This window comes from Arachis ipaensis, chromosome B8 (assembly GCF_059453495.1).
Source record: "Arachis ipaensis isolate K30076 ecotype BB chromosome B8, ASM5945349v1, whole genome shotgun sequence".
Taxonomy (NCBI): domain Eukaryota; kingdom Viridiplantae; phylum Streptophyta; class Magnoliopsida; order Fabales; family Fabaceae; genus Arachis; species Arachis ipaensis.
The window spans coordinates 52,404,841-52,549,019 of record NC_142443.1 but is presented as its reverse complement, the minus strand read 5'-3'; the positions used below and the strand labels follow the sequence as shown (position 1 = coordinate 52,549,019).

General features: G+C 37.9%; 1 protein-coding gene, 2 non-coding genes and 1 pseudogene across 4 annotated transcripts; 1 reads left to right on the top strand and 3 right to left on the bottom strand.

Moving 5' to 3' along the window:
• Window positions 1-39,997: 39,997 nt before the first annotated feature.
• On the bottom strand, window positions 39,998-129,653 carry LOC148548091 (uncharacterized; annotated as a pseudogene).
• Window positions 76,934-77,041, bottom strand: LOC148548093 (small nucleolar RNA R71). Its single transcript, XR_015897420.1, has one exon. It is a non-coding gene; the product is annotated as a small nucleolar RNA R71 (small nucleolar RNA).
• LOC148548092 (small nucleolar RNA R71) lies at window positions 103,069-103,172 on the top strand. Its single transcript, XR_015898240.1, has one exon. It is a non-coding gene; the product is annotated as a small nucleolar RNA R71 (small nucleolar RNA).
• Window positions 129,654-134,858: 5,205 nt separating the features above from the next.
• LOC107611922 (la-related protein 1A) lies at window positions 134,859-136,380 on the bottom strand. Of its 2 annotated transcripts, none has more exons than XR_015896824.1 (6): window positions 136,350-136,380; window positions 136,199-136,234; window positions 135,937-136,077; window positions 135,770-135,833; window positions 135,083-135,160; window positions 134,859-134,925 (listed from the first exon to the last, which is right to left on the bottom strand). XR_015896824.1 is itself a non-coding variant. In XM_088497471.1 (6 exons), exons 1-5 carry the CDS (start codon window positions 136,355-136,357, stop codon window positions 135,134-135,136), a joined length of 276 nt encoding a protein of 91 aa, XP_088353597.1. In that variant the 5' UTR covers window positions 136,358-136,380; the 3' UTR covers window positions 134,860-134,925; window positions 135,100-135,133. The 2 variants fall into 2 exon arrangements, 1 of the variants encoding a protein (XP_088353597.1); XM_088497471.1 differs by having other exon boundaries at window positions 134,860-134,925; window positions 135,100-135,160.
• Between the last annotated feature and the right edge of the window lie 7,799 nt (window positions 136,381-144,179).

Sequence of the window (144,179 nt, the reverse complement as noted above, 5' to 3'; positions counted from 1 at the left end):
TTTAGCAATAGCAAGCCTTTTCCATCATCCACTCAGCAACAGACAGAGAATTTTGAGCAGAATCCATCTAGCTTAGCAAAAATAATCTTTGATCTATCTAAGGCCACTCTAAGTTTCATGAATGAAACAAGGTCCTCCATTAGAAATTTGGAGGCACAAGCGGGCCAGCTGAGAAAAAGAGTCACTGAAACTCCTCCTAGTACTCTCCCAAGCAATACAGAAGAGAATCCAAAAAGAGAGTGCAAGGCCATAACCTTACTTGGTGTGGCCGAACCCAGAGAGGAGGAGAAGGACGTGAATCCTAGTGAGAAAGACCTCCTGGGACGTTCACTGACCAATAAGGAGTTTCCCTTTGAGGAACCAAAGGAATCTAGGCTCATCTAGAGACCATAGAGATTCCATTGAACATCCTTTTACCATTCATGAGCTCTTATGACTATTCTTCCTCTGAAGAGGATGAAGACATCATTGAAGAGCAGGTTGCTAAATATCTAGGAGCCTTCATGAAGTTGAATGCCAGTTTATTTGGTAATAATACTTAGGAGGATGAACCCCCCTTGTTCACCAATGAACTCAGTGCATTGATAAGGCAAACATTGCCTCAGAAGAAACCGGATCCCGAAAAGTTCTTCATACCTTGTACCATAGGCACCATGACCTTTGAGAAGGCTCTGTGTGACCTTGGGTTAGGGATAAACCTTATGCCACTCTCTGTAATAGAGAAACTGGGAATCTATGAGGTATAAGCTGCAAGAATCTCACTAGAGATGGCAGACAAATCAATGAAACAGGCTTATAGATTAGTAGAAGACTTGTTAGTAAAGGTTGAAGGCCTTTACATCCCTACTGATTTCATAATCCTAGACACTGGGAAGGATAAGGATGAATCCATCATCCTTGGAAGACCCTTCCTAGCCACAGCAAAAGCTGTAATTGATGTAGACAGAGGAGAGTTGGTCCTTCAACTGAATGAGGACTACCTTGTATTTAAAACTCAAGGATCTCCTTCTGTAACCATGGAGAGGAAGCATGAAAAGCTTCTCTCACTGCAGAGTCAACCAAAGCCCCCACAGTCAAACACTAAGTTTGGTGTTGGGAGGCCACAACCAAACTCTAAGTTTGGTGTTGAACCCCCACATTCAAACTCTAAGTTTGGTGTTGGGAGGTCCCAATAATGCTCTGAACATCTGTGAGGCTATATGAGAGCTCACTGTCAAGCTATTGACTTTAAAGAAGTGCTTGTTGGGAGGCAACCCAATGTTATTTAATTATATCTATTTATTTTCCATTGCTATTCTATATTTTCCTTAGGTTGATGATCATGTGAAGTCACAAAAACAACTGAAAAATCAAAAACATAATGAAAAACAGCATTAAAAATAGCTCACCCTGGAGGAAGAGCTTACTGGCGTTTAAACACCAGTAAGAAGCATCAAACTGGCGTTTAACGCCAGAAAGAAGCATCAAGCTGGCGTTAAATGCCAGAAACAAGCACCAGACTGGCGTTTAACGCCAGAACAAAGCATGGAATTGGCGTTAAACGCCAGAAACAAGTAGCAAGCTGGCGTTTAATGCCAGACATGCATTCTAAGGGCGTTTTGCACGCCTAATTGGAGCAGGGATACTAAGTCCTTGACCCCACAGGATCTATGGACCCCACAGGATCCCCACCTACCCCACTTCTTCTTCTCTCCTCTTCACACCTTTTCATAACTCTCTTCCCCAAATACCCTTCACCAATCACCTCCATACCTCTTCCCCAAATACCCTTAACCACTCACATCCATCCACTCTTCCCCATAAACCCTACCTACCTCCAAAATTCAAATTCTTTTCCCTCCCAAACGTAGCCCTAATGGCCGAAACCTACCCTCCCCCCACCCCTATATAAACCCCTCAACACTACTCCATTTTCACACATTACAACCACCACTCCTCCCCCTTGGCCGAATATACCTTCTCCCTTCATCTCCTCTATTTTCTTCTTCTTCTACTACTTCCTTTCTTCTTTTTCTCGGGGACAAGCAAACCTTTTAAGTTTGGTGTAGTAAAAGCATTGCTTTTTGTTTTTCCATAACCATTAATGGCACCTAAGGCCAGAGAAACCTCAAGAAAGAGGAAAGGGAAGGCAATTGCTTCCACCTCTGAGTCATGGAAGATGGAGAGATTCATCTCAAGGTCCATCAAGACCACTTCTATGAAATTGTGGCAAAAAAAAAGGTGATCCCTGAGGTCCCTTTTAAAAGTTCTCTCTAATCCTATTCAACAAGTCGGGATCTTAATGGTTCAAGATTTCTATGCAAACGCATGGATCACTAGGAACCATGATCAAAGTGTGAACCCAAACCCAAAGAACTGGCTTACCATGGTTCGGGGGAAATACTTAGATTTCAGTCCGGAAAATGTAAGGTTGGCGTTCAACTTGCCAATGATGCAAGAAAATGCATGCCCCTACACTAGAAGGGTCAACTTTGATCAAAGGTTGGACCAAGTCCTCATGGACATATGTGTGGAAGGAGCTCAATGGAAAGTTGACTCAAGAGGCAAGCCGGTTCAATTGAGAAGACCAGACCTTAAGCCTGTAGCTAGAGGATCGTCGGAGTTCATCCAACGCTCAATTATTCCTACTAGCAACCGGTCTGAAGTTACTGTAGACCGGGCCATCATGATCCATAGTATCATGATTGGGGAGGAAGTGGAAGTTCATGAGATTATACCTCAAGAACTCTACAAGGTGGCTGACAAGTCCTCCACTTTGGCAAGGTTAGCCTTTCCTCACCTCATTTGCCACCTCTGCAATTCGGCTAGAATTAACATAGAGGGAGACATCCTTATTGAAGAGGACAAGTCCATCACTAAGAAACGGATGGAGCAAACAAGAGATCATGGACTTCAACAAGAGCATGAGGAAATTCCTCACCATGAAATCCCTGAGATGCCTTAAGGGATGCACTTCCCTCCATAAAACTATTGGGAGCAAATCAACACCTCCCTAGGAGAATTAAGTTCCAACATGGGACAACTAAGAATGGAACACCAAGAGCACTCCATCATTCTCCATGAGATTAGAGAAGATCAAAGAGCTATGAGGGAGGAGCAACAAAGACAAGGAAGAGACATAGAGGAGCTCAAGAGCACCATTGGTTCTTCAAGAAGAGGAAGACGCCACCCTCACTAAGGTGGACCCGTTCCTTAATCTCTTTGTCTATTTATTTTTCTCTGTTTTTCGTATACTATGCTTTATGTTTATGCTTGTGTCTTATTACATGATCATTAGTATTTAAGTGTATATGTCTTAAAGCTATGAATGTCCTATGAATCTATCACCTTTCTTAAATGAAAAATGCTTTAATTACAAAAGAACAAGAAGTACATGAATTTCGAATTCATCCTTGAAATTAGTTTAATTATTTTGATGTGGTGGCAATACTTTTTGTTTTCTGAATGAATGCTTGAACAATGCATATGACTTTTGATATTGTTGTTTATGAATGTTAAATATGTTGGCTCTTGAAAGAATGATGAAAAGAAGAAATGTTATTGATAATCTGAAAAATCATAAAATTGATTCTTGAAGCAAGAAAAAGCAATGAATACAAATGCTTGCGAAAAAAAAAAAGAAAAATGGCGAAAAAAAAGAGAAAGAAAAAGAAAAAGCAAGCAGAAAAAGCCAAAAGCTCTTTAAACCAAAAGGCAAGAGCAAAAAGCCAATAACCCTTAAAACCAAAAGGCAAGGGTAAAAAGGATCCAAGGCTTTGAGCATTAATGGATAGGAGGGCCTAAAGGAATAAAATCCTGGCCTAAGCGGCTAAACCAAGCTGTCCCTAACCATGTGCTTGTGGCGTGAAGGTGTCAAGTGAAAACTTGAGACTGAGCGGTTAAAGTCGAGGTTCAAAGCAAAAAGAAGAGTGTGCTTAAGAACCCTGGACACCTCTAATTGGGGACTCTAGCAAAGCTGAGTCACAATCTAAAAAGGTTCACCCAATTATGTGTCTGTGGCATTTATGTATCCGGTGGTAATACTGGAAAACAAAGTGCTTAGGGCCATGGCCAAGACTCATAAAGTAGCTGTGTTCAAGAATCAACACACTGAACTAGGAAAATAAATAACACTATCTGAATTTTGACTTCCCATAGATGCCAATCATTCTAAACTTCAAAGGATAAAGTGAGATACCAAAACTGTTCAGAGGCAAAAAGCTACTAGTCCCGCTCATCAGATTGGAACTAAGTTTCATTGATATTTGGAATTTATAGTATATTCTCTTCTTTTTATCCTATTTGATTTTCAGTTGCTTGGGAACAAGCAATAATTTAAGTTTGGTGTTGTGATGAGCGGATAATTTATACGCTTTTTGGCATTGTTTTTAGATAGTTTTTAGTATGATTTAGTTAGTTTTTAGTATATTTTTATTAGTTTTTAAATAAAAATCACATTTCTGGACTTTACTATGTGTTTGTGTGTTTTTCTGTGATTTCAGGTAATTTCTTGCAGATGCTGTTGGATTCTGACCTCCCTGCACTCAAAGTGGATTTTCTGGAGCTACAGAAGTCCCAATGGCGCGCTCTGAATTGCGTTGAAACGTAGACATCCAGGGCTTTCCAGCAATATATAATAGTTCATACTTTGCCCAAGTTTAGATGATGCAAACTGGCGTTCAACGCCAGTTCTCTGCCCTATTCTGGAGTTAAACGCCAGAAACAGGTTGCAAATCAGAGTTAAACGCCAGAAACAGGCTACAACTTGGCGTTTAACTCCAAAAGAGTCTCTCCACATGAAAGCTCAATGCTCAGGCCAAGCACACACCAAGTTGGCCCGGAAGTGGATTTCTGGCACACATGAAAAAATTTTTAAGAAAACAAAAACACAAAGGACACCGAACATAAAAATTTTTATAATTTGAGCACCGATAATTCGAAAAAAATGAAAGAAAATTAAAATCGTGGAATTGACACCAAACTTAGAATATGAAACTAAACTCAAACAGAAAAACTCAATTATTAGTTTATAAAAATTTTTTGAAAAATTTAAAAAGAGAAAATAAGGATTTAAAAAAAATTTTCAACCAAAAACAATAATAGAAGACGCAAATTTAGTGACTCTAAACTAAAAAGATAAATTTTTCCTAATCTAAGTAATAAAATAAACCATTAGTTGCCCCAACTCGAACAATCCCCGGCAACGGCGCCAAAAACTTGGTGCACGAATTGTAAATCACACTTTTCACAACTCGTACCACTAACCAGCAAGTGCATTGGGTCGTCCAAGTAATACCTTACGTGAGTAAGGGTCGATCCCATGGAGATTGTCGGCTTGAAGCAAGCTATGGTTATTTTGTAATTCTTAGTCAAGAAATTGATAATAAAAATGGTTGGGTTTATGAAAAGTAATTAACATAAAATAAATAATACTTGTTATGCAGTAATGGAGAACAGATTGAGGTTTTGGAGATACTCTGTCTTCTGAATCTCTGCTTTCCTACTGTCTTCTTCTTCACGCACGCAGGTCTCCTTCCATGGCAAGCTTATGTTGGTGGATCACCGTTGTCAATGGCTACCATCCATCCTCTCAGTGAAAATGGTCCAAATGCGCTGTCACCGCACGGCTAATTATCTGTCGGTTCTCACTCATGTTGGAATAGAATCCATTGATTCTTTTGCGTCTGTCACTACGCCCAACACTCGCGAGTTTGAAGCTCATCACAGTCATCCCTTCCCAGATCCTACCTGGAATACCATAGACAAGGGTTAGACTTTTCAGATCTCAGGAATGGCCGCCAATAATTCTAGCCTATACCACGAAGACTCTGATTATGAACCAGGAGGCTAAGAGATACACACTCAAGCTAGTGCAGATAAAACGGAGGTGGTTGTCAAGCACGCGTTCATAGGTGAGAATGATGATGAGTGTCACGGATCATCACATTCATCAGGGTGAAGTGCGAGTGAATATCTTAGAATAGAAACAGGCGTGATTGAATGGAAAAACAGTAGTAATTGCATTAATTCATCGAAACACAGCAGAGCTCCTCACCCCCAATCATGGGTTTTAGAGACTCATGCCATCAGAAATACAATGTGAAGTGTAAAAATGTCATGAGGTACATAGTAAGTCTCTAAAAGTTGTTTTTATACTAAACTAGTAGCTAGGGTTACAGAAAATAAGTAACTAAGTGCAGATAGTGCAGAAATCCACTTCCGGGACCCACTTGGTGTGTGCTTGGGCTGAGCATTGAGCTTACACGTGTAGAGGCTTCTCTTAGAGTTAACGCCAGGTTGCAGCCTGTTTGTGGCGTTTAACTCTGTCTTGTAACCTGTTTATGGCGTTTAACTTCAAAATAGGGCAGGAAGTTGGCGTTTGAACGCCAGTTTGCGTCGTCAAAACTCAGGCAAAGTATGGACTATTATATATTGCTGGAAAGCCCTAGATGTCTACTTTCCAAAGAAATTGAGAGCGCGCCAATTGGATTTTGGTAGCTCCAGAAAATCCATTTCGAGTGCAGGGAGGTCAAAATCCAACAGCATCTGCTGTCCTCTTTCTGTCTCTGAATCAGATTTTTGCTCAAGTCCCTTAATTTCAGCCAGAAAATACCTGAAATCACAGAAAAATACACAAACTCATAGTAAAGTCCAGAAATGTGAATTTTGCATAAAAACTAATAAAAACATAGTAAAAACTAACTAAATCATATTAAAAACTACCTAAAAACAATGCCAAAAAGCGTATAAATTATCCGCTCATCAGTACTATAATATTATTATTTTATTATTATGTTTACAATTTTACTTATAATATGTTCAATTTATTATACATTTTTTTATTATTCATGTATTATTATTATTTAATAAATATTTTATGTTCAAAATGAGATTTATTTATTTATTTTAACTAATCTATAATTTTATTTATCTTGTTATGTTATTGTTAGTTTTTTAAGATATTGTTGAAATTTGTTATATCATTATTGGTTATTTAAAATTTGATGTTAATATTTTTTATGTATATTTAGTTTTTTTAGTTTACAAAACCGCAAATCCAATCCAATCCAATCCGAATCGCATCGCAAGTAAAATTAGTATTCAAATCGAATAAATCTTTTATTCAAAATCGATTCAAACTATACCGTGAACACCTCTACTAATACCAATTGTCTTCGTAGTCTTATCAAGAATATATAAATATACTAAGATGAAAATATGTCTAAACTCTTCCGTTCACTCTCTAGACGTCTCCCCATTAGGGGATCTTCACCGTCTTCTTCTTTACCCCATTCTTCTTCCAATCCTCTTACTGAAAAAGTAACTTGGCCTGAGGAACTTTCTCTCAAACACAATATCTTTGAAGAAGAAGTGTGCTTCGAAGATATCAATCAAGCCATAGACAATTAGAAAATACCCAAGATGAGTTATATGTCCCTGATGACAACAAAAGAAAATCATATTACATTATCAAAACCAGACCACCCTAAATCATTTCCAATCTTACAAAGGCATGGTTACGTGAAATGTTGGTCTCAATTTGATTCATCAATGGCCTATCCAGAACAGGTCAGAGAATGGTTCAAAACCAATCCCAATAGTCAGAAGATCTCAGATCTAGAAACGGCTTCGTTTCTCAATCAAAAAGCTCAAATCCAGGCAGCCCTCGCAACCTCACAATCGAAAGAGTCAATCAAAGGAAAGCTTCAACAAATCCTTTGCTTACTTCAAGAAGATAAAGAGTCCTCATCTAAAGAAGAATGGGATGAACAAGATCAAGATAGACAAATTGAAGAAGATTGTTTCGAAGTTTGCCTAGGTGATGATTAAAACCCAAAAAATGTAATTACCAAGACAATATAGGGAACTGTTTGAAACCAGTACTGTAGCTATAGTTCAGGTCACACTTACTTACACTGTAGAAACAGCAGAATCTTCAATTATAAAAGGTGGCCTCGCTCTCATTGTAAGGCACCCTTCAGTTTACACAATCATAGAGAGAGGTTAGAGAGAGAAGCTTTGAGTGTTCTCTTGTAAGCTCTTCAGCTCCTTCTTTTCTCTTCTTCTTTTCAATCAGTTTTCTAATAAATATTTACCCAGTTCCTCATCTTTGTGTTTTTCATATTTAACTTTCTGCTTCTGCATATGTGTGCAGACTACCGCCACATCTAACTTCATACTAACTTGCATATGCGTGGGATTACCGCCGGATCTAACTTCATATTTACTTCCTTGTTCTTGCATCCAGATGGCTTGATGTGGATTAATTTATACCCTTTTTGGCATTGTTTTTACATAGTTTTTAGTATAATTTAGTTACTTTTTATTATATTTTTATTATTTTTTATTAAAAAATCACATTTCTGGACTTTACTATGAGTTTTTATATTTTTCTGTAATTTCAGGTATTTTTTGGCTGAAATTGAGGGACCTGAGCAAAAATCTGATTCAGAGGCTGAAAAAGGACTGTAGATGCTGTTGGATTCTGACCCTCCTGCACTCAAAGTAGATTTTCTGGAGCTACAAAAACTCAATTGGCGCGCTCTTAATTGCGTTGGAAAGTAGACATCTTGGGCTTTCCAGAAATATATAATAGTCCATACTTTGCACGAGATTTGATGGCACAAACTGGCGTTGAAATCCAGCCAAAAACTTTCTGACGTAAAACGCCAGAGCTGGCATAATTCTTGGCATTAAACGCCCATTTTGTCACCCAGGGTGGCGTTTAACTCCAACTTGAGGCATACGCACGTGAAAGCTTGAAAGCTCAGCCCAAACACTCACCAAGTGGGTTCCAGAAGTGGATTTCTGCACTATCTGCACTTAGTTACTCATTTTCTATAAAACTAAGTTACTAGTCTAGTATAAAAACTACTTTTAGAGATTCATTTTACGACTCATGACATTTTTTACACTTCATATTGTATCTTCTATGGCATGAGTCTCTAAACCCCATAGGTGGGGGTGAGGAGCTCTGCTGTGTTTCAATGGATTAATACAATTACTACTATTTTCTATTCAATCACGCTTGATTCTGTTCTAAGATACTCACTCGTACTTCAATCTGGAGAAGATGATGATCCGTGACACTTATTATCATTCTCACATTTATGAACGTGTGCCTGACAACTACTCCCGTTCTACCTGAGCTCAATGTAGTCATTGGGCAACAGCTTGAGTGCGTATCTCTTGGGTTTCTGATTCACGGACCGAGTCCATGAGATCAGAACCATCGTGGTAGAGGCTAGAACTAATTGGTAGCATTCCTGGAATCTGGAAAGTCTAAACCTTGTCTGTGGTATTCCGAGTAGGATCTGGGAGGGGATGACTGTGACGAGCTTCAAACTCACAAATGTTGGGCGCAGTGACAGTGTGCAAAAGGATAGAGAGATCCTATTCCGACGCTAGTGAGAACCGACAGATGATTAGCCGTGCGGTAGCCGTACTTGGTATTTTTCATCCGAGACGAGAAATCCGACAGTTGATTAGCCGTGCAGAGATCGTACCTGATATTTTTCTTCCGAGAGGATCATATAGCTTGCCATTGAAGGAAGCCATGCGTGTTTGGAGAAGAAGACAATAGGAAAGCAGAGATCCAGATGCCAGAGCATCTCCGAAACCTCAACCTGTTTCTCACTACTGAATCACAAGTACCATTTATTTCATGTTATTTACTTTTAATAAACAAAATCAATTATATCAATTGAATCTCCTGACTAAGAATTACAAGATAACCATAGCTTGCTTCAAGCCGACAATCTCTGTGGGATCGACCCTTACTCCCGTAAGGTATTACTTGGACGACCCAATGCACTTGCTGGTTAGTTGTGCGGAGTTGTGAAAAGTGTAATCACAAATACAGTGCACCAAGTTTTTGGCGCCGTTGCCGGAGATTGTTCGAGTTTGGACAACTGACAGTTTATTTTGTTGCTTAGATTAGGAAAATTTTATCTTTTTGGTTTAGAGTCACTAAATTTGAGTCTTTTATTATTGTTTTTGTCAAAATTTTTAAAATCCTTATTTTCTTTTCTAGATTTTTTTTCGAAAATTTTTAATAAATAGATAAAAACCAATAAACTAATAATTGAGTTTAGTTTCATATTTTAAGTTTGGTGTTAATTGCATGCTTTTATTTTTCTTTCAATTTTTCGAATTACATGTTGTTAGTTCTTTCTTGATCTTCAAATTGTTCTTGCTTATTTTCCTTGTTTGATCTTTAGTTTTTATTGTTTTGTATCTTCAAATTATTAGTGCCCAACGTATAAAGTTTTAAGTTTGGTGTCCTTTGTGTTTTTATTTTTCTTAAAAATTTCCAAAATTTGTTCTTGGTGTTCATCTTGATCTTCAAAGTGTTCTTGGTGTTCACCTTGACATTCAAAGTTTTCTTGTTTGTTTTCTTTGTTTTTATATAAAAATTCTAAGTTTGGTGTCATTTCATTGTTTTTCTCTTTCCTCATTAAAGTAAAAAAAAAAATATATTTTCCTTTAATTACTTATCATTTTCGAATTACCTAGGTTGACTTAGTCAAAATTTTTAAAAATTTGGTAGTTTCTTGATAGTCAAGATAGAATTTCAATTTTAAAATTTATCTTTTTAAATCTTTTTCAATTCCCTTTTTTTTATTTTTCGAAAATCCTTTACAAATTTTTTCAAAATCTTTTTTTTCTTATTCATAATTTTCGAATTACTTGTCCTATTTTATTATTTTGATTCAAAAATTTAAAGTTTAGTGTTTCCTTGTTGAGAAAGTTTTAATCTTTAAAATTTAAAATCATATCTTTTTCAAATATTTTCTTTTATTTATTTATTTTTACAAGTATCTTTGATTTTAAGACATATCTTTTTCAAAACTCCTTAACCACTTTCTCTCTCTTCAATTTTCGAAAATCATATCCAAAATTTTTCAAACCCTTTTAATTAATTAATCATTTTAGTATTCAAATTTTTTTATTATTTTATTTTCTCTTTTAGTTTTCGAAACTTATATTCTATTTTCCAATTATTTTATTTGATCTTATTTCCTTTTTAATTCGGTTTATTATTAATTAAATAAAATAAAAACAAAAATATATTTTATTTGCAATCCACATCATCTCCATTTCTCCATCATGGACCTTAGTGAAAATGAACAATCCAGAAGGACTCTGGGGTCATATGCTAACCCCACTACTGCTACATATGGGAGTAGTATCTGTATACCCCCATAAGAGTCAGCAACTTTGAGCTAAACCCTCATCTCATTATCATGGAAGAATGCCAAGCTGTTCAATTAAGGAGTGGGAAGACATTGAATGTCTCAACTCAAGACAGCAGAAAGCCAAGAAAGAAACAACTAAAAGAGGATGACCAAGCCATTGCCTAAATTTCCTCTGAGGACAGTAAGAGCCCAGAGAGGAATGATTCTGGCTTTCAAACGCCAGAAAAGGGGGAAAATTGGCGTTAAACGCCCAATGGGTAGCCAAACCTGGCGTTCAAACGCCAGAAAAGGGTGGCAATCTGGCGTTAAACGCCCATGCAACACCCAACTCTGGCGTTCAAACGCTAATAGGGGATCAGACACCTGCAAGTGCTGATAACAACCCCCTTAAGCAGGCTTCTCCAACCCCTTCTGTAGGAAATAAACCTGCAGCAACTAAGGTTGAAGAATATAAAGCCAAGATGCCTTATCCTCAGAAACTCCGCCAAGCAGAACAGGATAAACAATTTGCTCGCTTTGCAGACTATCTCAGAAGTCTTGAAATAAAGATTCTGTTTGCAGAGGCACTTGAGCAAATACCCTCTTATGCTTAGTTCATGAAAGAGATCTTAAGTCATAAGAAGGATTGGAGAGAAACTGAAAAAGTTTTCCTCAATGAAGAATGCAGTGTAGTCATTCTGAAAAGCTTATTAGAAAAGCTTAAAGATCCCGGAAGCTTTATGATACCATGCACATTAGAGGGTGCTTGCACCAAGACAGCTCTATGTGATCTTGGGGCAAGTATCAACCTAATACCTGCATCCACTATCGAAAAGCTTGGGTTGACTGATGAAGTCAAACCAACCCGGATATGCCTCCAACTTGCTGATGGCTCCATTAAGATTCCATCAGGCGTAATTGAAGACATGATTGTCAAGGTTGGGCCATTTGCTTTTTCCACTGATTTTGTTGTGCTGGAAATGGAGGAGCACAAAAGTGCAACTCTCATTCTAGGAAGACCTTTCCTAGCAACTGGACGAACCCTCATTGATGTCCAAAAAGGGGAGATAACCCTAAGAGTCAATGAGGATGAGTTTAAGTTGAATGCTGTCAAAGCTATGCAGCATCCAGACACATCAAAGGACTGCATGAGCGCTGATATTATTGACTCCCTAGTAGAAGAGGTCAATATGATTGAGAGTCTCGAATCAGAGCTAGAGGACATTTTTAAAGATGTTTAGCCTGATCTAGAGGAATCAGAGAAAATAGAAGAACCTCTGAAAACTCCTCAGGAAGAAGACAAGCCTCCTAAACCCGAGCTCAAGCCACTACCACCATCCCTAAAATATGCATTTTTGCGAGAAGATGACACTTTTCCCATGATCATAAGCTCTACTTTAGAGCCATAGGAAGAGAAAGCACTAATTCAGGTGCTAAGGACACACAAGATAGCTCTTGGGTGGTCCATAAGTGATCTTAAGGGCATCAGCCCAGCCAGATGCATGCACAAGATCCTATTGGAGGATGATGCTAAGCCAGTGGTTCAACCACAGAGGCAGATGAATCCAGCCATGAAGGAGGTAGTGCAAAAAGAGGTCACTAAGCTACTAGAGGCTGGGATTATTTATCCTATTTCTGATAGCCCCTGGGTGAGCCCTGTCCAAGTTGTCCCCAAGAAGGGAAGCATGATAGTGGTTCATAATGAAAAGAATGAACTAGTCCCTACAAGAATAGTTACAGGGTGGCGTATGTGTATTGACTACAGAAGACTCAATACAGCCACCAGAAAGGATCATTTTCCTTTACCATTCATAGACCAGATGCTAGAGAGACTAGCAGGTCATGAATACTACTGCTTTTTGGATGGCTATTCAGGTTACAACCAAATTACAGTAGATCTTCAGGACCAAGAGAAAACAGCTTTCACATGTCCTTCTGGAGTGTTTGCTTATAGAAGGATGCCATTTAGTCTGTGCAATGCACATGCAACCTTTCAAAGGTGCATGCTCTCTATCATCTCTAATATGTTAGAAAAATTTCTGGAAGTCTTCATGGATGACTTCTCAGTATTTGGAGACTCATTCAACTCCTGTGTTGACCATCTAGCACTTATTCTGAAAAGGTGCCAAGAGACTAACTTGGTTTTAAACTGGGAAAAATGTCACTTTATGGTGACTGAAGGAATTGTCATTGGGCACAAAATTTCAAACAAGGAAATAGAGGTGGATCAAGCTAAGGTAAAGGTAATTGAAAAATTACCACCACCTACCAATGTTTAGGCAATCAGAAGCTTTCTAGGTCTTGCAGGATTCTATAGGAGGTTTATAAAGGATTTTTCAAAAATTGCAAAATCTCTGAGTAATCTGCTAGCTGCTGATATGCCATTTATCTTTGACACAGAGTGTCTATAGGCGTTTGAGACTCTGAAAGCCAAGCTGGTCACAGTACCAGTCATTTTTGCACCAGACTGGACATTACCATTCGAACTAATGTGTGATGCCAGTGACCATGCCATTGGTGCAGTATTGGGACAGAGGCATAACAAGCTTATGCACGTCATTTACTATGCTAGCCGTGTTTTGAATGACGCACGGAAGAATTACACAACCATAGAAAAGGAGTTGCTTGCAGTTGTTTATGCCATTGAAAAGTTCAGATCTTAATTAGTGGGATCAAAAGTGATTGTGTACACTGACCATGCTGCTCTGAAGTATTTTCTCACAAAGCAGGATTCAAAACCCAGACTCATAAGATGGGTGTTGCTTCTACAAGAGTTTGATATAGAAATAAGAGACAGAAAAGGGACAGAGAACCAGGTAGCAGATCACCTGTCCCGGATAGAACCAGTAGCAGGGGCGTCCCTCCCTCTTACTGAGATCTCTGAAATCTTTTCGGATGAACAACTCTTTGCCATTCAGGAATTACCATGGTTTGCAGACATTCCAAACTATAAAGCTGTGAGATTCATACCCAGAGAGTACAGTAAGCAAAAAATGAAAAAATTAATTTCTGATGCAAAGTACTACTTGTGGGATGAACCATATCTCTTTAAGAGGTGTACAGACGGAGTAATCCACAGGTGTGTGCCTAGAGAAGAGGCACAGAAGATCCTATGGCATTGCAATGGATCACAATATGGAGGACACTTTGGAGGTGAGCAAACATCCACAAAGGTTCTCCAATGTGGTTTCTACTGGCCTACTCTCTATAGAGACTCCCGAGAGTTTGTACGTAACTGTGACAATTGCCAGAGAGCTGGTAATCTGCCTCACGGTTATGCCATGCCTCAGCAAGGGATCCTAGAGATTGAGTTGTTTGATGTATGGGGTATTGACTTCATGGGACCTTTCCCACCATCATATTCAAACACTTATATTCTGGTGGCAGTAGACTGTGTATCTAAATCGGTAGAGGCGATTGCAACACCCACTAATGATACTAAGACAGTGATGAAGTTCCTCCAGAAGCATATCTTCAGCAGATTTGGTGTCCCTAGGATACTGATCAGTGATGGAGGCACTCATTTTTGCAATAAACAGCTTGACTCTGCTCTGGTCCGATATGGAATTAACCATAAAGTGGCAACTCCATATCATCCACAGACAAATGGGCAGGCTGAAGTCTCGAATAGAAAACTAAAACGAATCCTGGAAAGGACTGTAAGTACACATAGAAGGGACTGGGCAAGAAGTTTGGATGATGCTCTGTGGGCATACAGAACAGCATTCAAGACTCCTATAGGGACCCCTCCATACCAGCTTGTGTATGGAAAAGCCTGTCATCTACCAGTGGAACTGGAACACAAGGCCTACTGGGCAACCAGGTTCCTAAACCTTGATGCTAAGGTAGCTGGAGAGAAAAGATTACTCCGGTTGAATGAGCTGGAAGAGTTCAGACTCAATGCTTTCGAAAATGCCAAAATTTATAAAGAGAATGCAAAAAGATGGCATGACAAAAGGCTGTCATCTAGAGTCTTTGAGAAAGGACAGAAGGTCCTGCTGTTTAACTCTAGGCTCAGATTATTCCTGGGAAATTGAAATCCCGGTGGAAGGGACCGTATGTGATTACAAGTGTGTCACCATATGGTTATGTAGAGCTTTAAGATGTTGATTCTAACAAAAAATTCATTGTTAATGGACAATGAATCAAACATTACCTTGAAGGCAATTTTGAGCAAGAATGCTCAAAACTGAGACTAAATTAAAAAGCTCAGTAAAGTCCAGCTAAAGACAGTAAAGAAGCGCTTGCTGGGAGGTGACCCAGCCATATTTTTAGATGTTTATAACAATTATATAAGTCCATTCAATTTTGTTGTTCGTGTTTATTAATGCTTTTCAGTGAACAAGTCAAGGATATGAAGGTTTAAAACATAAAGCAGATAAATCATAGAGAAAAAGGACTCACTAGCGTAAAACGCCAGTAAAGAGGAAATTTGGGCGTTAAACGCCAGAATGGCTACCATTCTGGGCATTTAACGCCAGTAAAGGTATCATTCTGGGCGTTAAACGCCAGAATGGGCAGCATTCTGGGCGTTTAACACCAGAATTGGTAGCATTCTGGGCGTTCAGAAAAACGCCCTGTAAAGAAGGATTTCTGGCATTTAACGCCAGCCAGGGTACCTGGCTGGGCGTTAAATGCCCAAAATGGCCACCAGATGAGCGTTAAACGCCAGAATGGCTATCATTCTGGGCGTTTAATGCTAGAATAGCAGGGGGAGGTAATTTCGTTTCCAATTCAAATTTTTTCAAATTTTCAAGTTTTAATTCATAATTTTCTGCATAAAAATGTTACAAATATTCATCTTTCAATTTCCAATCCCAAAAATTCATAATCCTATAAATTCTTCTCAATTCTTTTTCAAAAGTCATTCATATTTCCAATTTTTTTTCAAATCTTTTTAACTCATTCGTATTATCTTTTATTTCTTAGATGCATAAACAAAAATTCAGATCTAACCTCCTCATATCTTTTCATATCTCTTAAATTTTGAAAACAATCTTCTCTTTTTCATATCATGTTTATCTTTTATCAATCATATCTTCCAAATCACATCTTTTTCTAAATTTTCGAACCCATTCCCTCCCTCTTCTTTATTTATACATTTGGCCATCCCCTTTCCTCCATCATTCGAATCCTTCTCTCCATCTATTCATCTTCTTTCTTTTTATTTTTATTGAGAGAAAGCAAATCTATAAGTTTAGTGTGATTTTCGTGATCCCTGAGTTAAAACAAACTAATCTCATGGCATCCAAACGAAGATAAACCGCTTCAAGAGAGAAGAAAGAAAGCAATCCAAAACCACGTTGGATGCATGAGAACTTCTGCACCAAAGAACATGTAGACCCTTATTTCAAAATTGTGTGTAGAAGATCAGTGATCCCGGAAGTTAGGTTCAATCTGAAAGAAGATGAATACCCGGAGATCCAAGAGCAGATTCAAAACAGGGACTGGGAAGTCCTGACTAATCCTGAGATACATGTTGGAAGAAACATGTTCCAGGAATTTTATGCAAATCTGTGGGTGACAGAAAAGCAAAGATTAGAGGGAACTGCTTTCTACTCCTTTCGGACTACGGTCAGAGGGAAGGTTATTTACTTCCACTTTGACAAAGTGAGAGAAGTTCTCAAACTTCCTCAACTACAAGATGATCCAGAATCCTTTAACAGGAGAAAGGCCAAGGATAAAAGGCTAGATCAAGTTCAAGAGGACATATGCCTCCCTAGAACCAAGTGGATTACCAATTCAAAAGGTGTCCCAAACCAGTTCAAGATATGAGATCTCAAACCAGTTACTAGAGGGTGGCTGGATTTCATTGGGTGTTCTATACTCCCAACCAGCAACCGAACTGAAGTCATGGTCGAGAGGGCAGTGATGATCCACTGTATTATGCTGGGGAAGGAGGTAGAGATTCATCAGCTAATCCCAGTTGAAATTTACATGTTTGCAAACAAGTAATCCACTGAGGCCAAATTGGCCTACCCAAGCTTGATTAGTCTGTTATGCAAAGATGCTGGGGTACAGATGGGTGTGGATGAATATATGATGAGCGGATAATTTATACGCTTTTTGGCATTGTTTTTAAGTAGTTTTTAGTATGATTTGATTAGTTTTTAGTATATTTTTATTAGTTTTTAAATAAAAATCATATTTCTGGACTTTACTATGAGTTTGTGTATTTTTTTATGATTTCAGGTAATTTCTGGCTGAAATTGAGGGACTTGACCAAAAATCTGATTCAGAGGCTGAAGAAGGACTGCAGATGCTGTTGGATTCTGACCTCCCTACACTCGAAGTGGATTTTCTAGAGCTATAGAAGCTTAATTGGCGCGCTCTTAATTTCGTTGGAAAGTAGACATCCAGGGCTTTCCAGCAATATATTATAGTCCATACTTTTCCCAAGTTTTGACAACACAAACTTGCGTTCAAACGCCAACTTCCTGCCCTATTCTGAAGTTAAACGCCAGAAACAAGCTACAACCTGGTGTTTAACTCCAAAAAGAGTCTCTACACATTAAAGCTCAATGCTCAGCCCAAGCACACACCAAGTGGGCCCGGAAGTGGATTTCTGCATCAATTACTTATTTTCTGTAACCCTAGCTACTAGTTTAGTATAAAAACCACTTTTAGTGATTTATTTCACATCTTTTGATCACTTTTGAGACTATCTTTGTATCACTTTTGATCATTGATCACGTTTAAGGGGGCTGGCCATTCGGCCATGCCTGGACCACTTTCACTTATGTAATTTTCAACGGTGGAGTTTCTACACCCCATAGATTAAGGTGTGGAGCTCTGCTGTTCCTCATGAATTAATGCAAAGTACTATTGTTTTCTTATTCAATTCAAGCTTATTCCTATTCTAAGATATTCTCTTGCACTTCAACATGATGAATATGATGATCCGTGACACTCATCACCATTCTCAACCTATGAACGCGTTCCTGACAACCAGTTTCGTTCTACAATGGATTGAGCATTTATCTCTTAGCCTCTATTCCGAAAGATCGGAGTCTTCATGGTATAAGCTAGAATTATTGGCGGCCATTCCTGAGATCCGAAAAGTCTAAACCTTGTCTGTGGTATTTCGAGTAGGATCTGGGAAGGGATGACTGTGACGAGCTTCAAACTCGCGAGTGTTGGGCGTAGTGACAGACGCAAAAGGATCACTGGATCCTATTCCAACATGATCGAGAACTGACAGATGATTAGCCGTGCGGTGACAGCGCATTTGGACCATTTTCACTAAGAGGACGGGAAGTAGCCATTGACAACGGTGATGCCCAACATACAGCTTGCATGGAAAGGAGTATGAATGATTGAATGAAAGCAGTAGGAAAGCAAAGATTCAGAAGGAGCAAAGTATCTCCATACGCTTATCTGAAATTATCACCAATGAATTACATAAGTATCTCTATCTTAGTTTATATTTTATTTATATTTTAATTATCAAATCTCCATAACCATTTGAATCCGCCTGACTGAGATTTACAAGATGACCATAGCTTGCTTCAAACCGACAATCTCCGTGGGATCGACCCTTACTCATGTAAGGTTTATTACTTGGACGACCCAGTGCACTTGCTGGTTAGTTGTGCAGAGTTGTGACAAAGAATTGAGATTATGAACGTGCGTACCAAGTTTTTGGCGCCGTTGCTAGGGAATGAACAATCACGATTTCGTGCACCAAGTTTTTGGCGCCATTGCCGAGGATTGTTCGAGTTTGGACAACTGACGGTTCATCTTGTTGCTCAGATTAGGTAATTTTATTTTAATTTTAAAAGCTTTTTAATTTTCGAAAAAAAAACCAAAAAAAAATTTCATGTTTCTTGTTTGAGTCTAGTGTCAAATTTTAAGTTTAGTGTCAATTGCATATTTTTAATTTTCATTAAAATTTTCAAAAATTCATGCATGTGTTCTTCATGATCTTCAAGTTGTTCTTGATGATTTTCTATGTTTGATCCTTAATTTTTCTTGTTTTGTGTCTTTTCTTGTTTTTCATATGCATTTTCAATTTGTTAGTGTCTAAAGTTTGAAAATTTCTAAGTTTGGTGTCTTGCATGTTTTTCTTTTCTTAAAAAATTTCAAAAATAAGTCTAGATGTTCATCTTGATCTTCAAAGTGTTCTTGGTGTTCATCTTGACATTCAAAGTGTTCTTGCATGCATTAGTTGTTTTGATTCATAATTTCTATGTTTTGTGTCAATTTTGTGTTTTTCTCTCTCCTCATTAAAAATTCAAAAATAAAAAAAATATCTTTCCCTTATTCTTCTCATAAATTTCGAAAATTTGGATTGACTTAGTCAAAAATTTTTAAAAATCTAGTTGTTTCTTATGAGTCAAGTCAAATTTTCAATTTAAAAATTCTATCTTTTCAAATCTTTTTCAAAAATAAAATCTTTTTCATTTATTTTTACATATTTTGGAAATTTTTTTAATTGATTTTCAAAATATTTTTCTTATTCTTACTTCATATTTTCGAAAATCTCACTAACATTTAATATTTTAATTCAAAAATTTTTCAAGTTGTTACTTGCCTATTAAGAAAGCTTCAATCTTTGAATTTTAAAATCATATCTTTTAGTTTCTTGTTAGTCAAGTAATCAACTTTAATTTCAAAAATCAAATCTTTTTAATTTCCTTTCCAAATCCTTCTCAAATTGAATTTCAATCATTTCAATTATATCTTTTTCAAAAATCAATTTTCAAAATCTTTTCTAACTTCCTATCTTTTCAAATTTGATTTTCAAATCTTTTTCAATTAACTACCTGACTTTTTGTTTGATTTTAAAAGTTTTCTATTTCAATCATATCTTTTTCAAAACTACCTAACTAATTTTCCCTCTCTAATTTTCGAAAACTCCTACCCACTTTTTCAAAATTCCTTTTAATTCACTAATTGTTTTAAACTTTAATTTAATTCTATTTCAGTTTTTAATTTTCGAATTCTAACTAATAATTAAAATAAAAACAAAAATATTTTCCTTTTATTTTAATTTAATTTCGAATTTTTCTCTTCTCCTTCCTCTACTCTTCTATTCTTCTACTGACATAAAAGAATCTTTATACTGTGACATAGAGGATTCTTATTCTTTTCTATTCTCTTCTTTTTCATATGAGCAGGAACAAGGATAAGAACATTTTTGTTGAAGCTGATCCAGAACCTAAAAGGACTCTAAAGAGGAAACTAAGAGAAGCTAAAGCACAAAAATCTGGAGAGGACCTAACAAAAATTTTCGAAAAAGAAGTAGAAATGGCAGCCGAAAATAATAATAATGGTGGAGATGCAAGGAAGATGCTTGGTGACTTTATTGCACCCTCTTCTAACTTCTATGGAAGAAGCATCTCAATTCATGCTATTGGAGCAAACAACTTTGAGCTTAAGCCTCAATTAGTTTCTCTAATGCAACAGAATTGCAAGTTTCATGGACTTCCATTGGAAGATCCTCATCAGTTTTTAGCTGAATTCTTGCAAATTTGTGACACTGTCAAGACCAATGGAGTTGATCCCGAGGTCTACAGGCTTATGCTTTTCCCTTTTGCTGTAAGAGACAGAGCTAGAACATGGTTGGATTCACAACCTAAGGAAAGCCTGAACTCTTGGGAAAAACTGGTCAGTGCTTTCCTGGCCAAATTCTTTCCACCTCAAAAGATGAGCAAGCTTAGAGTGGAAATCCAAACCTTCAGACAGAAGGAAGGAGAATCCCTCTATGAAGCTTGGGAAAGATATAAGCAACTGATCAAAAGCTGTCTTACTGACATGCTTCCAGAATGGAGCATCATATGTATATTCTATGATGGTCTATTTGAGTTGTCAAAAATGTCATTGGACTATTCTGTAGGAGGATCTCTTCATCTGAAAACCCCTGCAGAAGCTCAGGAACTCATTGAAATGGTTACAAATAACCAGTTCATGTACACCTCTGAGAGGAATCCTGTGAACAATGGGACACCTCAGAAGAAGGGAGTTCTTGAAATTGAAACTCTGAATGCCATATTGGCTCAGAATAAAATATTGACTCAGCAAGTCAATATGATTTCTCAGAGTCTAAATGGATTGCAAGCTGCATCCAATAGTACTAAAGAAGCATCTTCTGAAGAAGAAGCTTATGATCTTGAGAACCCTGCAATGGCAGAGGTGAATTACATGGGAGAACCCTATGGAAACATCTATAATCCTTCTTGGAGAAATCGTCCAAATCTCTCATGGAAGGACCAACAAAAGCCTCAACAAGGCTTCAACAATAATGGTAGAGGAAATAGGTTTAGCAATAGCAAACCTTTTCCATCATCTTCTCAGCAACAGACAGAGAATTCTGAACAGAGCCATTCTAGCCTGGCAACCATGGTCTCTGATCTATCCAAGACCACACTAAGTTTCATGAATGAAACAAGGTCCTCTATTAGAAATTTGGAGGCACAGGTGGGTCAGCTGAGTAAGAAGATTACTGAAACTCCTCCCAGTACTCTCCCAAGCAATACAGAAGAAAATCCCAAGAGAGAGTGCAAGGCCATAACCATGACCAACATGGCTAAACCTGGAGAGAGTGAAGAGGACGTGAGTCCCAGTGAGAAAAGCCTCATGGGACGTCATCTGGATAGAAAGAAGTTTCCCTTTGAGGAACCAAGGGAATCTGAGGCTCATACAGAGACCATAGAGATTCCATTGAACCTCCTTCTGCCATTCATGAGCTCTGATAAATATTCTTCCTTTGAAGAGGATGAAGACATCACTGAAGAGCAAGTTGCTAAATATCTAGGAGCAATCATGAAGCTGAATGCCAAGTTATTTGGTACTGAGACTTGGGAGGATGAAACCCCCTTGTTCACCAATGAACTGAATGCATTAATGAGGCAGACATTACCTCAGAAGAAACCGGATCCCGGAAAATTCTTCATACCATGTACCATAGGCACCATGACCTTTGAAAAAGCTCTGTGTGACCTTGGGATCAGGGATAAACCTCATGCCACTCTTTGTAATAGAGAAACTGGGAATCTTTGAGGTACAAGCTGCAAGATTCTCACTAGAGATGGCAGACAAATCAATGAAACAGGCTTATGGACTAGTAGAGGACGTGCTAGTGAAGGTTGAAGACCTTTACATCCTTGCTGATTTTATAATCCTAGACACAGGGAAGGATGAGGATGAATCCATCATCCTTGGCAGACCCTTCCTAGCCACAGTAAAAGCTGTGATTGATGTTGACAGAGGAGAGTTGGTCCTTCAGTTGAATGAGGACTACCTTGTATTCAAGACTCAAGGTTCTACTTCTGTAACCATGGAGAGGAAGCATGAAAAGCTTCTCTCAATACAGAGTCAAACAAAATCCCCACATTCAAACTCTAAGTTTGGTGTTGGGAGGCCACAACCAAACTCTAAGTTTGGTGTTGAGAGGCCACAACATTGCTCTGATTATCTGTGAGGCTCCATGAGAGCTCACTGTCAAGCTATTGACATTAAAGAAGCGCTTATTGGGAGGCAACCCAATGTTATTTAATTATATCTATTTATTTTCCATTGTTATTTTATGTTTTCTTTAGGTTGATGATCATGTGAAGTCACAAAAACAACTGAAAAATCAAAAACAGAATGAAAAACAGCATTAAAAATAGCTCACCCTGGAGGAAGAGCTTACTGGCATTTAAACGCCAGTAAGAAGCATCAGACTGGCATTTAACGCCAGAAAGAAGCATCAAGCTGGCGTTAAACGCCAGAAACAAGCACCAGACTGGCGTTTAACGCCAGAAACAAACAGTAGTCTGGCGTTAAACGCCAGGATTGCACTCTAAGGGCGTTTATATGCCTAAACGGAGCAGGGATGCTAAGTCCTTGACCTCTCAGGATCTGTGGACCCCACAAGATCCCCACCTACCCCACCTCTTCTACTCTACCTCATTTTCATACATTACAAACACTTCTTTTCCCCCTTGTCCGAATACACACTTCCCCTCCATCTCCTCCATTTTCTTCTTCTTCTACTATTTTCTTTCTTCTTTTGCTCGAGGACGAGCAAATATTTTAAGTTTGGTGTGGTGAAAGTGTTGCTTTTTGTTTTCCATAACCATTAATGGCACCTAAGACCAAAGAAATCTCAAGAAAGAGGAAAGGGAAGGCAATTGCTTCCACCTCTGAGTCATAGGAGATGGAGAGATTCATCTCAAAGGTCCATCAAGACCACTACTATGAAGTTGTGGCCAAGAAAAAGGTGATTCTCACCCTTTCACTAGAAGGGTCAAGTTTGATCAAAGGTTGGACTAAGTCCTTGAGGACAAGCCCATCACTAAAAAGAGGATGGAGAAAACTAGAGTGCCCACTCATGGATCTCAACAAGAGCATAAGGAAATTCTTTATCATGAAATCCCTGAGATGCCTCAAGGGATGCACTTTCCTCTACAGAACTATTGGGAGCAAATTAACACCTCCCTAGGAGAATTAAGTTCCAACATGGGACAACTAAGGGTGGAGCACCAAGAGCATTCCATCCTCCTCCATGAAATTAGAGAAGATCAAAGAGTCATGAGGGAGGAGCAATAAAGGCAAGGAAGAGACATAGAGGAGCTCAAGCACTCCATAAGATCTTCAAGAGGAAAAACTAGCCGCCATCACTAAGGTGGACCCATTCCTTAATCTCCTTGCTCTTATCTTTCTGTTTTTTGAAAATTTGCTTTATGTTTATTTATGTTTGTGTCTTTACTACATGATCACTAGTGTCTAAGTGTCTATGTCTTAAAGCTATGAATGTCCTATGAATCCATCACCTTTCTTAAATGAAAAATATTTTTAATCACAAAAGAACAAGAAGTACATGATTTCGAATTCATCCTTGAAATTAGTTTAATTATTTTGATGTGGTGACAATACTTTTTGTTTTCTAAATGAATGCTTGAACAGTGCATATGTCTTTTGAATTTGTTGTTTATGAATGTTAAAATTGTTGGCTATTGAAAGAATAATGAAAAAGGAGAAATGTTATTGATAATCTGAAAAATCATAAAATTGATTCTTGAAGCAAGAAAAAGCAGTGAAGAACAAAGCTTGCAAAAAAAATTGGCAAAAATAAAAAAAAAAGAAAGAAAAAGAAAAAGCAAGCAGAAAAAGCCAAGAGCTCTTTAAACCAAAAGGCAAGAGCAAAAAGCCAGTAACCTTTTAAACCAAATGGCAAGGGTAAAAAGGATCCAAGGCTTTGAGCATTAATGGATAGGAGGGCCCAAAGGAATAAAATCCTGGCCTAAGCGGCTAAACCAAGCTGTCCCTAACCATGTGCTTGTGGCGTGAAGGTGTCAAGTGAAAAGCTTGAGACTGAGCGGTTAAAGTCGTGATCCAAAGCAAAAAGAGTGTGCTTAAGAACCCTGGACACCTCTAATTGGGGACTCTAGCAAAGCTGAGTCACAATCTGAAAAGGTTCACCCAGTTATGTGTCTGTGGCATTTATGTATCCGGTGGTAATACTGGAAAACAAAGTGCTTAGGGCCACGGCCAAGACTTATAAAGTAGCTGTGTTCAAGAATCAACATACTGAACTAGGAGAATCAATAACACTATCTAAATTCTGAGTTTCTATAGATGCCAATCATTCTAAACTTCAAAGGATAAAGTGAGATGCCAAAACTGTTCAGAGGCAAAAAGCTACTAGTCCCGCTCATCTAATTGGAGCTAAGTTTCATTGATACTTTGAAATTTATAGTATATTCTCTTCTTTTTATCCTATTTGATTTTCAGTTGCTTGGGGACAAGCAACAACTTAAGTTTGGTGTTGTGATGAGCGGATAATTTATACGCTTTTTAACATTATTTTTAAGTAATTTTTAGTATATTTTTATTAGTTTTTAAATAAAAATCACATTTCTGGACTTTACTATGAGTTTGTGTGTTTTCTGTGATTTCAGGTAATTTCTGGCTGAAATTGAGGGACTTGACCAAAAATTTGATTCAGCGGCTGAAGAAGGACTGCAGATGCTGTTGGATTCTGACCTCCCTGCACTCAAAGTGGATTTTCTGGAGCTATAAAAGCCCAATTGGCGCACTCTCAATTGCGTTAGAAAGTAGACATCTAGGGCTTTCCAGCAATATATAATAGTCCATACTTTTCCCGAGTTTTGATAACGCAAACTGGCGTTCAAACGCCAACTTCCTGCCCTATTATGAAGTTAAACGCCAAAAACAGGTTGCAAACCAGAGTTAAACGCCAGAAACAGGCTACAACCTGGCGTGTAACTCCAAAAAGAGTCTCTACACATGAAAGCTCAATGCTCAGCCCAAGCACACACCAAGTGGGCCCAGAAGTGGATTTCTGCATCAATTACTTATTTTCTGTAACCCTATGATAAACCACTATTTTATGGTTTATATTGTGTTTAATTGTGTGGTTTTATCATGATCTTTACCCACTTATTCGTTAAATAAGCATGCATTTATAATTCCTTCCTAAAGTTTTTGCATGATTAAAAACTTGCTTCCTAGAGACTTTTAATTATATATTTTATTTCTCCTTTATTCCATTCGATGCCGTGATTTGTGTGTTAAGTGTTTCAGGCTTTATATGGCATGAATGAGTTGGAGATTGGAGAGGAAGCTTTCAAAAATGGAAGGAACACAAGAAATTGAGGAGACGATCAGCGAGAAGTGACGCGGCCGCATGGATCACGCGACCTCGCGAAAGAAAGGAAATCGCAGTGACGCGGCCGCATGGATGACGCGACCGCGCGGCATGGAATAGTACGAGTGATGCGGCCGCATGGATGACGCCACCGCATGGCAAAGCAGAAAGCCGAATGACGCGGCCGCATGGATGACGCGACTGCGTGACATGCGCGATCTGCATAATCTGGAGAATCGCTGGGGGCGATTTCGGGCCCTATTTTGACCCAGTTTTCGGCCCAGAAAAGCAGACTAGAGCCAGAGAACATGCAGAAACCAACAACAACATTCATTCCGCATAGTTTTAGTTTTTAGATCTAGTTTTTCCTCTCCTCTAGGTTTTTTTTCTCTCTACACATTCATAGTTTTTAGGATTTGTTATGTTCATTGTTTTTGCATTGGGATATTGAGAAGAGTTATTGCCTCATCAAGACTTCGACATTCTAGTTCGTTCTCTTTACTTGTCTCTTACTCTTCCATGTTCCTTAATTTACTTAATTTTACTATTGGATTATTTTAGCATTTATTAAATACAAGAATTACTTTTTATTTTCAATTAATCTTTTGATCATTATTTATCATGTCTTTCTTTAATTCGCTTCCTTATGTTATGAATTCTTCATTTACAATGAGCGAGTAGTTCCCTAACTTGATGGGGGAGTTGATTGAAAGAAATCCTTGAGTTAGGATGCTCAAGAGAGAGATTGTAATTGGGTTTATTGTTGGATTGCTCTCTATTCACTAACACGAATCCTCCCAAGAGTGGATTGGAACTTGTGGATAGAACAACATTCCAACTCGTTTGACTTACCCTTACTTAGTAAGGGACAACTAAACACAATAACCCTCAATTGTCAATTAATCTTGAGAGTACTCCAACACGAATAGGGCTTCCAACTAATCAACTCCCAGTCAAGGCTTTTATTTAAATTTATATAAATTCTCTAATTTAATTTTCTGCCATTCAACTCAAACCTTTTTGAAAACATCTGATTAATAAAATAGCACACTTTTCTGCAACTCGTTGGGAGACGACCTAGGATTCATACTCCCAGTATTTTCATTTTAATTTCTGTGACACCCTTCTATTCACTAAGCACATGGTAATTCAATTATTTTGATTTTACATGAGCATGCTTCCCAAAACTTTTATTTTGAATTATTTTATTCTTTTCAACTTTTCTACCTTTTATTTTTATCATCTATGTTCCCAATAGGTTTCCCACATGTAAACCATACACAATTTCTATCTTAAGCTAACCAAGGATTCAACTTGAGATTTTTATTTTGTTTTTCTGCTTAAGGCTAGTAATGTGGTTTATAAAATAAAAGGGGATTTAAACGCTCAAGGGGGCTAACAATGGTGATGTAAAAGGTAGGCTATTTTAGGATAAGTGAGCTAAAATCAAATAATGGCCTCAATCACTCTCTTGGTATGTATTTCTATTCTATAATTGGACATATAGATTAAAACAAAGTAAAGAACATCAGAATAAAAAAGAAGGGCAGAACACACATGAATAAAATATTATGGTTTGAATGTAACCATACAATTAAGCTCAAAACTCACAGGCTGTGTGTTTTCTAGCTCAAAAATCATTTATCACCTATGTATGTCATGCAGGTTTAGTTAAAAATTCCCATTATTCTCAATGTAAAACTTATATTGAATGGCTTTAAAGTTCTAGTGTTTCTCCTTGATGAAATGTTGTTAACTAACTAACATGTAATGCTATATATACAAGTTGTGTGGATTATTTCTATTATGTTCAAGTTCCTAGTTTACTTCCTTTTTGTATTTTTCAATTTAAACTAAGCTATCTTATGCTAAGAAGGGTAAACTATACTAATTTACCCACAATTTCTATAACTAATAAGTTAGAATTGCTACTAAAACTAAATGGCTAGAATATGAACTAAAGTGCAACATAGAATAAATACATAAAAATAGTAATATATATAAGTACTGAGAAAATAAAAATAAAAATAAAGAGAAAAATACAAAAAAGTAGCAAAATAAATAAAAAGAGTATGTAGTGGTTCACCAAAAAAGAACGCCAGAGATGGGGACCTCCCTACGCTTAAAATGTAGCATTGATGAGCGGATATTTTATACGCTTTTTGGGGATAATTTCATATAGTTTTGAGTATGTTTTAGTTAGTTTTTAGTCTATTTCTATTAGTTTTTAGGAAAAATTCATATTTCTGGATTTTACTATGAGTTGTGTGTTTTTCTGTAATTTCAGGTATTTTTCTGGCTAAAATTGAAGGAGCTGAGCAAAAATCTGATTCAGGCTGAAAAAGGACTGCTGATGTTGTTGGATTCTGACCTCCCTGCACTCAAAGTGGATTTTCTGGAGCTACAGAACTCGAAATGGCGTGCTTCTAATTGCGTTGGAAAGTAGACATCCAGGGCTTTCTAGCAATATATAATAGTCCATACTTTGCACAAGAATAGACGACGTAAACTGGCGTTCAACACCAGTCCTCTGCCCAATTCTGGCGTCCAGCGCCAGAAAAAGATCTAAAACTGGAGTTGAACGCCCAAACTGGCACAAAAACTGGCGTTCAACTCCACAAATGGCCTCTGCACATGAATTGCTTAAGTCTCAACCCCAGAACACACCAAGTGGGCCCCAGCACACAGAAGTGGGCCCCAGAAGTGAATTTCTGCATCATCCATCATAGTTTATCCAATTTTTGTAAACCTAGGCTACTAGTTTAGTATTTAAACAACTTTTAGAGACTTATTTTGTATCTCATGACATTTTAGATCTAAACTTTGTATTCTCTGACGGCGTGAGTCTCTAAACCCCATTGTTGGGGGTGAGGAGCTCTGCTGTGTCTCGATGAATTAATGCAAGTATTTCTGTTTTCCATTCAAACACGCTTGTTCCTATCTAAGATGTTCATTCGCGCTTAACTGTGATGAAGGTGATGATCTGTGACATTCATCACCTTCCTCAAACCACGAACGTGTGCCTGACAACCACCTCCGTTCTATGTCCGATTGAATGAGTATCTCTTAGATTCCTTAATCAGAATCTTCGTGGTATAAGCTAGAACTGATGGCGGCATTCATGAGAATCCGGAAAGTCTAAACCTTGTCTGTGGTATTCCGAGTAGGATTCAAGGATTGAATGACTGTGACGAGCTTCAAACTCCTGAAGGCTGGGCGTTAGTGACAGACGCAAAAGGATAGTAAATCCTATTCCAACCGGATCGAGAACCAACCGGTGATTAGCCGTGCTGTGACAGAGCGCGTGAGCGTAGTTTTCACTGGAAGGATGGAAGGTAGCCATTGACAACGGTGATCCACCAACACACAGCTTGCCATAGGAGGACGTGCGTGCGTGAATCAGAAGACAGAGGAAAGCAGAGATTCAGAAGACAAAGCATCTCCAAAACTCCAACATATTCTCCATTACTGCACAACAAGTAACCTTTAATTTATGCTCTCTTGGTTATTCACAATTCAACTGATAAACATAATTGACTTCCTGACTAAGATTTACAAAATAACCATAGATTGCTTCAATCCAACAATCTCTGTGGGATTCGACCCTTACTCACGTAAGGTATTACTTGGACGACCCAGTGCACTTGCTGGTTAGTGGTACGAGTTGTGAAAAGTGTGATTCACAATTCGTGCACCAAGTTTTTGGCGCCGTTGCCGGGGATTGTTCGTGTTTGGACAACTAACGGTTTATTTTGTTGCTTAGATTAGGAAAAATTTCCCTTTTTTTTGGTTTAGAGTCTTTTATTATTTATCCCTTGTTAAAACACTTTAAATTTATAGCTCAGTTAGTTAGAACGTGGTGTTTATGTTCATGGTAATTGGCTATCATATTTTTTAAAACCTTTTTCAAAAATAATTTTTCTATTAAATCCTGTGCCAAACTTTAAGTTTGGTGTTTTCTTGTTGATTTTTCTTAAAATTTTTGAAAATTTTCATAACTCATTTGGCTAGAGCGTTAATCTGTGTTCTTGGTAATTGGGTTAGAGTCTTTTATATTCTTTTCAAAACCTTCTTTTTCATAAATAATATTTTCTCTATTAAATTTTGTGCCAAACTTTAAGTTTGGTGTTTCTTGGTGTTTTCCCTCCAAAAATTTCAAAAAAAACAAGGAGCACTAGATTTAAAAACTTTTAAATCTTGTGCTATCTTATTGTTTTTCTCTCTCCTCACTAAATTCAAAATTATCTTTTCTCTCCATTTTTAAAACAAATTTTCGAAAATTATAAAAAAAAAATTTTAATTTCAAAATTCAAATTCTTTTTAGTTATTTTATTTTATTTAAGTATTTACTTCTTATAAAATAAAATAAATAAAAAGGTAAATCAGTCCAAGTTATATCCATATATCCATCATGGACATAAGTGGAAATGAACAGTCCAGGAGGACTCTGGGGTCATATTCTAACCCCTCTACTGCTTCATATGGGAGTAGCATATGCATACCCTCCATTGGAGTTAGTAGCTTTGAGTTGAATTCTCAGCTCATTATCATGGTGCAGCAAAGTTGCCAGTATTCCGGTCTTCCACAGGAAGAACCTACAGAGTTTCTGGCACAATTTCTACAAATTGCTGACACAGTACATGATAAGGAAATAGATCAGGATGTCTACAGACTATTACTGTTTCCATTTGCTGTAAAAGATCAAGCTAAGAGGTGGTTAAATAACCAACCTAAGGCCAGCATAAGAACATGGAAACAGCTGACAGAAAAATTCCTGAATCAGTATTTTCCTCCAAAAAGGATGACACAGCTAAGGCTGGACATCCAAGGCTTTAAACAAGGAGATAATGAATCTCTTTATGATGCCTGGGAGAGATACAGAGAGATGCTACGAAAATGCCCCTCTGAAATGTTTTCAGAGTGGGTTCAGTTAGACATCTTCTACTATGGGCTTGCAGAAGGAGCTCAGATGTCTCTAGATTACTCAGCTAGTGGATCTATCCATATGAGAAAGACAATTGAAGAGGCTCAAGAGCTCATTGATACAGTTGCCAGGAATCAGCATCTGTATCTAAGCAGCAACCCTTCCATGAATGAAGAGGTTAAAACAGTAACTGCTGAATTCAGTACTGTAAAACAAGCTGCTGAATTCAATCAGCAATTGGATTTTCTAACAAAGCAGCTAGCTGAATTCAAAGACAGGCTACAGGAGACAAGGATAGCTAATATACATATGGACGAACAGTTTAAGCAAACAAAGCAGCAGCTATCAAGGCAAATAGCAGAAGAATGCCAAGCAGTTCAATTAAGAAGTGGGAAAACATTAAATACCCCACCTCAAGGCATCAAAAATTCAAGAAATGAGCGACCCACCAAAGATTCACCTGAGGACAGTAAGAGCCCAGGGAAAAATAATTCTGGCACTAAAACGCCAGAAAATGGGTGGAAGCCTGGCGCTGAACGCCCAGACCATGCCCAAAACTGGCGTTCAGCGCCAGAAACAAGGCAGGATTGGCGTTCAACGCCAGAAATGGGCAAGAATCTGGCGTTGAACGCCCAAATGGGGGCAGAATCCAGCGTTGAACGCCCAAAATGGGCACATTCCTGGCGTTCAGGCGCCAGGAACAGACAGTGAGCTGGCGTCTAACGTCACTCCAGCTTCTGACTCTGGCACTCAATTGCCAGTGAGGGATCAGACACACACAAGTGCTGATAACAACCCCTCTAAAAAGGCTTCTTTAACCACTAAGGTTGAGGAATATAAAGCCAAGATACCTTATCCTCAAAAACTCCGGAAAGAGGAGCAGGATAAGCAATTTGCTCGCTTTGCAGATTATCTAAGGACTCTTGAAATAAAGATTCCATTTGCAGAGGCACTTGAGCAAATACCTTCTTATGCCAAGTTCATGAAAGAGATCTTGAGTCATAAAAAGGAGTGGAGAGAAACAGAAAGAGTTCTCCTCACTGAAGAATGCAGTGCAGTCATTCTGAAAAGCTTTCCTGAAAAGCTTAAAGACCCTGGGAGTTTTCTGATACCATGCATATTAGAAGGTGATTGCACCAAGACAGCTTTATGCGATCTTGGGGCAAGCATCAACCTGATACCTGCATCCACTATCAGGAAGCTTGGCTTAACTGAAGAAGTTAAACCAACCCGGATATGTCTCCAACTTGCTGATGGTTCCACTAAATACCCATCAGGCGTGATTGAGGACATGATTGTCAGAGTTGGGCCATTCGCCTTTCCCACTGACTTTGTTGTGCTGGAAATGGAGGAGCACAAGAGTGCTACTCTCATTCTAGGAAGACCCTTCCTAGCAACTGGACGATCCCTCATTGATGTCCAACAGGGGGAAATAACCCTGAGAGTCAATGATGATGAGTTTAAGTTGAACGCTGTCAAAGCCATGCAGCATCCAGACACATCAACAGACTGCATGAAAGTTGATCTCATTGACTCTTTGGTAGAAGAGATCAACATGGCTGAGAGTCTCGAATCAGAGTTGGAAGACATCTTTAAAGATGTTCAGCCTGATTTGGAGGATTCAGAGGACATGAAAGAGCCTCTGAACTTTCTTCTGAAAGAGGAAAAACCTCCTAAACCCGAGCTCAAGCCACTACCACCATCCTTGAAATATGCATTTCTGGGAGAAGATGACACTTTTCCAGTGATCATAAGCTCTGCTTTAAATTCACAGGAAGAGGAAGCACTTATTCAAGTGCTAAGGACACACAAGACAGCTCTTGGGTGGTCCATAGGTGACCTTAAGGGCATAAGCCCAGCTAGATGCATGCACAAAATCCTATTGGAGGACAATGCCAAACCAGTGGTTCAACCACAGAGGCGGCTAAATCCAGCCATGAAGGAAGTGGTGCAGAAAGAGGTCACCAAGTTACTAGAGGCTGGGATTATTTATCCTATTTCTGATAGCCCCTGGGTGAGCCCTGTTCAAGTCGTCCCAAAAAAGGGAGGCATGACAGTGATTCATAATGAAAAAAATGAACTGGTTCCAACAAGAACAGTTACAGGGTGGCGCATGTGTATTGACTACAGAAGGCTCAATACAGCCACCAGAAAGGATCATTTTCCTTTACCATTCATAGACCAGATGCTAGAGAGACTAGCAGGTCATGATTATTACTGCTTTTTGGATGGCTATTCAGGCTATAACCAGATTGCAGTGGATCTCCAGGATCAAGAGAAAACAGTATTCACATGCCCATCTGGAGTGTTTGCTTATAGAAGGATGCCATTTGGACTATGTAATGCGCCTGCAACCTTCCAGAGATGCATGCTCTCTAATTTCTCTGACATGGTGGAAAAATTTCTGGAAGTCTTCATGGATGACTTCTCAGTATATGGAGACTCATTCAGCTCCTGTCTTGATCACCTGAAACTTGTTCTGAAAAGATGCCAAGAGACCAACCTAGTTTTAAACTGGGAAAAGTGTCACTTCATGGTGACTGAAGGAATTGTTCTTGGGCATAAAATCTCAAACAAGGGAATAGAGGTGGATCAAGCAAAAATAGAGGTAATTGAAAAATTACCACCACCTGCCAATGTTAAGGCAATCAGAAGCTTTCTGGGGCATGCAGGATTCTATAGGAGGTTTATAAAGGATTTTTCAAAAATCGCAAAACCTCTAAGCAATCTGCTAGCTGCTGACATGCCATTTGTGTTTGACACAAAGTGCCTGCAGGCGTTTGAAATGCTGAAAGCTAAGCTGGTCACAGCACCAGTCATTTCTGCACCAGACTGGACATTACCATTTGAGCTAATGTGTGATGCCAGTGATCATGCTATTGGTGCAGTATTGGGACAGAGGCATGACAAGCTTCTGCATGTCATTTATTATGCCAGTCGCATTCTAAATGATGCCCAGAAAAATTACACAACCACAGAAAAAGAACTACTTGCAGTGGTTTACGCCATTGACAAGTTCAGATCCTACTTAGTAGGATCAAAAGTGATTGTGTATACTGACCATGCTGCTCTTAAATATCTACTCACAAAGCAGGATTCAAAACCCAGGCTCATCAGATGGGTATTGCTTCTGCAAGAGTTTGATATAGAAATAAGAGACAGAAAAGGGACAGAGAACCAAGTGGCTGATCATCTGTCCCGGATAGAGCCAGTGGAAGGGACGTCCCTCCCCTTTCTTGAGATCTCTGAGACGTTCCCTGATGAGCATCTATTTGCCATTCAGGAAGCACCATGGTTTGCCGATATTGCAAACTATAAAGCTGCAAGGTTCATACCCAAGGAGTACAATAGAATACAAAAGAAGAAATTAGTTACTGATGCAAAGTACTACTTGTGGGATGAACCCTATCTCTTTAAGAGATGTGCAGACGGAATTATCCGTAGGTGTGTCCCCAGAGAGGAAGCACAGAGAATCCTATGGCATTGCCACGGATCTCAATATGGAGGCCATTTCGGAGGTGAGCGAACAGCCACCAAGGTCCTCCAATGTGGCTTCTATTGGCCCACACTCTATAAAGATTCCCGAGAGTTTGTACGTAATTGTGACAGTTGCCAAAGAGCTGGTAATCTGCCTCATGGTTACGCCATGCCTCAACAAGGAATCTTGGAAATTGAGTTGTTTGACGTATGGGGAATTGACTTCATGGGACCTTTTCCACCATCATATTCAAACACTTATATTCTGGTGGCAGTTGACTATGTATCAAAATGGGTTGAGGCTATTGCCACACCCACCAATGATACTAAAACAGTGCTGAAGTTCCTCCAGAAACATATCTTTAGCAGGTTTGGTGTCCCTAGAGTGTTAATCAGTGATGGGGGCACTCACTTCTGCAATAAACAGCTTTACTCTGCCATGGTTCGGTATGGAATTTGCCACAAAGTGGCCACCCCATATCATCCACAAACCAATGGGCAAGCTGAAGTCTCTAACAGAGAATTAAAGAGAATCCTGGAACGGACAGTAAATACCCGTAGAAAGGATTGGGCAAGGAGCTTGGATGATGCTCTGTGGGCTTACAGAACAGCATTCAAGACCCCTATAGGGACCTCTCCATACCAACTCGTGTATGGTAAGGCATGCCACTTGCCCGTGGAACTGGAACATAAGGCCTACTGGGCAACCAGATTCCTAAACTTTGATGCCAAATTAGCAGGAGAAAAACGATTGCTCCAGCTAAATGAGCTAGAGGAATTCAGATTCACAGCTTTCGAAAATGCCAAGCTTTATAAAGAAAAATAAAAAAAATGGCATGACAGAAAGCTGTCATCTAGAATCTTTGAACCAGGACAGAAGGTCCTGTTGTTTAACTCTAGACTCAGGCTATTCCCCGGGAAACTGAAATCCCAGTGGAGGGGACCATACGTGATTACAAGTGTGTCACCATATGGTTATGTGGAGCTTCAAGATATTGATTCTGATAAGAAGTTCATTGTCAATGGACAGAGAATCAAGCATTATCTTGAAGGCAACATTGAGCAAGAATGCTCAAGGCTGAAGCTAGATTAAAAGCTCAGCAAGGTCCAGCTAAAGACAATAAAGAAGCGCTTGCTGGGAGGCAACCCAGCCATGGGGCATCAATCCTCTAAGCATTTTTGCCCTATTTTTATTTTTATTTGTTTATATAAAGTTCACTGACACTAAGGTACAGAATCATTTGTATAAGTTTACAGGGTTACAGAAGGAATCTGCACACAAAACAGAGATAGGGAGCTCAATGGCAAGAAAACGCCAGTAAAGGGGCATTTTGGGCGTTCAGCGCCCAAAATGGGCATCCACTGGGCGCTGAACGCCAGTAAGGGCAGCAATCTGGGCGTTCAACGCCAGAAACAGGCACCCAATGGGCGTTGAACGCCAGTAATGGCAGCAACTGGGCGCTGAATGCCCAGGAGATCAGCATTTGGGCGTTGAACGCCCAAAACAAGCAGTGTTTGGGCGTTCAAACGCCAGGAAGACAGGGAGGAGCCAAATCCATTTATCCCACACGTATTTCCATTTTAATTTCAAATTTTATGCTTCAATGCATGATTTTTACATGAACATGTCAAGAACCCTGATTTCTAAAATCCTTAATTTCAAAAAAAATCCATCTTCCCAAATTCAATCCAACTCTTTTCAAAATCTTTTCTGAAAACAAATCTATCTTTTTCACTCAAAAATCTTTTCAACTAATTCATATCTTTTTCAAATATCCATATTATCTTTTTCAAAATTCAGAGTTATCTTTTTCAAAAATCTATCATATCTTTTCAAAATTAAACTCTATCTTCTATCTTATCTTTTTCAACTCAATCTTTTTATCTTATCTCTTCCAATTTTTCGAAAACCCACCCCCCACCCCTTTAAAATTGGGTTCGGCCTCCCCCCTCCTCATCAACAAGTGCACCTCAATCTCCTTCTATCCCTCTCCTTTCTTTTCTTTTGCTTGAGGACAAGCAAACATCTAAGTTTGGTGTGTTTATCCGAGATCACTAAGATCATGGCTCCCAAAGGAAAACAATCCACTCCAAGAGGCAAGAAAGAGAGCGTTCCAAAACCACTTTGGAATCAAGGGAAGTTCTTATCTAAAGAACATTCAGACCATTATCTTAAAGTAATGGGTCTGAGATCAGTGATCCCGAAAGTTAGATTCGATCTGAAAGAAGATGAATATCCGGAGATCCAGGAACAAATTCGAATCAGGAACTATGAAGTCCTAGCTAATCCTGAAACGAAAGTAGGAAAGAACATGGTCCAGGAGTTCTATGCTAATATGTGGTAGACTAACAAGCAAAAACTATCTGGAACTGCCTATTATGAATTTCGGACCACGGTCAGGGGAAAGATTGTTCACACCACCCCTGACAAGTTCAGAGAGATATTAAAGCTACCTCAGCTAAAGGATGATCCAGACTCCTTCAACAGGAGGATGATGAGAGCAGACATTGGCCTGGATAAAATTCTAGAGGACATATGTATCCCTGGAGCCAGGTGGACCACCAACACAAAGGGCGTCCCAAATCAACTCAAGAGAGAGGATCTCAAACCAGTTGCCAGAGGATGGCTGGACTTCATTGGGCGTTCTCTGTTGCCCACTAGCAACCGATCTGAAGTCACAGTTAAAAGAGCAGTGATGATTCATTGCATCATGATGGGGAAGGAAGTGGAGGTTCATCAGCTGATCTCCACTGAACTCTACAAGATTGCTAACAAAAATTCAAAAGAGGCCAGGTTGGCTTATCCAAGCGTGATTTCTCTGCTCTGCAAGGACGCTGGAGTAAGGATGGGAATAACTGAATATATCTTAATTGAAAAGTCAATCACCAAAGCATCAATGGAGAGACAACAAGCACAGGAGGATCCCATCAAGAAGAGAGCACAGGAATTCCTCCCAGAGATTCCTCAAGCGGAATATTGGGAATATCTTGAGACGTCTGTCACCAAGATACAGGAAGCTATGGAGCAAATAATAAAACAACAAAAGGAACACAGTCAAATGCTGACATATATGTTTAAAGAACAAGAGGAGCAGGGGCGTGACTTAAGGGAACTGAAGCGCCAAAAGTCTTCCCTTGTAGTACCAAGCATCCCAAGGGTCAGAGGAACCCCCGTGCCCCCAGAATAAAGGTTGTTAATTTCCAATTTCTGCCTTAACTCTGTGACAGTGTCCTTATAAAAGTTTACCTTAGAAGTCATATAATAGTAATTAGTATCTATTTGATTTTATCTCCAATTAAGCTATAGTTTATTTTTCTCATCATCATTAAACATGAATAAAATAGTAGATCTTTTGAATAAGAAGCAATAAAATTTCGAGTTTAATAAAAGAAATTCTAATTGGTTAAATGTGGTGGCAATGCTTTCTATCTTCTGAATGAATGCTTGAACAGTGCATATGTCTTTTGAATTTGTTGTTTAAGACTGTTAAATATGTTGGCTCTTGAAAGAATGATGAACATGAGACATGTTATTGATAATCTGAAAAATCATAAAAATGATTCTTGAAGCAAGAAAAAGCAGCAAAGAACAAAGCTTGCAGAAAAAAAAAAAAGCAAGCAGAAAAAGCCAAAAGCTCTTAAAACCAAAAGGCAAGGGCAAATAAAAAGGATCCCAAGGCTTTGAGCATCAGTGGATAGGAGGGCCTAAAGGACTAAAATCCTGGTCTAAGCGGCTAAACCAAGCTGTCCCTAACCATGTGCTTGTGGCGTGCAGGTGTCAAGTGAAAACTTGAGACTGAGCGGTTAAAGTCAAGGTCCAAAGCAAAAAGAAGAGTGTGCTTAAGAACTCTGGACACCTCTAATTGGGGACTTTAGCAAAGCTGAGTCACAATCTGAAAAGGTTCACCCAGTTATGTGTCTGTGGCATTTATGTATCCGGTAGTAATACTGGAAAACAAAGTGCTTAGGGCCACGGCCAAGACTCATAAAGAAGCTGTGTTCAAGAATCATCACACTGAACTAAGAGAATCAATAACACTTTCTGAATTCTGAGTTCCTATAGATGCCAATCACTCTGAGTTTCAATGGATAAAGTGAGATGCCAAAACTGTTCAGAAGCAAAAAGCTACTAGTCCCGCTCATCTAATTAGGATCTGAGCTTCAATCAAAAACTCTGAGATATTATTGCTTCTCAACCTATTAGTCTTCTATTTTATTTTTCTAGTTGCTTGAGGATAAGCAACAGTTTAAGTTTGGTGTTGTGATGAGCGGATATTTTATACGCTTTTTGGGGATAATTTCATATAGTTTTGAGTATGTTTTAGTTAGTTTTTAGTCTATTTCTATTAGTTTTTAGGAAAAATTCATATTTCTGGACTTTACTATGAGTTGTGTGTTTTTCTGTAATTTCAGGTATTTTTCTGGCTGAAATTGAAGGAGCTGAGCAAAAATCTGATTCAGGCTGAAAAAGGACTGCTGATGCTGTTGGATTCTGACCTCCCTGCACTCAAAGTGGATTTTCTGGAGCTACAGAACTCGAAATGGCGTGCTTCCAATTGCGTTGGAAAGTAGACATCCAGGGCTTTCCAGCAATATATAATAGTCCATACTTTGCACAAGAATAGATGACGTAAACTGGCGTTCAACGCCAGTCCTCTGTCCAATTCTGGCGTCTAGCGCCAGAAAAGGATCAAAAACTGGAGTTGAACGCCCAAACTGGCACAAAAACTGGCGTTCAACTCCACAAATGGCCTCTGCACGTGAATTGCTTAAGTCTCAGCCCCAGCACACACCAAGTGGGCCCCAGCACACAGAAGTAGGCCCCAGAAGTGAATTTCTGCATCATCCATCATAGTTTATCCAATTTTTGTAAACCTAGGCTACTAGTTTAGTATTTAAACAACTTTTAGAGACTTATTTTGTATCTCATGACATTTTAGATCTAAACTTTGTATTCTCTGATGGCATGAGTCTCTAAACCCCATTGTTGGGGGTAAGGAGCTCTGCTGTGTCTCGATGAATTAATGCAAGTATTTCTGTTTTCCATTCAAACACGCTTGTTCCTATCTAAGATGTTCATTCGCGCTTAACTGTGATGAAGGCGATGATCTGTGACATTCATCACCTTCCTCAAACCACGAACGTGTGCCTGACAACCACCTCCGTTCTATATCCGATTGAATGAGTATCTCTTAGATTCCTTAATCAGAATCTCCGTGGTATAAGCTAGAACTGATGGCGGCATTCATGAGAATCCGGAAAGTCTAAACCTTGTCTGTGGTATTCCGAGTAGGATTCAAGGATTGAATGACTGTGACGAGCTTCAAACTCCTGAAGGCTGGGCGTTAGTGACAGACGCAAAAGGATAGTAAATCCTATTCCAACCGGATCGAGAACCAACCGGTGATTAGCCGTGCTGTGACAGAGCGCGTGAGCGTAGTTTTCACTGGAAGGATGGAAGGTAGCCATTGACAACGGTGATCCACCAACACACAGCTTGCCATAGGAGGACGTGCGTGCGTGAATCAGAAGACAGAGGAAAGCAGAGATTCAGAAGACAAAGCATCTCCAAAACTCCAACATATTCTCCATTACTGCACAACAAGTAACCTTTAATTTATGCTCTCTTGGTTATTCACAATTCAACTGATAAACATAATTGACTTCCTGACTAAGATTTACAAAATAACCATAGATTGCTTCAATCCAACAATCTCTGTGGGATTCGACCCTTACTCACGTAAGGTATTACTTGGACGACCCAGTGCACTTGCTGGTTAGTGGTACGAGTTGTGAAAAGTGTGATTCACAATTCGTGCACCAAGCATCGTCCCCGATGCTCACTCAAGCAGGGTGTGAAGGGGTGTCATCACTGGAAGGGTGGGTAGCTGGGGTCTCTGTGGTGGTGGTCTGAGGATCAGCCTGCTGTAGAGGAGGTGCTGACTGGATAGGGATCTCGGGGTCTACAGCCTGAATCTGAGGCAGAGCCTCTTGATGTGATGCTGTCTGCTAGGTGCCTGCCTGCTCTACCTCGTGCTGTGGGTGAGTCTCTGCCTCGTGATCATCCGCCTCCTCCTCAGATGCCTCGGATGGTGTGTCAGGATCAGAGGAGATGTCGCCAGAGCGTATCATCAGCTTCAGGTGCTCATAGCGTCGCTTGTTGCGACGCTCCATCTGGTCAAGCCGTCGAAGCAGGCGGTGCACTAGATGATAGATGGGCTCTTGGGCAGGTGGAGGTGCAGCGATGGTGGCAGGGGTAGCTGTAGAAGAAGAGGGGCCGGCAGATGGTGTGGCTGTCTCAGCAGTAGCTGTGATTAATGGAGGTCTGTAGCCCAAAGCCAGAAAGTTCCTGCTGTGAGGGATAATCTTCTTGCATTCTGCAGCAGGTGGCTTCTCATCAGCATCCTCCCAAGGCACGTCAGCTCGACGTCCTAGCTGTGTAATTAGATAAGGAAAGGGAAGAGTGCCTCGGACGTGGACCCTGGCCATATAGTACCGGATAAAGTGTGGCAGGTACAGGTCCTTACCCTCCATCACACACCAAAGGAGGGTGATCATAGCGGCTGGTATCTCAGTCTCGTGAGTACTCGGCATACTGAAGTTGCCAAGTATCTGATGCCATAGTTGAGCCTCATCATTCAGGTAAATCCGCTTGATTCCCTTTGGCATGGTGGTGTTCTGACCCATAATCCAAGGAACGGTAGGGTCAAGGGCTATCCTGGCCTTGACTGCATCCCAATCAAATCGCATGAAGCGCATATCTTCCTCAGCTTTCTGATAACCGTCCAGCTGATCAGTTTTAGGCAGAAGCTTAAGAACTTCTTCAATGGCCTCTTCAGTGATTAGAATCCGCTTTCCTCTAAGGTTCACTGCATCTAGGGAAGTTTTGAAGTAATTGCAGTAGAATTCCCAAACCCAAGATGCATTAACCTCAGTCAGGAGTCTTTCTAGGAAGAACCAGCCTCTTTGTTTGATTTGCTCAGAGGCGTATTGCTGAAGTTCTTCTGGGATCTTCAAAGTTCTCTCCAAGTATAGGTTCCTGGAGGCTGCAAACACCGGATACCTCAGCTCACAGTATCGGTTTGCGAACTTTACTGGATCAGTGGCAGGGATAAGCTGGTCGGCCTTCTCCTGCGGGGTAAAATTTTTCTCCCGCAAGGAGGCATCATGCATGAGATCTATGATAGACATAGAGGCTTCTCCTCTTTTTCATTTGGCAGTTGTTGCCTTTCCTTTCCCTTTTCTGTGGGAGTCCGACATCCTGGTAGGCGAATTGAGGAGAGTGGGCAGAAAGGTGGCTGGGGATGACGGCGGTCGCGTCCGGCACGGTGGAAGAGGGTGGCGTGGCGGCGGTGGCTGCTGTTTGGAGGAAGAGAGGGAAAGGGGGGATTGTAATGGGGATTGTAATGTATGTGAAAAACATGTTTCCTATGCTTTAAAATTAATTATTTTAATTACCTCTATTTCCATTCGATGCCGTGATTGGTGTGTTGAGTAGTTTCAGATCTTCTAAAGCAGGAATGACTTAAAGGATGGAAAGGAAACATACAAAAATGGAAGGAAAGCATAAAACGGAGTTTTTGAAGAAACTGGCAGCCACGCGATCGCATGGGCGACGCGGACGCATGCCAAGCGCGAAGAAGCAGTGATGCGGCCGCATGACTGACGCGACCACGTGCCTTAAGCAGAACACATATGACGCGGCCACATAACTGACGCGACCGCGAGACAAGGAAAATTCCGAAAGACGCGACCGCGTGACCCACGCAGACGCGTGATAGAGGCCAAGCACCAGAAATTGCAGAAAATGCTCCCAGCAAATTCTGAAGCCCCTTTTTGGCCCAAATCCAAGTCCAGAAGGCATAGACCAGAGGTTATCAAGTGGGGGAATGCATCATTCAGAGGGAGTCTCCACTTTAGTTTAGTTTTCACGATTTAGATTTAGTTTAGAGAGAGGTTCTCTCCTCTCTCTTCTCTCTTAGGATTAGGATTTAGGATTTCTCTTAGTTTTAGGAGTGACTCTCGATCCCAGGTTCAATATTCCTTTTTATTTACTTTTGCAATTTAATTTATGAATTCTTCAATGTTACAGATTACATCTTTACAGATTACATCTTTACAGATTACATCTTTGAATTAATGTTATTTGAGGTATTTCATTTTAATATTGCTTTCTCTTATTTACATTATTGTTATTCCCATCTGAAGACATTTTTATTCCAGTAGATTTACTTTTCTCCTTTTTCGTCTTGGTTAAGAAATCAGTAACTCAGGAGTTATCAAACTCAAACATGAATGATAATTGTTATCTTTGTTAATTGAATTGAACTTCAATAATCCCAATCTTTTCTTAGGAAATAAATAGGATTCGAAGATCAAACCAATTAATCCCTTGACCTTCCTTTATCTTGGTAAGGGTCAACAAAGTAGAATTAAGATTCAATTCTCATCATCATTGATAAGGATAACTAGGATAGGACCTCTAATTTCTCATACCTTGCCAAAAGTTTATTTACGGTCATTTATTTATTTTACTTGCCATTTAAATTACTTGCTCTTCATTTACTTTAATTTCTAATTAAACTATTCACTCCTCATTCTCAAAACCCCAATTTACAATCTCCATAACCAATAATAAGAACATACTTCCCTGCAGTTTCTTGAGAAGATGACCCGAGGTTTGAATACTTAGGTTATCAATTTATTTAGGGGTTTGTTACTTGTGACAACCAAAACATTTGTAAGAAAGGTTGATTGCTTGGTTTAGTAACTATACTTGCAACGAGAGTTTACTATAACCTCTAAACCATCAGTCTTCTGCTCTTTCAAATTGGCGCCGTTGCCGGGGAACTGCAATCGTGTGCCTTATTATTGGTTATTGTAAATATTTTTCTTTTACTTGTTTATTTGCTTTTATTTTCCCCTCTTTATTTCTTTTAGCTACTATGAATTCTCACCCCTTTCGCTTTGAGTTTGGTTCTAATGTTATTGAAAGGAATGGAAGTTATAACAGAAACATGCATCAAGGTCAGAGCAACCAAATATGGATGGAGCCAAGAGGATCTGATAAACCCTTTAGGCAACAACGCCCTCCAAGGTATCATGGACAAAGACCATTCTACAATGCATACCAAGCAAATCGACATGGTGGACAACCTTGAAATTACCAACAAGCCCCACCCTGTGCTTATTGACCACCCTCTCAACGTAACTTCGAACCACCACACTCACAAGCTCCTTTTCACCATTCGCCACCACATGATCCTCATTTACCCCAGTTCCAATCCAATCACTCCTAAACACCACCACTTACCCCTGTACCATATCCAAATCTATCACCCTGAGAATTAGAGGTTCACCTCAAGGAAACACTAAATCGACTTCAAACAACCCTTCATCAACTGGAGCAAGCAGTAAGTCAATTATCTTCTAGACGTTCGAACATTCAAGGACATTCCACAGCCCCATGTGGACAATCTAACGAAGAGCGTAGTATGAAGGAGATACTAGAAACTCCAGTGGACAAGACAGAGCATGGCTTCGTACTAGAACAAGTAGAGGAAGCTATCATTATTGAAGAAGAAGAGTTGGTTGAAGACATAGGAGACACTGAACCTCCATGGGAATCCAAGGTTGTGGAGCATTCTGTCCAGGATGTTACAATTGATGCTAAAGAGGATTGTGCGCAATCCCCAGAGCAAGTCTTTCATGAAGAACTAGACAGAATAACCCAAGAAGCAGATTTCCTTGATGATGATAGTCACAAGTCAAGTTCTCCTAGTAATGAGCTTGCATCCGCAAGTGAATTCTCTGAGATCGAAGAATCTTCCCCAAGTAAAAATGAAGATGATACGGAGGTAGATTTCTCTCAACCTCCATTCTATGACTTAAGTGATGAGGAAGACATAGATGACTTTGATCAGGACATGGATATGTTTTAAGAATTTTGCAAAGAAATGGAGAATTTCACAGAAGAGCACAAGAGAGTAGAACTCACAGAACCACTGGAACCACCTATCCCAAGGCCATTACCACCCAATACAAGTTTCAAGTGGGTACAATCCTTAACCTTTAGCTTTATTTTTCCACTTGAATATGGTTTGCTTGAAACAGATGGCCCGCTTAGAGCTCTCTGCGGCTTTAAGATTAAGCGAGAAATGGCTCGTACTCAGAGCTGGTGCACAAGGTTCAATAAGGTTCCACGCTTCAACTTAAAGTGCACGGATTGGCATCATGATCAATCGGATGGATCTCGGAAAACGTTTGGTTATCCTGGTGAGAATCTAATCTCTAAACCGCCCGGATGGAAAAGTATAGATCAAGACGAAGTCAGATTCAAAAGTAAAGTTTGGGATCCTTGAATCTGTGCTGACATTCGTCACCCCGGGAGCCTGAAAATCTGTTTGAAGCTGCTCAGAAGCTTCACGTGCCTAGTTTGGGACCCCGGAGGATATTGGCATTCCAAGCATTGGTGGAGATTTCTGGATGAATTTAAGCATAAGCCGCCATAACAGGAAGCTCATCCAATGTCCAACTTAAGGACTTTAACTAAAAGTGCTAGGTGGGAGACAACCCACCATGGTATGATCGTCCCTTTTTCAATTTTTATTTAGTTTTATTTGTTTTCAAGTTTTATTTTATTTTATTATATTGAACCTGGAGTTTTGCATCTCATTCATATTAATCATTGCATTCTGCATACTGCATAAAAAAAAGGGTGCGCGACGCGACCGTATCACTCATGCGATCGCGTCAAGTTGCGAAAAACACTTCCCACGCGACCGCGTCGTTCATGCGACCACGTGCCCTGGAGATCGGCGTAAAGATCCAACGTCCAGAACGTTAGGCTGGAATCGTGAGGCCATTGTGCGTTTCGCACAATTGACCCACGCGATCGCGTCACTCACACGATCGCGTCACTTGCACAACATCAATCCCACGCGACAGCGTGAGCGACGCGATTGTGTCGCATAGGATTACACAACACCCCAAAAGGAGACAGAGAGTTGCGCTGAAACGACGCTGGATTCGTGCGTTTTGCACAAATGCCAGCGACGCGATCACATGCCCCAGGCGATCGCGTCATTCACTCTTTTTGCCCTCCACGCGATCGCATCACCTACGCGATCGCGTTAACCACCTTTTCGCCCCAACCACGCGACCGCGTGCCCCACGCGATCACGTGGATTCAAATTATAACCCCCCCAGTCACGCGAACCCTATCAGTCGCGCCCCCCTCTCCAAACCCCTCCACTTCCCCCTCCTTTCTTCTTCTTCTTCTTTCTTCTTCCCCCCTCTACACCATTTGCTGGCCCCTCTTCTTCCACAGCTACCCCAGCTACCCCTGCCACCACCACTACACCTCTACCTGCCCCTCCTCTAGTGCACCGCCTATTTCGACGGCTTGAGCAAATGGAGCATCGCAACAAGCGACGCTATGAGCACCTGAAGCTGATGATACGCTCTGGCAACATCCCCTTCGAGCCTGACACACCATCCGAGGCATCTGAGGAGGAGGCGGATGATCACAAGGCAGAGACTCACCCACAGCACGAGGCAGAGCAGGTAGGCACCCAACAGGCAGCATCACATCAGGAGGCTCCGCCTCAGATTTAGGCTGTAGACCCCGAGATCCCTATCCAGTCAGCACCTCCTCTGTAGCAGGCTGATCCTCAGACCACCACCACAGAGACCCCAGCTACCCACCCTTCCAGTGATGACACCCCTTCACACCCTGCTTGAGTGAGCATCGGGGACGATGCTACATTTTAAGTGTGGGGAGGTTTCCATCTCTGGCGTTCTTTTTTTGATGAACCACTACATACTCTTTTTATTTATTTTTGCTACTTTTCTGTATTTTTATTTTTTATTTTCTCAGTACTTTTATATATTGCTATTTTTATGTATTTATTCTATTTTGCATTTTAGTCATATTTTAGCCATTTAGTTTTAGTTGCAATTCTAACTTATTAGTTATAGAAATTGTGGATTAATTAGTATAGTTTACCCTTTTTAGCATAAGATAGCTTAGTTTAAATTGAAAAATATAAAAAGGAAGTAAACTAGGAACTTGAACACAATAGAAACAATCCACACACCTTGTATATATAGCATTACATGTTAGTTAGTTAACAACATTTCATCAAGGAGAAACACTAGAACTTTAAAGCCATTCAATATAAGTTTTACATTGAGAATAATGGGAATTTTTCACTAAACTTACATGACATACATAAGTGATAAATGATTCTTGAGCTAGAGAACACACAGCCTGTGAGTTTTGAGCTTAATTGTATGGTTACATTCAAACCATAATATTTTATTCATGTGTGTTCCGCCCTTCTTTTTTATTCTGATGTTCTTTACTTTGTTTTAATCTATATGTCCGATTATAGAATAGAAATACATACCAAGAGAGTGATTGAGGCCATTATTTGATTTTAGCTCACTTATCCCAAAATAGCTTACCCTTTTACATCACCCTTGTTAGCCCCTTGGGCCTTTAAATCCCTTTTTTCTATAAACCACATTACTAGCCTTAACCAGAAAAACAAAATAAAAATTCCAAGTTGAATCCTTGGTTAGCTTAAGATAGGAAGTATGTATGGTTTAAATGTGGGAAAACCTATTGGGAATATGGATGATAAAAACAAAAGGGTAGAAAAGTTGAAAAGAATAAAATAATTCAAAATAAAGAGTTTTGGGAAGCATGCTCATGTAAAATCAAATTAATTGAATTACCATGTGCATTAAAAAAATTTTATTATTTATTCTTCAGTATTTAAATAAAGGGGACACAAAAGAGTTCCCCAAATGTGAAATAAAGCAATGCACATGGGATAAAAATAATAAACATTGAAACATGAGCATGTAACATCAAAAGTGGGAAAATATGGGAAAATAGGTAAAAGAAGCCTTGCTTTACAAAGTATGTATGTTAGGTGAGATCTTAGACTAATTAAGGATTCACTTATTAGCTCACTTAGCCCTATACATATACCCTTACCTTTACCTTGGCCCCATTACAACCTTAACTAAAGACCTCATGATTTTTGGTATGTCTAAATTATATAATTGTTGATTGGTTAGATGAAGAACAAATTATAGAAAGTAAGAATAAAAAGAAGAATAGAGTGATTAACCCAATAAACACTGAGTGACTAGAGACTAAACAGAAAATCCAGTGATGGTTCAATAGCTCATTGACATATATCTCTGTTTGAATTATTAATTGTCTTGCAAGTTTATAAAATGTTTGAGTGATTTATTCAATCCTTCACCCACTTATTCATATTAATTGCATGGTTTTACTTTCCCTTCCTTATTATATGATGTATGTGAAAAACATGTTGCCTATGCTTTAAAATTAATTATTTTAATTACCTTTATTTCCATTCGATGCCGTGATTAGTGTGTTGAGTAGTTTCAGATCTTCTAAGGCAGGAATGACTTAAAGGATGGAAAGGAAACATACAAAAATGGAAGCAAAGCATAAAATGGAGTTTGTAAAGAAACTGGCATCCACGCAACCGCATGGGCGACGCGGACGCATGCCAAGCGCGAAGAAGCAGCGACGTGACTGCATAACTGACGCGACCGCGCGCCTTGAGCAGAACACATATGACACGGCCGCCTGACTGACGCGACCGCGTGACAAGGAAAACTCCGAATGACGCGACCGCGTGACTCACGCGGACGCGTGACAAAGGCCACGCACCAAAAATTGCAAAAAACACTCCCAGCGAATTCTGATGCCCTTTTTGGCCCAAATCCAAGTCCAGAAGGCATAGACCAGAGGTTATGAAGTGGGGGAATGCATCCATTCAAGGAGAGACCACTTTAGTTTAGGTTTCATGATTTATATTTAGTTTTGAGTGGGAGATTCTCTCCTCTCTCTTAGGATTAGGATTTAGGATTTCCCTTAGTTTTAGGAGTGACTCTCGATCCCAGATTCAATGTTCTTTTACTTTAAGCTTCCCTTTTACTTTTTATTCATTCCATCACTTTAGTTGGTTATTTGATGTTGCAAGTTAATTTATGAATTCTTCCATGTTACAGATTACTCTTTTGAATTAATGTTATTTGAGGTATTTCAGTTTAATATTGCTTTCTCTTATTTACATTATTGTTATTCCCATCTAAAGACATTTTTATTCCAGTAGATTTACTTTTCTCCTTTTTGGTCTTGGTTAAGAAATCAGTAACTCAGGAGTTATCAAACTCAAACATGAACGATAATTGTTATCTTTGTTAATTGAATTGAACTTCAATAATCCCAATCTTTTCTTAGGAAATAAATAGGATTCAAAGATCAAACCAATTAATCCCTTGACCTTCCTTTATCTTGGTAAGGTTCAACAAAGTGGAATTAAGATTCCATTCTCATCATCATTGATAAGGATAACTAGGATAGGACCTCTAATTTCTCATACCTTGCCAAAAGTTTATTTACAGTCATTTATTTATTTTACTTGCCATTTAAATTACTTGCCCTTCATTTACTTTAATTGCTAATTATACTATTCACTCCTCATTCTCAAAACCCCAATTTACAATCTCCGTAACCAATAATAAGAACATACTTCCCTGCAGTTCCTTGAGAAGACGACCTGAGGTTTGAATACTTCAGTTATCAATTTATTTAAGGATTTGTTACTTGTGACAACCAAAACGTTTGTTAGAAAGGTTGATTGCTTGGTTTAGTAACTATACTTGCAACGAGAGTTTACTATAACCTCTAAACTATCAGTCTTCTGCTCTTTCAAAATGGCGCCGTTGCCGGGGAACTGCAATCGTGTGCCTTATTATTGGTTATTGTAAATATTTTTCTTTTACTTGTTTATTTGCTTTTATTTTCCCCTCTTTATTTCTTTTAGCTAATATGAATTCTCACCCCTTTTGCTTTGAGTTTGGTTCTAATGTTATTGAAAGGAATGGAAGTTATAACAGGAACATGCATCAAGGTCAGAGCAACCAAAGATGGATGGAGCCAAGAGGATCTGATCAACCCTTTAGGCAACAACACCCTCCAAGGTATCATGGACAAAGACCATTCTACAATGCATACCAAGCAAATAGACATGGTGGACAACCTTGTAATTACCAACAAGCCCCACCTTGTGCTTATAGACCATCCTCTCAACGTAACTTCGAACCACCACACTCACAAGCTCCTTTTCACCATTCGCCACCACATGATCCTCATTTACCCCAGTTCCAATCCAATCACTTCCAAACACCACGACTTCCCCCTGTACCATATCCAAATCTATCACCCCGAGAATCAGAGGTTCGCCTCAAGGAAACACTAAATCGACTTCAAACAACCCTTCATCAACTGGAGCAAGCAGTAAGTCAATTATCTTCTAGACGTTCGAACATTCAAGGACATTCCACAGCTCCAGGTGGACAATCTAACGAAGAGCGTAGTATGAAGGAGATACTAGAAACTCCAGTGGACAAGACAGAGCATGGCTTCGTACTGGAACAAGTAGAGGAAGCTGTCATTATTGAAGAAGAGTTGGTTGAAGACTTAGGAGACGCTGAACCTCCATGGGAATCCAAGGTTGTGGAGCATTCTGTCCAGGATATTACAATTGATACTTAAGAGGATTGTGCGCAATCCCCAGAGCAAGTCTTTCATGAAGAACTAGACAGAATAACCCAAGAAGCATATTTCCTTGATGATGATAGTCGCAAGTCAAGTTCTCCTAGTAATGAGCTTGCATCCGCAAGTGAATTCTCTGAGATCGAAGAATCTTCCCCAAGTGAATACAAAGATGATACGGAGGTAGATTTCTCTCAACCTCCAGTCTATGACTTAAGTGATGAGGAAGACATAGATGGCTTTGATCAGAACATGGATACATTTGAAGAATCTTGCAAGGAAGTGGAGAATTTCACAGAAGAGCACAAGGGAGTAGAACTCACAGAACCACTGGAACCACCTATCCCAAGGCCATTACCACCCAATACAAGCTTTAAGTGGGTACAATCCTTAACCTTTAACTGTGTTTTTCCACTTGAATATGGTTTGTTTGAAACAGATGGCCAGCTTAGAGCTCTCTGCGGCTTTAAGAGTAAAAGGGAAATGGCTCGTACTCAGAGCTGGTGCACAAGGTTCAATAAGTTTCCACGCTTCAACTTGAAGTGCACGGATTGGCATCATGATCAATCGGATGGATCTCGGAAAACGTTTGGTTATCCTGGTGAGAATCTAATCTCTAAATCGCCTGAATGGAAAAGTATAGATCAAGACGAAGGTGGATTCAAAAGCAAAGTTTGGGATCCTGGAATCTGTAATGACATTCATCACCCCGGGAGCCTGACAATCTGTTTGAAGCTGCTCAGAAGCTTCACATGCCTAGTTTGGGACCCCGGAGGCTATTGGCATTCAAGCATTGGTGGAGATTTCTGGATGAATTTAAGCATAAGCCGCCATAACAGGAAGCTCATCCAATGTCCAACTTAAGAACTTTAACTAAAAGTGCTAGGTGGGAGACAACCCACCATGGTATGATCGTCCCTTTTTCAATTTTTATTTAGTTTTATTTGTTTTCAAGTTTTATTTTATTATATTGAACCTGGAGTTTTGCATCGCATTCAAATTTGCATTCTGCATACTGCATAAAAAAACAAAAAAAAGGGTGCGCGACGCGACCGCATCACTCATGCGATCGCGTCAAATTGCGGAAAACACTTCCCACGTGACCGCGTCATTCACGCGACCGCGTGCCCTGGAGATCGGCATAAAGATCCAACGTCCAGAAAGTTAGGCTGGAATCGTGCGGCCATTGTGCGTTTCACACAATTGACCCACGCGATCGCGTCACTTGCACAACATCAATCCCATGCGACAACGTGAGCGACGCGATCGCGTTGCATAGGATTACAAAACACCCCAAAGGAGACAGAGATTTGTGCTGAAATGACGCTGGATTCGTGCGTTTAGCACAAATTCCAGCGACGCGATCGCATGCCCCAGGCAATCGCATCATTTACTCTTTTTGCCCTCCACGCGATCGCGTCAACCACCTCTTTGCCCCAACCACGCGACCGCGTGCCCCAAGCGATCGCGTGGATTCAAATTATAACCCCCCAGTCACGCAAACCCTATCAGTCGCCCCCCCCCCAAAACCCCTCCACTTCCTCTCTTCTTCTCCAACCCCCAACCACCACCCAGCCACCATCACCGCCACCGCCAGACGCCGCCGACCACCCAAACCCCGCCGCCACCCACCCCCCTTCCTCCTTCCCCCTCCTTTCTTCTTCTTCCTTCTTCTTCCCCCCCTCTCCGCCACTGCCTCTCTGCGACCACCACCCCCGCGCCGCCGTCACCACTGCCCAGCGCCACCCACCCTTTCCCCCCTTTCCCCTCTTCTTCCCCTACCCCCATTACAATCCCCCTTTCCATCCCTTCCTCCGAACAGCAGCCGCTGCCGCCGCGCCACCCTCTTCTTCCGCGCCGGACGCCACCGCCGTCATCCCCAGCCACCTTTCTGCCCACTCTCCTCAATTTGCCTACCAGGTTCCGACGAACGCCACCCTTCTATCCTTCGTCGTTAATTCATAATTTTTTTCTGTTTCTGTTCAAATTTAGGCTAGTTAGATATGCATGTTGTAGTGGATTTTAGGTTGTTAGGTAGCCTAGGATGTGGTTAGTGGATTTAGGTCTGTTTAATTGCACTGTCCCTATTTCTTGTTTTATTCTGCTGTTACTGTGATGATTGTAATGTTCATATGCTGTACTTTCTTGTTTCTTGCTGCTCTGTACACTGCATTTTCATGTTTATATTCCTTATATGTAATTGCAGCTTTAATTTTGATTCATATGAACTATTTGATTGCTGTTTAATTTCCGGGACAATCCAATTTTAGCCGGAATGCTGCCCAAATTTCTGAAAAATGTTTCCATTCATGTCTTGATTTTGGCATTTTCAACTGTGCTTTCCTTAGATCTAACCAAAACATTTCATGAATGCCAGGGCATGCTTTCTTATCCTTTTTGATTTCCTGGTCCATAATTTGCATTTCTGATGTTTGATTCCAATTTTTGCTATTTCTATATCTATTTGAATCATCATCAACCTGTTTTCCTTATTTGGATTTGAGTTACTTATAGCTTCTAACTATGAATACTTGTTACTTGGAATATTTTCATTATGCCACTTACTTTAACCTGCTTTTTACTGACTCACTAATGTTAACTTCCTAACTCTTTTTCAATTCTAACCAACCTAACCTTTCAAAACTTCTCTTCTGATTTTCTTTCACTTTCTTTTAACATACTAACCATGGCATGATGTTAATTTTTCTATTTAACATGAATTCAATTACATTTTGGATTGTGATTTCTTCTTTTCGAACTTTTAACTCCTATTCAATCCTTAATGCACATTTACTTAGCTCATATTCATTACTCTCCTGCTCCTTTGCCACTATGTCCTTCTTTTGTTAATTGCCTCCTTGTTTTTCTGTTTTTATTATATCCTTGAATTCTATTTTTCAGGATGTCGGACTCCCACAGAAAAGGGAAAGGAAAGGCAAAAACTAGTAAACGGAAAAGAGGAGAAGCCTTTATGTCTATCATAGATCTTATGCATGATGCCTCCTTGCGGGAGAAAAATTTTACCCCGCAGGAGAAGGCCGACCAGCTAATCCCTGCTACTGATCCAGTAAAGTTTGCAAACCGATACTGTGAGCTGAGGTATCCAGTGTTTGCAGCCTCCAGGAACCTATACCTGGAGAGAACTTTGAAGATCCCAGAAGAACTCCAGCAATACACCTCTGAGCAAATCAAACAAAGAGGCTGGTTCTTCCTGGAAAGACCCCTGACTGAGGTCAATGCATCTTGGGTTAGGGAATTCTACTGCAATTACTTCAAAACCTCCCTAGATGCAGTGAACCTTAGAGGGAAGTAGATTCTGGTTACTGAAGAGGCAATTGAAGATGTTTTGAAGCTTCTGCCTAAAACTGATCAGCTGGATGGTTATCAGAAAGCTGAGGAAGATATGCGCTTCATACGATTTGATTGGGATGCAGTCAAGGCCCGGATAGCCCTTGACCCTACCGTTCCTTGGATTATGGGTCAGAACACCACCATGCCAAAGGGAATCAAGCGAATTTACCTGAATGATGAGGCTCGGCTATGGCATCAGATACTTAGCAACTTCATTATGCCGAGTACTCACGAGACTGAGATACCAGACGCTATGATCACCCTCCTTTGGTGTGTGATGGAGGGTAAGGACCTGTACCTGCCACGCTTTATCCGGTACTATATGGCTAGGGTCCATGTCCGAGGCACTCTTCCCTTTCCTTATCTGATTACGCAGCTAGGACGTCGAGCTGACGTGCCTTGGGAGGATGCTGATGAGAAGCCACCTGCTGCAGAATGCAAGAAGATTATCCCTCACAGCAGGAACTTTCTGACTTTGGGCTACAGACCTCCTTTCCTCACAGCTACTGCTGAGACAGGCAGCACCATCTGTCGGCCCCTCTTCTTCCACAGCTACCCCTGCCACCACCACTGCACCTCCACCTGCCCCAGAGCCCGTCTATCATCTAGTGCACTGCCTGTTTCGACGGCTTGACCAGATGAAGCGTCGCAACAAGCGACGCTATGAGCACCTGAAGTTGATGATACGCTCTGGCGACATCCCCTCCGAGCCTGACACACCATCCGAGGCATCTGAGGAGGAGGCGGATGATCACGAGGCAGAGACTCACCCACAGCACGAGGTAGAGCAGGCAGGCACCCAGCAGGCAGCATCACATCAGGAGGCTCCGCCTCAGATTCAGGCTGTAGACCCTGAGATCCCTATCCAATCAGCACCTCCTCTGCAGCAGGCTGATCCTCAGACCACCACCACAGAGACCCCAGCTACCCACCCTTCCAGTGATGACACCCCTTCACACCCTACTCGAGTGAGCATCGGGGACAATGCTACATTTTAAGTGTGGGGAGGTCGCCATCTCTGGCGTTCTTTTTTTGGTGAACCACTACATACTCTTTTTATTTATTTTGCTATATTTCTGTATTTTTCTCTTTATTTTTATTTTTATTTTCTCAGTACTTATATATATTACTATTTTTATGTATTTATTCTATGTTGCACTTTAGTTCATATTCTAGCCATTTAGTTTTAGTAGCAATTCTAACTTATTAGTTATAGAAATTGTGTATGGTTTACATGTGGGAAACCTATTGGGAGCATGGATGATAAAAACAAAAGGTAGAAAAGTTAAAAAGAATAAAATAATTCAAAATAAAAGTTTTGGGAAGCATGCTCATGTAAAATCAAAATAATTGAATTACTATGTGCATTAAAAAATGTTTTTTTTTTCAATAGTTGAATAAAGGAGACACAAAAGAATTCCCCAAATGAGAAATAAAGCAATACACATGTGATAAAAATAATAAACATTGAAACATGAGCATGTAACATCAAAAGTGGGAAAATATGGGAAAATAGGTAAAGAAGCTTTGCTTTAGAAAGTATGTATGTTAGGTGAGATCTTAGACTAATTGAGGATTCACTTATTAGCTCACTTAGCCCTATACATATACCCTTACCTTTACCTTGGCCCCATTACAACCTTAACTAAAGACCTCATGATTTTTGGTATGTCTATATTCTATAATTGTTGATTGGTTAGATGAAGAACATAGTTATAGAAAGTAAGAATAAAAAGAAGAATAGGGTGATTAACCCAATAAACATTGAGTGACTAGAGAGTAAACACAAAATCCAGTGAGGGTTCAATAGCTCATTAACATATATCTCTGCTAAATTATTAATTGTCTTGCAAGTTTATAAAATGTTTTTCTCTCCTATCTCAATTGTAAAGGCACTTTATCACTATCTAAGGTTTGGATATATATATATATATATATATATATATATGACTCCTTGAGAATGTGAATTAATTCAACTACATGCAAGCTTTATATACAAGTGAATAAAAACTAGAATTGCATGATGCATCATTCATATAGGTAGTTGTATTTAGATTAGATTGCATTGCATGATATTCCACCACTTCAACCTAACATTACTCATGGACTTAGCATGAGGACATGCTATTGTTTAAGTGTGGGGAGGTTGATAAACCCATATTTTATGATATATTTTGTGCTTAGTTTGAGTGATTTATTCAATCTTTCACCCACTTATTCATATTAATTGCATGGTTTTACTTTCCCTTCCTTATTATATGATGTATGTAAAAAAAATGTTTCCTATGCTTTAAAATTAATTATTTTAATTACCTTTATTTCCATACGATGCCGTGATTAGTGTGTTGAGTAGTTTTAGATTTTCTAAGGCAGGAATGACTTAAAGGATGGAAAGGAAATATACAAAAATGGAAGGAAAGCATAAAATGGAGTTTGTGAAGTAACTAGCATCCACGCGATCGCATGGGCGACGCGGACGCATGCCAAGCGCGAAGAAGTAGCGACGCGGCCGCATGACTGACGCGATCGCGTGACAAGAAAAACTCCAAATGACGTGACCGCGTGACCCACGCGGACGCGTGACAGAGGCCACGCACCAGAAATTGCAGAAAATGCTCCCAGCGATTTCTGAAGCCCTTTTTGGCCCAAATCCAAGTCCAGAAGGCATAGACCAGAGGTTATGAAGTGGGGGAATGCATCCAATCAGGGAAAGACCACTTTAGTTTAGTTTTCATGATTTAGATTTAGTTTTGAGAGGGAGATTCTCTCCTCTCTCTTAGGATTAGGATTTAGGATTTCTCTTAGTTTTAGGAGTGACTCTCGATCCCAGGTTCAATGTTCTTTTACTTTAAGCTTCCCTTTTACTTTTTATTCATTCCATCACTTTAGTTGGTTATTTGATGTTGCAAGTTAATTTATGAATTCTTCCATGTTATAGATTACTCTTTTGAATTAATGTTATTTGAGGTATTTCAGTTTAATATTGCTTTCTCTTATTTACATTATTGTTATTCCCATCTGAAGACATTTTTATTCCAGTAGATTTACTTTTCTCCTTTTTGGTCTTGGTTAAGAAATCAGTAACTCAGGAGTTATCAAACTCAAACATGAATGATAATTGTTATCTTTGTTAATTGAATTAAACTTCAATAATCCCAATCTCTTCTTAGGAAATAAATAGGATTCGAAGATCAAACCAATTAATCCATTGACCTTCCTTTATCTTGGTAAGGGTCAACAAAGTGGAATTAAGATTCAATTCTCATCATCATTGATAAGGATAACTAGGATAGGACCTCTAATTTCTCATACCTTGCCAAAAGTTTATTTACAGTCATTTATTTATTTTACTTGCCATTTAAATTACTTGCTCTTCATTTACTTTAATTGCTAATTAAACTATTCACTCCTCATTCTCAAAACCCCAATTTACAATCTCCATAACCAATAATAAGAACACACTTCCCTACAGTTCCTTGAGAAGACGACCCGAGGTTTGAATACTTCGGTTATCAATTTATTTTGGGGTTTGTTACTTGTGACAACCAAAACGTTTGTAAGAAAGGTTGATTGCTTGGTTTAGTAACTATACTTGCAACGAGAGTTTACTATAACCTCTAAACCATCAGTCTTCTGCTCTTTCACCCTAGCTACTAGTTTAGTATAAAAACTACTTTTAGTGATTTATTTCACATCTTTTGATCACTTTTGAGACTATCTTTGTATCACTTTTGATTATTGATCACGATTAGGGGGGCTGGCCATTCGGCCATGCCTGGACCACTTTCACTTATGTAATTTTCAACGGTGGAGTTTCTACACCCCATAGATTAAGGTGTGGAGCTCTGCTGTTCCTCATGAATTAATGCAAAGTACTATTGTTTTCTTATTCAATTCAAGCTTATTCCTATTCTAAGATATTCGCTTGCACTTCAACATGATGAATATGATGATCCGTGACACTCGTCACTATTCTCAACCTATGAACGCGTGCCTGACAACCACTTCCGTTCTACCATGGATTGAGCGTTTATCTCTTAGCCTCCATTCCGAAAGATTGGAGTCTTCGTGGTATAAGCTAGAATTATTGGCGGCCATTCCTGAGATCCTAAAAGGCTAAACCTTGTCTGTGGTATTCCGATTAGGATCTAGGAAGGGATGACTGTGACGAGCTTCAAACTCGCGGGTGTTGGGCGTAGTGACAGACGCAAAAGGATCACTGGATCCTATTCCAACATGATCGAGAATCGACAGATGATTAGCCGTGCGGTGAGAGTGCATTTGGACCATTTTCACTAAGAGGACGGGAAGTAGCCATTGACAACGGTGATGCCCAACATACAGCATGCCATGGAAAGGAGTATGAATGATTGAATGAAGGCAGTAGGAAAGCAGAGATTCAGAAGGAGCAAAGCATCTCCATTCGCTTATCTGAAATTCTCACCAATGAATTACATAAGTATCTCTATCTTAGTTTATATTTTATTTATATTTTAATTATCAAATCTCCATAACCATTTGAATCCGCCTGACTGAGATTTACAAGATGACCATAGCTTGCTTCAAACTGACAATCTCTGTGGGATCGACCCTTACTCACGTAAGGTTTATTACTTGGATGACCCAGTGCACTTGCTGGTTAGTTGTGCGGAGTTGTGACAAAGAATTGAGATTATGAACGTGCGTACCAAGTTTTTGGCGCCGTTGCTAGGGAATGAACAATCACGATTTCGTGCACCAATATATCACAGTTGAACGCCCAATCACCAAAAAAGTGATGGATGGACCTCAAATTCAAGATAACCTCATCAAGAGGGGGGCGCATGAGCTCCTCCCAGAAAATCATCAATTTGACTATTGGGCCCACTTAGAAGCATCTGTCACCAAGCTGCAGGAAGCTGTGAATCAACTCAAAGAAGAGCACCAGAATCAAAACAGCATGCTCTACAAAATGCTCATAGAACAAGAGAAACAAGGGCGTGAAATACAGGAGCTAAAGCGTCAGAAGCTGTCCCTTGAAGAGTTGGACGTCCCACAGATTGAAGGAGCACCTACCCCTCTATGATAACTTTTATTATTAGAAACCTATTTTAAGAGTTACATAAGCATTAGTATTAGAGTCATTTATTTTTATGTCTTTAATTTTCTTTCTTTTATTATTATTAGTCTGCTTTTATGTTTATTTTATGTCTTATTTTTATTCCATGATCAATAAAGTTTAGAGTCTATGTCTTAAAGCTATGAATGATTCCATGAATCCTTCACTTTTCTTAAATGAAAAATGTTTTTATTTGCAAAAGAACAAGAAGTGCATAATTTCGAAATTTATCTTGAAATTAGTCTAATTATTTTGATGTGGTGGCAATACTTTTTGTTTTCTAAATGAATGCTTGAACAGTGCATATTTTTCATAGTGAAGCATATAAATGTTAAAATTGTTGGCTCTTAAAAGAATAATGAAGAAAGAGAAATGTTATTGATAATCTGAAAAATCATAAAATTGATTCTTGAAGCAAGAAAAAGCAGTGAAAAACACAAAAATGGTGAAAAAAATAAAATAAAATAAAATAAAATAAAATAAAGAAAGAGAAGGTAAAAGAAAAAGCAAGCAGAAAAAGCCATTAACCCTTTAAACTAAAAAGCAAGGGTATAGAGGATCCAAGACTTTGAGCATTAATGGATAGTAGGGCCCAACGGAATAAAATCCTGACCTAAGCGGCTAAATCAAGTTGTCCCTAACCATGTGCTTGTGGCACGAAGGTCCAAGTAAAAAGCTTGAGACTGAGTGGTTAGAGTCGTGGTCCAAAGCAAAAGAGTGTGCTTAAGAGCTCTGGACACCTCTAACTGGGGACTCTAGCAAAGCTGAGTCACAATCTGAAGAGGTTCACCCAGTCATGTGTCTGTTGTATTTATGTATCCGGTGGTAATACTGGAAAACAAAATGCTTAGGGTCACGGCCAAGACTCATAAAGTAGCTGTGTTTAAGAATCAACATACTGAACTCGGAGAATCAATAACACTATCTGAATTCTGAGTTCCTGTGGATGCCAATTATTCTGAACTTCAAAGGATAAAGTGAGATGCCAAAACTGTTTAGAAGCAAAAAGGCTACTAGTCCCGCTCATCTAATTGGGACTAAGCTTCATTGATATTTTGAAATTTATTGTATATTCTATTTTTTTTATCCTATTTTGTTTTTAGTTGTTTGGGGACAAGCAATAATTTAAGTTTTGTGTTGTGATGAGCGGATAATTTATACCCTTTTTGGTATTGTTTCTACATAGTTTTTAGTATAATTTAGTTACTTTTTATTATATTTTTATTCGTTTTTATTCAAAAATCACATTTCTGGACTTTACTATGAGTTTGTGTATTTTTCTATAATTTCAGGTATTTTCTGGCTAAAATTAAGGGACCTGAGCAAAAATCTGATTCATAGGCTGAAAAATGACTGCAGATGCTGTTGGATTCTGACCTTCCTGCACTCGAAGTAGATTTTCCGGAGCTACAGAAGCCTAATTTGCGCGCTCTTAATTGGGTTAGAAAGTAGACATCTTGGGCTTTCCGGAATTATATAATAGTTCATACTTTTCTCGAGATTTGATGGCCCAAACTGACGTTGAAAGCCAGCCAAAAACTTTCTGGCGTAAAACGCCAGAACTGGCATAATTCTTGGCGTTAAATGCCCATTTTGGCACCCAGGGTGGCGTTTAACTCCAACTTGAGGTATATGCACAAGAAAGCTTGAAAGCTCAGCCCAAACACTCACCAAGTAGGTCCCGAAAGTGGATTTCTGCACTATCTGCACTTAGTTACTCATTTTCTGTAAACCTAAGTTACTAGTCTAGTATAAAAACTACTTTTAGAGATTCATTTTGCAACTCATAACATTTTTTACACTTCATATTGTATCTTCTACGGCATGAGTCTCTAAACCCCATAGGTGGGGGTGAGGAGCTCTGCTGTGTTTCAATGGATTAATGCAATTACTACTGTTTTCTATCCAATCACGCTTGATTCTGTTCTAAGATACTCACTCATACTTCAATCTGGAGAAGATGATGATCCGTGACACTCATTATCATTCTCACATTTATGAACGTGTGCCTGAAAACTACTCCCGTTCTACCTGAGCTCAATGTAGTCATTGGGCAATAGCTTGAGTGCGTATCTCTTGGGTTTCTGATTCACGGACCGAGTCCGTGAGATCAGAACCATTGTGGTAGAGGCTAGAACCAATTGGTAGCATTCCTGGGATCCGGAAAGTCTAAACCTTGTCTGTGGTATTCCGGGTAGGATCTGGAAGGGGATGACTGTGACGAGCTTCAAACTCACAAATGTTGGGCGCAATGACAGTGTGCAAAAGGATAGAGAGATCCTATTCCGACGCTAGTGAGAACCGACAGATGATTAGCCGTGCCGTAGCTGTACCTGATATTTTTCATCCGAGACGAAAAATACGACAGTTGATTAGCCGTGCAGAGATCGTACCTGGTATTTTTCATCCGAGAGGATCATATAGCTTGCCATTGAAGGAAGCCATGCGTGTTTGGAGAAGAAGACAATAGGAAAGTAGAGATCCAGACGACAGAGCATCTCCGGAACCTCAACCTGTTTCTCACTACTGAATCACAAGTACCATTTATTTCATGTTATTTACTTTTCATAAACAAAATCAATTATATCAATTGAATCTCCTGACTAAGAATTATAAGATAATCATAGATTGTCTCAAGCCGACAATCTCTATGGGATCGACCCTAACTCACGTAAGGTATTACTTGGACGATCCAATACACTTGCTGGTTAGTTGTGCGGAGTTGTGAAAAGTGTAATCATAAATTCAGTGCACCAGTAATCCGCACGCATATGCAAGTTAGTATGAAGTTAGATGTGGCGGTAGTCCGCACACATATGCAGAAGCAGAAAGTTAAATATGAAAAACACGAAGATGAGGAACTGGGTAAATATTTATTAGAAAACTGATTGAAAAGAAGAAGAGAAAAGAAGAGGAGCTGAAGAGCTTACAAGAGAACACTCAGAGCTTCTCTCTCTAACCTATCTCTATGATTGTGTAAACTGAAGGGTGCCTTACAATGAGAGCAAAGCCGCCTTTTATAATTGACAATTCTACTGTTTCTACAGTGTAGGTAAGTGTGACCTGAACTATATCTACAGTACCGATTTCAAACAACTCCCTATATTGTCTTGGTAATTACATTTTTTGGGTTTTAATCATCACCTAGGCAAACTTCGAAACAATCTTCTTCAGTTTGTCTATCTTGATCTTGTTCATCACATTCTTCCTCAGATGAGGACTCTTCATCTTCTTGAAGTAAGAGAAGGATTTGTTGAAGCTTTCCTTTGATTGACCCTTTCGATTGTGAGGCTACGAGGGCTGCCTGGATTTGATCTTTTTGATTGAGAAACGAAGCCGTTCTGGATCTGAGATCTTCTGACTACTGGGATTGGTTTTGAACCATTCTCTGACCTTTTCTGAATAGGCCATTGATGAATCAAATTGAGACCACCATTTCACGTAACCATGCCTTTGTAAGATTGGAAATGATTTAGGGTGGTCTGGTTTTGTATATTTGTACTGCCAGGAGAATACCCATGCCAGTGGGAAAATTGAGAAAATTTTAACATTACAGGAACACATATTTCCTGAATGTCAAATTTTGATTGAAAAAGTTTATACCCTTCATCGGTAGGTGAGGGTAGGATTTCTGGGATTGGCCCAAAGAAGTCCCACCATTAGTAGAACCAATTTGGAAAAACATAATTTGATTTTCTTTTAAAATAGATTAACCATGAATGTCTATACTGAGTATTTTGAAACCAAAATATTTTAGTCCAGGCTTCCATGTAGTCCCAATAATTAAAACCTATTGGGTCATAATTTTGAGAAAACTTTTGGGTTTTGTTTAGATTGTTCCCAAATTGCTTTGGGGTCAAAACTTTGAGGATTTGGATCTTTGAATGGGTTATGAAGTCAGGATTGGTTTTGTCCTTGTAATGTTTAATAGATACTGAGTCAGTATCTATTAAAATGAATTCATAAAATTGGCGAGTCTTATTGGGTGCAAATGGCTTGAAATGGAATCCAGTAGGAAAGATTTTTGGGATGACTTTGTTTGGGGAGTTATCCCAAAATTCAGGCTCCATTTGGATAATGTTTGAGTATTTGTTTGTGGATATGTAATTGGCCTGGGTTTTTTTTTGTTTTGGTAGTGATTGTGGATGTTTGTGGTGTTAGGACTATGGCCTTTTCTCTTGGTTTTTGTACGACTATTTTTTGGTTGGCTACTTGGGATATCAGTTGAGTTAAGTCAATTTCTTCATCTGACTCACTGCAAATGTCAGCCCAAGATTTTTTGTTAATTTTAGTGAGACCTTGGTCTTGTAAGGCCAAGAGGGTTTCGATTGGGAAGGCGTAGTCTGCCTTAGTCTGTTTGGCTTGATTGATTGCTAGTTCAATGGATTATTGGGCTGGATTTGTAGAAGGTTGTTGGGTAGGTTGTTGGATGGATGACCCAGTTGGGGTGCTTGACCCTGATTTTTTGGTTGGCCCTGGTAGGGCTAGGCGAATGCCTCTGCCTCTTATAGACGCTAATGTTGCCTTTTTAGGCATCTTGTCCTTGCTTGTCTCCCTGCAAATATTCACGTGTGAGAAAGTCAGGGAGAGAATTTGAGTTATCTTTGATGTGCTCAATATCGAAATCAAATATGCTTAAGATGGCTTGCCATCTGGCAAAAATTTGTTTTGATGCAAGGTTTTTAACATCTTTTTGTAAAACTTCTTTAGCCGATTTGCAATCAACTCGGACTAAAAATTTTTGATTGAGTAAATCAGACTAGAATTTTGTGATGCACAAAACGATGGCTAAAATTTCTTTTTTGATGGTGGAATAGATTTGTTGAGTACTATTCTAATGCTTTGATGTGAATGCAATGATACACTCTTTATCATGCAATTTTTGTTTCAAGATACCACCATATCCTAAATCAAATACATCTGTTTCAATGATTTTGAATGCATGGGAACAGGTAGGTACAGACAAGGAAGATTGCGAACTTTAGTTTTAAGAAATCTGATGATCTTAGAATGTTTGTCCGTCCAAAGTGGAGGATTTTTCTTAAGCCTATCATGAAGAGGCTTAATAAGATTGTTAAGATTTGGGATGAATTTCGAGACATAATTAAGACATCCTAGGAACCTCTGGAGTTGAGGTTTGTCAAAGATATAGTCTGGGAACTTTTCTTCAAATAAAATTGATCTTTCGATTGGAGTTATAGTTCCTTGGGAAATCATATGACCAAGAAAACGGATTTTTGTTTGAAAAAGGACAATTTTTTATTTAGAAACAGCAAGTCCGTTTTTCTGGATGATGTACATAAAAGTTTTAACATGTTTGAAATGTTCTCCTAAAGTTTGAGAGAAGATTAAGACATCGTCTATATAAACGATTGCAAAGTTTAAATATGGGTTAAAAATATCGTTCATGATTTTTTGAAATTCAGATGGGGCATTTTTCAGACCAAACGGCATTACATTCCATTCATATTGACCGAATGGAACTGTAAATGTAGTTTTATATCTGTCAGATTCTTTGATTTGGATTTGCCAAAAACCAGATTTTATATCAAATTTTGTAAAGATATTTGCTGAGTTTAGCCTATTGAGCAAATCTTTTTTGTTTGGGATAGGATAACGAATCCACTATAAAGCTTGGTTCAAAGCTTTGTAATTGATGACAAGCCTGGGGGTTCTTCGTTCTATCTCAGCTTGCTTATTGACATAAAAAGCTGAGCAGGGCTAAGGACTCTTACTTGGACAAATTAATCCTTTGTCCAAAAGATCTTTAATCTCTTTTTGACAATGCTGCAAAAGCTCCTCGTTCATTTGAATAGGGCGAGCTTTTGTAGGGATTCGTGATTCTTTTAAATCTTTTTCATAAGGAAGATCAACAATGTGTTCTTTCCTTTTTCAGAAGCCATAAGACAGATCTGAACAGATTGACTTTTCAATTTGATTTAAAAGACTTTTGATTTTTTCTTGAATCCTTGGTTGGAAAAGTTGGGATTCAAGGATTTTGAAAGAGATTTTTTCTTTCAAAAAACAAATCTGTTTAGTTTTAGATTCAATTAGGTTCAGATATTTTTGGATTGGTGAGTCTAGAAATTCAAAGAAAGTTTCCTGTCCACCCACATAAGAGGTAATTCCAGAAAAATCTGCTAGGTATGGATACAAAAGGATTATAAAAGGCGTCCCCAGGACTACATCGATTTTGATATCCTTTGCTATGATGAAATTGGTCAGAATCCTAAGATTACCCTTTTCAACAAAAGCGTTGGATAATTTGAATTTGATATTTAGTCTTTCACCCATTATCAAGCTAAGACGTTCAGTAGTCTTTTCAAAATACTTTGTGGGGATCAGACCTTCTTTAATACAATTTGAATCTGCACCTGAGTCAAAAAGTGCTATGGTTTCAAGAACAAAATCTTTAACGACAATCCGGATATTAATACGAAATTTCATAAATGAAAATATGTTTATTATTCTCAGGATTTCTTTTTCATCATTGTCGTTAGAAATTTCATTTTCTTGTTTTTCTGAAAACTCAGGTTGCTTTATAAGAGAATCAAGTTCTTCATCATCAGACTCTTCTTCTTGCATTAATTGTGAGAGAATGAGTTGATGATTGTCTTGATTTCTTTTGATCTCTCGAATTTATTTTTTAAGGTTGTTGACCTCAGTATGGAGATCCTGAATGGTTATAAGACGAATAACTTATTTTTCTAATTTTTTGAAAATGGGTTTAACATCATATTTATTACTAAGGACAAGGTTCTAGGGTTTCTTTTCCTTTTGTAAAGATTTTTTTAATTTCAAAAGAAAGTCTTTCTTTTGTTCTGGATCCTCAACAGCTTCTATAGCATCAAATAAGAGATCTTGATCTTTGGATAAAACATTAATTTTCTTGACATTGGAATCCGAGGATGATTTAATATCATCAACTTGGATATTATTGATATCATCCGAGGATTCTAGTCCAGATTCATCATCTGAACTTTCGATTAAAAGATTGTTAATCTATTCCTCAATCTGAGGATCAAGATTCAGATTATTAATCTTTTCTTTTAACCTACAGTATTTGCTAACATGTCCTGGTTTTTTACATGTATGGCAAATAATGGGATTTTTCTAGGGATACTTTTGGAAATTCTTTTGGAAACCTTTTTCATTCTTGGTTCTTTGAAAACTTTTTCTTGGTCTTCTGAAATTATTTTCAGGATAAGGTTTAAAAACTTTTTGATTGGATGATCTTTTAGATTTCCTCGAATGACACGCAGGAAAACCAAATTGTTCACAGAAAGTTCCCAAATTGATACGATTTTATTTTTTCTCACGAGCAAGTTGCCGTTGGATCTTATCATCTTGATAGATCTTTAGAGCAACTTTTTGGATAAAAGAGATAATTTGGCCATAACTTAACGCATCATAGGGAATTATCCCATCTGGTGTTAAGCTACGAATCTTGTCCCTTACTTTATCTCCCAGGAATTTGGGAAGTCCGGCTAGGAATTTTTCCTTCCAGAAAGGTTGTTGACTGTCTTCTCTAGTATAGACCTAGTAAGAAAGGTGTCTTTGTACCATCTGAAGTCAGACAAAGTTTTGCATCTGAGATTGGAAAGTAATTCAACAGAACGTTCTTTCCAAAGAGATGGGTCACCGATGAAATGGCTTGTTATTGTAAAGATTAAAGTGTTAACAGCATTAAGGATAGGCTCCCCGTCATCTCCAAGGATGGGTTTGTTTTGATCATTAACTTTTATGGCAGAAAAAATTGATTATTTTTTGTCATCAGAAAGGTAGTTATCCCACCAACCTTTGAGTTAACCTGAGAATCCAGAAACAATAACATTGGCTATTGCTTCCTCAGAGGTTTCATGAGCATGCTCATGATGTTGTATTCAGTTTTGCCATCTATGTTCCATTCATAGACATTGTTGGCATTGAAGCTGACAAAACCTAGTTCTCTTTCTTTGAGAGCTAGATCAGGGGCAAACTTACGATTAAAACTAAGTGCAGAGGGTTTGGTTAAACTCTTCTACTTAGTCATAGAAGTTTTCATGATAGGGCTAACTTTGAGGGATGATTTTCCAGAATCGTCACTTTGGTCTGAAGAAGACTCATTAGAGTCTTGGTTAAGGGCATTAATGGCTTTGGATGCGCGAGTTTGTATCTGAAATGTAGATTCACCAGAGTTTGTAGGAGTTTCAGGGACAGTACTAAGACGATTTAAGAGTTGGTTGATCTTTTGCATGACTTCAGAATCACTAGATTCTTGTTTCAAAATAGAAGTTTTAAGACTCTATTTAGCCTTGCTACTCATTTTGAAAGGTTTAAAAAGGGATTTTTCAATAGTTTTAGAAGTAGAGGCTTCATGAACATTTTTCAAAGACAAAAAAGATCCTGAAGATGAAAAGTTGTCACCCATACATTGTAAAAACCTATTAGTATAATTTGATTGTTCAATGAGATTTTTAATATCTTTTGGGGCGACAGCTTCATCTACATTTTTCGTTTTAAATGGAGAGGCCATAACCGGGTTATGTCCTTCCGTATTTGAAATAACAAAAGATCTTTTTGGAGAAAACTCAGATCCGATTAAATTTCCATCTTTAACTTTCCAGGTTGAAATAACATTCACTGATGACGAAAGTTTTTTATTTTTAAAAAGATAATTGATATTATTTTAATGGAATAAGCATGAAACCATTCAAAGAAAGGAATATGCATTCTGGCCTCATTGAGAAAATTGTAATACTTTTCTTTAAATGATGAGATTTGAGAAGCTGTATATGTACGTAAATACCATTCTCTATGGAGATTATATTCCTTAGAGTAAAGGTTTTTTCGTAAAGTTTCTTTGTTTATAACAAATTCTGTGCTATTCATGGGCATCATCATTCAAAGAAGAGTATGTTGGAGATTGAATAGATTGTAATTCAACATCATCATCAGTTTGATAAAATGGTTGAGAAATGTTTGAATTATTTTGTACTCCTGAAATGTTAATTCCAAAATTTACAGATCTGGGAATTTTACTTGAAAACTGAGATTGTGAAGTCATAGAAAAAGATCTTCTTGCTAAAGCAAAATCATTAGATGTTCCTGCTTCCGATCTGGAGGAAAAAGAGTTTCGTCTGTCAAAGAAAATCTCTACTTTTCCTGATTCATCCTGTTTTATTTCTCGTAAGAGAGGTGCTTGTCTAGGTTGCATTGGAATGGCTCTATCAATTGACCATGACTAGGGAAGGTCAATTTCATCCCACTTTATGAGCCTTAGGACCGTGACGTTGGCCTTTGTCATGTCTGTGACAAACAAAGTAGTTTTACGATCTTGGGATTTAAGAAGGACTCTAGAATTACAAGTGTTCATGATCTTGTATTGAATCCTATAGATTAAAGCGGCTAGGATGGATCCTTCTTTCATGTTAAGACCATGAATTCGGATGCTTAGAAAAAGGGAGTCAAGGATGTTGACATCTAACAAACTGACCGTTTGTTTTGGAAAATAGTTGAAGTAAACTGGACCGTGTCCAAGGCTTGTTTCAACTCTTCCGAGTAAGGAATCTAGGAAATCATTGTGCCTAATGTCTCTAAGGCACATAAGGATGGAAGCATTCAAACCTTCTCTGATGAGAGGCTTGACAGCGACTTGGACACACCATATGTGAAGATATTTGTAGTGACGGGCATGTTCTCTGACAGATTATTTGGTTAAAAGATGGAATTCCTCACCGGAGTCTGGTCCTAGAGGAATATTATTTTCAGCGGTTTTGATAATGTAATCTGGTTTTCTTTTGTTGTCATCAGGGACATATAACTCATCTTGAGGGATTTTTGATATTTTCCAATTGTCTATGACTTGATTGATATCTTCAAAGCACACTTCTTCTTCGAAGATATTGTGTTTGGGAGAAAGTTCCTCAGGCCGAGTTACTTTCAAAATAAGAGGATTGGAAGAAGAATGGGGTAAAGAAGAAGACGGTGAAGATCCCCTAATGGAGAGACGTCTAGAGAGTGAACGGAAGAGTTTAGACATATTTTCAAAAATCCGATATCATTGCCCTCCTTTGCTTCAGAAAGAATATATATATATATATATATATATATATATATATATATATATATATATATTAGTTTTAATAATCATCTTAATATATTTATATATTCTTGATAAGACTACGAAGACAATTGGTATCAGTAGAGGTGTTCACGGTATAGTTTGAATATAGTTTTATTTTTTTTAGTTCGGGGAGAGCAAATCGGACTATCCGATTTGATATATATATATATATATATTGAATGTGTCAATATAAATTGGACCAACCGATTTGTTTTATATGTGTGTGTGTGTGTGTGTAACTCGTCCCTGAGTTGACAGATCTCTTCTTCTTCTTCTTCTTTCCTCAGCTCCTCCAGAACTATCATTTTATTTGTGCTTGAAAATAATTACAGTGAATTTCATGTTCATGTGAGGGAAAAATGGATGATAGAGTCGTATTAAAAGTACATTATTTTAGTCATATTTTATTACAAACATCTGAAGGAGTGAAATTTGTTTGTGAAAATTTGTTAGATATTGTTATTCCATTCACAATCTCATTTGAAGAACTAAAAGGTGTGATTTATGAGAAGATAGATTCTGAAATGTCAAAGAGAATATCATGTATTTTATACAGGTATCCTATACTAGTATTTGGTGGATTCATTCAATTTAAACCAAATATGTAACCAATGAAGCGAGCATGCAAGAGATGTTTTCAATGTATATTGAAAGTCGCTCTCGGATGTCATTCATTGAGTTATATATTGAGTTTGAACAATCTGAACCCGATTGAAATATTGAACGGGAAAATTACAATAGTGACACTGAGGAAGAGTTTGAAAGCAATTATGATGTCGTTGGTTCAGATGAAGACGAAGATCAAGATGACGGCACTATGGAGGTGATAGAGTTATTACCGTCGGTTAGGAATTTCACATAAATAATTCCGTTGATAGTATAGTTTTCAACCAACAAATAATACTCAATCAAAGTTTTAATTTGGTTGTCACAAGTACAAACCCCAACAAAATAACTGAGAGTATTTAAACCTCGGGTCGTCTCACAAAGAATTGCAATGAAGTACTCAATTATTGGCTATGAAGGAACAAAGGGGTTTGATTTAGTGATTGACATAAAAAGTAAATAACAAGAAAGTGAATGACAATTAACTAATAAAGAAAAGGGAAAAGAACTCTTGGCTAAGGCATGGAAATTGAGATCACCATCCTTATCTACGAACCATATATTGACAATTATGAGGGACCAACCCATCAAGTCTACTTCTATGCTTGAAGTACGTCAAAAGTCTACTTCAACGCTTGAAGTACGTCAAATAGGCTTGATCAACATCAAGCCATAAGTCCCAACCTAGCTACTAATTGACTTAGTAGTAGGCTAGTGTTAATGGTTATCCAATTGACCACAAAGGGTTCTCAAATCACCAATTCAGTGAGACCCAATGACTCAAGGTCACCTAATTCTCTTAGCCTAAGCCAAGAGTAAAGAAAGCTACTCTAATACTAGTGGAAACATTTTATCAAACACCTAGAGTGCAATAAAAGTAAACATCACAAAATGCAAGAATTAATGAAAACCATAACTAACACAAGCAAGGAATCAACAGTAGTAACAAAGATGAACATAAAAGTATATGGAAACATAAAATTGTATTAGAAGAAATCCAAATCCAACAAGGGTTCATGAAAGTAAAAATGGCAAAATAAGGAAATTAACAAGGAAAACTAGGAAGATTGAGACAATAGAACAATAAAGTATAAAGAGAATTGAAATAAAAACAAGAATTAAAAGTTGAATCTAAGGAGATTTAACCTAAACTACCCTAAATTCTAGAGAGAAGGGAGGGCTTCTCTCTCTAGAATTCTAACCTACAACATGATGAAAAACTATACTATGACTACTCCCCCATTCCCTTGCAATCCTTGGGTTCAAAAGCATCAGAATTGAGTTGGGTTTGGGCCTCCTTGAGCTAAGAAATTGCCCCCAGAGTATATCCTTTAGTGAGGTCACGTGCCGCTTGTCACGTGTACGCATGGGTCACGCGTACGCGTCATTGGCAATTTTCCTTGTCACGCGTACGCGTTGATGGCAAATCTCCTTCTCACGCGTACGCGTAAGTGACACGTGCGCGGGGCCTTGAGTTCATCAAATCCTTATTTCTTTATTAATTCTCTATTTTTGCATGATTTTTCTTCATTCCTTCAACTCAATCTTTGCATTCTAATCCTGAAATTACTTAACAAATATATCAAGGCATCGAATGGAATTAAAGTGAATTAAAATTAGCGGTTTAAAGGCCTAAAAAGCATGTTTTTACTCTTAAGCACAAATTAAGAGAAATTCACAAAACCATGCTATTCCATTGAATAAATGTGAGAAAAGTTGATAAAATCCCCCAGAAATGAGTTCTGCATCAAATAGCATCAGAAATGAGTTGGATTTGGGCCTAGGAAGCTCAGAAATCGTCCCCAGCAAATTCACTTTAATGAGGTCACGTGGTCAGCATCACGGATGCACGTGGACGACGCGTGCGCGTCGCTGGCCAAAATTCCTCCTCATGCGTATGCGTGGATGACGCGTGCGCGTGGCCTTCAATTCTCCAAATGCTCATTTCTTCTTGAATTCTCCACTTTTCATGCTTTTCTCTTCATTTCTTCCATCTAATACTTGCCTTATAAACCTGAAATCACTCAACAAACACATCAAGGCATCGAATGGAATTAAAGTGAATTAAATTTAGCAATTTAAAGGCCTAAAAAGCATGTTTTCACTCTTAAGAACAAATTTACGGAGAATTACAAAACCATGCTATTTCATTGAGTAAATGTGAGAAAAGTTGATAAAATCCCCCAGATTAAGCACAAGATAAACCACAAAATTGGGGTTTATCAAACCTCCCCACACGTAAACCAAGCATGTCCTCATGCTAAACTCAAGAAAGAGACAAAGGGTATCAATATTTATTCAATACAAACTATCTATATGCAATCTTCCTACATGCAATCTATCTAAATGAATGCAACCACTTGGTCAAAATAAATCAATTTCCAAGAATACATATATGAACACAATGGCTAAAGGTATTCACAACCAAGTCAAACCCACAATTGAATTGAGTTATTGAAAAGAATTTATAACTTGCAAGAAAAGAGATTATCATGGGTGAAAACATGTAATTGAACAATCGAACCCTTACCGGATGTGTATCCACTCTAGTCACTCAAGTGTATAGGGTTGATTCACTCAATTCTTCCCTAATCATGCTTTCTAAGATTTATTTTTCATCTAACAATCAACAATTATTTCATGCATGCATACAAATATCATGAGGACTTATCCAAAGGTTGTAATGGGGCTAGAGTCAAGATGAGATTGTATTTGGTCAAGTGGACTAGAAATTTGAATCTTTGATTAACTTAAACTTCCCACCTAACCTATGACAACCTATACAATTTAAATGCTAACCTAACTACCCATTCTTCACTTTTTCACATACTCATGCATTCTCTTTTTTATCACAACACATATGCATTGATTATTAGTGAACTTTACTTTAGGGCATTTTGTCCCCTTTTATTTCTTTCTTTTTCTATTTTTTTTTCTTTTTATTTTTCTTTATTTTGTATTTTTTTGTAATAAAGTATACATAAAATTATCAATGCATATGGTTTATCATTTAATTAATACATGAGTACGTACCTAATTCCCAAAATTTTCAACAAAAATACAAAAATACACTTTTATCTCACCCAATGTTCCCAAACTTTCCAAATTTGAATGATAAACACTCTCAGTAGCCTAAGCTAATCAAAGATCCAAATTAAGCACATTTATTATTTTTCGCTTTAAGGCTTGTAATGTGCTAAAATTAAGAACAAATGGGTTTAGCATAGGCTCAAAGTTGGCTAACAATGGTAGATAAAAGGTAGGTTATTTGGGTAAGTGAGCTATTTGAAACAATGGCCTCAATCATATAAGTGCATTCATATATAAAATAATGGACATAAAGAATCAAATAAATCAAAGATTACAATCACAGAAAGAGAATAATACACACAAGAATGGAAATAGTGGTTATATGATGTAACCACGCGATTTGGCTCAAAACTCACATGCTTATGTGTTCCTAGCTCAAAACATGTTCCACAATATATATAATTCAAGCAAATTCTAAAAAAAAATTTTATTCAAATCAATTGGGGTGCCCTATAGATAAATTTCTTGAAAAATTTCATTATTTTGACTAAGCTTATTATATATATATATATATATATATATATATATATATATATATATATATATATATATATATATATATATATATATATATATATATGCAAAATAAGAAGATGCAACAAAAAAAATCCTAAAAGACCTAAAAATGAAATGCAAAAGTGTTCGGATTAGAAATTTGTCACCCAAAAATGCCGATTGATCGGACGACTGATGAGCGGATAATTTATACGCTTTTTGGCATTGTTTTTAGTATGTTTTTAGTAGGATCTAGTTACTTTTAGGGATGTTTTCATTAGTTTTTATGTTAAATTCACATTTCTGGACTTTACTATGAGTTTGTGTGTTTTTCTGTGATTTCAGGTATTTTCTAACTGAAATTGAGGGACTTGAGCAGAAATCAGATTCAGAGGTTGAAAAAGGACTACTGATGCTGTTGGATTCTGACCTCCCTGCACTCAAAGTGGATTTTCTGGAGCTACAGAACTCGAAATGGCGCGCTTCCAATTGCGTTGGAAAGTAGACATCCAGGGCTTTCCAGCAATATATAATAGCCAATACTTTGGCCAAGAATAGACGACGTAAACTGGCGTTCAACGCCAGCCTTCTGCCCAAATCTGGCGTCCAGCGCCAGAAAAGGATCCAAAACCAGAGTTGAACGCCCAAACTGGCACAAGAACTGGCGTTCAACTCCACAAATGGCCTCTGCACGTGCAACACTCAGGCTCAGCCCAAACACACACCAAGTGAGCCCAGAAAGTGGATTTATGCATCAATTACTTACTCATGTAAACCCTAGCAGCTAGTTTATTATAAATAGGACCTCTTACTATTGTATTAGGTATCTTTGGTCTCAGTTTTAATCCATTGTTCATCTTAGGAGACTATTGATCACGTTTTAGGGGGCTGGCCATCTCGGCCATGCCTGGACCTTTTACTTATGTATTTTTAACGGTAGAGTTTCTACACTCCATAGATTAAGGTGTGGAGCTCTGCTGTTCCTCAAAGATTAATGCAAAGTACTACTGTTTTCTATTCAATTCTTCTTATTTCGCTTCTAAGATATCTATTCGCACCCAAGAACGTGATGAAGGTGATGATTATGTGTGACGCTCATCATCCTTCTCCCTTATGAACGCGTGCCTGACAAACACTTCTGTTCTACATGAATTAAGCTAGAATGAATATCTCTTAGATCTCCTAACTAGAATCTTCGTGGCGTAAGCTAGAATGATGGCGGCATTCAAGAGAATCCGGAAAGTCTAAACCTTGTCTGTGGTATTCCGAGTAAGATTCAATGATTGAATGACTGTGACGAGCTCCGAACTCGCGATTGCATGGTGTTAGTGACAGACGCAAAAGGATAGTAAATCCTATTCCGGCATGATCGAGAACCGACAGATGAATAGCCGTGCCGTGACAGGGTGCGTGAGCATATTATTCACTGAGAGGATAAGATGAAGCCATTGGCAAGGGTGATGCCTCCAGACGATTAGCCGTGCCGTGACAGGGCATTGGATCATTTTCCCGAGAGATGACCGAAAGTAGCCATTGACAGTGGTGATGTATCACATAAAGCCAGCCATGGAAAGGAGTAAGACTGATTGGATGAAGATAGCAGGAAAGCAGAGGTTCAGAGGAACGAAAAGCATCTCCTTTCGCTTATCTGAAATTCCTACCAATGATTTACATAAGTATCTCTATCCCTATTTTATTATATAATATTCGAAAACACCATTATCACTTTATATCTGCCTGACTGAGATTTACAAGGTGACCATAGCTTGCTTCATACCAACAATCTCCGTGGGATTCGACCCTTACTCACGTAAGGTATTACTTGGACGACCCAGTGCACTTGCTGGTTAGTTGTATCGAAGTTGTGACAATTATGCATTAAGATCAGAGCACCAAGCTTTGGAGCCATTACCAGGATTTGTTCGAGCCTGGACATCACAATTTCGTGCACCAAGTTTTTGGCGCCGTTGCCGGGGATTGTTTGAGTTTGGACAACTGACGGTTCATCCTGTTGCTCAGATTAGGTAATTTTCTTTTTGTTTTCTTTTCAAAAATTTTTCAAAAATAATTTCTAAAATTTTCTCATCTGTTTTCGAAAAAAATAAAAATGTTTTCAAAAATTTTATTCAAGATTTTTAAGAATGAATTCTAGTGTTTCATAAAGCATGTGAAGCCTGGCTGGCTGTAAAGCCATGTCTAAATTCTTTTGGACTGAGGCTTCCAAACCATCAGAGGTAAGTTACATACTTGATAAATGATGAGCAGCAATTTGTTATCAAGAGCAATATACTCTCGTGTTAAATGCTGAAGCTTGGCTGGCCATTGGCCATGTCTAGTGTTTTGGACTGGAGCTTTCTTTGAAAGCTTGGCTGGCTAGTGAGCCATGTCTAATTTCTGGACTGAAGCTTTAGACTAAGAATGCAAGATTCCTGGAATTCATATTAAAAATTTTGGAATCCTTATTTTTTCTTTTTCATATAATTTTCGAAAAAAAAAATCCAAAAAAATTAGAAAATCATAAAAATCAAAAATATTTTTCTGTTTCTTGTTTGAGTCTTGAGTCATGTTATAAGTTTGGTGTTAATTGCATGTGCATCTTGCATTTTTCGAAAATATCATGCATTCATAGTGTTCTTCATGATCTTCAAGTTGTTCTTGGTAAGTCTTCTTGTTTGATCTTGATGATTTTTTGTTTTGTGTCTTTTCATGTTTATCATATGCATTTTTTGAATTCTTAGTGTCTAAGCATTAAAGAATTCTAAGTTTGGTGTCTTGCATGTTTTCTTTGCAATAAAAATTTTTCAAAAATATATTCTTGATGTTCATCATGACATTCAAAGTGTTCTTGGTGTTCATCTTGACATTCATAGCATTCTTGCATGCATTCATTGTTTTGATCTAAAAATTTCATGCATTGCATATTTTTCATGTTTTTCATAAAAATTTCAAAAATCAAAAAAAATATCTTTCCCTTTTTCTCTCATCAAATTCAAAAATTTGAGTTGACTTTTTTTAAAAATTTTTAAAATCAAGTTGTTTCTCATGAGTCAAATCAAATTTTCAATTTGAAAATCTTATCTTTTTCAAAATCTTTTCCAAAAATCAAATCTTTTTCAAAATTCTTAGTTATTTTCGAAAATTCCAAAAATATTTTTCAAAAATCTTTTTCTTATTTTTATACCAAATTTTCGAAAATAACATAATCAATTAATGTTTTGTTTCAAAAATTTGAAGTTTGTTACTTGCTTGTTAAGAAAGATTCAAACTTTAAGTTCTAGAATCATATCTTGTGATTTCTTGTGAATCAAGTCATTAATTGAGATTTTAAAAATCAAATCTTTTTCAAAATTAGTTTCTAAAATATCTTCTTATCTTATCTTTTTCAAAAATATCTTTTCAAAATATCTTTTCTAACTTCCTAACTTCTTATCTTTTCAAAATTTGTTTCAACTAACTAACTAACTTTTTGTTTGTTTCTTAACTTTTTCAAAACTACCTAACTAACTCTCTCTCTCTAATTTTCGAAAATATCTTCCCTCTTTTTCAAAATTTCTTTTTTAATTAACTAATTGTTTTTATTTTTATTTTTGATTTCAAAAATTTTCGAAAAAAAATATTAAACATTTTTCAAAAACTATTTTCAAAAATCACTAACTCTTTTTCAAAATAATTTTCGAAAATTTTCCCTCCCCCATCTTACTCTATTTATTCATTCATATCCTAACATCTCATCTCACATATCTAGCCTCCTCACAGTTGTGTTTCTTCCATTATATTACATTCTTTGTCTCCCCCTCTTCTTCTACTCACACAGGGATCCCTATACTGTGGTATAAAGGATCTCTATTATTATTATTATTATTATTATTTTTCTGTGCCTTCTTCTTTGTCATATGAGCAGGAGCAAGGATAAGAACATTCTTGTGGAAGCAGATCCAGAACCTGAAAGGACTCTGAAAAAAAAAATTAAGAGAAGCTAAATTACAATAATCCAGAAATAACCTTTCAGAAATTTTCGAACAGGAAGAGGAGATGGCAGCCGAAAATAATAATAATATAAGGAAGATGCTTGGTGACTTCACTGCACCTAATTCCAATTTACATGGAAGAAGCATCTCCATTCCTGCCATTGGAGCAAACAAATTTGAGCTGAAACCTCAATTAGTTTCTCTGATGCAGCAGAACTGCAAGTTTCATGGACTTTCATCTGAAGATCCTTTTCAGTTCTTAACTGAATTCTTGCAGATATGTGATACTGTTAAGACTAATGGAGTAGATCCTGAAGTCTACAGGCTCATGCTTTTCCCTTTTGCTGTAAGAGACAGAGCTAGATTATGGTTGGATTCTCAACCCAAAGACAGCCTGAACTCTTGGGATAAGCTGGTCACGGCTTTCTTAGCCAAGTACTTTCCTCCTCAAAAGCTGAGCAAGCTTAGAGCTGATGTTCAAACCTTCAGACAGAAAGAAGGTGAATCCCTCTATGAAGCTTGGGAAAGATACAAACAGTTGACCAAAAAGTGTCCTTCTGACATGCTTTCAGAATGGACCATCCTGGATATATTCTATGATGGTTTATCTGAGCTATCAAAGATGTCACTGGACACTTCTGCAGGTGGATCCATTCACCTAAAGAAAACGCCTGCAGAAGCTCAAGAACTCATTGACATGGTTGCTAATAACCAGTTCATGTACACTTTTGAAAGGAATCCTGTGAGCAATGGGATGCCTATGAAGAAGGGAGTTCTTGAAGTTGATACTCTGAATGCCATATTGGCTCAGAATAAAATATTGACTCAGCAAGTCAATATGATTTCTCAGAGTCTGAATGGAATGCAAGCTGCATCCAACAGTACTCAAGAGGCTTCTCCTGAAGAAGAAGCTTATGATCCTGAGAACCCTGCAATAGCAGAGGTGAATTACTTAGGTGAACCTTATGGAACACCTATAACTCATCATGGAGAAATCATCCAAATTTCTCATGGAAGGATCAAAAGCCTCAACAAGGCTTTAATAATGGTGGAAGAAACAGGTTTAGCAATAGCAAACCTTTTCCATCATCCACTCAGCAACAGACAGAGAACTCTGAACAAAATGCTTCTAATTTAGCAAATCTAGTCTCTGATCTATCTAAGGCCACTGTAAGTTTCATGAATGAAACAAGGTCTTCCATTAGAAATTTGGAAGCACAAGTGGGCCAGCTGAGTAAAAGGATCACTGAAATCCCTCCTAGTACTCTCCCAAGTAATACAGAAGAGAATTCAAAAGGAGAGTGCAAGGCCATTGACATAAGCGCCATGGCCGAACCTGTGAGGAGAGGAGAGGACGTGAATCCCAAGGAGGAAGACCTCCTGGGACATCCAGTGATCAATAAGGAGCTTCCCTCTGAGGAACCAAAGGACTCTGAGGCTCATCTAGAGACCATAGAGATTCCATTGAACCTCCTTATGCCCTTCATGAGCTCTGATGAGTACTCCTCTTCTGAAGAGAATGAGGATGTTACTGAAGAGCAAACTGCCAAGTTTCTTGGTGCAATCATGAAGCTGAATGCCAAATTATTTGGCATTGATACTTGGGAAGTTGAACCTCCCTTGTTCATCAATGAACTAAGTGATCTGGATCAACTGACATTGCCTCAGAAGAGACAGGATCCTGGAAAGTTCATAATACCCTGTACCATAGGCACCATGATCTTTAAGGCTCTATGTGACCTTGGTTCAGGAATAAACCTCATGCCCCTCTCTGTAATAGAGAAACTGGGAATCTATGGGGTGCAAGCTGCTAAAATCTCACTAGAGATGGCAGACAGCTCAAGAAAACAGGCTTATGGACAAGTAGAAGATGTATTAGTAAAGGTTGAGGGCCTTTACATCCCTGCTGATTTCATAGTCCTGGATACTGGAAAGAAAGAGGATGAATCCATCATCCTAGGAAGACCTTTCCTGGCCACAGCAAGAGCTGTGATTAATGTTGACAGAGGTGAAATATTCCTTCAATGGAATGAGGACTCCCTTGTGTTTAAAACTCAAGGATCTCCCTCTGCAACCATGGAGAGGAAGCAGAAAAAGCTTCTCTCCAAGCAGAGTCAACCAGAGCCCCCACAGTCAAACTCTAAGTTTGGTGTTGGGAGGCCATAACCAAACTCCAAGTTTGGTGTTGAACTCCCATATCCAAACTCTAAGTTTGGTGTTGGAGAGTCTCAACAAAGCTCTGCACATCTGTGAGGCTCCATGAGAGCCCACTGTCAAGCTATTGACATTAAAGAAGCGCTTGTTGGGAGGCAACCCAATGTTTATCTAATTCTTATTTTTATTGTTTTTGTTTTTCATATTTTCTTAGGTTCATGATCATGTGGAGTCACAAAATAAATATAAAAATTGAAAATGGAATCAAAAACAGCAGAAGAAAAATCACACCGTGGAGGAGCATCTGTCTGGCGTTCAGCGCCAGAACAGAGCATGGTTCTGGCGCTGAACGCCCAAAATGGGCAGCTTCTGGGCGCTGAACGCCAGAACAGGCATGGTTCTGGCGTTCAACGCCAGAAATGGCACACAAATGGGCGTTGAACGCCCAAAATGGCCACCAACCTGGCGCTGAACGCCCCGAGTTGGGTACAAAGGCATTTTTACATGCCTAATGGGTGCAGGGATGTAAATCCTTGAACACCTCAGGATCTGTGAACCCCACAGGATCTACTCAGGATCTGTGGACCCCACAGGATCCACTCAGGATCTGTGGACCCCACAGGATCCCCACCTACCTCCACTCACTCCTTCTCACCACTCTCTTTCATACAATCCCATAACCACTCTTCCCCAAAAAACCCTTCACCAATCACCTCAAACTCTCTTCCCCATCACCTCTTCACCACTCACATCCATCCACTCTTCCCCATAAACCTACCTCATAAACTCCACCTACCTTCAAAATTCAAAACCAATTTCCCACCCAAACCCACCCATATGGCCGAACCTTAACCCCCCCTCCCTTCCCTATATAAAGACCTCCATTCTTCATCAAATTCACACAACACACCCCTCTACACTCCTCTTGGCCAAAACCACATCTCCCTCTCCCTCTCCATATTTCTTCTTCTTCTTCTTCTATTCTTTTGTTTATTGCTCGAGGGCGAGCAATATTCTAAGTTTGGTGTGGTAAAAGCATAAGCTTTTTTGTTTTTCCATTACCATTGATGGCATCCAAGACCGGATAATCCTCTAGAAGAGGGAAAGGGAAGACAAAAGCTTCCACATCCCAGTCATGGGAGATGGAAAGGTTCATCTCCAAAGCCCATCAAGACCACTTCTATGATGTTGCGGCCAAGAAGAAGGTGATCCCTGAGGTCCCTTTTAAACTCAAAAGAAATGAGTATCCGGAGATCCGACATGAAATTCAAAGAAGAGATTGGGAAGTTCTAACAAATCCCATCCAACAAGTCGGCATCCTAATGGTTCAAGAGTTCTATGCTAATGCATGGATCACCAAGAACCATGATCAAAGTAAGAACCCGGATCCAAAGAACTATGTTACAATGGTTCGGGGGAAGTACTTAGATTTTAGTCCGGAAAATGTGAGGTTGGCGTTCAACTTGCCATACATGGAAGAGAACGCACGCCCCTACACAAGGAGAGTCAACTTTGATCAAAGGTTGGACTAAGTTCTTATGGACATATGTGTAGAAGGAGCTCAATGGAAGGTTGACTCCAAAGGCAAGCCGGTTCAACTAAGAAGATTGGACCTCAAGCCTATAGCTAGAGGATGGTTGGAGTTCATTCAATGCTCAATCATTCCCACTAGCAACCGGTCTGAAGTTACTATAGACCGGGCCATCATGATCCATAGCATCATGATTGGAGAAGAGGTGGAAGTTCATGAGATTATACCTCAAGAACTCTACAAGGTGGCTGACAAATCCTCCACTATGGCAAGGTTAGCCTTTCCTCACCTCATTTGCCACCTATGCAATTCGGCTGGGATTGACATAGAGGGAGATATCCTCATTAAAGAGGACAAGCCCATCACTAAGAAAAAGATGGAGCAAGCAAGAGAGCCCAATCATGGAGCTCAAGAGGCGCAAGAAGCTCATTTCCATGAGATCCCGGAGATGCCTCAAATGCACTTTCCTCCACAAAATTATTGGGAGGAAATCAACACCTCCCTAGGAGAATTGAGTTCCAATATGGGACAACTAAGGGTGGAACATCAAGAGCACTCCATCATGCTTCATGAAATAAGAGAAGATCAAAAAGCAATGAGGGAGGAGCAACAAAGACAAGGAAGAGACACAGAAGAGCTCAAGGACATCATTGGTTCCTCAAGAAGGAAACGCCACCATCACTAAGGTGGATTCATTACTTGTTCTTATTTCTTTTTTTTTTTCGTTTTCTATGTTATGGGCTTATCTATGTTTGTGTCTTCATTACATGATCATTAGTAGTTAGTAAACTCTGTCTTAAAGATATGAATGTCCTATGAATCCATCACCTCTCTTAAATGAAAAATGTTTTAATTCAAAAGAACAAGAAGTACATGAGTTTCGAATTTATCCTTGAACTTAGCTTAATTATATTGATGTGGTGACAATGCTTCTTGTTTTCTGAATGAATGCTTGAACAGTGCATATGCCTTTTGAAGTTGTTGTTTAAGAATGTTAAATATGTTGGCTCTTGAAAGAATGATGACTAGGAGACATGTTATTCGATAATCTGAAAAATCATAAAAATGATTCTTGAAGCAAGAAAAAGCAGCAAAGAACAAAGCTTGTAGAAAAAAAAAAGAAAAAAAAAAGGGGGCGAAAAAAAGAATAGAAAAAAAAATAGAAAGAAAAAGAAAAAGCAAGCAGAAAAAGCCAATAACCCTTAAAACCAAAAGGCGAGGGCAAATAAAAAGGATCCCAAGGCTTTGAGCATCAGTGGATAGGAGGGCCTAAAGGAATAAAATCCTGGTCTAAGCGGCTAAACCAAGCTGTCCCTAACCATGTGCTTGTGGCGTGTAGGTGTCAAGTGAAAACTTGAAACTGAGCGGTTAAAGTCAAGGTCCAAAGCAAAAGAAGAGTGTGCTTAAGAACCCTGGACACCTCTAATTGGGGACTTTAGCAAAGCTGAGTCACAATCTGAAAAGGTTCACTCAATTATGTGTCTGTGGCATTTATGTATCCGGTGGTAATACTGGAAAACAAAGTGCTTAGGGCCACGGCCAAGACTCATAAAGAAGCTGTGTTCAAGAATCATCATACTGAACTAGGAGAGTCAATAACACTATTCGAAATCTGAAGTTCCTATAGATGCCAATCATTCTAAACTTCAATGGATAAAGTGAGATGCCAAAACTATTCAAGAGGCAAAAAGCTATAAGTCCCGCTCATATGATTGAAGCTCTGTTTCATTGATAGTTTGGAATTTATAGTATATTCTCTTCTTTTTATCCTATTTGATTTTCAGTTGCTTGGGGACAAGCAACAATTTAAGTTTGGTGTTGTGATGAGCGGATAATTTATACGCTTTTTGGCATTGTTTTTAGTATGTTTTTAGTAGGATCTAGTTACTTTTAGGGATGTTTTCATTAGTTTTTATGTTAAATTCACATTTCTGGACTTTACTATGAGTTTGTGTGTTTTTCTGTGATTTCAGGTATTTTCTGACTGAAATTGAGGGACTTGAGCAGAAATCAGATTCAGAGGTTGAAAAAGGACTACTGATGCTGTTGGATTCTGACCTCCCTTCACGCAAAGTGGATTTTCTGGAGCTACAGAACTTGAAATGGCGCGCTTCCAATTGCGTTGGAAAGTAGACATCCAGGGCTTTCCAGCAATATATAATAGTCCATACTTTGGCCAAGAATAGATGACGTAAACTGGCGTTCAACGCCAGCCTTCTGCCCAAATCTGGCGTCCAGCGCCAGAAAAGGATCCAAAACCAGAGTTGAACGCCCAAACTGGCACAAGAACTGGTGTTCAACTCCACAAATGGCCTCTGCACGTGCAACACTCAGGCTCAGCCCAAACACACACCAAGTGGGCCCAGAAAGTGGATTTATGCATCAATTACTTACTCATGTAAACCCTAGCAGCTAGTTTATTATAAATAGGACCTCTTACTATTGTATTAGGTATCTTTGGTCTCAGTTTTAATCCATTGTTCATCTTAGGAGACTATTGATCACGTTTTAGGGGGCTGGCCATCTCGGCCATGCCTGGACCTTTCACTTATGTATTTTTAACGGTAGAGTTTCTACACTCCATAGATTAAGGTGTGGAGCTCTGCTGTTCCTCAAAGATTAATGCAAAGTACTACTGTTTTCTATTCAATTCTTCTTATTTCGCTTCTAAGATATCTATTCGCACCCAAGAACGTGATGAAGGTGATGATTATGTGTGACGCTCATCATCCTTCTCCCTTATGAACGCGTGCCTGACAAACACTTCTGTTCTACATGAATTAAGCTAGAATGAATATCTCTTAGATCTCCTAACCAAAATCTTCGTGGCGTAAGCTAGAATGATGGCGGCATTCAAGAGAATCCGGAAAGTCTAAACCTTGTCTGTGGTATTCCGAGTAGGATTCAATGATTGAATGACTGTGACGAGCTCCGAACTCGCGATTGCAGGGCGTTAGTGACAGACGCAAAAGGATAGTAAATCCTATTCCGGCATGATCGAGAACCGACAGATGAATAGCCGTGCCGTGACAGGGTGCGTGAGCATATTATTCACTGAGAGGATAAGATGAAGCCATTGGCAAGGGTGATGCCTCCAGACGATTAGCCGTGCCATGACAGGGCATTGGATCATTTTCCCGAGAGATGATCGAAAGTAGCCATTGACAGTGGTGATGTATCACATAAAGCCAGCCATGGAAAGGAGTAAGACTGATTGGATGAAGATAGCAGGAAAGCAGAGGTTCAGAGGAACGAAAAGCATCTCCATTCGCTTATCTGAAATTCCTACCAATGATTTACATAAGTATCTCTATCCCTATTTTATTATATAATATTTGAAAACACCATTATCACTTTATATCTGCCTGACTGAGATTTACAAGGTGACCATAGCTTGCTTCATACCAACAATCTCCGTGGGATTCGACCCTTACTCACGTAAGGTATTACTTGGACGACCCAGTGCACTTGCTGGTTAGTTGTATCGAAGTTGTGACAATTATGCATTAAGATCAGAGCACCAAGCTTTGGAGCCATTACCAGGATTTGTTCGAGCCTGGACATCACAATTTCGTGCACCAACGACCTCCCCACACTTAAAAGTTTGCACCATCCTCGGTGTATTCAGAGATGAGCAAGGGGGTACGGCGACTTTCCGGATTGCCACCTTCAAGTGGTGGATCAACCGGTGCTGCATGTTCTTTCTTCCACTTCCGTTTTTGCTTATGATGACTCACCCATGAAAAATAGAAAATAACACCGTAAGATGAGAGAATGCAAAAGCAAAGAAGTGTAAATTGTCGGAATGAGATAAGGATCACTAGAATGAAGTGAGTGCATTAGTGTGACATTAATGAAAAATAGGTGTGTGAGTTCTAAGATTGCGCGCAGTTTAGAACTTCCACCCGAGTATTTAAAAGCCATGTCACAATTATGCAAAAGATGGGTGCACTTCACTCATTCTAGTGTGCTGAAAATGCTTCAAAGAAAACTTGAAGGTTAAGACAACCAAACAAGCAATAAAGAAGCATAAAAGCATTCAAGCAAAAATCAAGCAATTGTGAATTGGATAATGAATGGACATTAATTGATGTGTAAGTTAGCTTTAATGAACAAAATGAAATATAGATCTCACACATCAAATAATGACACATATTGGAGTTGTTGCAACACCTAAGTGACATAGAGGTAGAACACATGGGTGCTATGAAACATAGGAAAAAGAAGATAGAAGTGAAAATCAATCACATAGCAAGCATGGTCCACAAAGCTTTACAAAGCTCAAAAACATGTCAATAGGTAAGCCTTCGATCCAATTTCACAATTTCAAAATCTCAATGCATGAAATAGGTGATGTAGATAATGGTCAATCATAAACAAGCATCACCTAACAAAAAATACATTGATAACACACGAATTGCCTCATTATAGATAATGAAATCAAATCACATGCTGGCCAAAACATGTAATTTAAAAAATTTAGGAAACTTGAAGGCAATGTATAAGTACTTGGTATGCAAAGATGTCAAACATGAAAAATTCAAAACCAAGTAACAAAAGGTAACCTCAATAAAAGAAGTCCAACAATGAAAAATAACAACAATGATGTTAAAATAACATCTTATTAATAATCAGCAGCAGTAGATAACAAACAAGATTAATAATCCAACATCTATAATGAAAAATAAAAAAAATTAAACAAAAACTAAACTAATTAATTAACTAACTAAAAGAGTTGGTGATAGATGGTGATTGGTAGTGTTGGATGATGGTTGAATGGTGGAAAGAAAAGAGGAGTAGAGAGAAGAAGGAAAGAAATGGAAAGAAAAGAAGAAAAGAAGAGTGGTGAAACAGGGCAAGATCATGTGTACGCTTCGTGTCATGCGTACGCGTGAGTGGCAAAAGTGGCGTGCGACGTGTACGCATCGGCGACGCGCACGCGTGAGTGAAGAGAGAGATAAGTGATGCGTACGCGTGGGTGAAAATTGTGTCAAAGGCATAATTCCAGCACACTCCACGCGCAACTCTCTGGTTTTTGTACTGGCCCTGAAAATTTGGATGTCACGCGTACACGTGGGCGAGGCGTACGCGTGAGTGGTCGAAAAACTTGGGGTCACGCGTACGCATTGGTGACGCGTACGTGTGGCATGGTGCTCTGTTTTTCAAAATTTTTCCAAGTTCTTGCACCAAACCAAGCATTCCAAACTTCCAAACAGCTACCACAACACCATAAAACCTTATTTAACGTACTAGACTCTCAAATAAAATTAACAAACTAAACTAAACATGAAATTAAACCTATTTTACCAATATTTACAAAAAGGAAAAATGAAAAGATGTTACCATGGTGGGTGTATCCCACCTAGCACTTTTTTTTATTGTCCTTAAGTTGGACTTATGGAGAGCTCTAGTCAAGGTGGCTTGTGCTTGAATCCATCCTTGAACATCCACCAATGCTTGAATCTCCAATAAGCTCCATCATTCAAAATTAATAGCTTCAAGTTTTGATGAAGTTCTTCACAAACCATGAGCTCCCAAAGTTGATCCTCTTCTTGTAATTTGGGATCCCACACTTTGTTTTCACACCCGTCTTCAAATTGATCATGGTGATTCCGTCCGGGTGGTAAGCAAGTTGAATTCTCATTTAGGCACCAAACAATCCTCCTAGACCCATCCATTTTGGTTCTTGTTCCGAGGGTTACCTGAAACTGGAGGTCGATCTCGGACGAGACCTTCTGTACTAGTCGATGCTGATGTGTCCGGCTGGTGAGTGGCGGCCGGAGCTGTCGTGTCCGACTTGTTGATCTAGCTGCACTGCTGATGCTTTGTCACCGGAGGGTGGGGGTACCTGCAAGAGACTCCGATGCTTAAGTTAGCATGGGTATTAAGCAAGTTTTTAGTAGAATCAGAGTATGAGTTATACCTGGGTGCTCCAGTGTATTTATAGTAGTGTGGGCTGACCTTTTTGATAAGATAAGTTAGTTATCTTATCTTATCTTATCTTATCTTATTTTAGGTGAAGTCAGCTTATCTTCAAGGGAACCACCTTTATCTCTATAGGCTTGGATTGCCTTTGGATGTGGGTCGTGTTCCTCTATTTAGGCCCTTTATTGGGCTTTCCTGTCGATTTGGCCGACCTCTTTGAGAAGAGGTCGGATAGCCTGACCTGAAGAGGTTGGTCGCTTTGTCACTGAACATTTCGGGTCGGATAGCTCGACCCAGGGTGTGAACAGTGCCCCTGCTCGAGCTCGGTCTTTCTTTTTGAGGTCGGGTTTTAGACTTCGATCCTTCTCTGGTGAAGCCGAACTCGAGCATTTGTCGACTTCTTTCTTTTTGTAGAATTTTTGAATGTAGAACGTTTTCCTCTTTCGCTTCCTCTGAATGCGCGCGCTTTTGTATTTAGCGTTTTGGCCTTGGGAATATGCGAGGCTTTAAATACCTTCATTAATTGGTTTTAATTGCCCGTTTCTCTTGGCTTTTTGAATTTTACGATCAAAAAATGGTTTCTCTTATTCATCTTTCTCCGTAACTTCTCCCTTCACTTTCTCACTTTTGTTTTCGCCTGTATTTTACCTTTCTCGCGTTGCAGCATCATTTGGCGATTCTGGGTGATTCCATCTTTCAATCTCCTTTAAAGCTTCTTTCTTCGTTCAGGTTGGTTTTTCTTCCTTTCTTTTTTCGACGTCATTTTCTTGTCTGATTCTGAGAAAGTTTTGATTTTGCTTGGAGAAAGTTTGGATCTTTCTGCTTTTGCTGTGCCTGATTGCTGTTGTAATGTGTGTTCTGGGAATTTCTTCGCCTTTTTGCATCAACCTTTTTGCCTTTCCTGTTGTTTGATGCTTTTAGGGCTTTTGCATGTTATCACCATTTCTGTTTGTGCTTTTGATGATTTCCGCTTGGCATGTTTGATGTTGGCGATGCTTTTTGCTGATGGACTGCAAAAAGATAGTGGCTCTGATGACTTTTTGTGTTTTGACTTTCTGAAATGTTTGTTATTTGAAATCTTCTTTTCTTGTTTGAGAGATGCCAGGACGTAAGCTGTAGATTTTTCCTGAAACCTTGCTTTGTTACTGCCTCCAAAGGATGCCCCATGACTTTGGTTTGAGTCTTGGGGTTTTCCTTTTCTGTTTGTTCTTCTGTATCATATTAGTCGAGTCATTTTCCTCCTCGTCTGAGATGTTTTTTAGTAATCCAATCTTTTTTTCTTATTGTAGGATTAGTGGGCCTCATGTCTTCTTGCAATAACATTGTAGAGATGTCTTCCAAAGTTCCTGAGGGGATGTCTGATTGGCTAGACTCCCTTGTCTTGATGTGTGTCTCTGTGGTGGACGCGGATTTTTGTGTAGAGCTGAGGAAGCGTCATAGGATTTGTGGTAGTAGTGCCCGGGAGAGGGATTACGAGCTTGTAGCGCCTGACTCTGATGAGAGGGTTTATTTTCCTACTTCGGTCGGAGGGGAGCGTCCTTTCTTCTATGCCTATAAATATTTCTTGAGCCAGTTGGACATTACTTTTCCATTTACTGCTTTCGAGACCGATTTGTTGTGGTCGTGTAACATTGCCCCATCCCAGCTTCATCCAAATTATTGGGGTTTTATCAAGATATTTCAGCTGCTTTGCCAAGAGTTAGGCATAACGCCTTCTCAAACTCTTTTTCTCTATCTTTTTGTTTCTGCCAAGCCTGGAGGTTCTTCCAAAAAGAAAGCTTCCTGGGTTTCTTTCAGGTCGGTCCAGAGGCATAAAGTTTTTGCCATGTACGATGAGTCTTTTAAAGATTTTAAGAATTATTTCTTCCGAGTCCGTGCTGTTGAGGGGGCCCACCCCTTTTTCTTGATGAAAATGATGAGCCTGCCTTTCCTCTAGAATGGCAAAAGAGTGTGAGAGTGTCTCGCTATACATGGAAAATGCTTGACGAGGTTTAGCGGGCTTTTGTAATTGTTCTTGAAGATTTATGGGGGGGAACCACCCCATCTTGATACAAAAAGATTTTTGAGTGATCTATCTTCGGTTTGAACTGTTTTGGGTACTATCTAACTTGTTTCTGTGCTTGTTTCTTAATTTTTCTTCCTCTTTCTGTGATTGTAACCCATTATTGTGGTTGATTCTGTTGTTTCAGAAATATCAAAGAACAATGATTCCATGAAGGCCTACAAAAAGGCAAAGAAGGCTGCAGCTACTCAAAATATCTCGGCCAAGGTGGCGGGAGAGGGATCTTCTCAAGTTCCGGTGAAGCCGCCCGTGCCGAGTTCTCCTGGGCCGAGGAAGGTGATCCCCACTCCTCGAGTTCGTCTGGCTGACCCTCCACAGACTTCTGCCGCTACTTCTGGTGCTCCTCCCAACAAGAAACAAAAAATAATTGAGCCTTTCAACCTTAATGCCCCTGATTTTGACGCGGTCGAGTTCGTAGATCAACAGATCGGCCCATACGGTGTCCTCCCTATGGATGATGTATCACCCCTTCGTCATTTAGATTTTATAACTTGGAGTAGTGTAAAAATGGCACATATGGGAGCTGTCCTGTACCGAACTGCTCAAAATCTTCCTCTCCATGCCACTAAATCTTTTATGGAGGAGGCAAAACAGGAGTTCGATCGGATGAAGGGCTTGAAGGAGGAGCTTGAGTCGAAGATGGCCAAACTGGAGAAGGATCTGAAGAATGAAAAGGCGAGTTCCCTTGCTCTGGCGGCTTCTGTGCAGTTGGCCGAGGACACGGCATTGAGGTATAAAGACAGCTACGTCACATCCTATCGGGAGGGAACGCGTTTGAAGGAGGAGTTAGAGAACGCCCGATCTGATTACTCCGAGCTCCAGGGGCATCTCGTTGGCAGTGTGAATGCTGCTTACGAGAATCTGAAGGAGCAGGTTCGAATTATTGCTCCCGAGGCCGACCTTACTCTTTTTAGTCTGGACAATGTTGTGAGGGATGGTAAGATTGTCCTTGATGACCAGGATGATGACGATGTCGATCCTCCCCCTGTGCCTTCTGCCAAGGTGTCAACTTCTACAGTTCCTCTGGTTGAGGTCGGTCATTCCGTTTCTAATCCGGACTGTCAGATCTTGAACCGGGATGATGGTACCGTGGATGCTGTGCCTATTCAGACTCGCCCTCCTTCTCCCCGTACTGATGTTGCCGAGAAGGCTCCCGATCTTAGCTGATTTTTCTTGGATGTTTGTGTAGATAGCCCGGCTTGTGGGCTTTTAAACTCTTTATTTTGTAATTTGAATATTTTGCTGACCTTTGATACTCCTTCTGGTTGCTTATTTAGCAACTTTTTATTTTGAAAAAACAACAAGTAGCTTTCAAGCTTTGGGCCTGATCCTGAAGCTTGTTTATAATATTGTATTTTATATCATGCTTTTTTGCACTTGTCTTGGCACCTTTCTGGGTTTTGAGAATGCTGGAGCCTTGCTGTTTGGCCTCTTTGGATTGCTTTGTGCTTATTGCTTGTAGCTTGGATCCTTTGAGGTCGTGGATGTATGGGTCCAACTTGTATTTCGGTTTTCTGGCTCTTACTTGTATTCATTTCTAGCAATCCATAACCGATTTCTTTACGTTAGTCCTCTTTCCAGTTATTTTTGTAGTCCTCTTTTTTGGACCTTTGTTAGGTCTCTTTCAGGGACTACTTTTATAACTTGTTTGTGGGAGACCGACTTCTTTGCGTCGTCCTTTTCCAAGTTATTTTTGCAATCCTCTTTCTTGGACCCTTGTCAGGTCTCTTTCAGGGATTACTTTTATAACTTGTTTGTTATAGGAAACCGACTTCGTCATGTCAATCTCTTCTAAGTTATTTTGTAATCCTCTTTCTTGGACCTTTGTCAGGTCTCTTTCAGGGATTACTTTTATAACTTGTCTGTTGTAGGAGACCGACTTCGTCATGTCGATCTCTTCTAAGTTATTTTGTAATCTTCTTTCTTGTACCTTTGTCAGGTCTCTTTCAGGGATTACTTTTATAACTTGTCTGTTGTAGGAGACCGACTTCGTCATTTCGATCTCTTCTAAGTTATTTTGTAATCCTCTTTCTTGGACCTTTGTCAGGTCTCTTTCAGGGATTACTTTTATAACTTGTTTTTCGTAGGAAACTGACTTCTTTATGTCGATCCCTTCTAAGTTATAGCAATTCCTCTTTTATAGGATTGGCCAGACCTCTTTCCAGGGATTTGCTGATAACTTGGGTTGACTTGGTCCGACTTCTTAACGTCGGCCAGTCTTTAAGTTATTATTTAGCAATCCATAAGACCTCGTCAGGTTTTTTTTCAGGATCACTTTCGATAACTTCTTGCATTATTCTGTGTTCATCTTTGCCGATTTGTAGAAGGTGGTTTCTTATCTTTGTTTGGTCGAACTTTAGATGAATCGCGTTTTCATCTCTATTGGTCTTTATCATGATCGTGCAGTGAATCTGTTTTTCCATTTCTGCCGATCTGTTGCTTTATAATCGGACGATGAATGCTTCAGATTAATGCGTCTTGAGGATTTGTAGAATATCTAAAATATATTTTATTCAAAAGAAAGTGCAAATATATACATGCGGGAGTTTTTCATCCCTTTAAGTCGGATAATTTCTGAATCTCAACTTGGTGCCTCATTAAAAAACCTTTTCAGGAAAAAGAGTGCATCCTATGATGAGATCTTTTACCTTCTCTAGGTATAGTACCTTCTTAGGTTGCAGGCGTGCCATGATCTGGGAAGCTCTCGTCCATCGAGTTCGGACAGTCTGTAGTAGCCCTTCCCAAGTACTTCTCTGACTCGGTAGGGTCCTTTCCAGTTTGCTGCCAGCTTTCCTTTTCCGGGTCGAGTTGTTCCAATATCATTTCGGATTAGGATGAGATCATTCTCAGTGAAACCTCTAGGCACTACCTTTCGATTATATCTGGAAGCCATTCGACGTTTTAGTGCTTCTTCCCTGATCCGAGCTCTTTCTTGGATTTCAGGAAGTAGGTCGAGCTCTTCCCTTTGAAGTTGGGAGTTGGCTTCCTCATTGTAATGAACGACTCTAGGCAACCCTTCCTCGATCTCTACCGGGATCATTGCTTCCGTTCCGTATGCTAATCGGAAGGGTGATTCCTTTGTGGTGGAATGTGGCGTCATTCGATATGCCCATAGGACTTGTGGAAGCTCTTCAGCCCAAGCTCCCTTTACGTCTTGTAATCTCCGTTTTGACCCAGCCAATATGACTTTGTTGGCAGCTTCGGCCTGTCCATTGGCTTGAGGATGTTCGACGGAGGTGAATTGGTGCTTTATGTTCAAGTCGGCTACTAATTTTCTGAAGCCTGTATCTGTGAATTGAGTGCCATTGTCTGTGGTGATGGAGTATGGAACCCCGAACCTTGTGACAATGTTCCTATATAGGAATTTTCGGCTTCTTTGAGCAGTGGCGTTGGCTAGGGGCTCTGCCTCAATCCACTTTGTGAAATAGTCTACCCCTACTATGAGGAATTTGACTTGTCCTGATCCCTGGGGGAAAGGTCCGAGAAGATCGAGTCCCCATTTTGCAAATGGCCAAGGTGAAGTTACGCTGATGAGCTCTTCTGGCGGGGCGATGTGAAAGTTGGCATGTTTCTGGCATGGTGGGCATGTCCTTACAAACTCTGTAGCTTCTTTTTGTAGAGTTGGCCAATAAAATCCCGCCCGGAGTACTTTTTTTGTGACAGCTTGTGCTCCGAGTTGATTACCACAAATGCCACTGTGTACTTCCTCTAAAACTTTCCTTGTGTTGGGGGTCAGTACGCATTTTAATAGTAGTATTGAAATCCCTCTTTTATATAGAGTGTTGTTTATGATAGTGTAGTACTGAGCCTCCCGTTTTAAGCTCTTTGCCTCCTTTTTATCTGTGGGGAGTGTTTCTGTTTTGAGATAATTAATTATGGGGGTCATCCATCCTTGATCCTGACTTGTTATGGCTAGGACTTTTTCCTCTTCCGAGATTGACGGGTTCTGTAGCATTTCCTGGATAAGGCTTCTATTGTTGCCCCCTGGTTTGGTGCTGGCTAGTTTTGAGAGTGCATCAGCTCGAGCATTTTGTTCGCGGGGTATATGGCAGATCTTATATTCCTCGAGTTGTCCGAGCTGTTCCTTGGTTTTATCCAAATACTTTTTCATGGTGGGATCTTTGGCTTGGTAGCTCCCTGTTATTTGTGAGGTGACTACTTGCGAATCGCTGAAGATGTTGAGTTTTTGAGCTCCAACCTCCTTAGCCAGCTTCAAACCAGCTAGTAACGCTTTATATTCTGCCTGGTTGTTTGAGGCCAGAAACCCAAAATTGAGGGAAAGCTCAACTTGGGTTCCTTGGTTGCTTTCTATCATCACACCTGCGCCGCTTCCAGTCTTATTCGAGGACCCATCCACGTAGAGATTCCATTCTGCAGGGGTTTCCAGGGTATCTGTGAATTCTGCAATGAAGTCGGCCAAGTACTGTGATTTGATGGCTGTCCGAGCTTCATATTGGAGGTCAAACTTGGATAACTCGACTGCCCATTGTAAAATTCTGCCTGCTAGATCTGTTTTCTGCAATATCCCTTTTATGGGCTGGTCGGTTTGAACCTTAATGGTGTGAGCCTGGAAGTACGGGCGAAGTCGTCGAGATGTCAGTATGAGAGTATAGGCAAACTTTTCTATTTTTTGGTAGTTCAGCTCGGATCCCTGCAGCGCTTTACTAATGAAGTTTACAGGTTGTTGCCCTTTGTCGTCCTCTCGAACCAGTGCTGAGGCTACTGCCCGACTTCCTACCGCAAGGTATAATACGAGTGGTTCTCCCTCTCGTGGTCGAGTTAGGATAGGTGGTCGTCCCAGGAAACTTTTGAAATCCTGGAAGGCTTGCTCGCATTCTATTGTCCATTCGAACTTCTTTCCTTTCCTTAAAGTGGCATAGAAGGGGAGAGATCTTATCACTGATCCTGTTAAGAATCTGGATAAGGCTGCCAATCTCCCGTTGAGTTATTGTACCTCTCTGACACAAGTTGGACTCTTCATGTTGAGTATAGCCTGGCATTTGTCTGGATTTGCTTCAATTCCTCTTTGTGTGAGCATGAAACCTAAGAATTTGCCCGCTTCTACTGCAAAGGTGCATTTTGCGGGATTGAGTCGCATGTCATGCTTCCTTATAGTGCCGAACACTTAGGCCAGGTCAGACAATAATGTCTCTTCACTTTGTATCTTTATTAACATGTCGTCTACGTAGACTTCCATGATTTTTCTGATATGATCTGAAAAGACTTTATTCATTAGCCTTTGATAAGTAGCTCCCGCATTCTTGAGACCGAAAGGCATCACGATGTAGCAGTAATTTGCTTTTGGTGTTAAAAACGAGGTCTTTTCTTGATCTGGTGGATACATGGGGATTTGGTTGTATCCAGAATATGCATCCATAAACGAGAGGTATCTATATCCGGATGAAGCATCTAGCAAAGCGTCGATACTTGGGAGTGGGTAAGGATTTTTTGGGCAGGCTTTGTTGAGATCGGTGTAGTCGGTGCACATTCGCCACTTCCCATTTGATTTTTTCACCAAGACGACGTTAGCTAGCCATAATGGGTACTTGACTTCTCTTATGAATCCTGCCTCCAGTAGTGCTTGTACCTGTTCTTCCACAGCTTGGGATCGTTCTGGCCTAAGTTTTCTTCGTCTCTGCTGTATCGGCCGAGATCCTGGATAGACCGCCAATTTGTGACACATTAGCTTGGGGTCTATGCCTGGCATGCCTGCAGCTTTCCATGCGAAGAGATCGACATTATCTCGTAAGAACTGTACTAGTAATTCTTTTGCATCTCCCTTTAAGATCGTGCCAATATTAGTTGTTTTGTCCGAGGTGTCTCCGATCTGAACTTTTTCTACTTCACCTTCGGGCTGCGGACGGAGTTCTTCTCGTCTCTGAACTCCACCAAGCTCAATTGTATGGAACTCTTCTCCTCTGCCTCTGAGGTTTAGACTTTTGTTATAACAGCAGCATGCCATCTTTTGATCTGCTTCTATTGTAGATATCCCTTCTGTAGTTGGGAATTTCATGCATAGATGTGGAGTTGGGACTATTGCGCCGAGTTGATTTAGTGTTGTCCGACCTATTAAGGCATTGTAGGCTGAACTCACGTCGACCACGATGTAGTCTATCTTGAGTGTTCTGGATTAGTTCCCTTTTCCGAAGGTTGTATGTAGTGACACGTATCCCAGTGGTTGTACTGGGGTATCTCCCAGTCCGAACATGCTGTTCGGGTATGCTCTAAGCTCCTTTTCTTCTAAGTCGAGCTTGTCGAAGGCAGTTTTGAATAAGATGTCGGCGGAGCTCCCTTGGTCTATTAATGTGTGGTGGAGATTGGCATTTGCCAGTATGATGGTGATGACCATGGGATCGTCGTGTCCTGAGATGATACCGGATGCGTCTTCTTTGGTGAATGTGATTGCAGGGATGTCGAGTGCTTCCTCCTTCCCTTCGACGTGATATACTTCTTTGAGATATCTTTTGCGGGATGATTTGGAGATTCCTCCTCCTGCAAATCCTCCGTGTATCATATGGACATGTCTTTCTGGCGTACGAAGTGATCGCTCGGTTCGTCCGACATCTTCATCCCTTCTTCTCTTTCTTTGCTCATCATCTCGGGCGGCCAATCCGATCTAGTTTTCCTTCTCTTACTAATTTTTCTATGACGTTTTTTAAGTCGAAGCATTCGTTGGTGGAATGCCTTCGGACTCGATGATATTCACAGTATTCATTCTGATTTCCTCCTCCTCTTTTGCCTTTGAGTGGTCGAGCTGGGCGTATCTTTTCTGTGTTACAGACTTCTTTGTAAATATCCACAAGGGACACCCGAAGAGGGGTGTAATTATGATACTTTTTGATTTTTTCCCCCGTTCGATCTTCCTTCCTCTTGGATTCTTTATCTTTATCTCGGTAGGTGGAACCGGATCTCGAGGCTTCCCCAAGTCGGGAATTTTCTTCCATGTTGATGTACTTCTCCGTCTGCTCTTGCACCTCATCCAGAGATGTGGGGTATTTCTTTGATATAGATTGACTAAAAGGTCCCTCTCGTAGGACGTTGATGAGGCCTATGATAGCGGCCTCTGTTGGCAAGCTTTGTATATCTAGGCACGTTTTGTTGAATCTTTCCATGTAGTTGCGAAGACTTTTCCAGTCTCCTTGCTTGATTCCTAGTAGACTGGGGGCGTGCATAGCCTTGTCTTTTTGGATGGAGAATCTGGCCAGAAATTTTTTGGCTAAGTCGTCAAAGCTTGAGATGGACTTAGGAGGTAAATTGTCGAACCATCTGATCGCTGTCTTTGTGAGAGTCGTTGGAAAAGCTTTGCAGCGAACAGCGTCTGATGCATCGGTGAGGTACATTCTGCTTCTGAAGTTGTTGAGGTGATGGTTGGGATCTGTAGTGCCATCGTACAAAGTCATGTCTGGGAGCTTGAAGTCCTTGGGAATTTTAGTTTTCATGATTTCCCTAGTGAATGGATCTTGATCTTTGCGTGAGTTGTCCTCAGGGGTGGTCCGGGTAGCCTTTTCTTTGAGATCGGCTTCGAGTTGTAGAAGTTTATCTTCTAATTCTCGACGTCGCCTTACCTCTCTTTGTAGATCCTTGCCAACTTCTCGTTGATGCTGGCTTTCTCTTTCAAGTTGCTTTAAACGATCTTGAAGCACTCCTATTACTCCTGGATTTGATGAGTTTTTGTCTCCGTTAAATTCCGGAGTATCTTTTGGTGTAGCGTCCGCATTTTTGTGCGGCGTTTTGTCCTCTAGATCTGAATCATGGTCGTTGTCATGGCCATCCGCCATGGTAATGGGATGACTTCCAGGTCCCCGGCAACGGCGCCAATGTTCCGAGGGTTACCTGAAACTGGAGGTCGATCTCGGATGAGACCTTCTGTACTAGTCGGTGCTGACGTGTCCGGCTGGTGAGTGGCGGCCGGAGCTGTCGTGTCCGACTTGTTGATCTAGCTGCACTGCTGATGCTTTGTCACCGGAGGGTGGGGGTACCTGCAAGAGACTTCGATGCTTAAGTTAGCATGGGTATTAAGCAGATTTTTAGTAGAATCAGAGTATGAGTTATACCTGGGTGCTCCAGTGTATTTATAGTAGTGTGGGCTGACCTTTCTGATAAGATAAGTTAGTTATCTTATCTTATTTTAGGTGAAGTCAGCTTATCTTCAAGGGAACCGCCTTTATCTCTATAGGCTTGGATTGCCTTTGGATGTGGGTCGTGTTCCTCTATTTGGGCCCTTTATTGGGCTTTCCTGTCGATTTGGCCGACCTCTTTGAGAAGATGTCGGATAGCCTGACCTGAAGAGGTCGGTCGCTTTGTCACTGAACATTTCGGGTCGGATAGCTCGACCCAGGGTGTGAACAGTTTTACACCAACCATTGCTCCTAAACCTTGAGCTTCCAACCATAATGAGCCTAGAGTGATGTTTCCAACCACTAAGCATCTCCCCTTTGCTCTTAAAGCCACAAAGAGCTCTAAGTTGACCATCTATCTCAAGCAAACCATATTCAAGTGGGATAATAAAGCTTAGAGATAAGAATTTTACCCACTTAAATGAAAGGATGGATGGTGATGGCTTAGGGAGAGGTGTCTCTAGTGTCCTTGCAAGCTCTACTCCCTTGTGTTCTTCCTTGACAATTTCCACCTCCTTGCAAGCTTCTTCAATTTTGACCTCTTCCTCTTGGTAGCTTTTTTCCAATTCAATCTCTTCTTTATTTCTTACCAAGGGTATGGGAGGTTGTGTATCTTCATCTTTAATCTCTATGTCAAGTCCAATGGGAGAGGATTCAATTATAGATAATAATTCATCAATGATTGAATCTATCTCTTGATCAACCTCTTCAAGATCTCTAACTATGATATGCTTTGGAGGTTGTACACCCTCCTCAACATCAATATCAAGCTTCTTGGAAGAGGGTTCTATAAGTATACATTCCCTTGGACCTTCAACATCTCCTAAATCTTCAACCATTCCTTCCGGCTCAATTGTCTCAACTTCCTCCCATTGTTGCACTTCTTGCTTCAACTCCTCTTCTCCACCTTGAAGCTCCAAATTCTCTTTTTCATTGTGCTCCTCAACTAATCCTCCACATTTAAAAATAAGGGTATCTTGGATAGTTGAGCATAATGATGCCAATTGGCTCATCACTTTGGTTAAGCTAGCCACAGCTTCCCCTTGCTTTTGGTAATGAGTTAGAAGTTCTTGTTGTTCTTGCATTAGGGGTTGGAGAGATTGGTCCAATGAAGGTGGTGGTGGAAGAGATGGTTCATTGTTTGGGAGAAAGGGTTCATAATTGGAAGGTGGTTCTTCTTGGTAAGGGTATGAAGATGGTGTATATTGAGGTGGTTCTTGGGAGTAATTGTGTTGGAATGGTTGTGGTTCTATGTATGGTTCATATGGCTCATAAGGTGGTTAGTATGGTGGATAAGGATTAGGGTCATATGGGGGTGTTTGGTGGTAGGGGGCTTGTGAGTATGGTGGTTGAAGGCTATGTTGGGGGAAGGGGTCATATGCATATGGTGATTGTGGGTGACAACCACAATGAGGGTCACCACATCCATTAGGTTGGTATGCATTAGGAGTTGGATTATACCTATAAGAAACCGGCGGAGGTTGTTGCCAAGAAGGTTGATCAATTCCTTGAGGCTCCTCCCATCTTTGAGTGTTCCACCCTTGATGCTTGTTATCATTGTAGCTTCCATTCCCTACAACATAGTTAGAACCAAACTCATAGCCAAAGGGATGAGAATTCATGGTAGCAAGAGAAAATGAAAACAAAAACTAACAAGAAGCAAGAAAAACAAGATGCTACAACTAACAAAAACTAGCAAACAAACCAAAAATCAAGTTATTCACAATATTGACATATATATAATAACTAATAACAAGCACACATTGCAATTTCTCCGGCAACGGCACCAAAAACTTGATGTGAGTATTATTACCGGTTAGGAATTTAACAAAATAATTTCGTTGTGAGCTTAGCCCAAACCGACATTCGATCCTCAAATCAAAGTTTAATTTTGGTTGTCACAAGTCTAACCTAATAAAAATAACTGAGAGTATTAGTCTCGGGTCGTCTTCTCAAGGAATTGCAGTGAGGTATGCGTATTATTGGTTATGGTATCCAAGGGGGGTTGGTAAAAAGTGCAAGAAATTAAATGTCAAGAAAATAGAACAACAACTAAAGAAAGCAAGTAATAAAGAGAGACATTCATGGCAAGGATTAGAAATATAGGCTTTCTATCCTAGTCATTAATCATAATACAATACTTAACAAAAGCTAATCCTATTTAGTCATCTCCAATAATGGAAGAAGGTATAATGTTATCTTCACATGAGAGAAAGTCAAATAAGACTAGTTAATCTCAATCCAAAAGTCCTAATCAACTCACTAATTGAATTAGCAAGAGATTAGAGTCAATGGAAACAATATTAACTAACAACTCTAGATCACCAACATGAGTTGGGTCTTAATGACTCAAGATTGCCTAATTTCTCTTTCCAAGCCAAGAATGCTCAAAAAGCTACTCTAACATCCAACCAAGCATTTTGTCAAACACTTGGAAGGCATAAAAAGAAAGCATATTAAATTATAAGAAATATAAAATCTAACAACTATCCAATTACAAGAAAATAACAATAACAACTCAAATTAACAATAAAAGAACATCAAACATCAAATTGCATTGAAAGGAAATCCAAATCCAACAAGGGTCTTCATAAACATAAAAAGAGGCATAAAAGGGAAATTAACGAGAGAAACTAAGAGAATCAAAGCAATTGAATAAGGAAAAGTAAAGAAAACAAGATGAAAATAAGAAATTAAACCTAGATCTAAGAGGAATTAATCTAATTCTAACTTAATTCTAGAGAGAAGAGGGAGCTTCTCTCTCTAGAAAACTACCTACAACATGATGCTAAGCTAATCTAATTGCTCCCCCCTTGACCCATCTTGAGTTCTGCATCAAATAGCCTCAGAAATGAGTTGGATTTGAGCCTAGAAAGCTCAGAAATCGCGCCCAGCAAATTCACTTTAATGAGGTCACGTGATCAGCGTCACGAGTACGCGTGGACGACGCGTGCGCATTGCTGGCCAAAATTCCTCCTCACGCGTACGCATGGGTGACGCGTTGGTGCGCGGAATCGTGATATCAACACTTCTTCACAACTCCGTGCAGCTGACCAGCAAGTGCACTGGGTCATCCAAGTAATACCTTACGTAAGTAAGGGTCGATCCCACGGAGATTGTCGGCTTGAAGCAAGCTATGGTCATCCTTGTAAATCTCAGTTAGGCGGATTCAAATGGTTATAAGGTTTTAATAATAAAACAGAAAATAAAATAGAGATACTTATGTAATTCATTGGTGGGAATTTCAGATAAGCGTCTGGAGATGCTTTGTTGCTTCTGAACTTCTGCTTTCCTACTGCCTTCTTCCAACCATGCCTTACCTCCTTCCATGGCAAGATGTATTATCCTCTCGGATGAAAACAAATCCATATGCGCTGTCACCGTACGGTTAATCATCTGTCGATTCCCGATAGCATCGGAATAGGACCATTGTCCTTTTGCACACTGTCATTGTGCCCAACATTTGCAAGTTTGAAGCTCATCACAGTCATCCCTTCCCAGATCCTACTCGTAATACCACAGACAAGGTTTAGACTTTCCGGATCTCAGGAATGTTGCCAATGGTTCTAGCCTATACCATGAAGATACAAATCTCACGGACTCGGTCCGTGTATTAGATATCCAAGAGAGTATACTCCGGCTATCGTCCAATGACTACGTTGAACATCATGTAGATCGCTTTGTGGTTGTCAGGCACGCGATCTTGGCTAAGCGAGTAACGAAGATTGGGTGATTGTCACGGGTCACCCCTTTATTCTGACTTAACTGAATTAAGAACGAGAGTATATCTTGGAGAAGAAGTAGGCGTGAATTGAAGGAAAAACAATAGTACTTGCTTTAATTCATGAAGAATAGCAGAGCTCCACACCTTAATCTATGGGGTATAGAAACTCCACCGTAGAAAATACATAAGTGAAAAAGGTCTAGGCATGGCCGAATGGCCAGACTCTAGACGTGAAGATACAAGTTTCAAAGATGGTCAAAAGACTTTTAAAAAAACTCCTAAAATAAATCTCCAAAAGTAGTTTATATACTAGACTAGTAACCTAGGGTTACAGAAAATGAGTAACTAAGTGCAGATAGTGTAGAAATCCACTTCCAAGGACCACTTGGTGCGTGCTTAGGCTAAGCAATGAAGCTTTTTCGTGCATAGGCTATTCTTGGAGTTAAACGCCAGCTTTGGTGCCAGTTTGGGCTTTTAACTCCAATTCTGGTGCCAGTTTGGGCGTTTTGCGCCAAGATGTTTTAGGCTGACTTTGAATGCCAGTTTGGGCCATCAAATATCGGGCAAAGTATGGACTATTATATATTGCTGGAAAGCTCAGGATGTCTAATTTCCAAGGCAATTGAGAGCGCACCAATTGGGCTTTTCCAAACTTAAATTGTTGCTTGTCCCCAAGTAACTAAAAATAAAATAGGATAAAAAGAAGAGAATATACAATGAATTCCAAACTTATCAATGAAGATTAGCTTCAATTAGATGAGCGGGACTTGTAGCCTTTTTGCTTCTGAAAAGTTTTGGCATCTCACTTTATCCTTTGAAGTTCAGAATGATTGGCTTCCATAGGAACTTAGAATTCAGATAGTGTTATTGATTCCCTTAGTTCAGTATGTTGATTCTTGAACACAGCTACTTTATGAGTCTTGGCCGTGACCCTAAGCATTTTGTTTTCCAGTATTACCACCAGATACATAAATGCCACAGACACATAATTGGGTGAACCTTTTCAGATTGTGACTCAGCTTTGCTAAAGTCCCAAGTTAGAGGTGCCCAGAGCTCTTAAGCACACTCTTTTTTTGCTTTGGACCATGACTTTAACCGCTCAGTCTCAAGCATTTCACTTGACACCTTCATGCCACAAGCACATGGTTAGGGACAGCTTGGTTTAGCCGCTTAGGCCAGGATTTTATTCCTTTGGGCCCTCCTATCCATTAATGCTCAAAGCCTTGGATCCTTTTTACCTTTGCCTTTTGGTTTAAAGGGCTATTGGCTTTTTCTGCTTGCTTTTTCTTTCTCTTACTCTTTTTTTTCTTTATTTTTTTCATATTTTTTCCGCAAGCTTTGTCTATTCACTGCTTTTTCTTGCTTCAAGAATCAATTTTATCATTTTTCAGATTATCAATAACATTTCTCCTGTTTCCTTATTCTTTCAAGAGCCAACAATTTTAACATTCATAAATAACAAATTCAAAAATATGCATTGTTCAAGCATTCATTCAGAAAACAAAAGGTATTACCACCACATCAAAATAATTAAACTAATTTCAAGATAGAATCCGAAACCATGTACTTCTTGTTCTTTTGCAATTAAAAACATTTTTTATTTAAGAAAGGTGAAGGATTCATAGGACATTCATAGCCTTAAGACATAGACACTAGACACTAATGATCATGTAATAAAGATACAAATATAATAAAACATAAGGCATAGGAAACAAAAAACAGAAAAATAAGAACAAGGAAATTAAAGAACGGGTCCACCTTAGTGGTGGCGGCTAGTTCTTCCTCTTGAAGATCTTATGGAGTGCTTGAGCTCCTCAATGTCTCTTCCTTGCCTTTGTTGCTCCTCCCTCATGACTCTTTGGTCTTCTCTAATTTTATGGAGGAGGATGGAATGCTCTTGGTGCTCCATCCTTAGTTGTCCCATGTTGGAACTTAATTCTCCTAAGGAGGTGTTGATTTGCTCCCAATAGTTTTGTGGAGGAAAATGCATCCCTTGAGGAATCTCAAGGATTTCTAGATGAGGAACTTCCTCATGCTCTTGTTGAGGTCCATGAGTGGGCTCTCTTGTTTGTTCCATCTTCTTCTTAGTGATGGGCTTTTCCTCTTCAATGAGGATATCTCCCTCTATGGCAATTCCGGCTGAATTGCATAGGTGACAAATGAGATGAGGGAATGCTAACCATGCCAAAATGGAAGACTTGTCCGCCACCTTGTAGAGTTCTAGGGATATGATCTCATGAACTTCTACTTCCTCTCCATTCATGATACTATGGATCATGATACTTCCTCATTGGAAATCACTGCCTTTCCACCCTCTATAGGTTCGGCCATGTGGAAAGTGTTTATGGCCTTGCACTCTCTTTTTGGATTCTCTTCTGTATTGCTTGGGAGAGTATTGGAAGGGAGTTCAGTAACTTTCTTACTCAGCTGACCCACTTGTGCCTCCAAATTTCTAATGGAGGACCTTGTTTCAGTCAAGAAACTGAGAGTGGTCTTAGATAGATCAGATACTACAGTTGCTAAGTCAGAGTGGCTCTGTTTAGAATTCTCTGTCTGTTGCTGAGAAGATGATGGAAAAGGTTTGCTATTGCCAAGCCTGTTTCTTCCACCATTATTATTGAAGCCTTGATTAGGCTTCTGTTGATCCTTCCATGAGAGATTAGGATGATTCCTCCATGAAGGATTGTAAGTGTTTCCATAGGAATCTCCCATGTAATTCACTTCTTCCATTTCAGGGTTCTCAGGGTTAAAGGCTTCTTCTTCAGAGGAAGCTTCCTTAGTACTGCCTGATGCAGCTTGCATTCCAGACAGACTCTGAGAAATCATAGTGACTTGCTGAGTTAATATTGCATTCAAAGTATCAATCTCAAGAACTCCTTTCTTCTGAGTTGTCCCATTATTCACAGGATTCCTTTCAGAAGTGTACATGAACTGGTTATTTGCAACCATTTTAATGAGTTTCTGGGCTTCTGCAGGCATCTTCTTCAGATGAAGAGATCCTCCAGCAGAGTGGTCTAATGACATCTTAGACAATTCAGACAGACCATCATAGAATATACATATGATGCTCCATTCTGAAAACATGTCAGAAGGACACCTTCTGATCAATTGCTTGTATCTTTCCCAAGCTTCATAGAGGGATTCACCTTCCTTCTGTCTGAAGGTTTGGACTTCCACTCTAAGCTTACTCAATTTTTGAGGTGGAAAGAACTTGGCCAAGAAAGCATTGACCAACTTTTTCTAAGAGTTTAGGCTATCTTTAGGTTGTGAGTCCAACCATGTCCTAGCTCTGTCTCTTACAGCAAAGGGGAGAAGCATAAGTCTGTAGACCTCAAGATTAACCCCATTGGTCTGAATAGTGTCACATATTTGTAAGAATTCAGCTAAGAACTAATGAGGATCTTCCAATGGAAGTCCATGAAACTTGCAATTCTGCTGCATTAGAGAAACTAATTGAGGCTTAAGCTCAAAGTTGTTTGCTCCAATTGCAGGAATTGAGATGCTCTTTCCAAAGAAGTCAGAAGAGGGTGCAATAAAGTCACGAAGCATCTTTCTTGCATCTCCACCATTGTTGTTGGGTTCGGCCATCTCTTCTTCTTTTTCGAAAAATTATGTCAGGTCCTCTCCAGAGTGTTGTGCCTTAGCTTCTCTTAGCTTCCTTTTTAGCGTCCTTTCAGGTTCCGGATCAGCTTCAACAAGAATGTTCTTATCCTTGCTCCTGCTCATATGAAAAAGAAGAGAACAGAAAAGAATAGGAATCCTCTATGTCACAGTATAGAGATTCCTTTATGTGAGTAGAAGAATAGAAGAGTAGAATGAAGAAGAGAGAAGATGAAGAATTCGAACACAGAGAGGGAGAGAGGGTTCGAATTATAAGAAGAAGAGAAGTGTTAGTAAATAAATAAATAAATAAAAAGACATGAGAGAGAGGGAGAATTCGAATTTTAAATTAAAATAAAAGGAAAATATTTTTGTTTTTAATTTAATTATTGGTTAGTATTCGAAAATTATAAAAAGGAATCAAATTAAAATTAAAATTTAAAACAATTAGTTAATTGAAAGGAATTTTGAAAAAGTGATAAGGGATTTTCGAAAATTAGAGAGAGAGAATTAGTTAGGTGGTTTTGAAAAAAATATGATTGAAATAGAAACTTTTAAAATCAAACAAAAAGTCAAGTAGTTAATTGAAAAAGATTTGAAAATCAATTTTGAAAAGATAAGAAGTTAGAAAAAGAGTTTGAAATTAAATTTTGAAAAAGATATGATTGAAAATTATTTTGAAAAATATTTGAAAAGGAAATTAAAAAGATTTGATTTTTGAAATTAAAGTTGATTACTTGACTAACAAGAAACTAAAAGATATGATTCCAAAATTTAAAGATTGATCCTTTCTTAATAGGCAAGTAACAACTTGAAAATTTTTTTGAATCTAAACATTAATTGTTAGCATTAATTTCGAAAGTATCAAATAAAAATAAGAAAAAAATTTTGAAAATCAAATTTTAAAATTTTCGAAAATAGTAAGGGAAATTTGAAAAACATTTTAAAAGATAGAATTTTTAATTTGAAATTTTGACTTGACTAACAAGAAACAACTAAATTTTAAAACTTTTTTACTAAATCAATTCAAAATTTCGAAAATTATGAGTAAAATAAGGGAAAGATATTTTTTATTTTTGAATTTTTAATGAGGAGAGAGAAAAACAAAAAAAATGACACAAAATATAAAAATTAAGATCAACACAAAAATGCATGCAAGAACACTTTGAATGTCAAGATGAACACCAAGAACACTTTGAAGATCATGATGAACATCAAGAACATGTTTTTGAAAATTTTTAAGAAAAGAAAGACATGCAAGACACCAAACTTAAAAACTTTTAATAGTTAGACACTAAGAATTCAAAAATGCATATGAAAAACAAGAAAAGACACCAAACAAGAAAATTTAAAGATCAAATAAGGAAATTCATCAAGAACAATTTGAAGATCAATGAAGAACACATGATGAATTTTCGAAAATTAAGGAAAATTAAAAACATGCAATTGACACCAAAATTAAAATTTGACACTAGAATCAAACAAGAAACATAACAAATTTTTTGGTTTTTATGATTTTATTACATTTTTTGTAATTTTCGAAAATTATTTTGGAAAAAGAAAATAAATAAATTTAAAATTTTTAATAGGAATTTCAGGAATCATGCAATGTCAGTCTAAAGCTTCGGTCCAAAAATTTAGACATGGCTAAATAGCTAGCCAAGCTTTATGTGAATGCTTCAGTCCAAAAGATTAGACATGGCCAAATGGCCGGCCAAGTTTCAGCAGAGCATTACATACAACAGCCAAATAGATGAGAATCCAAAAAGCTCCTGCAATGATAAGTGAAAGCCTCAATCCAAAAGATTAGACATGGCTTAACAGCCAGCCAGGCTTCACATATCATCTGAAACTCTAGAATTCGTTCTTAAAAATTCTGAAGAACAAAATATAAATTTTTCGAAAACTATATTTTTTTTAATTATTTTTCGAAAAATAAATTAAAAATAAAATGCTTAAACATAAAATAAAATTACCTAATCTGAGCAACAAGATGAACCGTCAGTTGTCCAAACTCTAACAATCCCCGGCAACGGCACCAAAAACTTGGTGCGCGAAATCGTGATCTCAACACTTCTTCACAACTCCGTGCAGCTGACCAGCAAGTGCACTGGGTCGTCCAAGTAATACCTTACATGAGTAAGGGTTGATCCCACGGAGATTGTCGGCTTGAAGCAAGCTATGGTCATCCTTGTAAATTTCAGTCAGGCGGATTCAAATGGTTATAAGGTTTTAATAATAAAACAGAAAATAAAATAGAGATACTTATGTAATTCATTGGTGGAAATTTCAGATAAGCATCTGGAGATGCTTTGTTGCTTCTGAACTTCTGCTTTCCTACTGCCTTCTTCCAACCATGCGTTACCTCCTTCCATGGTAAGTTGTATGATCCTCTCGGTTGAAAACAAATCCATATGCGCTATCACCACACGGCTAATCATCTGTCGGTTCCTGCTAGCATCGGAATAGGACCATTATCCTTTTGCACACTGTCACTGTGCCCAACATTCGCAAGTTTGAAGCTTGTCACGGTCATCCCTTCCCAGATCCTACTCGGAATACCACAGACAAGGTTTAGACTTTCCGGATCTCAGGAATGTTGCCAATGGTTCTAGCCTATACCACGAAGATACAAATCTCACAGACTTGATCCGTGTATTAGATATCCAAGAGAGTATACTCCGGCTATCGTCCAATGACTACGTTGAACATCATGTAGATCGCTTTTTGTTTGTCAGGCACGCGATCTTGGCTAAGTGAGTAACGAAGATTGGGTGATTGTCGCGGGTCACCCCTTCATTCTGACTTAGCTGAATTAAGAACGAGAGTATATCTTAGAGAAGAAGTAGGCATGAATTGAAGGAAAAACAACAGTACTTGCATTAATTCATCAAGAAGAGCAGAGCTCCATACCTTAATCTATGGGGTGTAGAAACTCCACCGTAGAAAATACATAAGTGAAAAAGGTCTAGGCATGGCCGAATGGCCAGCCTCCAAACGTGAACATACAAGTTTCAAAGATGGTCAAAAGACTTTTAAAAGAACTCCTAAAATAAATCTCTAAAAGTAGTTTATATACTAGACTAGTAACCTAGGGTTACAGAAAATGAGTAACTAAGTGTAGATAGTGCAGAAATCCACTTCCGGGGCCCACTTGGTGTGTGCTTGGGCTGAGCATTGAAACTTTTTCGTGAATAGGCTGTTCTTGGAGTTAAACCCCATCTTTGGTGCCAATTTGGGCGTTTAACTCCAATTCTGGTGCCAGTTTGGGCGTTTTACGCCAAGATGTTTTAGGCTGACTTTGAATGCCAGTTTGGGCCATCAAATCTCGGACAAAGTATGGACTATTATATATTGCTGGAAAGCCCAGGAGGTATACTTTCCAACGCAATTGAGAGAGCATCAATTGGGCTTCTGTAGCTCCAGAAAATCTACTTCGAGTGCAGGGAGGTCAGAATCCAACAGCATCCGCAGTCCTTTTTCAGCCTCTGAATAAAATTTTTACTCAGGTCCCTCAATTTCAGCCAAAAAATACCTGAAATTATAGAAAAATACACAAACTCATAGTAAAGTCCAGAAATATAATTTTTGAATAAAAACTAATAAAAATATAATAGAAAGTAACTAAAACATACTAAAAATTATGTAAAAATAATGCCAAAAAGGGTATAAATTATCCGCTCATCACGCGTGCGCCTGGCCTTCAATTCTCCAAATGCTCATTTCTTCATGAATTCTCCACTTTACATGCTTTTCTCTTCACTTCTTCCGTCCAATACTTGCCTTATAAACCTGAAATCACTCAACAAACACATCAAGGCATCGAATGGAATTAAAGTGAATTAAATTTAGCTATTTAAAGGCTTAAAAAGCATGTTTTCGCTCTTAAGTACAAATTTAGGGAGAATTACAAAACCATGCTATTTCATTGAGTAAATGTGAGAAAAGTTGATAAAATCTCCCAGATTAAGCACAAGATAAACCACAAAATTGGGGTTTATCAGGAGGCAAATATGACAAATGTGGCAAATGCACTGGCAAACCAACATCCTTTGAGGAGCCATAATTCATGTGAGCTTTTGATTTGGAGGCCATACATGCTCCGAAATTTCCTGAATATATGAATTTATGTACGTAATTGCCTATATTTATACAATGGATTAGAATTTTTTTATAATTTATATTAATCGATGGATTAATTAGTTACGTGACATGTGAAAATATAATTAATTAGCATTTTTTATGTCTTTATTTAGTTAAATTTATGATAATTATCTTTTTTAGTTAGTTATTGATTTAGTTAAATATAAATTAGTATTTATTTATGTGTTTATTTTTTATTTGGTTAAAATTGAGATAATTACTTTGTGTGAACTTTATTTATATTAGTATTAATGTAGTGATTATTGAGTTTTTTTTATATTAATATTAATATAAATATTAATATTGTGAATATTAATTTTTGATTGAATATTTATTTATATTAGTATTAATTTTTTTATATAATTGATTTATAAGTTATAGATAGATTTTACTTTTAATTTCACTTATTAAATATTTGTTTATTAAATATTTATCGTATGGCTATCGTCGTAGTAGAAATTATTATTGTGTCAGATGATGAATTTTCCAAAGGAATGGAATTCAGTTCCAGAGAAACTGTCATTATGGCAATGAAAGATTATACCATCCACAGAGTTGTAGACTACCGGGTGAATGAGTCGAAACCGTTGACATTTTATGCTAAGTGTATATAGTATGTGTTAGGTTGTGATTGGCTGATCAGGGTTAGCATGATCCACAGAAAGTACTATTGGATTATAAGGAGGTATAATGGTAGTCACATTTGTACCAGAGCTACCATTTCTCAAGATTATTTAAAGCTAGATTCCAACACAATTGCAGAAGCAAAAGCCGTTGGTAGAGGCTGACCCTCTATAAAGGTGAAATCAGTTATTACGGAAGTGCAGTCATAATTGAATTACACCATCAGTTATCGCAAAGCATGGTTGGCTGAGCAAAAGTCAGTGAAAAAAATATTCGGAGGTTGGGAAGCATCGTACGAAGGTTTGCCCATATGGTTTGAGGCCATGTGTCATATGGAGCCATCAGCAGTCATCCATTTGAAACTATGTCTGCATATCAAGGCAATGACTTGGTAACTGATATACGGGTATTACATCGAGTCTTTTGGAGGTATTACCCTTTGATAAACCACTATTTCATGGTTTATCTTGTGCTAATTTGAGTGGTTTTTATCAACTCTTTACTCACTTATTCATATGATTTGCATGGTTTTACATTTTCCTTCCTAATCTTGTGCTATGATTGAAAACATGTTTCTTTGGTCTTAAATTTCCTATGTTTAAACCTCTCTTATTACCATTCGATGCCGTGATATGTTTGTTAAGTGATTTCAGGATTTATAGGGCAGGAATGGCTTAGAGGATGGAAAGGAAGCATGCAAAAATGGAAGGAATACAAGAAGTTGAAGAAATTGCTAAGCTGTCCAGCCTGACCTCCTCGCACTCAAACGGTCATAACTTGAGCTACAGAGGTCCAAATGATGTGGTTCTAGTTGTGTTGGAAAGCTAACGTCTGGAGCTTCGAAATGATATATAATTTGCTATAATATTTGTACAGATAGGTGACGCGAACGCGTGCTCCACACGGACGCGTCATAGTGACGAAAATCAGCGTGACAGAATTCGCAATCAGCGATTTCTGGACTGTTTCTGGCCCATTTTTTGGCCCAGAAAACACAGATTAGAGGTTATAAAGTAGGAGAATGCATCCATTCATAACAACAACTCATACAACATTCATAATTCATAATTTTTAGGTTTTAGATGTAGTTTTAGAGAGAGAGAAAGGCTCTCTCCTCTCTCTTAGGATTAGGATTTAGGATTTTTATTATGATTAGGCTACTTCTCTTCATTCCAGGTTCAATGTTCCTTTAATTTATTTTCTACTTTTATTTATTCTATTACTTTAATTGTTATTTATCTTTTCAATTTGGCTTATGAACCATTCATGTTAGAATTTTCTTAATTAATATAAATTGAGGTATTTCAGATACAAGATCATTTTATTCTATTATTGTTATTGATGTTTTTAATTTATCTAAATTATTTTCATTCAAGTAGATTTTCTTCCCTTTTGGTTTTGGTTAAGTGATTGGTAACACTTGAGTTATCAAACTCAGCTGTTGATTGAAATTGGAATTGCTGATTGATTTGGATCGCTCTAAAAGCTAGTTTTCCCAGAGGAGTTGACTAGGACCTGATGAATCATGTTAATTAGTCCACTTGACTTACCTTTATTTAGTAAGGGTCAACTAAGTGGGATTAAAACCCAATTCTCATCACACCTTATAAGGATAACTAGGATAGAAATTCCAATTCTCATAACTTACCAGGAGATTTTATTATTATTAATTTATTTTTCTTGTCATTTAAATTACTGGCTCCTTATTTCAAAAACCCAAAAATTCTACCTTTTTCATAACTAATAATAAATCACACTGCCCTGCAATTCCTTGAGAGACGACCCGAGGTTTAAATACTTTGGTTATAAATTTTATTGGGTTTTGTTACTTGTGACAACCAAACTTTTGTATGAAAGGATTCTCTGTTGGTTTAGAAACTATACCTACAACGCGATTATTCTTCTAAAATTCTAAATTAGCATAAATCAGTTCGTCAAAATCGCACAGCGTCGTTTTAGCGCAACTCTCTGTTTCCAATAGGGTCCATAAAATCCACGCGACGTGTACGCGTCACTCACGTTTTCGCATGAGATGTGTATGGTGCAGGTGACGCGTTCGCGTCAGGGATGCGAACGCGTGGGCCGATTTGTGCTAAACCCACACCAGCCGCACGATTCTAGCCCAACTTTCTAGGCGTTGGATCTTTACGCCGATTTCCATTCGACGCCCACGCGTGGCCTGCGCGCTCGCGTGGGGTGATTTTGATTTTTTTTTTATGCAATATGCAGTATGCAATATGCCATATGCAGTGCTAATATAGGTGTTGTGAATAATTCCAGGTTCAATAAAATAGAATAAAACTTAGAAGCAAACAAAATGGGTGTTGTGAATAATTCCACCTTTGTCTCGATTTATACTTTTCCAGCCGAGGGGTTTGGAAGTTGTATTCTCACCAAGATGACCAAACATTCTCCGAGACCCATTCAATTGAACTCGAAACCAATCCTTACACTTCAAATTGAAGTGTGGAACCTTATTGAATCTTGCATACCAGTCTTGAGCACGAACCATTTCCCTTTTACTCTTAAAGCCGCAAAGAGCTCTAAGCTGGTCATCTGTTTCAAGCAAACCATATTCAAGTGGAAAAGTAAAGATAAAAGCTAAGGATTTTGCCCACTTGAATTTAGTATTGGGCGGTAATGGCCTTGGGATATGTATTTCCAGTGGTTTTGCAAGCTCTTCTCCCTTGTGTTCTTCTGTGAATTCTTCCACTTCCTTGCAAACTTCTTCGGTTTCAACCACATCTTGATCCAAGTCTTCGATATCTTCCTCATTACTCAAGTCATAAGTTGGAGGTTGCAAAAAATCTACCTCTGCATCATCTTCGTATTCACTTGGGGAAGATTCTTCCATCTCAAAGAGTTCACTTGCGGATGCAAGTTCATTACTAGGAGAACTTGGTTCGGGATTATCATTATCAAGAAAACTTTCTTGTTGAGTTATTCCGTCCAGTTCTTCATAAGATTCCTGCTTTGGAGGTTGTGCACTACCCTCCTTAGCATCAATTGTAAATTTCTTGACAGAATTCCCCACAATTCTGGATTCCCATGGAGGTTCAGCATCTCCTAAGTCTTCAACTAATTCTTCTTCTTTGATAATTTCGGCTTCCTCCACTTGTTCCAGTACAAAGTCATGCTCCTTACTGTCCAGTGAGGTTTCTAGTATCTCCTTCATGTTGCATTCTTCATTAGATTGTCCATATGAAGCCATGGGGGTTCCTTGAGTGTCCGAACGTCGGGAAGATAGTCTATTTATCGCTTGATTCAATTGGTGAAGTATGGCATGAAATTTTTCAAATGTTTCCTTGAGTTGCTCCCTTGATTCTTGGGGTGATGGATATGGACATGGTGCATAGGGAAGTGGTGGTTCTTGGAAGTAATTGGGTTGGAATTGGGGTGGATACGGGTTAGGGTCATATGGAGGTGAATGGTGGTAGTTGGCTTGTGAGTGTGGTGGTTCAAAGCTACGTTGAGGAGGTGGTTCACAGGCGTATGATGGGGGTCCATCATATCTATCATCTTGGTATGCACCTCAGAATGGTTTTTGACCATAGTAATTTGGTGGGTAATGGTTGTCACGAAGGGGTCTACCGTACCTATTGTCTTGACATGCATTATGGAATGGTCGTGGTTCATGGTATCTTGGAGGGTGTTGTTGCCTAAAGGGTTGATCAGATCCTCGTGGCTCCTTCCATCTCTGATTGTTTTGACCTTGATGCATGTTCCTGTTATAATTTCCATTCCTTGCAACAGCATTGGAACCAAACTCAAAGCGATAGGGGTGAGAATTCATAGTAAATAATAAAAATTAAAAGCAAAAATAAAAACAAATAAACAAGCAAAAGAAAATATTTACAATAACCAATAATAAGTACACAGTTGCAACTCCCCGGCAACGGCGCCATTTTGACGAACTGATTTCTGCTAATTTAGAATTTTATAAGAATAATCGCGTTGTAGGTATAGTTTCTAAACCAACAAAGAATCCTTTCGTACAAAAGTTTGGTTGTCACAAGTAACAAAACCCAATAAAATTTATAACCAAAGTATTTAAACCTCGGGTTGTCTCTCAAGGAATTGCAGGGCAGTGTGATTTATTATTGGTTATGAAAAAGGTAGAATTTTTGGGTTTTTGAAATAAGGAGCGAGTAATTTAAATGACAAGAAAAATAAATTAATAATAATAAAATCTCCTAGCAAGTTATGAGAATTGGAATTTCTATCCTAGTTATCCTTATCAGGTGTGATGAGAATTGGGTTTTAATCCCACTTAGTTGACCTTTACTAAATAAAGGTAAGTTAAGTGGACTAATTAACTTGATTCATCAGGTCCTAGTCAACTCCTATGGGAAAACTAGCTTTTAGAGCGATCCAAATCAATCAGCGATTCCAATTTCAATCAACAGCTGAGTTTGATAACTCAAGTGTTACCAATCACTTAACCAAAACCAAAAGGGAAAAAAATCTACTTGAATGAAAATAATTTGGATAAATCAAAAACATCAATAACAATAATAGAATAAAACGATCTTGTATCTGAAATACCTCAATTTATATTAATTAAGAAAATCCTAACATGAATGGTTCATAAGACAAATTGAAAAGATAAATAACAATTAAAGTAATAGAATAAATAAAAGTAGAAAATAAATTAAAGGAACATTGAACCTGGAATGAAGAGAAGTAGCTTAATCATAATAGAAATCCTAAATCCTAATCCTAAAAGAGAGGAGAGAGCCTCTCTCTCTCTTTAAAACTACATCTAAAACCTAAAAATTATGAATTATGAATGTTGTATGAGTTGTTGTTATGAATGGATGTATTTCCCCACTTTATAGCCTCTAATCTGTGTTTTTTGGGCCGAAAACTAGGCCAGAAACAGTCCAAAAATCGCTGATTGTGAATTCTGTCACGCTGATTTTCATCACTGCGACGCGTCTGCATTGAGCATGCATTCGTGTCACCTAGCTATATGGCCACTATAGCAAATTATATATCATTTCAAAGCCCCGAACGTTAGCTTTCTAATACAACTAGAACCGCATCATTTGGACCTCTGTAGCTCAAGTTACGACCGTTTGAGTGCGAGGAGGTCAGGCTGGACAGCTTAGCAATTTCTTCAACTTCTTGTATTCCTTCCATTTTTGCATGCTTCCTTTCCATCCTCTAAGCCATTCCTGCCCTATAAATCCTGAAATCACTTAACAAATATATCACGGCATCGAATAGTAATAAGAGAGGTTTAAACATAGGAAATTTAACACCAAAAAAACATGTTTTCAATCACAGCACAAGATTAGGAAGGAAAATGTAAAACCATGCAAATCATATGAATAAGTGAGTAAAAAGTTGATAAAAACCACTCAAATTAGCACAAGATAAACCATGAAATAGTGGTTTATCAACCTCCCCACACTTAAACATTAGCATGTCCTCATGCTAAGCTCAAGAGAAATTATAAAGAATAAAGAGGAATGGTAAGATGTATGAAATGTAACCTATCTATATGAATGCAACTATATGCAAAAAATGATTCTACCAACTTGGTGAAAAGTAAATAAACCTTTCAAGAACAAATATGAACTGGATTTTACTAATTCAAATCATAAAAATGAAGTACAAATAGACTTGCAGAAGAAAATAGCTCATAAAATCCGGGAACAAAGAATCGAGCATCGAACCCTCACTGGAAGTGTATGCACTCTAATCGCTCAGGTGTTTAAGGTTCGATTTCTCAATTCTCTACTAACCTTGCTTTCTAAGGCTTGCTCTTCAACTAACAATCAACATAAATTTAATGCACAGATACATATATCAAGAGGTCTTTTAAGTGTTGTAATGGGGTTAGGGTCAAGGTAGGATTGTATTTGGCCAAGTGGACTAAAATCTGAATCCTTAATTAAATTAAACTTTTCCCACCTAACTTAAGACAATCCAGGTAATCATAATACAACATCTAACTATCCATTAACCATGTTTTCCACATATTCATGCATCCTAATTTTGAGTACAGTACATATGCATTGCTATCACCATTTACTTTGGGGCATTTTGTCCCCTTTTATTATTTGCTCTTTTTCTTTTCTTTTTCTCCTTTATTTTTTTTATTTTTCTCTCTTTTTTTTTTCTTTTGTTTTTCTTAATGCATATGATTAAATTATTGAATGCATGAATATATCCTAAACATTTCTTTCACATTTTCATAAAGATATATAACACCCAATTCTTAAACCAATGTTTCCAAACCCACTTTGCCCACACTTAATTTATGAGCACTCTCACTAGTCTAAGCTAACCAAGGATTCAAATTAAGGACATTATTGTTTTCCTCTTAGAGTTAGTAATGAACTAAAGTAAAGAACAAAGGAGTATAATAGGCTCAAAATTGGTTTGTAAGGGATAATGAAAGGTAAGGCCATATGGGTATGTAAGCTCAGTGAAACAAAGGCCTCAATCATATAAGTGTATGCATACATCAAACCATGGAAATATAGAATTAAGCAAGACAAAGATCACAATTTTTAGAGAGAGAAATACACACTAAAACAGAATATTGGTTGATAAAATGCAACCAATTCAAATAAGCTCAAAATCTCACAGGTTTTGTGTGTTCGAGCTCTAAACCATGTTCCAATATAATATTTCTTCAAACAAGTTTAATAAAAAGTTTTAATTCAAGTTAGTGAAATATTATAAAATAATTTCTTGGTAAAGAAAATATTACTTCAACCAAGTAGTGGTAAAATATGCACAAAATCAAATAAATATGCAATCAAACATGCAAATGCAACAACTAACAAGGAAAATAAACCATTGGTGTTGAGATAGAAGAGTAACTAACCCATGGAGATCGGTATCGATCTCCCCACACTTAAAGATTGCACCGTCCTCGGTGCATGCTAAGATGTGCAAGTGGACGGGTTGCGACAACTGATGCTTTTCTCCAAGGATTGTGCAGATGGACTTATTTGTCTCCCCATTTAGAAGCTTTTCCTTTCCCTTCTTTGGTGGCCATCCTGAAAGAAGAGGAAAAGAAGAAGAGTAACCCAGAAATAAAGATAGGAAACAAATAAAGTATGGGTGGGTTAATGCCAAATAATAAGGGTCTCAATTACATGGTAGCTACAACATGCAAGTGAGAAAACAATAGAAGCACATGGCATACCAGTGGTGCAAAAATTACAACAAAGGGGAAGAGACAGTAGATAATGAAAGACAATATAAATTCATATCAATGCAAGAGGAGTACAAGTATCATAAAAGATTAGCATTGATTTAAATAATATTACCTAATCAGAATAAACAAGTCATGAAGTACCAGAAGAATACCAGAAAAGATACAACAGTTGAAAAAGAAAATTTAACACCAATGAAAAAATAATAAATTTAGAAAAGAAAATAAAAATATGCACAAAATTAAAATGCAATGAATGAAAGTATGCAAATAAATTAAGTAAAATAGAATGAAAGTGAAGAAGGATGAAAAGTTAAAGGGATAAAGAAGAAGAAAGTAAGAAAGGAGGAAGAGAGAAGAAGAAAGAAATAAGAAGGGAGAAGAAAAAATTAGGATTAGGGAAGAAAAGATAGGAATTCTGGCGCTGATCTGGATAAACTGTACGGCGCAGGCGACGCGGACGCGTGGGGCACGCATTCGCGCGGTTGGCGCGATTTTTGAAGTGACGCAAACGCGTGGGTCACGCGATCGCGTGACCTGATTTGTGCTATTGGCGCAAGTGCAGCCGTGCATTCGCGCAACTCTCTGTTTTAAATGCATTGTGCCAAAAATATGGGTCACGCGTTCGCGTGGTTGACGCGATCGCATGAATGGCCATATTTTGAAAACGACGCGGCCGCGTGGAGCACACGGTTGCGTGGTAGGGCTTGTGCTTCCAGCATCATTCCAGCCCTACTCCACCATAACTTGCTGCCATACACCTCTTTACGTCAATTTTGGAGGGCCACGCGGTTGCGTCGGTGACGCAGACGCGTGGGGAGGCTATTTCGCAAACGACGCGAACGCATCAGCGACGTGGTCGCGTGGGTATATTTGTGCCTAAGGCACGTCTCTAGCCATGCTTTCGCGTGACTCTCTGCTTCTTTTCTCCTTGTTTCGAAAGCATTATTGACGCGGACGCGTCAGCGACGCTGACGCGGATGCGTCAACAACGCTAACGCGTCACGTGCTTTTTTTTTTTTTTGCAATATGCATAATGCAAAATGCAGATGCTGATGCAGATATTATAAATGATTACTAAGAAAATTAGAATAAAATAAAATTAAGAATAAGTCGATACCGATCTCCATGGGTTAGTTACTCTTCTATCTCAACACCAATGGTTTATTTTTCTTGTTAGTTGTTGCATTTGCATGTTTGATTGCATATTTATTTGATTTTGTGCATATTTTACCACTACTTGGTTGAAGTAATATTTTCTTTACCAAGAAATTATTTTATAATATTTCACTAATTTAAATTAAAACTTTTTATTAAACTTGTTTGAAGAAATATTATATTGGAACATGGTTTAGAGCTCGAACACATAAAACCTGTGAGATTTTGAGCTTATTTGAATTGGTTGTATTTTATCAACCAATATTCTGTTTTAGTGTGTATTTTTCTCTCTAAAAATTGTGATCTTTGTCTTGCTTAATTCTACATTTTCATGGTTTGATGTATGCATACACTTATATGATTGAGGGCTTTGTTTCACTGAGCTTACATACCCATATGGCCTTACCTTTCATTATCCCTTGCAAACCAATTTTAAGCCTATTATACCCATTTGTTCTTTACTTTAGCTCATCACTAACTCTAAGCGGAAAACAATAATGTCCTTAATTTGAATCCTTGGTTAGCTTAGACTAGTGAGAGTGCTCATGAATTAAGTGTGGGGAAAGTGGGTTTGGAAACATTGGTTTAAGAATTGGGTGTTATATATCTTTATGAAAATGTGAAAGAAATGTTTAGGACATATTCATGCATTCAATAATTTAATCATATGCATTAAGAAAAACAAAAGAAAAAAAAGAGAGAAAAAGAAAAAATTAAAGGAGAAAAAGAAAAGAAAAAGAGCAAATAATAAAAGGGGACAAAATGCCCCAAAGTAAATGGTGATAGTAATGCATATGTACGGTACTCGAAATTAGGATGCATGAATATGTGGAAAACATGGTTAATGGATAGTTAGATGTTGTATTATGATTACATGGATTGTCTTAAGTTAGATGGGAAAAGTTTAAGTTAATTAAGGATTCAAATTTTAGTCCACTTGGCCAAATACAATCCTACCTTGACCCTAACCCCATTACAACCCTTAAAAGACCTCTTGATATGTGTATCTGTGTATTAAATTTATGTTGATTGTTAGATGAAGAGTAAGCGTTAGAAAGCAAGGTTAGTAGAGAATTGAGAGATCGAACCTTAAACACCTGAGCGATTAGAGTGCATACACTTCCAGTGAGGATTCGATGCTCGATTCTTTGTTCCCGGTTTTCATGAGCTATTTTCTTCTGCAAGTCTATTTGTACTTCATTTTTATGATTTAAATTAGTGAAATCCAGTTCATATTTGTTCTTGAGAGGTTTATTTACTTTTTACCAAGTTGGCAGAATCATTTTTTGCATATAGTTGCATTCATATAGATAGGTTGCATTTCATATATCTTACCATTCCTCTTCATTCTTTATAGTTTCTCTTGAGCTTAGCATGAGGACATGCTAATGTTTAAGTGTGGGAAAGTTGATAAACCACTATTTCATGGTTTATCTTGTGCTAATTTGAGGAGTTTTTATCAACTCTTTACTCACTTATTCATATGATTTGCATAGTTTTACATTTTCCTTCCCAATCTTGTGCTATGATTGAAAACATGTTTCTTTGGTCTTAAATTTCCTATGTTTAAACCTCTCTTATTACCATTTGATGCCGTGATATGTTTGCTAAGTGATTTCAGGATTTATAGGGCAGGAATGGCTTAGAGGATGGAAAGGAAGCATGCAAAAATGGAAGGAATACAAGAAGTTGAAGAAATTGCTAAGCTGTCCAGCCTGACCTCCTCGCACTCAAACGGTCATAACTTGAGCTACAGAGGTCCAAATGATGTGATTTTAGTTGCGTTGGAAAGCTAACGTCCGGAGTTTCGAAATGATATATAATTTGCTATAGTGGCCATACAGATAGGTGACGCGAATGCATGCTCCACGCGGACATGTCGCAGTGACGAAAATCAGCGTGATAGAATTCGCAATCAGCGATTTCTGGACTGTTTCTGGCCTAGTTTTCGGCCCAGAAAACACAGATTAGAGGCTATAAAGTGGGGGAACGCATCCATTCATAACAACAACTCATACAACATTCATAATTCATAATTTTTAGGTTTTAGATGTAGTTTTAGAGAGAGAGAGAGAGAGAGAGAGAGAGAGAGACTCTCTCCTCTCTCTTAGGTTTTAGGATTTAGGATTTCTTCTTTCAATTTCCAGGTTCAATGTTCTTTTAATTTAATTTCTCTCTACTTCTATTTGTTCTAGCTTTCTAGTTTATTTATTCCCTTTGTTGATTACTTTATGTTGCTATTTGGTTCATGAATTCTCATGTTTAATTTGATTTTCTATTTAATGCAATTTGAGGTATTTCAGATTTATGATTTTAATTTAGCTTTTTACATTCTTAGCTTGAATTGATTAATTGGAGACACTTAAGTTATCAAACTCCTTGTGATTGATAATTTTTATCTTGCTAGTTGATTTGTATTCCAATAACTCTAGTCTTTTCTTAGGAATTGACTAGGACCTGAGGAATCGAATTAATTTATCCATTTGACTTTTCTTCATAGTTAGAGGTTAACAAAGTGGGAGCAAAATCCAATTCTCATCACAATTGATAAGGATAACTAGGATAGGACGTCCAGTTTTCATATCTTGCTAAGAACTTTATTAGTTATTTTAATCTTGCAATTTACTTTCCTGTTCATTATTCAAAACCCAAAAATATTGTTTTCCATAACCAATAATAAATCATACCTCCCTGCAATTTCTTGAGAGATGACCCGATGTTTAAATACTTCGGTTATAAATTTTATTGGGTTTTGTTACTTGTGATAACCAAACTTTTGTACGAAAGGATTTTCTGTTGGTTTAGAAACTATATCTACAACACGATTATTCTTATAAAATTTCTTTACCAGCAGAAATCCGTTCGTCACCCTTGCATTAGAGCATTTAGACATTGTAAACCAGTTGTCCAGGTGGATGAGACTCACTTGTATGGAAAGTATAAGGATTGTTTGTTGGTTGCAGTTTCACACGATAGTAACAACAATATCGTCCCAATTGCATTTGCCATTTTGGAGGGAGAGACTTCTGATACGTGACACTTTTTTCTTAATAACCTGCGACAACATGTGGAGACTCAGGATGGTGTGACTGATCTCTAACCGACACGGATCCATCAATGCAGTTGTTGCCCGTAGTAACGGAGTTTAGTCGCCTCCTAGAGCTTTCCACATGTTTTGCATCAGGCATACAGAGACAAATTTTTTGATAAAGTTCAAGGCACCATACCTGCAAAAGCTTGTCGTCAATATAGTTAACGTTGAGTATGTTGAAATTTGTTATTAACAGAGTTACCTTTATATATTGTTTCTCATTTATAGTGTTTCTCTTTGTTTTTTTTATTGCGCATGATATTTGAGGATAGTTCGCGAATACGACATGCATTACCAGCATTTACGAGAATGGAGCGAGGCTTACACTAACTGGTTAAACCGAATCTTCCATGAATAGTTTGCATTGGCAATCAATGGTGGTTATTGATGGGGTCACATGACCACGAACCTAGTGCAATGCATCATCTCAGTCTTGAAGAGTGCCCGTAATCTCCATGTCACTGAACTTGTCAAAGGAACATTCTACAGGTTTAATGAGTTGTTCACCCAAAAAAGAGTTGAGGCAGAGGCTCGAATTAATGCTGGACATGTTTTTGATGAGCTTGTGACATTAAAATTGCATGCAAATCAACTTGCATAAAAAACATCCAGTTAAATTGCTTCGATAGGCAGAATGAGGCCTTGGAAGTGCGAGAGATACTAAATGGATTGGAGTATGCCGTCGACCTCTAATACTGCTGATGTAATGGGTATGTGAAAGAACTGAAGATTGATGGTTTAGAAGTTATAGTAAACTCTCGTTGCAAGTATAGTTACTAAACCAAGCAATCAACCTTTCTTACAAACGTTTTGGTTGTCACAAGTAACAAACCCCTTAAAAATTGATAACCAAAGTATTTAAACATCGGGTCGTCTTCTCAAGGAATTGCAGGGAAGTATGTTCTTATTATTGGTTATGAGTCTTGTAAATTGGGGGTTTTGAAAGTAAGGAAGCAGTATGTTAAATGATAAGAAAAATAAAATAGTAATAATAAAATAAACTCTTGGCAAGGAAATAGAATTGGAAGTCCTATCCTTATCAATTGTGATGAGAATTGGATTTTAATCCCACTTTGTTAACCTCTAACAATGAAGGTAAATCAAGTGGATTAATTAGCTTAATCCTCAGGTCCTAGTCAATTCCTATGGAAAGACTAGAGTTATTGGAGCAACTCTCAATTTCAACCACTATTTTATTTGACAGCTCAAGCGTTACCAATTACTTAACCAAAGCCAAAAGGAAGAAAATATCTAAATTAAATTAAAAGCATTCATAAATAGAATAAAACATCCATAAACTGAAATACCTCAATTTGTACTAATAAAGATATCAAATGTAACGTGGAAAAGTTCATAAATTAAATTGAGAAAATAAAAGAAAAATTAAACCTGATAAAAAGAAACAATCCTAAAAGTAAGAAAAATCCTAATCCTAAATCCTAAGAGAGAGGAGAGAACCTCTCTCTCTAAAAACTACATCTAAATCCTAAAATTGTGTATTGTGAGCTTCTCCTTATGAATGAATGGCTTCCCCCACTTTATAGCCTCTAATCTGTACTTTCTGGGCCGAAAACTGGGTCGAAAAGAGCCCAGAAATCGCTGGAGAGGAAATCTGCCACGCTGATTGTCGTCACTGCAATGCGTCTGTGTGGAGCACGCGTTCGCGTCGCCTAGCGTCAAGGAAACTATGGCATATTATATATTAAATTGAAGCCCCGGACATTAGCTTTCCAACGCAACTGAAATCGCATCATTTGGACCTCTGTAGCTAAAGTTATAGCCGTTTGAGTGCGAAGAGGTCAGACCGGACAACTTAGCAATTTCTCCAACTTTTTGTATTCCTTCCACTTTTGCATGCTTCTTTTCCATTCTCTGAGCCATTCCTATCCTATAAACTCTGAAATCACTTAACACACATATCAAGACATCTAATGGTAATAAGAGAGGATTAAACATAGGGAACTTAAGGCCAAAGAAGCATGTTTTCAATCAAAGCACATAATTAGGAAGGCAAATGTAAAACCATGCAAATAGTATGAATAAGTGGGTAAAGAGTTGATAAAAACCACTCAATTGAGCACAATATAAACCATAAAATAATGGTTTATCAACCTCCCCACACTTAAACAATAGCATGTCCTCATGCTAAGCTCAAGAGAAACTATAAAGGAGTGAAGAGGAATGGTAAAATGTATAAAATGCAACCTATCTATATGAATGCAACTATATGCTAAGATGTTTCTACCTACTTGGTTAAAAGTAAATAAGTTCTCCAAGACAAATAAAAATCAAATTCTACTAATTCAAATTATATAATAAAAGACAAGTAAACTTGTAAGAAGATAGCTCATGAAAGCAGGGAACATATAATCAAGCATTGAACCCTTACTGGTAGTGTATATCACTCTAGTCTCTCAAGTGTATAGGGTAATTCACTCTACTCTTCTCTAATCATGCTTTCTAAACTTTGTTCTTCATCTAATCAATCAACAAATATTTAATGTGCCAATGCAAACATCATGAGGTCTTTTTAGGGTTGTAATGGGGCTGAGGTAAAGGTAAGGATATATGTATGGCCAAGTGAGCTTTATAAAGTGAATCCTTGATTAATCTAAGATCTCACCTAACATATACATACTTTATACAATTTTAAAATACTTTACCTAGCTACCCAAATTTTTCCTACTTTTGTATTACATGCTCAAGTATCAAACTTATTTTTGAATTTTGTCCCATGTGCATTGATTCTTTTTATTTTGCATTTGGGGTAATATTATTTTTCTTCTCTTTTCTTTTCTTTTCCTTTTTTTTGTATCCCCTTATTTAATTATTTAATATTTTTTTTCAATGCACATGGTAATTTAATTATTTTGATTTCATATGAGCATGCTTCCCAAATTTTCAAATAACTTATTTAATTTAATTCCCTACTTTTTCATATCATCCCATGTTCCCATAAAATTCCCCACACTTAAATTATACACAATATCTATCTTAAGCTAACCAAGGATTCAACTTGGGATTTTTTTTTTATTTTTTTTTTCTGCTTAAGGCTAGTAATGTGGTTATGAAATAGAAGGGGGTTAAAAAGTTCAAAGTGGCTAACAAGGGTGATGTAAAAGGTAGGCTTATTTGGGATAAGTGAGCTAAAATCAAATAATGGCCTCAATCATATGCAAGCATGTAAATACACTAAATAATGGACATATAGAATGGAACAAAGCAAAGATTGCAATTATAGAGAAGAAAACACACAAGAATAAAAATTTATGGTTAAATAATGTAACCATGTAAATAAGCTCAAAATCTCACAGGTTGTGTGTTCTTAGCTTTTTAAACTATGTTCCAAATACAACTTCTGATAAGTTTAACACAAAAATTTTTTCAATTTAAATTAGTGAAATACTATAAAAATTTCTTGAAAAAGAAAATATTACTTCAACCAAGTAGTAACTAAATGCATAAAATTAAACAAACATGCAATTAAATATGTAAATGCAACAACTAACAAGGAAAATAAAACAATGGTGTTGAAAAGAGGAAAATAGCTAACCCATGGAGATCGGTATCGACCTCCCCACACTTAAAGATTGCACCGTCCTCGGTGCATGCTAAGATGTACAAGTGGACGGGCTGCTCCAACTGATGTCTTTCTCTATAGATTGTGCAGATTGACTTGCCTGTCTCCCCAGTTAGAAGCTTTCCCTTTCCCTTCCTCGGTGGCCATCATGAAAGAAGAGAAAAAGAAGGAAAGTAACCCAGAAATAAAGATAAAAACATAAATAAAATATGGGTGTTAATGCCAAATAATAAGGGTCTCATTTACATGGAAGCTTCAACATGTTCGTGAGAAAATAATAGAAGCACATGGCATACCAATGATGCAAAATTTGTAATTTTTCTAGCAAACCAACCACTCCCCGAAATATCCTACTTTTTTTGGAATTATAGATTGGCGATTGGAATGAACGATTTAGAAATCGTGATGATGAACTTTTTTTTTTAATTGTTTTATCCTTCAGATCTGTTCGAATTGCATCAAATAAGAATACCACATTATGTAGTGGACAAACAAAAGAAGGGGGGTTGACCCAACAATAAGATTTCGAATAGAAAAAGGGAATAAAGAATGAAAAAAGAAATCAAAAGATATTTTTTTGCTTTGATAAAAAAAAAGACAAACAATGGCAATTTTATTTGAAAGAATCAAAATTTTTTTATTTATTCTAACTTACGTATCTTCTAATAAAAATTTATTAAAGTCCGGTTGCAAGGTCGAAATATTAAGTATGAATCATAGTTCTAATACTTTATAAAATCTAATGGGGAAGAGAGTGGGGAAGGAGAGATAATATAAATTCATGTCAATGCAAAAGTAATACAGATATAAAAGATTGGCATTGATTTAAATAATATTACCTAACCAGAATAAAACAAGTCACTAAGCACCCAAAATAATTCAAGAGAAGATGCAACAGTTAAATAAGAAAATTAACACCAATGGTAAAATAATAAATTTAGAAAAGAAAAAAAATATGCACAAAATTAAAATGCAATGAATGAAATATGCAAATAAATTAAGTAAAATAAAAATAAAGATAAGAAAAATGAGAAGTGAAAGAAATAAAGTAAGAAAGAAAGAAGAAAAGATAGAAGAAATTAGGATTAGAAAAGAAAAGATAAGATAATTGGCGCTGATCTGGATAAGTTGTGCGACGCGGGCGACGCAGACGCGTGGGGTACGCGTTCGCGCGAACTGCGCTTATATGAATCGACGCGGTTGCGTCGGTCACGCGGACGCATGACTTGTTTTGTGCTACTGGCGCGAGGGCAGCCTCGCACTCGCACAACTCTCTGTTCGAAACTCTTTTTGCCAAATTTTTGGGTGACGCGGTCGCGTGGTTGACGCGATCGCATGAATGGCCTTTCTTTTAAAAATGACGCGATCGCATGGGGCACGCGATCACGTTATTGGGCTTGTGCTTCTAGCACGAGTCCAGCCCAATTCCAGCTCAACTTTCGACCATACACCTTTTTTACGTCGATTTACAGGGCCACGCGGTCGCGTGGGGTGATTTGTGCCAAAGGCACGCCTCCAGCCACGCTTTTCGTGTGACTCTCTGTTCACTTTTCTTTTCTTTCAAACGCACTGGTGACGCGGACGCGTCATCGACGCTACCGCGTCGCGTGCGTATTTTTTTTTTTTTTTGTGGTATGCATAATGTAATGCTAATATGAATGTTATGCAAAACTCCAGGTTCAATATAATAAAATAAAATAAAATTCGAAAACAAATAAAACTAAATAAAAAATGAAAAAGGAACGATCATTCCATGGTGGGTTGTCTCCCACCTAGCACTTTTAGTTAAAGTCCTTAAGTTGGACATTTGGGGAGTCCTTTGTTATGGTGGCTTGTGCTTGTACTGATCCTTGAATCCCCACCAATGTTTGTAATTCCAATGGCCTCTGGGATCCCAAATCTTGTTTCTACACCCGTCTTCAAGTTGATTATCATGATTCCATCCGGGTGGTTCAGCCTTAGAATTCTCATTGAAGCGTCCAAACAACTTCCCAGACCCATTCAATTGAGCTCTACACCAACCTTTGCGTTTAAAATTAAAGCTTCCAACTATAATGAACCTTGCAGGATAATTCTTACCACTGACCATCTTCCTCTTACTCTTAATGCCACAAAGAGCTCTAAGTTGACCATCCGTCTCCAGTAGCCCATATTCAAGTGGAATTAGAAAGCTAAGGGATATGAATTTTACCCACTTGAATGTTGTGAAGGATGATGGCAACTTAGGGGGAGGGGTTTCTAATGATCTTGCAAGCTCCACTCCTTTGTGTTCTTCTTTGACCACTTCCACCTCTTTGCAAACTTCTTTAATTTCAACCTCTTCCTCTTGGTAGCTTTCTTCCAATTCAATCTCTTCTTCATTACTTACCAAGGGCATGGGAGGTAGTGCTTTTTCTTCTTTAATTTCCATCTCTTGATCAACCTCTTCAAAGTCTTTAGCCATGATATGCCTTGGAGGTTGTACACCCTCCTCAACATCAATTTCAAACATCTTTGAAGGAGGTTCTATGGCTGGACTTTCCCATGGAGGTTCTGCATCTCCTAAGTCTGCAACTACTTCTTCTTCTTCAATAATTCCGGCTTCCTCCACTTGTTCCAGTACAAATTTATGCTCTTTACTGTCCACCGGAGTTTCTAATGTCTCCTTCATGCTACGTCCTTCATTAGATTGTCCACATGAAGCCATGGGGGTTCCTTGAGTGTCTGAACATCGGGAAGCTAATTGATTTATTGCTTGATTCAATTGATGAAGTGTGGCATTAAATTTTTCAAATGTTTCCTTGAGTTTCTCCGTTGATTCTTGGGGTGATGGATATGGACATGATGCATAGGGAGGTGGTGGTTCTTGGGAGTAATTGGGTTGGAATTGGGGTGGTTCTATATATGGTTCATATGGTTCATAAGGTGGTTGGTATGGTGGATGAGGGTTAGGATCATATGAAGGTGAATGGTGGTATTTGGCTTGTGAGTGTGGTGGTTCAAAGTTGTGTTGGGGAGGTGGTTCATAAGCACAGGGTGGGACTTGTTGGTAATTACAAGGGGGTCCACCATATCTATCAGCTTGGTATGCATTGTAGAGTGGTCCTTGCCCATGATATCTTGGAGGGTGTTGTTGCCTAAAGGGTTGATCAGATCCTCTTGGCTCCATCCATCTTTGATTGCTTAGACCTTGATGCATATTCCTGTTATAGCTTCCACTCCTTCCAACAGATTTAGAACCAAACTCAAAGCGAGAGGGGTGAGAACTCATAATAGTAAATAAAAATTAAAAACGAAAATAGAAACAAATTTTAAATTAAAAGTTATTTAAATTTTGAATTTTGAAATTTTGAAATTTGAATTTTGAAATTTGAATTTTAAATTTTTTGAAATTTGAAATTTGAAATTTGAAAATTTTTAAATTTGAGTTTTGAAATTTGATTTTTGAAATAAGATAAGATAAGATAAAAATTTTAAAATAAAAATCTAAAAATTTTTTTTATAACTGAATAAAAATCAATAACCTCTTAATTTACGAAAAAGCAAAAATAAAAATAAAAATAAAAACAAATAAACAAGCAAAAAATAAATATTTATAATAACCAATAATAAGGCACACGTTTGCAATTCCCCGGCAACGGCACCATTTTGAAAGAACTGAAGATTGATGGTTTAGAAGTTATAGTAAACTCTCGTTGCAAGTATAGTTACTAAACCAAGCAGTCAACCTTTCTTACAAACGTTTTGGTTGTCACAAGTAACAAACCCCTTAAAAATTGATAACCGAAGTATTTAAACATCGGGTCATCTTCTAAAGGAATGGCAGGGAAGTATGTTCTTATTATTGGTTATGAGTCTTGTAAATTGGGGGTTTTGAAAGTAAGGAAGCAGTATGTTAAATGATAAGAAAAATAAAATAGTAATAATAAAATAAACTCTTAGCAAGGCAATAGAATTGGAAGTCCTATCCTTATCAATTGTGATGAGAATTGGATTTTAATCCCACTTTGTTAACCTCTAACTACGAAGGTAAATCAAGTGGATTAATTAGCTTAATCCTCAGGTCCTAGTCAATTCCTATGGAAAGACTAGAGTTATTGGAGCAACTCCCAATTTCAACCACTACTTTATTTGACAGCTCAAGCGTTATCAATTACTTAACCAAAGCCAAAAGGAAGAAAATATCTAAATTAAATTAAAAGCATTCATAAATAGAATAAAACATTCATAAGCTGAAATACCTCAATTTGTACTAATAAAGATATCAAATGTAACATGGAAAAGTTCATAAATTAAATTGGAAAAATAAAAGGAAAATTGAACCTGATAAAAAGAAACAATCCTGAAAGTAAGAAAAATCCTAATCCTAAATCCTAAGAGAGAGGAGAGAACCTCTCTCTCTAAAAACTACATCTAAATTCTAAAATTGTGTATTGTGAGCTTCTCCTTATGAATGAATGGCTTCCCAACTTTATAGCCTCTAATCTGTACTTTCTGGGCCGAAAACTGGGTCGAAAACAGCCCAGAAATCGCTGGAGAGGAAATCTGCCACGCTGATTTTCGTCACTGCGACGCGTCCGCGTGAAGCACGCGTTCGTGTCACCTAGAGTTAGGGCAACTATGGCATATTATATATCAAATCGAAGCCCCGGACGTTAGCTTTCCAACGCAACTAGAACCGCATCATTTGGACCTCTGTAGCTAAAGTTATAGCCATTTGAGTGCAAAGATGTCAGGCCAGACAGCTTAGCAATTTCTCCAACTTCTTGTATTCCTTCCACTTTTGCATGCTTCTTTTCCATCCTCTGAGCCATTCCTGCCCTATAAACTCTGAAATCACTTAACACATATATCAAGACATCTAATGGTAATAAGAGAGGATTAAACATAGGGAACTTAAGGCCAAAGAAGCATGTTTTCAATCAAAGCACATAATTAGGAAGGCAAATATAAAACCATACAAATAGTATGAATAAGTGGGTAAAGAGTTGATAAAAATCACTCAATTGAGCACAAGATAAACCATAAAATAGTGGTTTATCAGTATGACGGGGTAAACTATGTTTGAGGTACATATGGGATCGAGGACTGTTGTTGTGGAGGTAGTGGTGGTGGTGGCAGTGGTGGTGACTATGGCTCCTGCTCTTGATTATCATCATCACTAACGGGATTACCCTCATTATTCTCTTGCACTACAAGATCTGACAATTTCAAGTGGTTGCCATATTTTGCACGGTACCAATACATGTAAATATCTTAGGGATGTTGTGGAGGCATGGGGAGCTCAATAAGAACGTGATTATACCTGTTCGTCCACTACATCACCAAAATGAATGAGTCGTGGATGTGGACCAGTCAAGATTCTTAGGACTAGTCAGGACTTCCCCGTGTGCTTTGTCTAGACTTCGTTCTTGATGAGGAACACGAAACCAAATTGTCGCCTAACACTACAACATTTTGGGTCTAAGGTCACGGTTTTTTTGGTCACAGTAAAAAACCGTGACAAAAAAAGGCTATGGTCACGGTTTTTTAAAAAATGGTGGCCTAAAAGGGTCTATGGTCACGGTTTTGAGAGGTGACCTAAAGGGGTCTATGGTCACGGTTTTTTACCGTGACCAAAATGGGTTTATGGTCATGATTTTTCGAAAAATGGTAACCTAAAAGGGCCTGTAGTTACGGTTTTAGAAGGTGACCTAAAGGGGTCTATGGTCATGATTTTTGTGGGTGACCTAAAAGGGTCTATAGTCACATTTTCAAAAAAGGGTGACCTAAAAGGGTCTATGGTCACGATTTTAGGGGATAACTTAAAGGGGTCTATGGTCACAATTTTTGAGAGTGTCCTAAAAGGGTTTATGGTCACGATTTTTTAGGGTGACCTAAGGTATGTATGGTCACGGTTTTGGGGGATGACCTAAAAGGTCTATGATCACGGTTTTATGAAAGGGTGACCTAAAAGGGTCTATAGTCACAATTTTTCGAAAAAGAGTAACCTAAAGTATATATGGTCACGGTTTTTTACCCTGGCCTAAAGTGGTCTATAGTCACGGTTTTTTCAAAAATTTTTGTAAACCCTGCCCTTCCCAAGCAGTATCATTTCTTCCATTTTCAATTTCCCCAACTCCCTAATTTGATCCCCAATTCCCCTTAAATCCCATTGTCTCTTCAGAAAAGAAAATGATGAACCCTATCTAATCCATCCCTCCCAAAGCCCCCATCCACGAAGAACTCTGCCCCACCACCACCAGAAACAATCGTCGCCGTACTGTCCACTCTCAATGTCAAGTCCCTCCACCTTAAAGACCTTGACCCAACCGTCATCCCTCTTCCTCACCAGCGCAACCAATCTTCGCTAACACTGACGTTGTCACCAACGAACGGCCATGGCCACCGCCAAAGGTCTCCATCCGACGAAGGTCTTTTGGAGCTCGTGGTGTCGCCATGTCTTCGGGCTCTCCTTTGTTATCATTTCCTCTTCGGTCTCTCCTCTGACGTCGTCTCCTCTTCAAGATGGCATGAAGATGACATCGTCATTATTGCAGTTCTCATAAAGGTCGGTGGGACATTATAACATCTCATCAACTTATAAAATGGATTATTAAGACTGCATTAGTTTAGCTTGATTTTTTAATATAGCTAGTAAAAACAATAATTTTTTTTAATCGAAACTCTTAAAACTATTTTTTCTTATTTAAGTTTTGATTATCGACTGAAAGTGTGGCAGTGTAGCATCAGGCCAATGCACTAGCCTTAATTATTCTTGTGGACATTATATGATTAGCATGAAAGTGTAGCAGTGTGCCAGTTTTATATTCCAACTTGAATGCAGTTCAACTTGCAATATCTGATTTAGCACTATCCTATCGTCATTCGTCATAATTTTGTCATGAAAATCAAACCTTCTTTTATTTCTTTCTTTAATCAAATTTAAATTAGTAGGTTATTAGTTAAGATGAATAGCATATGCGTGTGTTTGTTGTTACTAGTTTAATTAGTTTTAATTTAGGTCTTTTATGAAATTGTAGTAATGTAGCACCAATACTGTCTGTTTCTTTCTTCTAATCCTTTGGCTCTTTGCTTTGCACCATTGTTTATAGCTAGCATCTTCTATTTTCTATTTTCTTTCATCATTGTTATTAATATTAATGTTTACTGTCTTATTTATTTGGGTGCCCTTTTTATCTATTTTTTTAATAATTAATTATGGTGCCTGATGCATGTCTTATGAAGGAAACCCTACACCATTAGATATATCAATCTTTTCTTTCCAACATGTGTCACTTTTGAGTAATTATTAAAAAGAAACAATACCTCTACTCCTATTTTTCAAGAAATAAGTTAAATCTATAAATGTGGAGGTGGATTCCCTTCACACTCACCCTTCTCAGTTCTCTCTCTTGTAAAGATAGATAGTCTTTTTCAATGGAGTAAGAGGGAAAAGGAAATTCATTCCAATAATGAAGATCAGAGCATGACTAATATGGGAGAAAATAAAAATAAGTAAGGTTTAGATTCTGGTTTTAGCTCAATTTTTATGTATAACTGAAATTGCTCTAAGTTATTGTTAGTAATTTATGAGTGTTCAAATAGATAAAAATTAATATTATATTTTTTTAGAATTAAATTGAATAATTAATATATAGTTCAACACAAAGTTATCATTATCGGATTATTAGATTTTATTAAATACTAATACTATTAGAATATAGACAAATAACAATGTATTTATTTTATGTTATGATTATCTATCGTAATTCACCACATAGCAAGGTCTTATCACATATGCATATCCTGGAGTTTGATTAATTAAACTTTTTTACTTTCAACAGTGAAATCATATTAAACAACAAGGACTGATATATGGAATTTGGTTTTATTTTTGTTGGGAATAAGTAGTATGACCACAATCCAATCAATCATGTGTCAAATAATTTGTTATTGTTATTATATTAAAATGTTAATATAATAATGTCCTTGATTAAATTTAGAGATTTATCATTGTGATAGTGATCATAATATTGAGAGATAAATCTTTTGTAATTTAATCTAAATTGTTCTTGGTCATAGGATTATTAAAAAGGACATTAATAATCCGAAAAGATCAATATATATATAATGGTCTTCATTGGATGAAGATTAATAGATCTCATTTATTAAATTATATATATATATGGTGCATATAGAGATATGACCATTGAACTGACTCACTTTGAGAATTCCTAATGGTTATAATTACCGTATATTTGTCAATAGGATATTCTCAAGATGAACACAGTAATAGAGTTTCCTTTGACCTGCGACTGTCATAGTAATTAACAATGTATTTATTATACTTTGATTCCGGACACCTAATACCCTAGGGTGCTAGTTGAATGGATATTGGGTATGATTTAAATACTTGTAGAATTAATGATTAGTCAATAAGAAATCTGTCAACTCTCGGTAAAGAGTTTGAGCTCTATGATTATAATGACTGAGATGAATAAAACCTTGGCCAAGGGGATTGAATGAATGAAGAAATGAGTTTCTTAGGTCATTCACAGTTCATTATAATAATGGTAACAAGTTAGAGTTTGACAATTAAACCATACTCTAAGAGTTAACCAAGAGCTGGAAAGATGGAAGGAATTATACTTTGTTCTTCTAAGGTTCTTAGTAAAAATATATTACTTCATACTATCGGGTCGTTGAGGAGTGTTGCTAGACGCCAACCTTGATTAGTAAATTTAGTATGACTAATTTACTACCCGCTTAGTATTGAACCTATGGGGTCACACACTAACGAGTGTTCTAATCTTTGCTGTAGAATTATTTAATTATTAATTTGATTTGATCAAATAAATAATTATATTAATTCAAATGGAATATTATTATATTTTTTGCTAGCACCAAGAATATAATAATAGTATGATAATTGAGAATATTATATGAGATTTGAGAATAATTAGTTATTCTATTTCTAAACTTGAATTCTAAATTTGGATGAGATCCTAACTGATTCTGTTTCAAATTGAGTTATGATATGATTCATAAATTTGAAAGATTCAAGTTTAAAATAACAAGATATGATTTAAATTTAAATTGAGAATCAAAATTTAAAATCAGTAACAAATCTCATACTATATATATGTATGCCAAGAGTAGAGGAATGTGAAAGAGACGAGAATAAAACACAAGGGTTTTATTCCTTTACCTCTATACACATAAATGTATGTGAGCCTGATTCTTTGAGAAGAATTTTATGGCATGCAAAGAGTTGCAAGAGGTTTCTCAATTTAGATCAGATGTCCATTAGTCAAGGAGTTGACAGCAAAGGTTGGTCTCGGTGTGGATACGCATAGCGCCTTCGTACCATCGAAGGAGAAAGTGATTTTTACTAAAAGCGTCTAAAGGTATTTAGATCTGATCTACTATCTATATATTATTGGAATAAAGTTTAAGCACAAAATAGATCTTTAAGGATTACTTTATTTTCTTTCGCTGCGTGTATTATGAACACATGGTAATCCTTCAGTGGTATCAGAGCTTTGGCTTTTTGTGTTTAAATTTTATTCCTATTTTCTTAAATTTGTGAATTAATAGGATTAATTCAAATTTTTTTAAGCATGCGATGCAGTTATTTCTATTGAGATGGTTTTCTAATAAATTAATAGTTAATTTATTTCAATGTTAATTATTTAATTGTGATTAAATTATCATTTTTTAATATAAAAGTTATATTTATAATCAAATATTTTGTTTGATTTTATTTATTTATTAAATATTATTGAGATTTTGATTACAATAAAAGGAATAAGATGCAAAATATCTTTTGTTTGTTTCTTATATATAAGTGTATATATAAAGGTCAAATTTGATTTGATAATTTTTTAAGGCTAAACGTTAGTACATAAACAATCGAATTTTGATTTGATTGATGTGTTTTGAACACTATAATTTTAGAAATTAGTTTTTCTAATATTCTTGATTATAAAGATCACAACTAGAAAATTGATTAATACAGACAGATTTACAGACGGATTTAGTCTTTATTACAGACGGATTTTTGGTTACCGACGAAATTACCGACGGATTTTGTCCCTCTGTAAAAGCCCCGTCGGAAATTATTTACCGACGGATTTTTTTTCCGTCGGAAAATTACAGACGGATTTTTAGCAATTACCGACGGATTTTCCCTCTGTAAATTTTCTATCCATTTTCCAAAGGCGACAAACTTTCCGACGGATTTTCCGTCTGTAATTACAGACGGATTTTTAGACGGATTTTCTGTCTGTAATTACAGACGAATTTTCAGACGAATTTTCCGTCTGTAATTTGAACTTTGGAAAATCATCCCGTTCTGATTACAGACAGAAAATCCGTCTGTAATTCCGTCAGTAAAATAAAATAGAATTTTTTTTAGATTTTTTCATTGCAAAATGAATACTTTAAATTTGTTTTCTAAATTTACTCCATCAAACACTGTAAATTGAAAAAAGAAAGCCAAAAATCACATAAATAAACATAATATTCATTACATGATACCTATAAAATTGGATGTTATTTTTCAACATCATTGGCCAATATCTCATTGTCTTAATAAAAAAATACCAAAAATAAATAAGATGACCATCCCAATATTACATGAATGTCACAAATTACACTTAGCACTTAAAGATAGAATAATCTAAAATATTAATAGATAACTAAGTTGCATTGGCAGCATCAAGCTCCATATTGAAAGTTAATTTTGACATCTCCTGACTGAAATAGAATTAAAACCCAAATTAGAATTGGAGTGAATTGGAATGCTTGAATAAAAATAAAGCATATTATTTAGAATTGGAGCTTCTTATGGGAGGGTAAAGGAGGTACTGTAGTAAAATTTGGAGACATAATACCTCCACATAGTAGCTGAATGATTGCTAAGTAGTAGCATTATCCAAAATAAAGTATACCTGCCATAACAAAGTACAATCATATACTTTAATACCAAAATATACGAAGAGCTAAACAAAAACTCTCAATTGAACCATTATCAAATAGTGGTTGTATACTTTAATGCCCCATTATCATAAGTAACTAAAACTCACAAATCCAGCTGTTTATAGGCATTCCTTGAGCTGCACGGCCAGTATTTAGAGCATAACCATTCATCAGAAAGCTGTCTCTAGAAAGTGGATTCTACGTAATTATCACTGTATGTATAATCAAATCATTTGTTTATTCATTGATCATATAGCACTATTAGTTTGCAACCAAGGAAACAATTGCAATAAACACCTTTTTTGTATATATAAAAAGGATTTTGGAAAGCCTTTCAACTTCCCTGAAATTGGTGAGGAAAGCCACCCTTCCATCTCTGGTGGAGCCCAACCATGTACCACCGCTGAGCTCATCCCTTCCGCCCAATATAATGCCGCCGGCCCACCATCCTAACGGCTCTGTGGGCCTGTCAACAATAAACAAATGGTTTTCGTTAGTCACCCAAGTTAAAATCAATCACGTTTGTTACAAAAAAAGGAACCAACACAAGCACTCACCGGTAATAGAATTCGTCCCTGTTGAAACTCATCAGCTGCATCCAATGCTTATTTAACAATAACATCATCACCTGCAATTGTGATAATTTCTTATTAAAAACACAAAACAAAACAAAAACAAACAAGATAATTGAGTTCAGTAATGTGATTGTGAAACTGACCAGTGTTTAATTTGATACTAAGATAAAATCAATTTTCGAAAAAGTACCAAAACTAACCAAAACTGACCAGTCTCATTATACGACCTTAGAACAGTAACCACAGCCAAATCAATGATCATCAACGACTCCAGGAGCCTCCAATTTTCTAGATTCAGGCCAAATCAAACGCAGAATTTTCACTACTCAGCAACAATTCAGCAAAGCTAGCGGCAGAAAATTCAATAATCACATATCTCCAATTTTAAAATTCAGATTCAGAACATAAAATTGCAGAATTAGAGTCTACAACAGCAAAAGCTTCAGAATTCAGCAAGAAATCTAAAACTTACAGAAGAAGTTCACATCAAAGGAGAAGAAGGAGACTCATCAGATTTCAATTTTACATTTTAACCTCAACAACAAACAAAATCAACAGAGCTGGCAGATCGAGCAATAATTCAGCATTCATTTTTGTCTATTTATGCAGAAAACGAAGAAGAAGCGACAGATTTGGCTGAAGAAGAAGAATTAGCTTGGCTGAAGAAGAAGAAGAAGAAGAATCCCACCTAGTTATGCAGGCAAAAATACAAACAGATAGAGGACATCCATTATATTAGCCAGACATTTCTACCATTATTTATAGGAACTCATACCCTTGATTCTATAGAGATCTAACAAAAAGAAAATTGCACAATTGCAGCAAATTCACTATAAACTGAATAAAAATAATAGTAACAAAAATATGGTTGTTCATAGGAAGTTGACAGAAATCCACCTCACTGCAACCGATTCCAAGTTTCTTTCGATCATTCAAGCATCGTTTATGATATTTCACGTACCTGAAGGGAAGAATAACCTCATGAGAAATCCTGAAATTACAACATGTTCAATATAGTCCTAGACCTTATTACACGTATATCATAGCCAAGTATCATAACGTACTTCTGCTGTTGGAAACCGTTTTCTTCTAAAAGTTGGTTACTTGGATGCTGAAAAGGTGGGAAAGATTTTGGCATGGAGCCCACAGGAGGACTACTCGAAAGACCACCATGTGGCGAACTACTCAATTTGGAGGGTTTGAGACTGCAAAATTAAGAGAATAATTGGAAAGAGCTTTTCAGTGATCAAACTAAAGAATCAAACTACCAATACAAAGCTAGTCCAAATAGGACAGTTTTCTGAGTTAAACAATCATGATATATACCTGAATTTGAGTTCGAACATTCTCCAGTTCAGATTCCTGAAAATGTATACAGAGGATTGCAAGATGTATCAGGAACTGAAAATATCAATGTGAAACCTAGTAACAGCAGAATTTGAGCACAAACTATTGAGAATATGAAGTGATAACTTGCCTGCTCATGCAAAGCTTCTTTCAACTGAGATACAACTGCCGCTCTACTTGCTTCAATTAATTTAAGACTTTCAACACACTGTTTCAAAATATTTTCTTGCTGCTCTAGTTCCTTAGACAAAGTTTCTCGCTTGGGATCCTTTGCTGAAAAGAGAAAACAACATAAGAACCCTGGATTTCAAAACTCAGTTGTTACATAAAATGCTATAGTATAAATTTGGGGAAGGGGAGCCACAAAGGTACTCAGCCTCTGCTTCAGGATCCTCTTCTTCCTCTGGATTTGTACGGATTCGTAACCTTCTCCTGAAGAAATGCATGAGAATCAAAACAGAAGTTGACAGTAATTGTCATTCTAAAATAGAAGAAAGATCAGTAAGTTGACAAGCTTTATTTTCAATGTATGTTTCAAATTATTCAGTATCACTAGAAAGAGTTTTATCCAACTAATATCATTAACTAAAGTTTGTATGGATAATTCATAGAAATAAAAAATAAAAAGAGAAAATTAATAGTTAAAAGAAGCAGAGATGAATGAAAGAGTTTGAAGTACCTTCCAACATCACCAGGCTTGACCAAACCAGAATTAACCCTAAGACATGGAACAGAAGCAACAGTCTTAATCATTTTAGGAGCCTCTGTAAAAATAATAGGTGAACCTATCTGTAGCTTTGGACCCTTTGCTTGCAGTCCTATGTTATCTTCTGATGAGTCTTTTGATTCACACTTTACAACAGTAACAACATTTGCTCTTTGTAGTTGATTGTGTTGGAAGAAAGAAGTGTTGTGAAGCTTTGAAAAAACTGAAGATTTAGTAGTAGTAGCAAACGAATAAGGTAAAGCCATGATTAGTTTATGTAGAGTTATCTTTATTTTCTTCTAAGAACAAAAGGAGTAATTGAAGGGCAGGACAATCTGTTTGGGAGCAAATTAGATATTTGTATGGTTCATATTTGAGAAGGCCACTCAAAAGATAACATAAAAGAATAAAATATTGAAAAAATATTATTACTCTTTTTTTATATGATAACAGATTCCAATGTATGTCTACATAAAGTACAGACCAAACACCTGCAGAGGAGAGTAATCCCTTAAGTCCCATGTCCAGTAGTACTAAGGAAAGTAAGGCACACGGAACTTTTTAATTTCCCATTTTTACCTTGTAGACCAAGTTATCAGCTCGTGTTTCCAGGTTTTCATTGTGTTCAAACATGATAAGTTTAACAGAAACCTTTTAAGTACACTTACCATTATGCATTTGGTTCCACTTGACTTTAAAAGCTGAAGAGGAACAAGAGTAGCAGGTTCTAGAGCCTGAAATAGAAAAACAGATCAGGAAAAAAAAGGAAACAAGATGATTGCAGATAAATTATCTATAACAGAACAAAGATATAAATGATCTAGAAAAGAAGCAAACTGACCTGAGCTCCTTTCATCCAGTCATCCTCCTCAATAATTTTAACTTCATATCTTGGTATCTCTTTCAAACCAATAGAATCAGCAGCATGTGAAATGCTCATATTTATATCCTTACCTTCAAGAAAAATGGAACTAACACAAATCTGCAGAGTTAGAAGTGTTTGAAACAGTTCACATAAAATGAGTGCCTTGATCAGATTAGAACTGCAGAGTACCTCTTGTTGGTTTTCACCCTCTGATATTGTCGGATTCCTGAAGAACCAAGAGAGAAAAAAAAAGAAGCAAAGATCATATTCACATTCATACCAAACCCACTGAAAAGATCATATTCACATTCAAATTTCAAGGGAAGTTGAGTAACTTAATTGAATAGAGAAGCTTCTATTCTAAATTACTAATCAATATTAAGCTGCATCAAATATATAAAATTATATGTGAATAACAAGGAGGTAATGTTCATTTTAGTCCTTTGACTAAGTAGGAATAACTCCATTTAGGCAGACACTTAATCAAAGCTACCACACACATTGAAATATCTATTATTGTCAAAACAGATTTGAATGTAATGCTGGATCTCAATGAACTAAGCAATAGGCAAAGTGCGACACTGGTTTTGAAAGATAAAGAGCCTAAAATCAATGAAAAAACAACCTATGCATTAAAAGATAAGAAGCATACTTGTTGAGCTAGCTCCCTGGTAGGAGAGAGCACGAGGCAAAGAGAACATTGTAAATTAGAGACTTGGGCAAGGAAAACCATTTGATGAGAAAAACTGCAGCCAAAAACAGAATTCAATAAGCCATTGATTTGCAGCAACAAATACATATATGGACAAACGATACTGATTTCTAACCTTATTGGCAGCTGAGATAGGTCCGAAGTAGCTTATTGCTTATTGCAGCAACAAATACATATATGGACTTCTATTCTATTTTATTTTATTTATCTAATCACTAACACAAGTTGCATTAAAGACTTTACACCCACGCCATCACTAACTCTCAATTCCTAAAGCAACAAATACATATATGGACCCTGCATAATCAAATTTCAAGGGAAGTTGAGTAACTTAATTGAATAGAGAATCAATTTTCAGCAATTCACATGGCATTCCTATACAAGGATACAACAAGAACCAAGCAAAGAGAAGGTCCACCCTATTTATGGAGTCTCTCTAAGAGATGTACCAGGTGGTCCAAACCCACTTCATAATTGATCAGCAATCTATCAATCTGCTGCTTATCAAGTTAGACAGATTTTTTTTTGCAGGCCTATAGTGTGTAAAATATTCATTTTTCCATTAAAGATGTAAACATAATCATTTTGATAAGATATCATAAGTCAGAAATAACTTAATCACATGCTAGTTTAAACCAAAAGTGTAGTTATTTAAATATCAAATAACAAATAACTTAGAGCTTGGATTAAAATTCAAACCTGATAACTTAGTGGAGCTGATCTTGCAAATCTATTGAATGAAGCTGCTATATTGGCTGGTCGTCGGGGAAAGACAGCAATCTCATCTAAAGACAGCAATCTCTTCGTGAATTCATCTTCTGTGACACATGAACACAAATCTTAGAAGCAGTTTTAGCAAACTATTCTCAGATGTTGTTCTGAAAGATGCATTTCTACTTTCTTGCAAAACTTTGACCCCTGGTCATGATCAGAATCCACTAAAACCGGGTGTTCTCATTGCAATTAATTCCAGCCATCTGCATATGCTACAACATCCTCATAAACAGGCATTAATTACATTCTTGATTAATTCCTCTGAAAAAGAAGATTACATATATATTACAGCCAAATAGCTTTAAATCAATTAGAATGAGACCAAAACACATATAGTGAAGCATGGAAGATAGTCCCATCAAAAGCATAAGCAATGTTTAGTAAGAAACTAGTCATAACTTGAGTAACCTATTCTTAAAGTAAGATAGAGTTATGAAGCTCAAACAATGCCATAGTGGAAAAACGATAGGAGAAAGAAAACAACAAACCTGAGGAATTTCAGCAACATATTGCCTAGGATTAACCTGCTTCACTGACAATTGACAATTCTTCACACACCAAAAAAAGTAGCTTTTAAAGAAGCTTTTGCCTTTTGGTTTAATCTAGAAAGTAGCTCAACATACCAATTTATTAGTAAGCTTTGTATCTTAAATTAAGAAGCTCAACTAAGGATACACAAACAAAACTTTGTAATTTGAAAATGATGCCAATGGGGTTTAACTACGCTTTCTTACTTGGCCTTTACGGATTATAGATCAGCATAGTGCACTAGAATTTTAGAATATACTTATATGAACAAATATGAACAAAATTATGAACAGCAAACAGACATTTTATGAACAAAATTCACAAAGTACACAGCATTCAATATTATCAGTGCTTATGAACAAAATTATGAACAGCAAAGTGACTGTTTAACAAACTATGAGCAAAATTATGAGCAAAATGAGCATTCAATGTTCTCAATTTATCACAGTACTCACCGGCTGCGAGGAGGAAGGGCGTTGTTGGAGAGCGAAGGAGAGCACTCGAACACAACGGCGACACAGAGAGAGAAGGAGACCGCTCGAACAGAGGAGACGGCCAACGAGCTTCCAAACGACGGCGAGGGAGCTTCCAATCACGGCGACGCAGCTTCCTACGACGGCGACGGATCTTCTACGGTGGCGGTGGAGGCTGTGTCTGTGTAGGGGCTGCGGTGGCTGCGCCGCTGCGGGGATGCGAGGCTGTGGGGGTTGCGGGGAGCTGCGAGGGCTGATGCGGGGGCTGCGTGGCTGCAGTGGCGGCAGAGACTGCGGTGGCTGCGGGCGGCAGAGACTGCGGGGCAAAGAGTTTGAGGGATGAGGCGAAGAGGAGCGTGAATGGAGTGTGAATGGTGTTCGAATGGAGTGTGAAATGGGTGGTTATAAAATTAGGGTTTTCAATATTTTCGACGGAAAATTTAAATTACAGACGGATTTTTCGTCTGTAATAATTAAATAAAACGCAGTATTTTATCTATTTAATTACAGATGGATTTTTCGTCTGTAATCATTTTAAATCTGTCTGTAATTATTTTTCATGGAAAAAAATTAATTTTTTCGACGGAATTATCGACGGATTCTCTTTTCCGTCTGTAATTTATGCTAATCCATTTTTTTTGTTTTTCGACAAAAAATCCCTCTGAAATTCCCTCTGTATTTCAGTGGGATAAAATCCGTCGGAAATATCCGTCTGTAATAACTAGTTTTCTAGTAGTGAAGAGCGGCCTGACAACCAGGAGTTTTATTTTCAAGATACTAATCAGTATATACATTTGATGTATTAGGGATTTAATTTTATATTTACCTAGACAACCTAGGAGTATAAAATTTAATCTATGAATACTGGTAGAAATTCTCTAACAATTGAGATAAATCTTAAAAGTTAGGAGTTTGCCAAAAAAAAAATAAATAAATAAATAAATTTATCTCTTGTTTACAAGGAACAACCTGACAACCAGGAGACTTGTACTCAAAGATAGAATTTATTTATGCATATGATGATGTATAAGGAGAATTAATTTTATACTTGAACCTAGACAACCTAGGGGTATAAAATATAATTCAGTTAAATAATTGTTCGACAACCAGATAATTATTTGGGATTATAATTATATGGGATATAATTTAATCATATTTATTTGGAATAGGTATGAGTAACAACTTGACAACCAAGGTACTCATTCACGATTCTAAATAATTTTGTCAGAAATATAGATTTCTTATTTACTTTCATATTTTAAATTTTTAAATATGTCTACCTTTTGTGTGGCATACTTGAAAGTAATATATTAAATACAATTTGAGAATTGTATTTTAAAAGGGTTATTATTGAGATGATAATATTCTTCAATAAAATTGACTTTGAAATGGTTAGAACTTTTGATGTATTTATAATATTATTTTACATGGGTTGTTTTGACAACTATAAGTTCTAATTTTAAAGGCACCTCCCCACTATTTATTACTGAACATCTTGAGAAGATGTATGGTGCCCAAAGTAAGATAGTATGACTATCAAAGATTTTATTTAAACTAGTGGGAGTATTGGGTAATATATTTTGAATTAAACAACTTTAGAAGTTGGAAAATGGCTTTAGCGAGAATTGTTCTTGCAACCATTTTTGGAGATTTATTTTGTTACAAACAAAATTTTCCTTAATATGATTAAGGTTTGTGATCTTTTTAGAAAAGCTTAATATGAGTATTGAGGATGCGTATCAAAATTACTCTTAAGGGTTGGTTTGACCAATAATAAAGATATCGAGTATTTTTATTATAAGAGTTTAAAGTAAAATCTCTAACATCTAATTGATATTCTATTGAATAGAGAATGAGATTCTCTCAACGCACAAATATTAGTACTCTATGTACTTCATCATGTTTAAAGAAACATGGAATTTAATTTAGTTGAGGATCACTGTTTGTTAAATATTTGGACAACATTTTAGAAATATTGCTAAATTAACAAATTTCTCATTAAATCAATTTTTTACCCATATGAGATATGGAAAAGGCATAAGCTGAAAGTCAAGAACATTAGAGTTTGGAGATGTTTTATATGTGTTAAGAGATTGCACAACAATAGAATTGATATTAGGTCCAATAAATGAGATTTATTGGTTACCCTAAAGAAATAATGAGATTATTTTTATCACTCTTCTTATGACAAAGTGTCTGTGATAAGAAGTTAAACTCCTTTTTAGAAAAGGGATTCCATCTTAAAGAAAGAGTGGAAGTACAATTACTTTTATTAGAATTGTATACCACTCAATAGAGGATATACTTTCTCTTGAAAGTATAAAAGGTTTGATCGTCAAACTAACCTTTTGAAAAAGTAGCCTATTTGTATAATGATACAATTCTATAAAGATAGATCTAATGGTTACTTAGATTTTTTATAATCATATTCAATACGGATTGTCCTTAAAATACAATTATGCACTATTGTAGTGAGAGATTTGATGTTTTGAGAAAACGTGATATTTATTATGCACTAGGTGTATTTTACAAAAGGTCAAGCAAACATGCTCAAGAGTAAAGGTGTTTAAGGTCAAAAGAGTTTTGATAAACACAAATGTGCATTGAAAAATTATATACATGATTGATTGGCTCTAGTGCAAGTGGGAGATTATTGTGATAATAGTATGCCCAAGATCCAATCTATCATGATTGGCTCTCGTGCAAGTGGGAGATTGTTGGGAATAAGTAGTATGACCACAATCCAATCAATCATGTGTCAAATAATTTGTTATTGTTATTATATTAAAATGTTAATATAATAATGTCCTTGATTAAATTTAGAGATTTATCATTGTGATAGTGATCATAATATTGAGAGATAAATCTTTTATAATTTAATCTAAATTGTTCTTGGTCATAGGATTATTAAAAAGGACATTAATAATCCGAAAAGATCAATATATATATAATGGTCTTCATTGGATGAAGATTAATAGATCTCATTTATTAAATTATATATATAGATGGTGCATATAGAGATATGACCATTGAACTGACTCACTTTGAGAATTCCTAATGGTTATAATTACCGTATATTTGTCAATAGGATATTCTAAAGATGAACACAGTAATAGAGTTTCCTTTGACCTGCGACTGTTATAGTAATTAACAATGTATTTATTATACTTTGATTCTGGACACCTAATACCCTAGGGTGCTAGTTGAATGGATATTGGGTATGATTTAAATACTTGTAGAATTAATGAGTAGTCAATAAGGAATCTGTCAACTCTCGGTAAAGAGTTTGAGCTCTATGATTATAATGACTGAGATGAATAAAACCTTGGCCAAGGGGATTGAATGAATGAAGAAATGAGTTTCTTAGGTCATTCACAGTTCATTATAATAATGGTAACAAGTTAGAGTTTGACAATTAAACCATACTCTAAGAGTTAACCAAGAGCTGGAAAGATGGAAGGAATTATACTTTGTTCTTCTAAGGTTCTTAGTAAAAATATATTACTTCATACTATCGGGTCGTTGAGGAGTGTTGCTAGACGCCAACCTTGATTAGTAAATTTAGTATGACTAATTTACTACCCGCTTAGTATTGAACCTATGGGGTCACACACTAACGAGTGTTCTAATCTTTGCTGTAGAATTATTTAATTATTAATTTGATTTGATCAAATAAATAATTATATTAATTCAAATGGAATATTATTATATTTTTTGCTAGCACCAAGAATATAATAATAGTATGATAATTGAGAATATTATATGAGATTTGAGAATAATTAGTTATTCTATTTCTAAACTTGAATTCTAAATTTGGATGAGATCCTAACTGATTCTGTTTCAAATTGAGTTATGATATGATTCATAAATTTGAAAGATTCAAGTTTAAAATAACAAGATAT

What these genes read in the sequence shown, in the direction of transcription:
- LOC107611922 (XM_088497471.1), bottom strand. An exon ending in ATGTTCGAACTCAAATTCAG is followed by an intron (nt 136,078 to 136,198) that starts GTATATATCATG and finishes TTAATTTTGCAG; the next exon opens with TCTCAAACCCTCCAAATTGA. An exon ending in TTGGAATCGGTTGCAGTGAG is followed by an intron (nt 135,161 to 135,769) that starts GTGGATTTCTGT and finishes GCCTGAATCTAG; the next exon opens with AAAATTGGAGGCTCCTGGAG.